This window comes from Spodoptera frugiperda, chromosome 8 (assembly GCF_023101765.2).
Source record: "Spodoptera frugiperda isolate SF20-4 chromosome 8, AGI-APGP_CSIRO_Sfru_2.0, whole genome shotgun sequence".
Lineage (NCBI taxonomy): Eukaryota > Metazoa > Arthropoda > Insecta > Lepidoptera > Noctuidae > Spodoptera > Spodoptera frugiperda.
The window spans coordinates 11,629,176-11,773,354 of NC_064219.1; the positions used below are offsets into that span (position 1 = coordinate 11,629,176).

The 144,179-nt window shown below is 43.9% G+C and overlaps 4 protein-coding genes across 10 annotated transcripts; 2 read left to right on the top strand and 2 right to left on the bottom strand.

Annotated features, from left to right (window-relative positions):
• Positions 1 to 845: 845 nt before the first annotated feature.
• LOC118275791 (paired box protein Pax-1) lies at positions 846 to 27,896 on the bottom strand. Its single transcript, XM_035593864.2, has 5 exons — positions 27,720 to 27,896; positions 5,772 to 5,928; positions 4,155 to 4,287; positions 2,763 to 3,008; positions 846 to 2,460 (listed from the first exon to the last, which is right to left on the bottom strand). The coding sequence occupies exons 1-5, from the start codon at positions 27,799 to 27,801 to the stop codon at positions 2,368 to 2,370; spliced, it is 711 nt and encodes a 236-aa protein (XP_035449757.1). The 5' UTR covers positions 27,802 to 27,896; the 3' UTR covers positions 846 to 2,367.
• Positions 27,897 to 43,566: 15,670 nt separating this feature from the next.
• LOC118275846 (pinin) lies at positions 43,567 to 46,387 on the top strand. Of its 2 annotated transcripts, XM_035593945.2 has the most exons (7): positions 43,567 to 43,786; positions 43,863 to 44,000; positions 44,410 to 44,632; positions 44,754 to 45,048; positions 45,202 to 45,225; positions 45,601 to 45,870; positions 45,992 to 46,387. In XM_035593945.2, the coding sequence occupies exons 1-7, from the start codon at positions 43,659 to 43,661 to the stop codon at positions 46,147 to 46,149; spliced, it is 1,236 nt and encodes a 411-aa protein (XP_035449838.2). In that variant the 5' UTR covers positions 43,567 to 43,658; the 3' UTR covers positions 46,150 to 46,387. The 2 variants fall into 2 exon arrangements, with proteins under 2 accessions (XP_035449838.2, XP_035449839.2); XM_035593946.2 differs by lacking the exon at positions 45,202 to 45,225 and having other exon boundaries at positions 43,569 to 43,786.
• Positions 46,388 to 46,983: 596 nt separating this feature from the next.
• Positions 46,984 to 50,160, bottom strand: LOC118275847 (ADP-ribosylation factor-like protein 2). Of its 2 annotated transcripts, none has more exons than XM_035593947.2 (5): positions 50,012 to 50,160; positions 48,501 to 48,658; positions 48,259 to 48,414; positions 47,873 to 48,071; positions 46,984 to 47,497 (listed from the first exon to the last, which is right to left on the bottom strand). In XM_035593947.2, the coding sequence occupies exons 2-5, from the start codon at positions 48,563 to 48,565 to the stop codon at positions 47,363 to 47,365; spliced, it is 555 nt and encodes a 184-aa protein (XP_035449840.1). In that variant the 5' UTR covers positions 48,566 to 48,658; positions 50,012 to 50,160; the 3' UTR covers positions 46,984 to 47,362. The 2 variants fall into 2 exon arrangements, with proteins under 2 accessions (XP_035449840.1, XP_050551472.1); XM_050695515.1 differs by lacking the exon at positions 50,012 to 50,160 and adding an exon at positions 49,449 to 49,466.
• LOC118275845 (protein kinase C) lies at positions 48,891 to 63,960 on the top strand. Of its 5 annotated transcripts, none has more exons than XM_035593943.2 (17): positions 48,891 to 49,322; positions 49,496 to 49,628; positions 49,977 to 50,091; positions 51,335 to 51,395; positions 52,897 to 53,086; positions 53,174 to 53,205; positions 53,279 to 53,349; positions 53,450 to 53,600; positions 53,902 to 54,038; positions 55,342 to 55,429; positions 56,188 to 56,268; positions 57,268 to 57,768; positions 57,879 to 57,931; positions 58,058 to 58,244; positions 58,347 to 58,486; positions 58,599 to 58,697; positions 58,793 to 63,960. In XM_035593943.2, the coding sequence occupies exons 1-17, from the start codon at positions 49,226 to 49,228 to the stop codon at positions 58,868 to 58,870; spliced, it is 2,214 nt and encodes a 737-aa protein (XP_035449836.1). In that variant the 5' UTR covers positions 48,891 to 49,225; the 3' UTR covers positions 58,871 to 63,960. The 5 variants fall into 5 exon arrangements, with proteins under 5 accessions (XP_035449836.1, XP_035449834.1, XP_035449835.1 ...); XM_035593941.2 differs by having other exon boundaries at positions 48,893 to 49,322; positions 53,279 to 53,355; XM_035593942.2 differs by having other exon boundaries at positions 48,893 to 49,322; positions 53,279 to 53,355; positions 58,602 to 58,697.
• Positions 63,961 to 144,179: the final 80,219 nt, after the last annotated feature.

Sequence of the window (144,179 nt, forward strand, 5' to 3'; positions counted from 1 at the left end):
CCCTGCGAGCCTGCGCTTGCGCAGTCCTCGAGCGGCGTCAAATGTCATTTTAACAGCGAGCTCGGCCGCCGGTCGCCATATTTTTTGCCGGCGCGCATTTTCGAGCGCGATCATAAAATTTTGTTATTAATACAGTAAAATTTTCGGATTAGGTAGTATTAAATTCGAAACAAAGCAGGGATTTAATTGGTAATTCGTGTCCAGTGGTCGCGATACGAATATTTGTACGCGACCAATATCCGTTCGTTTATTGTTTTCGGTTGTAAAGTCGATTCGGGACGCGAGCGTGTGCGGCGCGGAGCCGGCCGCTGCGGGCGCGCCATTCAATTAGCCACTGAATTTTTAATGAAATATCACGTTGTACAGCGTAATTAAATCAGAGTGCGCTACTGAAAATAGAGGATTTATTTGTGGAGCCATTGTGAGGCGGCCGGTGTCGAGCGCGGCCTAATCAATGGACTTTTATTACGAGCCGCGCACCAATTCTGATACAATTTCTTTTTGGTTGTTTGTATATTACGTTTGGAGTTGATATTGATTTCGTATCCTACTACCGTACGCCTCCTGTCACCACTGCCGCACACCTTACAACATCTAGTTTGTACAGACTTTACAAATACCGGCTAATGTTTAGCAGACACCTACTGTTGTAGGTCTGATAAAATATAATTAGATTTTCTCGTTTTCTCATAGATCTATCTTTCTATTGACAATTACAGTTACCAAAAGTAATTCAGACATAAATTATATAATTAATTTGTAATGAATTGAGATTTATTTACATTCACATTTAGAAAAGATTATTTGAGAAGTTTCCGTATAATATAATATTAGACATATGATTCCCAGTTAGTGTATCACAATTTTAATTCAGTTTCATTTATATTATAACATCCATTTACTTATCACATACATTGAGACACGGCAGTTAGAGAATAGAGACAGAAAGAAATCATAAATTGAACAAAACATACTATCAACATATAACCTTTATTATCTGTGCGATAGATACCATTTCTGTTCAACAAATAGTTTTATGAATAAAATTAAATATTAGAAGTAATATTAATAGTTTGTTTAAGGTAAGTACACGTGTGGTGTTCGAACTAAATATTTACATGATTGCACCCATACATAAATAGCTGAGGACATCCGCATCGCTCTGTTTATTAAAACCATAACTTACACATAAGTATCTACAAGTTACGAGACGATTCATATCACAAAGTATTTCGTATAATTTAACATCATCATCATATAAGCCACAAGACGTCTACTGTTAAACATAGGCCTTCCCCAATGACTTCTAGATAGGCCGGTTGGACGCGACCTGCATCCAGCGGCTTCCTGCGACCTTAATTAGTAACATCATCGTGTCCAGAAAATATTAGTAAATTAGCTATTTAAGTAGAGATTAATAATATCCCATTTATATACTTTCTATCGTTTCATGTTCAAGCTACTGAACCAGTAGACTGTACAATCTTTTATTCCGACGGACAGTTACCGTCGGCGCGCAGCTCTTCGCATAAATGTAGCCACAAAGCTAACAAGAATACAATTTTAACAAAACACAATTTGAATTATCAACAAAATATGTAATTGATAACAAATTATGCAACTCAATGACGAACATTATCTCTGCGTCAGCATTGTTGACAATTCCATTATAATTTTCCTTTTACCAAATCTATGATATGAATCGCCTTGTAAACATATATTGAATAGAATCTATGTATCTTACACGTGATAACGTATCGTATATACAATAATAATAAGGTAATACTTTTTATCAACAAATGTTTATCACTACAAGATCAGTTTGTCACTTCTATATCACGCTGCACTCTGAACCAGGCCCTGGCGACAACTATATGGTCGGAGACACTAACTACCAGTCTCAATAACTTAACATATAAAATTAATCTTAATTTCATTTGCAATAGGCGACATTTCCGCTAGGTTATTGAGACTGCGCGTAGTAGTGTCACACAGACCTTTATTTTACATCATCACATTAAAAACTCCCATTTACATTGCTTTATATTTCGAGTAATATTGCGAAATGCGAACTTATACAATTTTGTATTCCTAATATATCTTCTTTGTACCATTACTTTACAAATCTATGACCCTTTGAACATGCTGCGCACATCGTACAGCGATACAAAGTATATCTTACTCTACTAATCTCAGTCGTGACGCACGTACCCTGCAATAGTGTCACATATCACTCCGTCACTAAATAGTACCACGATCACTAATAGTATCACTTCACTTCACTGGGTGATCACTGGCCACTGGTGGCGATCTAGTAATCACCGGCTATGTTAATCACCGGTCGTGATTGGTGGCGAGGCGCGCGTGTCAGAGGGCATGCGCATGCGCATGGTGGGGTGGGGGCGGCTGCTGATGGGGGTGAGGCAGCGCGTGGGGGTTGCCTGCTGTGTGCTGACGACCCTGGGGACAAAGCAGGGTAATTTAATTAAAATTGCAATTTTTAGCCTACACTTATTGAAAATCCGATTGACAACACAAGGACCCTGGACTCCTGGAGTGTAACGAAAGGGTTTTACTAACAAAAAAGCCAACTTTGCACAGATTTAAAGGAGCGTCACCGGCTTATGGAACAGTCACATCAGTGATGTACCTAATTAAGTGGCAGCGTTATCTATCAGCGTAACTTTATTTAAATAATTATTTTGATCGGTAATCGTATGTAATAGTTGAGGTCAAGATAAGATGTTAGAGAAGCAGCGGACCTGTAGGTAGACGTAGTAGTCGTAGGGCTGGTGCAGCGGCCAGCAGCGCTGCGGCGGCACGGGGTAGAGCGGCGGCACGGGGTACAGCGCGCCGCCGCCCAGCTTGTTGCGCAGGATGCGGCTGATGCTGGACACGGACGGCACGTTGTACTTGTCGCACACGCCGTCCGCCAGCAGCCGGTCCCGGATCTCCCACGCGAAGATGCCAGGGTCCTTCGCCTTCAGTTGCTTTATGTATGATACCACCTGCCGAAGGAAATGTTATGATAATCTATTTGGGTAAAAAAGTGAAAAATTTTATACTTCCTTATATCTTGTATGGTTGAGGCGTATCTTTCTTTCGTTTCTGTTATACTTTTTAGATTCCTATAGATTTTTATTTTTGCAACTGCTTAGAGCTTTTGCCGTTAGTAACATGCCGCTCGTGTGTAAGAGCTGTTATTTGGTACGAGTGAAGTTTCTGCATTAAATTAACCATAAATGGATTAGGTAAACCATTTTAACCATTAGTCTACACTCTACATACATAGAAAGAAAAGTCATTTATTTAGCACCTAAAAATTTCAAGAGAAGCAACACTCTTTTAAATTGAAATGATCTTTGATTTTGAGCAAGAACACTCCTTTCATTCGACTTACCTTAGGTGTAGTGACCCTAGGTTTAGAGCCGCCGATGGCCCCAGGCAAGATGGAGCCGGTCTCGTGGTAGCGCGCCAGGATCTTGGAGACGCAGCCGTGGGACATACCCGGTGTGCCCTGCGTGGGCTGAGCACCGCCAAGTCCTCAGGGATGTGGTCGGCGACGGCGACCTCTCGCGCCCGGCACTGGTTCAGGCCATGGTGCGGAGCGAGAGGGACTGGGATGCCGTCTCCTCCTTCTGCGAAGCAGTCATGCTAGACTAATTAGGAGGCGGGGCGCGTGAGAGAACAAACCTCCTCACGCCCCAGCCGTCGCGAGATACAGATTACGTCGGGGTACTAATCGCGAGACGATCAAGGCCACCGTAAGTGCGGGCCTGCGGATTAGAGTTGGGTAGCTCACCGTTGGAACAGAACCAGACCCGTGAGTACGGCGCGTCGCGTTGCGCGCGCCTCAAAGAGCCATCAGACCACCACAATGGGGCCCAGCAGGGCAATGATGCCTGACCCGGAGCTGCGGACTACCTAGCGGGTTTACCGGGGCTCCTTGAAAAGCAGGAGAAGGAACGGGGTGGTTTTTAGTCAGTAAGAGTTTGCCACTCCCTCTCGCCTCAGCCAAGGCCAAAAAGTCATTGGATGATTCCCCCTTAAAAAAAAAAAAAAAAAAGCACCTAAATATTACAAGAGAAACAACACTCCTTAAAATTGAAGATGATCTTTGTATTTAGCAAGAACACTCCTTTCATTCGACTCACCTTAGGTGTGGTGACCCTGGGCTTCGACCCGCCGATGGCTCCGGGCAGGATGGAGCCGGTCTCGTGGTAGCGCGCCAGGATCTTGGAGACGCAGCCGTGCGACACTCGCAGCTGCCGGCTGATGTCGCATGGCCTGGACAAAACCGTTCATAGTTAGAGACGAATTAAAGTACCTCTACTTATTTCTAATACAGATTACAACTAATAACTTCAAGTTATTGTGATCTATAATAGGTTGTATCATCTGTTGATTTCAGTCCTTAATTTCAGGCTGCAACAATTGCTGCCGTGCAATACATGCCTATATGGGTGCTCCTTTCATAATGGGAGAATGACAGATTAATAGAAGTAGAACGTAGCACAACACTTATTGGATTTTATTTGAAAGTAATGTAAAATCCTTGGCTAACACAATCACATTGTACTAGAACAGGGGTCGCCAACTTAATGTACTCGCGAGACTGGTTTTTTTCTAAAAGTTCCTCGCGATCGGTCTTTTATACAAAATATTTATTTGTACACATTCTTTAGTACCAAAAATTTTGAAAATTTTTCTTAATAGATTCTGGTACGCGATCGATCTAAAATGCCCTCGGGATCGACCGGTCGATCGCGATCGACCTGTTGGCCACCCCTGTACTAGAAGGTACGAACGTAATATATGTATATAGGTAGTATAAATAGCTAGTTACTGCTATTTATAAGTGTATTAAACGTTTGCAAGTTATCTAACTCCCAGATTATCGGCGGAGGTTAGAGAAACATTGTATTAGTTTATGGTATGGAACTATTGATAACAAGTAATAGTCCGCTGATAGTGGTCACTAGTAGCGCGTTGTGTAACACCTACTTAGTATATGTACATAGATACGTAGGTAATCGTAGGGTAGGTAGTAGATAGAATAAAGATATTCTTAAACTATTTGTGATCTCATCAGCATCAATTTGATGGGTTAGGTTAGTTAAAATACTTTCTATGTAAGCTCGATTTGGTTGTTAGTGCGTCTGATAAGCCTGAGGTAATTATATTTCGTTCTATGTCATAGTATAGTGTCAGTAATGGATGTTTCAAATTGGATATTCAGTATACATTTATCTCACAATGTGTTTGTGTAGTTTCTACCTCTCTTCAAGGTATAAACGGCGCCGCGGCGTGATATAAGTATGTGAACAGCTGTTTCTATGATAAATAGATTATCCGATATTAAAATAAGTAAAAGATAAAACTTTGTAACAAGCGATTGATAAAAAGTTAATGTAGTTAGTTGTAGATAACAATAGCTGATTAGTTAGTGTATAGTTATCTTAACAAACGATTTTTGTCATTGCCGTGCCTCTCGCCATTCATAAACTTTACTAAACAAAATCGATTATTCTTATAATACAATAGTTACGGCGAATAATGTAATAGTATGGAACAGCCATGCACCGGCACGAATGGAACGCATCACAGAAAACCCGCGTGGAACAACGCTTGCGTTATTTTCAACGAGTTAGTGAGGTCACGAGGTTAACGGAAGCCCAATTCTCCCCTCCCCAATCTCTCCAACCCTCAAATCCCTAACCCCCAAAAGAGAGTCAAAGTCAAACTCAGTCAAAGACTCCTCAGTTCCTCACCTGATCCCAAGCTGTGCCAGCTCGACTATCCTCAGCCGCACCGCGTTGGGCAGCGGTCTGCCGTTGACGAAGACCCCGCCGAGCTGGTTCACCTCTCCGTACTGCTGCGTGCCGCTGCCCGCCACGCCCGGGTTGCCCATACCCGCCGCACTCGGGTCTGGTGGGGAGAGCAGTTTATGTTAGAAATTGTTGGTATATATGAGATTTAACAAATTGAACTTTGTAAAATGATAGAAGTTTAATAAAAGGAAGAGAAAAAGAGGTTTTGAATGAATACAGGACATAATAAAACTTGTACTATTTAATCGTAGGTATAAACTTCTTACTAAGTGCAAAACTTAAGAAAAGTTTTTTGCAACAAAAAAAGAAGTAGAAAGAGAAAAATTTAAACTTTTAACTATAATATACGTAACAATGGAGAATCCTAATTACTTGTGTAACACAAGCTCTAGGCTGAGCCGCATAACCCTCCGGCCGCCGTCTAGCTGTTCGTAATTAAGTCAAAGCTATCGGGTCCACTGTTACCCGACACCAACTTTGATGTCGCCACCGCCGACACTCGTCGTTTTGTGCCGACACTCGACACCTGCGCAGGCGCATAATGTCGTAAAACTGTAGCTTGTTATATTTTGAGCCGGTTCGATATTATAGCGAGTCGCTAATTTGTGAGCGCTTACAATAATAATAGACCAAATATTGAGAAACTAAGACGCAATTATATTTTTCTACGTTTTAATACATTTTAAATGAACTCGTGAGACATGTTCAAAATAACCAACAACATGCTGTTACTAATAGAAGATACAAATGTATCGCATTACACTTAAACATATTAAAACTATTTAAATCTGGACAGTTATGCGCCCGCGCATCTCCTGTTGCATCCGTCCAATAAACGTCACGGCACGTCAGTGTGACGGCTGTCAGTGCGAGAGACACGAGCCGTCATACCGCGGCGACACTGACACACCGCGACACTGACAACAAATAACTGTAACCCTACACCGCTCGGGATAGTTCTCACTCTGTTTCCACGATCGTTTGGAACCATTTATCATGGCAGCGGCGGTGAGAGGGTTATAAGTACCGGAGTGGCGATCTCTGTGATATCGGTGATTTATGGCGGCGACGTGGAGGAATGGTAACTAATTGCAGCTTGTTTGTTATTGGCTCTACCTGCGACCATTAATTACAAGTTTTTAATTATGTTAGTATGTTGTCTGTCCGCGCGGTCCAATTTATTAATTCATTTGTAAAAATGGTTTCATTCTGTCCAAGGTACGAACGATGTTTGGACGCTCATGGCGGATTAAGTTTGTTTTTGTCTTCTTGTGTCTCATTCGTAGTGTTTTACAAATTAATTAATATCTTGTACATCTAATGCCCTCATGACCTAAGTTTAGTCTTATATGTGAACACCGGCGATCCATCTATTAACGGAGTGTATTTTCTCGAGTGTATCTGAAATATTTCGAATAAAATCCGCGCAAGCAATTTAGCTGTTCAGCAATTTGAAGAAAACGACCAATACATGTTCGTTGACGTCCAAATACACCAAAAAATGACCACGAAACGGTCGCATTATTCACTAACCCCGCTCCGGTGACAAAGTACAGGCGAACAAATAAACCGCGCTCACTCCTCGCTCGTCGGGGTACAAATTAGCGGAGTAGTGAACAAAATGCTTGACTAATGCGCTCCGCTCGTTGTCTTGTTGCGCCACTCGCAGCCACCGCTGACAAAGTACCGTGTCACTAGTTTATTTATACGACTGTACTTATTATAGAGGCGGCGCAATTACAATTATGTGACAGGAGTAAGCTCGTGCTTAAGGTTTTACGAAACTAATAAAAAATGGGAAGATGTCTATAATTTAATTAATTTTACATTACGCTGCGGTGTGAGGAGGTTACCTTTTAAACAATTAAATTAAAATGAATGTCTTTTAAAGCAGAATTCAGTGTTTAAACTATCTTATCTACCCCTAACCTAAGACAATTGTTTTGATTTGTGCTTGCTATGAATTCATCAATGTCTCAATAATTTTATTGTAACTTTCGTGAGACATACTAAATTAATTATTATGTTGTCGGCATCACGTAATGTTATTGACGAGGAACGACTAGTTTCAAGCCATGCTTGAGGCTCATATTCATGAGCAGCATTCTGCGACACACGACGCGGCGATTGTATTAAGTGTTAAGTGTCTCAATACATAATATTAAGATTAATCTATTTATCTATCTCTGGATCACTGCTGCAGACATAGTGCTGCTTCTTGTTGCTGCTATTTGAGGGCAGTGAACTTCAGATGTTCATTTGTTTATCACCCGCGACACTATAGACGCAATGTATTTGGCAACGTCAGCAACTTGTGATTTATTAATTACACAGAGTACTGTACTACTAACGCTTTATGCAACATATGCATATAACATATAATTATATATAGTGGTGCCTACTATGTATGAACATTTCAAGGTAAGGTGAGTGTGGGTAGTTGTTGTTTATTATTTTTAGAGAACTATTTTGATCATAAGATGTTTAAAGATGCAATATTTTTATGACATTCTTGTGCGCACGCGCAGTATCATAAAGATGACATTTTACTGAACTTCACATGCTTGAAATGACATACATTTTATTTATTGTATAAAATATCACAAATCATAGTATTTGCCATATTACTGCTGCGTAATATGACAGTTCAGACAGAATATGACAGTTAAGATTATAATATTAGGATTTATATCCTGTTCTTACTTAGATATTAATACCTGTTGTGTGTACTAATTTTAGTATGAGTGTATGACGTTTGTAGGTTCCACAGTTATTAAGTTATCATCGTAATTGTATTTTGAAAACGCATCACAAATGGTAAATCAAAGGGATAATAGTGATATTAAGTAATATGATGATTGATGAACAATAAATGAAACAGTAGTCAAAAGTCAAAGGTGACACTTATGACAGCGAGTGTCGAGTGTCGGCGCGGGTCCCGGCACTAGAGCCGGGCTCCGTGACGCGGGCACATGGGCACATGTTACAGTGTGGCCAATGGCGGCGGCACATCAAAGCGGGGGCGGGGCCGGTTCCGCCTCGACACATGCACCGCACTTGTCATTGTTACAAACTTGCCCAGCGTTGCCGCGACACGACGCCAACCGCGGCAATGACACCGAGGCAACAAACTGACGGACAATTCAATTAGACGTTTCAAAAGTGCCTAATTTAGAATTAATTGAAATAAATGCTTTGACTTTGACTTTAAAACTGATTGCTAGTGCTCTTCACATTAGTGAAACTTTCAGACTTCAGGTCTTGTGTGTAAAATCATATTACATAAAATATCTATTGAATAGTAAACATAGAAAAGGCAAGTCCACATTACCTAAGAATTTGTTTGTAGTATAGATTTTTAAATATAGAAAGTACGTAAGTGAGATTTTCTGGCTAATCACAACAGATGACAAGATGAGCGCTAGATGTTTAGCGCGACATGCTGCGTCACTTGTCTCTCGGCAGTCGACGCACAGGGCGGCGCACACGCATCGTCACATGTTGCGGACACTTGTCACCTTGTCACACAATGGACAGCGATTATGATCTATTGTTCCACTTTCTGAACTAATTTATGAGGCGGCTGCTCTTTGACATCTTACACAATGTATACTGTAGCGTATTGAGCAGCTTTGAGCTAAATATCAGCCACACAATAGGCATCTATTAATATACATATAGTATAGTATCTATAGTATTTCTAGAAAATTGTTATGAATAAAATTTCCAAAATCCCATTAATAAAATTACTAATCCAATAGTATTCTACGATTATCCTCATCCAGTTTAGCATGAAACACGAGTGCCTGTCCCGGCGGGCTGCGCAGGCGCAGGCAGAGCACGTGTGTGCAGTTTTTGTCCGTTCCGCGAACGTCCGTCACAGTCGAGCGCTGACGCCACATCAAAGGGTACCACAATGTCAGATACTCCGCACAATCGACACTTTTTGTGCGGAACCTCTTTTTGTAATATATTTTAAGAACTTTGACGGACTATGGGAAAATGGTGGCCGCTTTGATGTTTACTGCATCAAGTGCACCAAGCACAGTGACTTTGATTTATTGCCACGGGTTTGTTTTTGGCTACTGATTTTGGTATAAGCAGATGTAATTAGCTCAGCAGTAACTAAATTCATTGGAAAGTAAAAAATGATAAATTCAATTCAATTAAACAGGTCGTCGGTCGCATTCCCAAAAATCTGAAACTTGTAATAAATGCCTAGTTTACAGATACTCAAGTTTCCAGAAAACAATGTTTTAAGCCCAAACTTGCGTGTCATCGTATTATCTGGTGAAACGTAACAATAGCAGATAAGTGCGTGTGTCGAATGTGGGAACATGCGCGTCAACTAACCGTGCGCGTTACTCTATTGTAAGTAGCGCGCATATTGTAGCACTCTCGGTAACTCGGCGGAAAATCGGGAGATATTTATGATGATGGGGAGAAACGGACCATCGATACACTTGAATTTTAAATAGTAATCAGAAAGAACAAGAAATGCCTCGCTTTGTTAGTCCCGACCTTGGAGTCCGATTGTCCACCAAATGTCATAATTTCTTTAACATTTGATTGCCCTGGTTGTTATAATGTGGAAGCAAATATAGGTACAGTTTGCAATTCACTAGTTGCCCGAGCAACTAATCAATATAAACCGTACAATGGCAGCTCGGAAAATAATTAAAAAAATTACAATTTTCTCGTACCGATGCGATAGCTCAAACATCAATAAAATACAAGTCTACAAATATCAAATCGAACAGTTTCTTTGAAACATTACTAATTGGTTGTAAAGCGAGAAAACAATATACGATCGGCAACGAGCGAGAAAGAGATAAAATATCACAAGGCGGGAAACATCTTTCTTTCGGCGGGTAATTTACGACGCGCCTTTGACGCGGCCTCGCTGACAGTTACTAGTGTACGGACGGGTATAAAGCATTCATTAATCCGAGCGAAACTACGCCACTTTAATATCGCTCGAAATACATCGCTCTCTCCGTTTGAAATGTCGAAGTATACACAACAACAAAGGCAGCAATGGTTCGTTAAAATTGCGATGGGGACGTTTTGCCCTTTGTGTGGATGTGGGATATAAAAATACATGTCGTTCCGTGTTCTCTTCAGTACGGCGATTAATTAATAGCCGCTCCTTTGACGCTGAAGCCGCTGAAAGTTTTTTATGATACTGTTTTGGGTAAGCTTTGATATTAAGAAGAAATATTTGTGTAATATTACATGTAAATGTGTTTGATGGTGTGAGAATTTAAGAAACTATTCCAATTTGTCAACTGGTGGGAATGATGGGTTACTGGGGCATGGCGGCGGCCGGATACTTGTATAGTCGGAGATACTCTTTGTATTTGGAAGAAGTAACATCTCTACGGGCAGATGTTTGTTGTGTCACAGCTCATACATACACTATGTACTGGTCAGTGTGTAACTAGAGTAGGTACATAACCGAGTTCAAAGCGTAAGACAATCAGTTACTGCATCAGTTCACGGCACGCTGCGCTCAGTTAGGCGGCACTCTTTAACGACGGAATAACTACAGTTATTAGCAAGTTCTACGAAGTCGTAGCAATGTCGTAGCTCGGTGCTACGAAAAAAAGAAACATTTTGTAGTTCTGAGACTCGGCAGATGAAACTATGCTACGGTTGTTACTGTATCTAGGAAATAGAAGTAGAACTAAATACTTAATGATTGGTTTTGATGATTACCGACAATCGTTTAATTATGTTTGTGTTTTGGAACTTCGTAGCGACATGACTACGGCGTAGTCTGCCTTTAAAAACAAGTTGTATTATTTGATGCATGGAGTTGCAGCGAAGGTGCTTTAGCTGTTTATTTATTAAATATGGAGCGTTATTAAGCTGCAGTGTAGTAGGACTGTGGTCTATAGCTGGTGAGTACCGCAGGCGGGCATTAATTTACAATTTAAATAAAATCCCGCAGCGGCCGGTATCGTCGTCCTTGTTAACGTTATCGATCACTGCGCTGGATGGAACGCGCCTGTTTACGAACACTTTTACGACGCCAGCGCGGCCAATCAGCGGACTGCGTTCGCTGCGCACGCGCATACTAATCAACTTTCTATTACAGATGTACTGTATCGGCGCGCATATCGCGTATTTCGCGTAATTACATACGCGTTTGATTTACGCGGTGCGATAAACTGCACCCGGCACCGTGTTCTCTGTGCGCTGCTGCACTACATTGTAATTACTGAGATTTAGTTCATTCGTTTAGTCACACTCAAAATTTTACACTCATCATTTATCTTCATAATCAATTAATTTTACAATAGTGGCCATGCAGTGAAAGATTTTAAAAATATTTTCAATGTAACACCTTCCATTGTAACAAACAGTAACATTTTGATGAGAAACAGTAAGTGATATCGAACACAGGTTTTGAACGGGTTCTTTCCTTTTAAATTCTGATTTAATCAAACAACAGATCGATGTTCAAATGTTAATAAACTTTTGACATTGGAAGACTACACGTTGCTAAACTGTTTGGCGTGGACAAACAACCAAATGTTGCGCCAGCCTGGCCGGACCTGCGCGCGAGGCGGGGACCAATGAGAGCGCGCCGCGCGCCTCGCCCGCCCAGGGGTACTCAGCCTGCGGTGCGGTTTAATTTATTATTGCTTGTTTTGATATTCATAGCATGTAATACTGTGTTTGATTAGTACATATTTGCTTGACACGCTTTATAGCAATCCTTGACATAGTTTGTGTGTCCCTATATTACTCTGTCAATCGAATAAATATGTATTTTTTGCCTAGTGAACTTCGTATATTTAAATATTTCATGCGTGATATAAATGACTTTAGAAATTATTTGCTACAAAACGCTTAGCTTTTGTAGTCTGATGCAAAATCGACATTCAAAAGATTGATGGCACCCAGCCTACCTAGGCCAGCGCAATATCTCTTAGGTAACCGTAAAACATTCTGTCGTTACACTTGGCACTCTGACACGTGTCTCTCACAGTTCGCGGGCCGCCATGACAGGTGCTATCAGCAGTCGGTAAAATGGCGCGTGTCATTACTGCTGTCATTACTGCTGTCATTACCAACACGTGGTCGAGGCGCGAGTATCGGCCAATGTATTAACACAACTAGTACACTACCAGTATTGCTAAATACTGTACAACTAATAATCGTTCTACCTGAAGTAGAGCACGAGTCTTATTTCATACAACATGTATGTTATAATCTTGCACATAATTAATGTATTGATGTTCTGGAATACAGAGATTATTCATTGAATTATTATTTATATATACGAATAAAATAATTGAGCAAGATTGTTAAGCACAAACGTTGCATCAGAATTTGAAGTGAACGAGGCTTGCGCTTGTGCACCGGGTCGGACGGTCACTCGGGAGCCGATGAGCCAATCAAAACAAAGGCGGATATATTTATCTATCATGTTTTCCGTAATAGAACTTTCATCCGTGTCGCAGCCGTGTTTAGGGTCCTCGAGCGACCACACACGGCGACAGGCCGCCGACAAACGAGCCCGCTAAGCAAACACCGGCTACTGCCGGCCGCGGCTCACGTACCTCCCGTTTGAAGAGGCCTTAGCTGTCGAGAGGACAGCCCAGTTAATGGCAGTAGCCTTTGAGTAGTGTTTGTACTGCTCGGACATTTTGTTTTGACTTAGAGGTGAGCTCTGCGACCGCAGCGAACGGTACTCTGTGGCAGCGGACCGGGGCCCGGGGGCTGCCCGTGCAACTTACATGTATTTAATCAGATACCGATTTAATAAATTATACGTGTTGTGATTTCGTACGAGGAGGTTTTAGGTAATTACGTGTTGAATATGACGTAGCCAAATAAAATATCGGTATGAAACAACTTGAAGTGTCACCAACATCCAGCAAATAAGATTCAATGTGATGCTTTCGAGCAACAAAAAACTACGCGTGCTCTCAGGAACTCGGGCTAATACTAACATTGTAATTGAGAAGTAAATCACGTTCAGGAGATATTTAACGATTAATTACCATATTAATGATGGCAAACATTGCGTACAAACTAGAGGCAGTGTGTATAGGTCGAGCTCCATTAAAATGTGGTATTTGAGGAGTCTAAATATAGTCGGGCATGTCGGTAGAAACATCGTTGACATTCCGGAGGCTGGCATTGGCAGCCCATCATCTGCCCCTTATTAACCCCTATAAACAGTGTCACCGTGTCACGTATTCTGCCATAACTCACCACGACTAATTATTGCCGGCGCACGCGCCGCAGCACCGCCACATTAGGAGCTGCGCATGCGCCGCTCGCCCACACTATTAGTTATCCTGTGGCGGGAGGTGATTTTCATTTGCTGGGCGTTATTTTTGGATATCCGCGCGAGCCAGCTGGACCTCATGTTGGGTGGCAGTTGTCGCAGTAACAATTAATAAGGGAATTCCGAGGTTGCCATAAATATTTGTACAAGGGTAAGTCTTGCGTAGAAGGGTGGAATTAGCAAAACATAGCTTTAATATACAAACGTGACTATGACAAAATTTGTAATGTAAATAATTTCGGTGTGGTCACCGGGAGGAGCTCAAAGCCTTTCTCACATTAACTTTTCCGACTTAATGATAACACTGTTTCGCGTGAGAAAATACAATCAATTGGTCTTTTAAAATCTGAACTCCTTAATAGTGTGTAGTGATACTCAAATCCTGCTGCTGTCAGATTGTATTCTGAGAGTGTGTGTCGAGTTATAGTTAGTAGAACCTTCAGTGTCGTACTACTGTTCAGTCATTGCTCTCAACCCGTATCACTACCAAATATCGGATCGAGAACTTTATTTCAGAGCGCCTTCTCTCCAATAACCTTAATTTGTTCAATCGAACATTACAAATTCATCGCCAAACATTTATTCTGAACCGAACACGTCACCAGAGATCCCGTTGCGCCGGCGCATCTGTCAAGACAGTAGCCGAGGACCGGCGGGGTGGCGGGGCGGGGGGAGGGAGGGGGTACTGTTTGCCGCCATTACGCTGTTGACACGAGGCGGGCCGGCTAATGCGTGCGCAAACAATGACTGTCACTCGGCCGGACAAGCCAGCCTGGCGAAACGGATAAACTGGAATAATTAGCTGGTTAGAATAACATCGACGCCCGTAGAAAGTCCGTGCGCTGGTGGAGGGCTCAGCTGGTATATCAGAATGCGTTGTTGTAGGTAGCCGCGCTTTGTGTTTCTTAACTTTATTGTGAGGTCTCAACGGGGACTTATAAGCTGATGATTATTGTTTTATAGGTAGGGAAGTCCTTCAGACAGACAATACAGCCTGAACTTTCAATTTCTGCTAGTTCCTTCTTACACTGCGTTTGTGATAAACCTTACGAGCAGCTCATCTCTGATGTGATCCAACTGCCACGTCTTGGATAAAGTAAATATGACCAGGGAAGTTGACGATCATGATCAAACACAACACAACACACATACAGGTACCGGCAGAACTGTACGATACACAACTGTACCGGATCTGGTCAAATCAAATAGTGATGTGATCACGATTTCGGTAGCTGGGTGCGCCGGCGCATTACCTAAAGATCTTCCGTCGGCCTACCGTCGATGCTGTTTGCTAATTAATTAAAACTGTGAGAACCAAGAATATAAACAAAAGAATATTTCGCATAGGTACATTGTTAATTAGAATGCGTAATTAATCGAAGTAAACGGTAGGTTATGTCTTTAGAAATTAAATACATATCGACTATTCAATTACTTTTTTGAATCTTCTAATTATTTACTACCTATGTAATTGTACAGATCGGTCATTACAAGTCTAGAACTGTGTACATATAGTTGTATAGCTACAGATGTCTACTATATAGTCACCATCTCATGAGTCCGTGCCCTCCAACCAACCATTAGTTTGCTAAGTACAGAGTCTCCCAACAATATTTTTGGCAATACTTACATCAGTTATGTAGACAAATATTGATATTATTGAACACAAACATCGCTACAAATGTCTCTACAAACTGTATAAGCCCCCGAAGTAACCGAATACGATCAGCAAATGTACAAATCGGGCGACAGTACTTATCCCTTTATTACCTAGACAAACATCTAAAAATATAATCCTTGTGTGTAATGTGATAGAGTCCAGTTTACATTGGCAGGGGAACAGGAGCGAATCAGAGTGGACAAACAATGGTAATTGACAGGAAATTGTAACATTAGTCAGTGTTTGGGCGACGGCTTACACTCCTGGTTAGTGTCGAGTTACAGGTCCCTGCAGCCTGGAGCTGGCTCCTGGATTACATGCTACATTATGTATTCAGTACATGTTAATAATATCTTAGGTTAAAGTGATGAAATGACTCGCTCACAAAGTCCACAAAATTATGAAAGGTCATTTTACAAGGATATATTTTTGTGTTTATTGCCTTAATTTTATTTTCACTGTTTTCTTCTATTTCGCTGTTGCTTTGTTCTTGTATTTACTCTTTTAAGTTTATTATTTTGTATTATATTAGTATTTTTGTATTTGAGTGCGTGTCTTTTAACGATTAAAAATGCTTTTTCTTTCTTTCTTCGTTCTTAACAAATTGATTAAAAAATCATGTTTCTGTTTCTTTCTTAACCAATCACATCACAGAAGGATAGTTAGCCACCACTGACTGTGCGACAGACGTCGTAGTATCCTAAGCTAAGTCATTGTCCACGGGAACAACGTGATTGTCTCCAACCTCAGAGCCGATGTCCCCAATCCCACGCGATCTTGTGATCCGGTAGCGTTGTTTGAGGTGCGCCCGCGCAGCCGCCGTCGCGTCGTACAAACAGGCCGCGATGGCTCCGTGGATAAATACACATTGTTTGTGCTGCCAGGGAAATAGTCGGCCATATTAAATTGTATTATTGTACTTCAACTACAAATATTTACACGAATACTGGAACCGAGACATTTTGATTACAATAAATATACGTGTTTCTGATGCATGACTTCGGTTGTTTCGCGCGACGGCTATTTGTGAACCTACCTTACTTATATACCTTTGGTTTGCTTTCCTTTAGTTGTACGAAATTGAGTCAATACGTAGTTTTGGCAGTGTAACCACATTGTAACGAGTACCTGTGCAGACCACATACTTTGCCTAAAGCTTGTATCATGTGCCTACACTTTCAGTCGAGACGACAACAGGAAAACGGTGTTTTATAAACTTTTGGCCTACAAGAGTATCCGGTGCCGCGGTATAATAATATCTTCAGACGTACTAGCAATATATATAGGTATATATATACTACACGCGGTGGGACCTTTACATTTATTTATTGACAGCATTACGTTGTTCCACCAAATATCTCGCAATTTGCGTGACGAGCCGAGTAATGTAATTTATTGTCACATCTACTGACGGATGTCGAACATTCATAGAATACACAAACAAACAAATAAACCTACATACTATTTTTATATGTATATGAAAATGTTAAACAGTGCTATTTTAAAGATAAATGAGAATGTATTCGTAATAGTTTGTTCCATTCACACGATTATGTAAGTGGCCGTAACATTATATTTTATTCGGTTGATTTATTTTGCATACAAATATTTAACATTTATTTTACCGTAACGAAGCTAAACGAGGAGTAAACTACACTTTCTTCCAATTCTAGTATTCTACTAACCGACCTTAATTTGTTGTAGCTATGTTTTGTAATTCCGATTATACATAGTAGGTATATGTATCCATAAAGTAACATGACATTATCAAGAACATCACAATTTTGACTCGGTCGTGTATGTTTACATGGCGTCAACGAACAACGCTATCTAAGCCTTTGCAGCAATAATGTTAAAAAGGATAATAAAAGTGGTCCCTAATTGGGTATTTTCTAACGTATAACAGTTTACTCTGTGAAAAGTAACGTAAATAATGTGTAGTGTATGTGCGTGGCTCGTGCTTAACGCGCGGCGGATAACCCCGCGATAACCGGCGATTATCGACGACCCCTCCGATACCGGCGCCCGCGCCGCCGCCGATGTCGATACCTTTCTGTTTCACATCACTAACGCACTTACCAATAGGGTTGCCTAGTGTACGATAGGGCTGTTCTCACGCAGAAAAAATACTTGTCTTTATGTATTCAAGTTGTAAGCTGTTAATTTATTATTTAATGTAGATTGTGTCGTCGCAAAAATATCTCATAAATATTGTCAGTTTTCTACTAAGATTTTAGTTATCACCATACTGCGTTCACATTATTAAATTAGGTATAATAATTATATTTTCCTGTATTATTTTTAGAAGTTTACCAAAATAATTATCGACGCTCAAGCGAGCGAATCGGGAATCACTTTACATAATCCTTTTCTGTACATACATCTTTATAAAGACAGATATTTTAAAATGTCTGCGTACATTCAGGGCGTGGCCAGAATCACACATTGCCATACGTTATCATAACTTCACGTTTACTGAACTACGCATCAAAAATGGTACACATAAACAGATTTTAGTGAAGTATAACAGTTATACAATAACTTTAGTGACGCGCGACGGTGCCGTTTTATCGCAGTTATCGATAACCCTTGACGCCCTCTGACATATCGATAAACCGCGCGCGTTTAGTGCGGCGCTGCGTCTGCGCCGCCGTTATGCCAATTTTAAATAAACCAGGTAATTAACTAGTATTTTTTCAATCGAGATAACATTGTTGTTTATTGATTACGTGTAACTTTTTTGGCTACAATTTGTTGTTTGACATTTTTATGGGCGTAACAAATACATGTTGTATGCATTCTGAATTAATAATTGAGTGTAAAAAGCAACTCATTACACCAGCATTAAAAAACCATAATTGAAAATGTTGATCAAAAGGTAAAAGTAATCTTGAACCTTCATTATAAACGCACTTGTTTAGTATAAAAATATACAATGTAGTTTAAATTATCATAATAGGTACGCAACAGAAAGTTTTAAAAATAATACTACATAGACAGACACAAACAATAATTCGATATTATTTAAGATATATATAAAGACATCAGAATACCTAGTACTAGTAGGTAGGTAGCACAAAAGCTACAGTTATTATGTCGTAGTAAGCTTATCGCGAGCTGGATACAACTAAGTACTTACACTTATCACAATGAATGCTATCACCGCGGCTCAACATTGGAGAGTTTGGTAGCACTGTTATTCTTACACTACCTCGGATTAATTTAACTGAAGAAAGTGTCATGATGTTGAATGGAGACATGAATGTGGTTTAAAAGTCCTAAATGTAATGCGAATTACATACAATGTAACTTGAGGAAAGAGAACAGGTGACAGCGTACTGGTGGACTATGGTCGTTCTCTTCATAAGAGGCGTATAAGAGAGTTTAGCATAATATCGACGCTGGAAAGGCAAAATGTATTAACCGCCATTATGTGAATTGTTCAGTAGAGCGATTTGAAGTTTCAAATTTTGCAAAAAAAATCATAACTAATTAATTACTGGAGCTTTTTCATTGAAACTCAAAATAATTATTACGAATAACGTTTACTATGAAATGTAATAATAGAAAATAATGTAAGTGTCTTCGTGTCCAAGATTTTGGAGTTAATACAATGCAGGCCATAATCTTGGTTAGGTAAAATTCACTTAAGTCAGTTGACCGTACTCACCGTGTCCAGGTAAAACATGTTTTAACGAACAAAAAGCTGCATAAATGAGCTAGATAAAATGTGTTATATTCTGTACAGCATACTAACACGTCTAAGTAAAATGTTTTATCAGGCCCGGTCAAGTCAGACCATGAAAACTAAAATGTCTTATCTTGCATTAAGCTAAAGTTTTCGCTGGGCTTTAAGTATTATCTCACAATATTAATGAATAATGGAAGTTACGGGTAAAACTAAATAACGCAAAAAAATTTTTTAAAAGGACTTTTCATCGCAAAATGAAGAAAAAATATAAACCACTTACTTCTGAGATCAATCAGTCTTAAAAAAACCGGCCAAGTGGGAGTCAGACTCGCCCATGAGGGGTTCCGTAGCAGCAAGTAGATGGCATAATATAAAAGTTATAAAATAACTTCGTTATACATAGTGTTTGTATGAACGACAAAGTTATATTTGCGTTTTTTGAAAATGCACTTTTTTATTACGTTTGATGGGTCGACGTTTAGCCGCTATCTTGCCTGGTGGTAAGTGATGACGCGGCCTACGATGGAGCACTTCTGCCCATAACCAACCTATTCACTCGGGCCTTGAAAACACCCAGGTTATACCCATCAGGAAACACAGACTCCGGCAAAGAATCCCACTCTCTAACAGTTCGCACATGAAAGCTTGGAGTGAAGCGCTTCGTGCGAGTGGGTGGGATATCTACCATGAAACGGTGACGCCTCGCCGATTGTCTTGTGATTCGATAATGGAAAGGACTCGGGGAATCAAGTTGTGCAATTCCCCCACACACTCTCCGAAATGTATCTGGTAAAAAACGGAAAGGCTTGCAACCTTGCGCCTGTGTTCTTTTTTTACATTTAATGGGTCGACGTTTGACCACTATCTCACCTGATGGTAAGTGATGATGCGGCCTACGGTGGAGCACGTCTGCCCATAAGCAACCTATTCACTCGGGCCTTGAAGACACCTAGGTTATACCCATCAGGAAACACAGACTCCGGCAAGGAGTTCCACTCCCTAGCAGTTCGCACAAGGAAGCTTGAAGCGAAGCGCTTCGTGCGAGTGGGTGGGATATCAACCATGAAGCGGTGACGCCTCGCCGATTGTCTTGTGGTTCGATGATGAAAAGGACTAGGGGGAATCAAGTTGTGCAATTCCCCCGCACACTCTCCGAAATGTATCCGGTAAAGTTCAAGGCTTTGAAGCCAGGCCTCTACAAGCGCATCATCATTGATGAGCTTCTTGGCACGCTTTTCGATGTTTTCTAGCGCTTTGATCTGGCATTTAGCCGAGCCGTCCCAAAGGTGAGAACAGTAATCCATACATGACCGAACCTGCGCTTGGTACAGGCTCAGCAGTTGTTTCGGTGTGAAGTACCGTCTCACCCACCAGAGGATACCCAACTTTCTACCAGCCAGATGCGCCTTCGACTCTATATAAGAGCCGAAGTTTAGTGTAAGCGATAAAGTTACGCCCAGAAGCTCAAGATGATCCGATCCGCACGCACGGGTCTGGTTCTGGTCGGGCGGCGAGCTACCCTTGCTCGCCGTCCGCAGACCCGCACTTACGGTGGCCGGAGATCGTCCCGCGATCCCCGACGCCCGGAGTGTCTTACGCGACGGCTGGGACGTGAGGAGGTTTGTTCTCTCACGCGCCCCGCCTTCTCCGTAGCTAGCATGACTGCTTCGCAAAAGGTGGAGACGGCATCCCAGTCTTCCTCGCTCCGCACCATGGCCTGAACCAGTGACGGGCGCGAGAGGTCACCGTCGCCGACCACATCCCTGAGGACTTGGCGGTGCTCAGCCCATACAGGACACACCGCCACCGTTCACGGACGAGTTCTATTTGTATTATTTCTGAAAAAGTAATAATGATGTCTCGTTCAAACCAATTTTCTTTGAAAGTTTCAAATGAAATTTACAACATATATATTTTTTTTTTAGTTTTGTCCCTCCCATATTTTAAATGTTAGAGAGGGGGCACTCATTTTTCTACTTAGGAAACGTCTATCTTTCAAACAAATGATTTTAACGAAACATGGTTTTAGGAACCTTAATGTCTTTTTTAAAGTATTATCGATAGACACCCATCACGAATAGGTTAAAACTTTTTGAATCAGTTCCATGTATGGGGTGCCCCTTAAAATTTATTAATTGTTATTCGAAATCCAAATAGCGGTTACCAGAATACATCAACCTACAAAGTTTCAACTATGTAGGCCCAACAGTTTTGCCATTTTGGTACGGAACATGGAAAGGCATAGGTACTTTTAAGTATACCTAGTAGAGATCAGATATCACAAGTTAATAGGTACACTTGTACTTAGACTTATACTAATCAAATACAAAATGAAAAACAATCAGACTTTGGAAACATATTCAAGACATAGATAACATGAAACTTCATCAACATCTTTTGTATCAGTATTAATCTTATAAGTGTAAAATATAATCTCACTTAATCTTATATTAAAATAATGACTGTCTCCTTGGCCGAGTGGTTGCAAGTGCGATTACTGGGCAAGGGCAATACCCGGGTTGGGCGAATTATGGCTGGGCTTTTTTCGGTTTTTCGTAAATTTCTCAGTAATAGCACGGAATCTACAAATGTGTCCGATGTATGGCAATAGGCTCACCTATTACATGGGACTTACAACATAAATTGTGAAAAGTGGGTGTACATTATACAGTGGCGTTACGTGGCATAATGTGCACCGCTGCCTATCCCTTCGGAGATAAAGAGCGTGACGATATAATAATAAAAAATAATCACATCACATTTTGGAAAATTAAAAATCTTCTTCTATATCAACATCTTCTATATCAGTATCTGGTAAATTCTTTTTGGCATTACACGTTTGCAAACTAAAGGCGGGTCCAGACATGTATCATTTGCCCGATCCGATCACCGTATCTGATCACCGTATCCGTATCTGCGTTTGTATCAAGCCCCGTATCAAGTTTTGGACGCCTCCGATTTGCTCCGTATCCGTATCTTCACAATAGTCATGATCGCGTATCAAATTGCTTAGTTCAGTTTCTGCTCTCGATCAAACATGTCGTCGCAGTTGGTTGAAGTGTACGAGAATTTAGCAATTTCATGTGCCTGTTATTGTCATTCACAATATTCTAACTTCAAAACCAAAACAGAGACGATGGTGGCAAACGGAATTATTTAGAAACAGATACAGACTTGGAGGAAGAGCTTTGATGAGAGACCTAAGATTTCAACACATAAGTGACGCGTCCAGACTGACCCACGTCCGTATCTGTATCACCTTTGATGATCGGACAAAAACCGACATGACATGGGACGGGCCGTATCATAACAGCGTATCGAGATCGCGTATCATGATACGCGTATCATTCCCCGTCCACATATGCGATCATGATACGCGTCGACGATACGGATACGGTGATCGGATCGGGCAAATGATACATGTCTGGACCCGCCTTAAGGTACTCCTCATATTTACGAACAGTGTATTGCGACAGCGAGCGTGAACTCCCTCGTCGACAGCGCATGGGTGACTGAAGCGCCCGCGCAACGCTCTCGGCCCTGATTAACAGCCGCGGTCTCGGTGAATTACAGTCTTGAACTACCGTCTAACCACCATAGTTTGGTATTTATCAATCTTTTTTGGGAGGGTTAACTCACAAATGCAATTAATTTTACATTAGGTAAATCAATTTAAGTGCTACAAACACATTAGAATAGCTTCAGGTAAAATTGTATTATCAACCATTTTAGTAATAAAATGTTTTGGATAAAATTGTTTTAACGTCCAAATAATTGTAACATGCAGAAAAGTAAAATGTTTTAAATGCAAAAAACATATATTTTATTTACAAGTAAATTGACTTATGTTTAGATTTTATAATAATTGCCAATCTGTAAAATGTTTTATTGCGTTACTTTTTAGAAAAATGGAAAGGTAAAGAGATTTAAAACCAATCTAGTTGTAAACTTAAGCAGGTATAAATGACTTATCAATAGTTTGTTACTATCATGTACGCTTTATGAGCCAAAGTAAAAAAATGAATACTAAAACAAAAAAATATACGAAAAAGTCTAAAATCACCGGTGTATTAACCGCCATCAAAGTGCTCAAATTAAGGCGAGACATAGACCATTCGAAAGAGAAAAATCAGGCGATTCCAACGGTATATATAACTCATTTTCGACCAAAGTGGCGCTTAATACATTTTGCCTTTCCAGCGTCGATATATACGCTCAGTTAATGGGTTGGAAATTAAGACCGAGAAGGATCCTTACAAAAACTATTAGGATCTAAGGGTAGGTTTGGGGCCCAACATAATTATGTTGAATGTAGCTGTAAGGTTTCTGCTCACGGCCTGGAAGCAGAAGCGACTGTCATATTCGTCCATGTTATATTCGAGAAATACTGCATAACGGATCTCCGAAGCTCCGATTTACTGATTACCGTGTTTCTAACTCCGTGCAGTTAATATGAGTGATTTTAATGAAAAACAGATTAACCAAAACTGAGAATGCGTATAAAATACGCAATAACCGTTCACCTACAGTCAGTGCGTCAAACATTATCATCAGACTGAGACACTAACATCCCTTAATTAAATAAATTGACATCACAAGCAAATGATCGAACAGACAAGAGTCCAACATCTAACGCCTGCTGTCCTGTCTCTAATGACGCGCGAATTAATCAATTTCTCTCGAAGCTGCTGATAACGTGATAACAGACAACTCGCTAATTAATGTAAAGTAGAAATGAACGTCAATGGACAATGTGTGAGCGGTGCACGTTACGTAATGACGCAAGTTCGACAATGGCTTTGCGTCATCTCCTCATCTTATGCTTTGAACTCAGTGATCTGGCAAACTCTCCGGTAGTTTTGGAATAGTTCGAGTGATGATCGTGTTTGATACAAATTATAGGTATATCATCATGATATGTAATCATTAATTGGTTGTTTATCATTATCGATTACATCTGATGTCAGCGAGATGTTGATATATTCTGTGATAAGGTGTCTGATCATATTAATGTACTAAATGGAGCATGGCGAACGTTTGCTGGGTGTTTTAAAATAAGAAAGGGCCTTTCTCACTCTCTCTCTCGTCTCTTAAATTTGAAGAATCTCCAAAATTTTTGCTTTTTACCAACCTGTAAGTGACACCTAATTGACTGACAAGGAAATTGTTAGTTTAGCTGCTCCCTCACGCTAAGTACTTCATCGTTGAGAGACCGGTTAGCGATGGTTAATGAAAATTGTTAAAATTACTAACCGACGAGAATTACATAAAGTGATTTTGCCAAAAGCCCCATTACCAATACTCTCCCACGATGAGAGAATAAAATTAATTTGCGTACATGCAATGATACCATTCATGTTTTACGGTGAGATGTTGACCCTTTATCGAGTGCGGCCTGAGTTATCGATAGTTTGCGTCACATCACTATCTGCGCGGCGCTAATTAATTGTGCAAGCTATTGGTAAACATGTGTTGTTCTTTATCTCCACAACAAACATAGGCTTCGCTTGACTCAGCTTGGGTATCAGCTGTTGCTACTTACTACGTCATCAGCTCATCCCGTCGTCTGCCAGCTCTAGTTTGATAACTAACACAATGAAGGCTATAGAGCACTCAGGGCCTATGATGGTTTTTGAACCTGGTTGTAATATTCTTTAACGTGAACATACATCTTAACCAGACTTCCTAAGCTTTTGAAGCCAGTTGTCAGTGTAAGTTCAACTAAATCTCGATAACAATATTTTTTTACAAAATACATGTTTGTTTCGATTTTAGTAGGAAAATACTCAATTCTAGTGAGGTTCGGTGTGCCCTATACATGAACTGTACCTTTCTCCTAATAAGTCATATTTTTCAGTCCGATCGATCTGATATTTGATACATACTCTTAATCTTAATGACCATACAATATAAGCCTATTAAAAAATATATGCTTAACATAAAAAAATACTTCTATGTATCACTTATTTATATGACCCTGAAAACGTCACGAAAGTACAAAAAAGACCCGAATTGTTTTCAGCAGTGGGCTCGTTCGAGGCGATACTGGATCGAACCGGTTCAATAGGTCGTCTTATCTCGCACACAGTTCCAAACGGCGACCTCACGAACATAAAACTATTTTAACAACAAATTCGTAACAAACTGCTGATGACTAAAATTAGATTACATTCTGGTAAGTGGCAGTAGCTATAATGTGGTGATAGCTTTCTTTAAAGTGATTATTTTTACCATAATCATGCTGTTGAGGATATAAGAGAAAAGGTTTTACGCGTAACTTTTTTCCAGAAGTACCTACTTTTCATTTTGAGTTTTAGTTTCTGTTTTTGCTATAATAAAGCCTGAAATGATTGCTAAGTATTTAATATTAAAGTTTGAGTTTATTGGACAAAATTCTATAGTTGAAACAACTTCTTTGATTCAATGATTTCAACTATTTTTTTGACGGGGAAAATCGTCCAGTAACTTCTCCCGTCTTGGGCAAGGCGAGAGGGGAACGTTAGATGACTGACTGACTAAAACCACCCCGTTTCTATTCCCTTCTTTCAAACCAGAGCCCCGGTAACCCGCTAGGCAGTACACAGCAACCTAAAGTACGGCAAGTAATGCCAATCAATCAAATCAAATCAATGCGGCAGGTAATGCCGTATTGACCCATTGAGACATACCTGCCTGCCACTAGTTACATTTTAGATTAAAACCCTTTTGGCTTAACTTTATTATTAGAAACTAAAAGAAAACATAAGACACAGTGTTAATGTTATTTTTTATCGAGATAGTTCACTACGAGGCTTCGAGTCATTGATACCTACACAAAACGAATCTAATCTTTAATTTCCATATTATCATATCGTAATCATTGCATCATTGTCAATGTTGTTTCTGATGTTATTATTTTCATTCTCTCCGGAAATTGGTAATATCAGAAAAAAAAAACAAACTGGCCAACTGAATTTCTCTCAAAACATTCTGTATTTTACAATGTCTCAAAAACATGAAAAAATGTAATTCTACAAGATTGTAACAACAAATAAAACCAAACGTTAAAATTTTATGACACCGAATTTTCCTTTTTAAAATTTTCTTTCACTGGTTATTCTTTACGAGTATGTACCATGTATTAGCAAGTACATGCCTTTACTAATAAAACAGGTAACATAGCAGAGCTGATGTTGACAAATATTGTTTCTAATTTAATTACTTGTTCGGTCTCTGTTTACTGCGCCCGCGCCGGTAGAACACACGCCGCCATCTTAGTAACATGTCGAGCAAATGGCATCCAGCGGTAACACCGTGTTTTACTTTCATTAATACAAATTGTACACGGGCACGGCTTGTACGCCGCATGTACCCGCATTTGTCACATTATTGCCGATGCCCAGGTAATAAATGGTTCTATTGAAAGTATCATTCTTAGTTTGTTCTCTAAGATGCTGTGTTTTCTTTATTTATTAAGGTTCTATTTCTGTTCAATAAATCAGGTGTTTTTTGTTTGAGTTGGTCGATACTGAAAGTTATTCAGATTTAAAAAATTACCTCTTTCAGAAGGTGTACAGATCTAACTGTAGTAGGTCCTCCTAGCAAATTATTTTAGAAAAACTGTGTTTTGTTTTGATTTTATTAGTATTTTTTCTTCATTTGTTTTACCAATTTACACTATGACATTGCAATACTAGTAAGGATTTCAGTACGTTATGGGTAAAAAATTCTCTAACATTGTAATGATTTAATACCTACGCCTATTTTAAAAATGGGCATTAATTTTCATACTGCTTTTTTGAGATAATTATTTGCTACGGGTGAATAATAAAAAAAATGTAAGTACCTACTGCAGCTATGTGTAACTCTTAAGGAATTTCAGGATGTTAACTAATGGAAGTTTTATTGTTGATATAAATTGTGCTGAAGAACTGAAACTGTACCTTGGAGTTGATTAAACTTGGTAGTCGATGGATTACTGTGTAAAATGTTCAGGCTTTCACAGCAATCGTGTTTTAATTTTCCAGAAATATTTTATTTTTAATTGTTTAATGCAAATTCACAGTTTTTCTCATGAGTAAATAATTACATACGTGAAAAAAAATATGAGGAACTATTTAAGTACTGCTTTCAGATTTTTGTTTAACTATAGTTTAAAGGTACCATGTACCTACATTATACATGTATAATTTTTCAGCGGTGTTAATTAAGAAACAATAAATAATGGCTGTAGTATGAGGTGCGCAGACTCACCGGTATCCATCGCGTAGCCCGCGGCGGCGGCTGCGGCGTGCAGCGCCCCGTACTCCTTGCCGTCCATGCCGCCCAGCATCATGTCAGTTGGCACTTCACTTCACATGGACACCGCGGCACTCACGTTCGTCGCGCGACGCTTCGCCGCCACATGTGCGCGCGCGCCGCCGACACACTGCCAGCGACCACCCGCCCCGCCCCCCGCTGCCATTGGCCCGCGCCGGCCAATCGCCGCGCTTCATTTCGAACGCTTTCCTTTTTCCATGTCGCGTTCTATTTGAAGCGTGTTGATGCATCATTAATTTTGCCAGATAAAATTAAACCATACCTCATTTGAATAAGGTTGAGTTCAGATTATGATGTGAAGGAGAAATATGTCTGTTTTCCCGTTCGGTCGGATGCGCTCGGGCAGCGAGCGAGACGAGAGCCGAGGAAAATGCGTGCCGCTCGAGTAGGCAGGGTGCGCCCGCGCTGGTGGGAGCGACGCGCCGCGCTATGTATGCGGCTGGGATTCGACACACCTCTATGTACTATGTACGCTCTTTGTAATTGATATTTTTTATGTTCGTTAATTCGTGTTGCTAACTAATGTACTGTGACTGAGAATGATGCGAGCCACTGATACGGCGACATTCTCGACACAACGGTTAGGTTCAGCGAGCTACTCGTGTTCATGTTTTAATTACGTTCAACTTGCTCGTTATGAAACATGTTCACAATTAATCAATTGAACTCGCAGTGTACCGAGCTATCGGCCGGCGCGGGCGCACTCTCATCTGATAAGAACATAATTAATTGTTGGCTATATGTTGCTGAAAATTCAAATGCTAAGCGCACCAGTAAACGTTTCATGTACCAGATGATTTAATGTTGGCACGTTCATTAATTTACGCGAACATACGAGATAGCTGCGCTTGCGCAGTATCTACTTACGTACTAAAATTTATAGAAACTCCAACCATTCTTAACCTGAAATACACTAACACCCTTACCTGCGTGATACACACGCATGTTGCATTAAGTTGTTCATATATTGCTGTTATGTGACATACAACGACTCCCACCACCAACATATATTGTACCATCCCTGTTCTCTACCCACAGCCATTAACAAACAAACCGAGACATTATTTTAGAAGGACGCCGCTCAAAAGCCAATTAAATCTGAAAAATTCTTGAAATAATTGTAAAACTCGAGCTGTGCGCGGCTCGGGAACATATGTCAGAGATGAGATCCATCAGCTCCGTGTCGTGATGATGTCCACAAAAAGCGAGCGACGCCGCGCGCCGCCGCCGGGCGTGTTCTGTTAATTACCCCAAATATGTCGCTTATTTGTGTAAAAACTGTGCTTGGGCTTTGAGTCGCCGCCCGAGTGCGCGGGCGCAGCGGATGGGAGCAAATTGGCGGTAGCAAATGATGCGGTGCGCACAAACGTGCCGACTGCCGACGGGCACAACTATTGGCTTTGTCCTGGTTCATGCCGCGCTGTGAGGGAGGCAGGAGCAAGGCGGCTGCAGGCAGCGATGGCAATTGTATAATTAAAAAGTAGAAAATAAATTCAAATTACTAGTTTTGAAAATCCTCCATGCCAACTTTTATCCATGACAGGGCTGTCATAACCCGTTCAATCTCTTTTTCTCTTCACCTTTTAAAATTACTTTTATCTTTTTATGTAATAAGCTGGTTTAAACAAGCTGTCGTATCACGTGATAGTTAGCAATCGCCGCCGCTCATCGACACTTGAAACACCAGAGGTGTTACAAGTGCGTTATCTGCCTAGGCTGCATAACGAAACACAGCGGAAGCGTTATTTCACATCGGTTTTCTGTGAGGCCGTGGTATCACTCCGGTCAAGCCGGCCCATTCGTGCCGAAGCATGGCACAGTTTCTTAAATTAATATGAAATAATTAGTATCTTTCACTATTATTCTAGAGTTTAGTACCTAAGTAACAAATACTCCCACTTTGGTACCTTCATCTATCGTGTGTTTGTACCCACTTAGGTACAGTCACACATACCCACTCAGTAACCGATACAATTACCGCCGTACAAGACTCTGTGCCGATTCGCTTCACTTCACAATAACGTACTAATGACCGCACATTACTATGTTCTAGTAAATTGAGAATATGTCCTATGTACGCCAAGTACATAGTGTTAAACTGTGAACATTGAGTGCTAAGTAGGGGAATACATAACGACTTGGTTCGAACTGGCTCGGAGTTCACACCTTTAGTCGAAAACAAATGTAACTCAATAAGAAAAGAAAGAACTCCCATTTTAAAAGGGTTTGCAACGCATCTCTAAATCTTCTAGTACTCCGTAGTCTGCGGGCGTTTTTCATCGCTTAACCATCAGGCAATCCGATTGCACTTTTGCATCTTATGCTATAAAAATATATTGTGTAATTCAACTGAATAGGATTCAGAAACCAAACATGTCAGTTGGAGTTGTACTCGCCGGCGGCAGCTGACACAAGTACCATATTTTTAGAAATTTTATTGTATCACATTAAGAAGGTACGCAAACATGTAAGAATCACTTAAAAATATATCATTTAAGTACCTACACTATTAGATTTATATACTTTGTGTTAACTATTCTTTCTAAATTATATTACGGCAAATAATAAGAGACCCAGTATGGTTTGAAACTAGTAGAACTTTTCTCAAATAGTTTACCAGAGTTACATAACCCGTATTTTTAATTAATTTGGTATATATTATTACATAAAAATTTCATTAATTATAAACTTAAAATTAAGAGCACTTCCTTATGTTAAATAACTTGAAGATAAGTAATTGGTTTATGAACGGCCCGAGGTATGTGACTCGGGTGTGAGAGAGTTAGTTAACGCGAGTGATTTTCTCAACTTTCCTATTCTTTAGAAAGCAGTTCGTTTGAACACGCTGCGAGTTAGGGACCCATTGTATACGTTACGTAATGTGTGTGCACTGGTGAACCTTATACCTCGAGCCATAGGCCTGTCGCCTGACCGCACCCATTTTTACAGGGTGGACGGAAAGTGTAGCAGGCACCGTGATCATTGTGATATTGAATTATTCTATATGCAATATAGCAATTATTGCTGTTATATTATTATGTATGAACATGGGAAGATTTTCTAGGAATGCATAATATATTATTTAGTATGTGTATTATGGGTATAAGTAACATATAGAGTTATCATTCCAGTGTTTGTCCACTGCGTCAGATATTTTTAATTTTTTTTTCATTGAATGTTGTCGAGAAGGTGATCGAGTCAGAGTTTCTCAAAATATAATATGAATAAAAATATAGTAGGAATAAAATATCAATAACAAGCTCGTTTGTATGAAATTATATCGTAGAATATTACAAGAGTGTCGGTGGGTGCGGCCGCGCACGTTATAACCTTAATAAATAACGTATAAGGCGCATTGTTCGCGCGCAGCCGGCGTGGTTAATACTCGATTGTGTCAGCCCCCGCTCCCGGCCGCGGGTTATAATCCCCCAGCATTGTTCAGCTTTTATCTTTTCTATAGCTCATATTTATAGCTGTCGTTAAAGCTGCATTTTTCACGAAAATTAAATGTTTAGTTCAGATTAGCAAAGGTGGTGCGGAACGTAACAGATTCCGATATCGGCCCGTGAAGATATCGCGCTCGCCTTCAAATTAATGTCCGCTGTTTATGTCGAAATATAAAACACGCGCACTCTGATAGCTTTACGCTTTTTATGTTTCCATAGTTTATAGTTTAACACCGGACTAGATCTGCATGCGGCGTTACTCGCATTATTTATTACCTCTGTGGAGAGATTGTAACTTTCAGGTTCAATATTTTTATGTGCCTGTCTGCACTCTCAGCACTTTGCTACATACTACCATCTAATGAGGTTGATGTAGGCAACACTAGGTCCCATTCCTTTGTTAAATCATGGCCGATTAAGCGATGCAGTTTATATAGTTTAATACAGTTGTTGACATGAAGATTTAGGTAGATACAAACATATTGACGTAGTAACATAGCACTGTTCCATCTTTACGTAGACGTCAAGAGACATTAAATTCTGAGGAAGAATGTCTTCATCACCTTTTGACAAAATCAGATATACATAGTAAGAGCAGTTTCAGGTTACCTACTTATACCTATGGAAGATATACATAGGTAATATTCGGTACATTATCAAAATCAACACGTAACATGTACATGTTGTACTTAACTAAGTTCTTAGTGCATCCAATCATCCAAGAAGCGCTACCATTATTAAATTTCTTAGACTTTATTATAACTTTCCATATTCTAATAAGTAGTTTTAATAATATTCACGGCAGAATATTGCAAATCGGTAGAAGTTACGAGAACAATCGTGTATTATATAAGTTTACTGAAGTACATATAGGTACTCCGTGATTGGCAAGAGATCCATTCCCCAGCGAACAGACCATGACGCGGCCATACCGTGGCTTCCAACGGTGGAGGAAGCCGAGGGCATCGGCATGTGCCTATCAATATTAAATCAATTTGTATCGCGATGTTTTATTTACTTTTATGATCTTCTAGACACATGTATTTGCTTGTCATGGTAATCTGCCAGTGAAATAATCCTATTCTCGTAATAACAGCCTCTGGTCTGGTGCACATTGCATGATTAGTGCGGCGCGGGCGCGGGGGCCGGGTCACTGCGCGCGCGGATTGCTGCAGCCACTGCCTGCACCTACGGAACAATGCTGCTGTTCAGCTGCTCACCCAGTGGCCTTCTAGAGTCCTAGCTTAGCAGCTGCTCAAAAGATCACAAGCTCTTGTAGAAAATAAGTACCTAGTAGGTTTAGCTTTACAGTTACATATGCTCTCATTTTGTTAGGAACTCGGGGTCATTTTTCCAAGCTTCAGGATAATTTTTGCAAGTTTAGATGTCATCTCAATCTTAAGTATGTATCTGGTACATATGACTGCATTGTAGAAGTTTCCAGTCAACAATCTAGTTGCTAAATCCGTTAAGTGGATCCTCACTCAGTAACCCCACCTCAGCATTAACGAGGTGGGGTAAAGTAGTGTGTACTGTGTAGTGGATGTAGTGGATGTAGTGATGTACTGGATGTTGTGTAGTGCTGGGCACAATGACAGCTCTGTGACAACATCCGGCTACCTGGTAGGTATAAATAGCATGTCAAACAGACATGGCGGCGCGTGCGCACGATTGTTTTAATCAGCGTGGTCGCGCGCCGCCGACCGCGACCACTGCCCGCTATTCATAGAACACCTGGCTTTTATGTGGACTCTGCTTACACCACAGCAGGAACGGCAGAAGTGTTGCTTTGGGACAGAAATTCAGCTGCTTAGATATCTTGCATAAATATTATAATATCCGGATCCAGACACTTTTTCCATTAACTCCCGGATGGAACGGGTCACCTGATCCTGGTAAGTAATCAGCAACGGCCATGGACACCCACACCCAACACCACATAAGATCCAAATGCATTGCCCGATATTTTAGGGATCTTTTAGGGAACCCCCTATTTGCTAATTTGGAGATGTGGGATTAATTCGTCTTCAATGCCGAAGTCCATTCTAGAATCTTGCATCAGTTCCTTAGTAGATAGGATCCAACCCGCTTAGTAGCACTTAATACCTTCCCAGTTTGCGGAGTTGAGTGGAACCTCTGTGGGTGACTCCTCCGTGGTGTGTGCACGGAGTGACAGCCTGTCTGTTGTGTTAGGACGTGATTGTTGTGGATACTACGTACCTAATTTGAGAAGGATATATACGTGGGTAGGTACTTTATGTGTGTGTGTGTGTCGTTTGGGGCATAGAGAAAGACATCTCATGTGTTGTTGTGAATTTTAGAATATTTTTATTTTGAAACTTATTTCGAAAGTAGGTATAAGGGGGATGCACTTATTTTTATTAGGATTTTTGTAGCATCCATGTGATTAAAGACATGTATTTTGACATGTCCGAAATAATTAGTGATCTACATTTTTAATTTATAATTTTTCAGCAGTAGTTATAAAGAATTTCGTGACTTGGAGCCCAAAATACATAATACTGATTCAGCTACATGAGTATACGTGGTCCCCCACGTAGCTCTGCATCACCTACTATTTAGTTTGAGGACCACTACACGCCCCATACTAAACTCATGACATTATTACAGTGAGCATGCGCTTGCGCACTTGCGCAGTATCTCGCGCACTATTAATATGCGCGGGCGCTTCCCGTGCGCCTCAGATCTCAGCGGCGGGCGTTACGCTCCACCGCTGACGGTAATCGGGCCGCCTACCTTACCCCTTACGGAGATTACTTCACGATAACCTGAACTTTATTACAAGTACATAGAGTTCATTTTCATTTGAATACACACGAAATGATGTTGATGAGTGTAAACATGTTGTACTTTGAATTTAATCTCAGCGGTTTTAAGGTTGATTTTTGTGTGATCAGGTTTGAAGGGCGTAAAGCAACGGAAGCAGTGCCGATGGTATCTGTGCCTTTAATTAGATATTTAATTAAACCAACAGTTGCCTAAAGCAATAATTAGATCATCAATTTGTGTGCAGCGAGCGTCTGTCTTTGTTCGTGTGTAAATGGTCGCGCTACGCGACAGCTAATGGAAAGCAATTCATTAAACGCGGGGAACGATTCTTTCTAATGTCCCTCAACTGTTTATTGTCGTTATATTGTGCAGGACTAATGACTTCCTACATCATCTAGTAGCATTAATCATAATATGTATTTACCTAAATAGTTCTAGTATTATTCGCACTTACATACTCTGTTTATGATAAGTAGGTAAAAGTATTGTAGATTGGTCTTGTTTTTTAAATGATGCCAAAGGCAAAGCTCCCCGGTACACAACCATATTTCAACAGTGTAACGTTTACAATTATCATAATTAGGTATAATCATCAAAAAATGCATTGTACATCATTGGAAAGAAAACCTTTTTCGTTAAAATACAAAGTTCCTTAAGTTACTTCTCGTCATTACAATTGGATAATGTATCTCCGTGTTACAGCGGGATGTCAAAGTGTAATGCGGAGGACGGAGGGCTGTCACGTCACTCCTGAGTCCTCCCTACACAACATAATACACACAAACACATGAGGCGCGCTGTCACAACTGTGGGTAGATGTCGCGGCTGCGCGGCGGTGTCCGTGTCAAAGGCGCCGCCCTTCCCACTGTCACGCGAGATACAGGGCAGGAGTTCGTCACAGGGCTACCAGTAAAGGGAAAACTAGGATAAGCTTGAATTGCCAAATAATTCCATATAATACATAATATTCTACTTGAGTACTAGGACTATAATACAATCTTCCACATTTGTCGTAGCAGATAAAAGAACTTCAGATGTAGTTACCGATGATATTTTTATGAAAACTACGTGTTATCAGGGCCTATATTTAGACACGGTGACCAAATCGTCTCATAAATAAAATTATTAGTTTTTAAACTGACATGGTCACTAACACTAACATTACCGAGCAGACCGATTTGTCTGCTCATAAACATCCACCCGCATATACTCCAGTTTATAAATGATCATGGCGCTTGCAACAGTGCCGAAATATCGGAAACTCATAGACATGAATAAACATGGTAAATATCCCGTCTTAAGTTGTAATGTTAATACAATTATTGTAAAACACTTCGACAGTTTGTAATACCTATTACGAAATTAAATAACAACGTACTTATAGAGCCTGTAAATAAGAACGCGCGTTAAGCCTGTAAACCCAAGTACCGTGCAGCGACAGCCCTGTAAGTGGTGCCCTGTATCTGATGTCACAGTCGTCATGTGAAGTTCATTAGCTGAGTGACGGCGACTGTACACAGCCACACTGAACGTATTCAGTTACAGACTGAAAAAATGTTCACTTCTTGAGCACTGTTTCCGATTTTCATAAATACAACAACGTTACAGCTTAATTAGAATGGAATTAGGAAAAGCAATATAAACGATAAATGCAATAAGTACGTATATAATCTAGGAACAGAAAACATGTGATACAATTACAAATTACAAGAAAATCCGTAGCGCTACATACGTTGTACTAGTTTATCTTTATATATATAATTCTTCTGTACGTGTGTATGTCACTGAACTCCTCTTAAACGACTAGACGGATTTTGATGAAACTTTTTGTGTGTGTTCAAGAGGATCTGAGAATGGTTTAGATTCACAATTTTGTCCGCTGGACAATGATTTTTTGATTATTTTTTAATTTATCAGTAGTTGTTGATTTTGGAATGTTTTACATTGAATCCGACAGACGGCGCTACCATCGCAGTGTCAAATATGAATGACGTTAGATATTGTCATAACATTTGAATAACAATTTTCATCAAAAAGGTCCAGAATGTTTTAGCTTATTAAAAAAAGTTTAAAATTTTCAAATTAAAGACGTGTAGACAGGACAACGTCTGTCGGGTCCGCTAGTTTATTTATAAATCTTTCTCTAAACATACCACAATAGTTATAGCAGTTGTAAAAGGAGGGCAAATTAAATAAACTCTAGCTACATGTAAGTATAAAAAAAATAAATGTTGCTTGGTACAGGGTGACAGGCAGCCTCTGCGCCGGCGCACTCCACTGCGAGCCGTCGCCCTCCACTACAGACCACCACACTCCACCGCTCCCATGCGCGTGCGCTGCCTTAGCGTCTAATTCGCTAATTTACTAACAAGCTAATTTACTCACTTGTATTTTTTTTTATTTTGCTACATGTTCTTCTAGGATGTACGTTTTTTTAATGAATCTTTGAATTTGTGAGTTCAATTTTCGTCATATTTATTCATGGAAATTTCATTTTTAACTCAAAATCTTTAGATTTTGCCAAAAAAGTTAAACATCCTGTAAAACTATTTATTAGCTGCAATTTATTGTTCGAGACAACTATCATCGTAGTGTAATAACAGTTCACAGAATGATCGCGTTCCTACATTCTGGAAGCTTCAGCCACACTGACACGAACAACCTTCCTGTGAATTCAGTACTTCGTATATACCATTACCGAGTAATTGTTAATTAACGTAAAATGTATTGTCAAATAAACACAGCTCCGTCATGTTTGTTTCGCTATTGTTATTACTATTTGTTACGTAAAATTAGAATTAAGTCCAATTTGAATGGTTTAAATGATTTTTGCCTTTGTGTGATATAACGATTTTCCTTTGTTTCTAGTATGAGTATTGTAACCTCACGTCTCCGGCAGCGCCTTCATCGTATACAGCAACAACGTCAAACAGTAACAGTTTCACGCAGCTTGTAGCTTGCTTCCTCTAGTTACCATGAGTATACCAGCACCACTGTAACATAGTGTACATGTGTACTAGTGTACGCCTGTGTACGCTTGTGTACGCCGGGTGACACGGTGTGCGCTCCACTGCGCCCTGTTTGGTGGTTGATTTTAGTGTCGCCGCGGGCCGCGTCGCTGCCTGGCAGATTTACGACGCGTCACTTCAAACGCATCAACAGACCGATATAGGAACTATATTGCAGCGAATAGCTGTTTACCACTTTAATTATACATATCTTATTAAAAATAAATTAAAAATGCAATAAAACCACATTACATTATTGTGTAAAAAAGTATTCAATTTTCAATCTAAACTTATAAAAAACTATGAACTACCTATTAAAGCTATCATAATTATACTCAAAGTAAAAAGATCAAGTAATTTATCAATACTAAACATAAAATAATCACATCATGAGTAAAATATAAATAAAGCTACAAACACACTAGATCTAGCGGGTTGCAGCCGCGTGGAACCGCGCCCGCTCAACCGTTTCTTCTAAGAACGACAGTCCTTTCAAGTCGCGTGATCGCGCGGCGTACACGGAACCGCCGCAGACGTTGACGTGCGCCCAGCTGATTTATTAACACGCTGAGCTCTTGCCAAAATGTAATTGGGTACGGGACGTTTATTCCTGTTTTCCAGATAAGTGAAGTTTATTACGTGAACAGAGAAAGAGACGTAAACTACGGAAACTTAACAACTCTAGCTTCGATAGAAATCTGTGGCTTTATACATATAATTATGTAACTGTAGTATTTTAAAACTCTTTGTTATAAAAACAAACAAACCTTTATAATTAGTACAATGTTAAGAAAATCAGACCTTTTAGTAGCAATTGCTATCAGTTCCAAATGATGATGTGATCAATGTTAGAGATTCATTCACAGAAAGCAGGAGCTATAGGCAATTTAACCGTCATTCACCAACAATTTTTCACCGCTAACTACGAGCTGCTAGCCACTTGAATAAAAATTAATGTTGCAATCATAAATTAGATGCACGGCCAACTATGATGGCCACAATGAGCCACCACGTCCAATTAGCTCGCTAAGTGCGTGCAGCGCGCGGCCGCGGCCACAGTCGCGCGGCCCGCCACGACTCGCTGCGATTGGCTGCGAACCATTTGCGTGTGCGCAGTTACACCTTGTTACCGCCACATGTAGCGTACCTGGTCGCCGGATGGCTCATTGCGATCCAAAGTTATTGCGAGATGTACGTGGTTGTCACACCGAGTCACACGCGAGCAGTGAGCAGTGAGCGGCGCCTTTGTAGCTGCTGGAGTATCGCTGGTTGGAGAGTCACTCGTGAGGACTGGTGCAGACCTGGATTACTGCACTCCATGTAGTCTTTTACATTGTTACTTAGCAGAGTTATAATGGTTTTGACCTTTTTTCATAAAATATGGATAAGTAAAGACATAAGAATAAATCTGTGAGCACATGTGTATCTGACCAACTGGTCATTTCTTTAGAGTACATCATTTCAGCAACTGTGAAAACAATGGGAGCGTGAAGCGAAATTAATCAAAAAATGCTCGAGAGAATTCTCCGAGAAATAAACACAATTAGTCATTGCATTACGGAGGTATTTATAACTATTTAATTTCTGTTTTACACTCGAAAGATTTATTTAATTCGTTCCGGTAGACTTAAATTAAAAATACGTTCCGTTCCGCGGCACGCCTCACTTGCCGCACTAAAACATTTTAGTTCTGCGCCCGTTCTTGGCGCATTTTTTCATTTTCAGCGTCGCCGTGTCGCGATGTCGCCCTAAACATATTAACAGACAAACCGTGACAGACAGACGGAGCTATTCGTAATGTGCGTCGCAATTAATCAGCATAAGCGTTTTATTAGCTGGGCATGGTGCGCGTGCGCATGCTCTGTTCCGCCAAATACGTCGTGCCGACTGACAGCCGAGTGCCGGCGGACAACAAGATGGCGAACCTCTTTTTGCAAGAACCGTTGTAATGGCGACTGCGTCTGCGCAGCGCTTTGATCGCGAGCCGCGCCTGATTCATTTCGAGACCTGTCCTATCTTGTTGCTAATTATTTGGGCAAACAGCTGTAGCTGCTTTATTACAAGCTGTAGTAGTGCTTAGACAACTTCTTACTTCAGCTAGACACGGCGCTATATCTCGTCAGTATCTTTTATACACAGCCAATTCTAATTATCATTTTTCGGATCCTTGCACAGCATTTCTTCTTTGAGTAATAAAGGGAAATGAATCTCGACTGCTAAAATCAAAAATCTTCATTCCTTAAACCAAAATCAAACTCTCACAATGACGTCACAATTATTTCAATCATTAGAGTGGCATAAAATACAAGAACCGGAAGTTTCAGCGTCTCCTTTGTTTTGATCTACAAATAGCCGGCGCGGGTACACCACTACACACCACTACAGCACTGGGAACATGGTCACCATCAATTACGGGAGCCAAGCGTGGCCGCCGCAGACACAAAAATGTGTGATCGTACACAAACAACTAAAACACACTGTACATGCGCGTACGCAAGTGCAATCACAACTAATTTAATAATATTTAAATATAATTAATAAATTTGTACTGAAACACAATTACTATCATTACATTATAATTGAAAAGTAATACATGACACTGTAAAGGCATAAATTAAATTAAATTCACTGGTGCGTGAAGTGCTACGCACGTAGCCAATTGCTACGAGCGTCGTAGCGCGTAGTAGGTCCTCTACGCGTAGCTAACGCGTAGCAATACGCAAGACTCGTAAAAGGTCGTTCTTCTAGAGTAAGGTCTGGTGGCTATGGGGTCTCAAGGAAGCATTGAAAGTTTTAACTGAATTATTTAATTATTAACTTATATGACATACTTATTGCATTTCAGAACCCAACCTATACACCATTTCCATATGTTCAAAGATGATCGTTTAATTTTCTTGTAATCATGTCAATCAATGTGATTTTTTTCACCATCTGCGATGGTAGGAAGATTGCGCATTGTGCATAGTGAAATGTAACTTTATTAAAAACTTTTACGTAATTGTTTACTGTTAAAACTTGACAATTTCTAGAAAATTGTAGTTTCACGAGAAATTAAACGATAATGTAGTTCGAATGTGATCAAAGCGAGCAGAATAAATATTTAATTTAAATCAACGTGGAGCAGACGTGGGATGCGCGCGAGTGTCCCGTGTAAGTGCGGCGACCATTTTTCATATCACGCGTGAACGCTCGGCCGAACGCGACGGATTTAGAGACGAAACCACTCCGAGCTGCGCCTGCGCCGCAGGGCTGTCACGTCTACCCGTGCTTATTTTACGGCGCCATACTCATAGGGAAAAATAAATATGACATGTTTACTTAATGAAACTAAACTTGTTTACGATGTTCATTATTTAAATACACATGCCACGTCTCTGTACCCGCCTGCAATGGCTGCAATCAATTTAAATATAATATCAGTTGTGTAACAAAGTAAATCATTACGCGCGCACCGAGAGATGTTTCCGTACATTTTCAATCACATTAGTGTAATAGCTCATTGTGATGTGGCATCGACTCCATTACTTTATTTACGTATATTATCGCCATCGTTTGCGGGAGCCCATTAACGATAAATAACTTGGAAAATGTTGAATATAACGAGCAGGTACAGTGCAACACGGTATTTCATCAATTATGTTATTAATTAGTTTGTCGAAAGTGTCATCCCTGTATGGACATTTCAGCTAATTGCTTTTTTCATAATAGTTAGTGCGCCGGCGCAGGGAAGGATGCACGCGCCACGGAGCGTGATGTACTCGCGATCTGTGAGGAAAGCAGAGGATCCGAGTGAGGGGAGAGGTGATAGCAACTGTTATAGCTGAGTGGTCTCAGCGCTGATTGATTTGTTGGTCGGTTCCCTCACACTACACACAACATCGGCTGTAGTGCCGCCCACACGACGAAGAACACACAAGAACAAGAACAGTCGATTGTCGATCACTACCGATTGCAATATGACGACGTGTGCAAAACGGTTAGTCACCTGAATAAATGCTTTCATTAAGTACTGCATGGGCAATTAGGAAATTATTGTGTCTGCTGCAAATGCTTCATTATCTACATATGTGTTGATAACACAGCATTAAGTAATGTTGTGAAATAATGCTGCAATCAAATGTTGCCATTTTAGATACATTTCACGTAGGTACTGTCACGACTGGGGTTCATCGACAATTTTTGACCGAGTCGATATGACTTGCATAGAGAAGAACAAAGCTACTGGTCTGGGTTTCAAGTGTATGCACCCACGACAAATGCTAGTGTGGCGCAAAGTATTTTTCTTTTTATTTTATTTCTTGTTTTTCTGTCTATTCTTCGGAATAAGTGTAAGTAAGTATCTAGTTACTGTAACAATAATGTACCTACAAGACGAGATAATTTGAATAAAAATTATGATTCATCTGTAGGTTTAACGTTCCTATACTTATGCAGACGTTACTAAAGTCATTGTATATAAATATCTCAGTAGGTACTAATCTGTTATTTATTGCACACGATACACGCTACATATCTGTGTGTAAGCTAAATACATATCAAGTAGATAGGTAATTAGGCATAGAATATTGCCTTAATAATGTATCTAACTATTAGGTATTTTTTACTCACTTCATTACTCAGTAGGTATTTCTGAATGATGTGCCTAATGGACGTTTTCGCGAATCACTGCTAAAAGTTAAGCTGATTCCTTTCTTACACTGTTAGCTACATCAGTACATGTGACTTGTATGTTGGTGAAACCAGAGTATCGTTACGTCACCTGTCTTAGCTTACGGGTTCCTTAAAATGTTGGGGAGGTTGATGAAAGATGTCTCACTATTCTTAAATAACGTTGTTTCAGGGTATTTCCACTTTTTTCTTCCTGTTTGTTCACCACAACTTGACTTACCTACAATGACTGATGTTCGCCATCTTGGTTTGTAAGATCAACTACGTTGGTTAACTAGTGTTTATAGGTAGGTATAGTCTTTTGCGACATAATGATATTGGGTGATAACATACAATGGGTACTCTCATATATGGTTGAACGTACCCATAATTATTGTAAGTACCTGTATTATATGAAATAACTGTCTATAAATGTATCATCCGTAATTAAATTTTCATTAAGATGCCAGGCAATGAAGCGATACTGCGTAGGCCCTGGGAGTCGGACAGGGTTCGCGAGCGCGCATGAAATTAAATTCCTGCTAGCGACACCTGCCGCACAAGAAACTACCTATGTACTTAATACATCACATCATTCAAGGGATGCTAAAATTTGCACCAACAATATTTGTCTTTACGTGATGTGGGGTTGTTTAACTTTCGCCAATATCTATCTAAATAATAGAAGGTAATAATAAGTAAGGTAACTGAAATACTTAGTTACTAACAGTACCCACCTTTGAAGCTTCGTGGTATTTTCTTTTTTACTAGAACATAGTGAATTTTTTTTTTTTGAGGGTGGAAAATCATCTTATGACTTCTCCCGCCTTGGGCGAGGCGAGAGGGAGTGTCAGACTCTTACTGACTAAAAACCACCCAGTTCCTTTTCCTGCTTTTCGAGCCGGAGCCCAGGTAAACCCGCTAGGTAGTCCGCAGCTCCGGAGAACATAGTGACTAGAGTCGCGAAAGCCACCAAGACCATAACCTGGGTATCTTCAAGGCAAGAGTTGCTTATGGGCAGACGTGCTCCGTCGTAGGCCGCATCGTCCCTTACCACCTGGCGAGATAATGGCCAAACTGCCTTTAGTTCTTTTTTTTTTCTTATCTGTCCACTGTTTCTTATTCTACTATAATTCTACCTGTGGAAACTTGTAATTGGCCTTCTTTCAATATTTCTCAACTATCTGCATCCTAGCTGTAAGATTTTCGAAGAAAATAAAATAAATGTCGACTAATCACAAATCTACATACCTACATATATAAAAAATAGTTAGGCACTACATAAGTACATCTGTGGTAAACTTTTGAAAGCATAAAGCTTTACAGTGTGAGTTTTCATAAAATGCACACATACTTAAGTGTCATCTTTTCCATTTAAAATAGTTTTATCCCTAATTTTAATGTTTGCTATATTAAATAAAATAAGAGATTTCCGATTACATTAGGATTAGATTAACATAAAATTGAGAGAGGTAACATTTGTAAAAAAGATCTAGATTAATTTTTATAAGTTTCAGATTTTTTTCAAATTTAACACTAATCAAGAAATTCCCCATGTTGTCAAACGTACACGGTTTTTAGATTACTCGCTCCGTAATCAGTATAACATAAATTTTATTAATGCACAGTATGAACTCTGAATATGACTTGTAGCGACATCTATTGTCGAGTAGCTAAATTGCAAATTAATACCAGCCTCATCATTATAAATTCTAAATCTTTCATTTAATTTTAAATGATGAGTTTTTCACTGTAAAAATTTATAAAATAATAAATAATACTCTTTTAATGAATCAACAATATTAAAATTGTTATTGAATTATCTCTTATTGATTTTTATTCCTGGCAATGAATTCAAGATTAAGACAAGTGAAACGAAACAAAACGTAATCATTCTAGTATCTGTGGCTTATAGCAAGCGACAAATTAAAAATCTAGTGATAAATAATTATTGTGTTTTTTCATTATTTTTAATTAATATGGGGACAGAAGTAGCTGTATCATTTAGTACTTTACGTGCTCAACTAGAAAATGAAAAGAGTAGCTTGTTTAAAATAGATGAAAATATTAAAAAAATAGTGCAAACTACCGTAAGATTCAATGATAGGTTAGTAATCACCTTGAATGTAATTTTAATAGATTTATGTTTATGTTAGTATCTAATGTATAGCACAATTTTATAGATTTAACTCTGCTGGAGACTATACTAGAGGAAACAATCGCACAGGAGGAAGAAATGCTTTTCAAGACGGTGGAAGTAATTCAAAAAACGATGAACAATATAACAAGCGTAAACATGAGACCAAAACAGTGTTTAGCAGGTTTGTGTGTAATGTTTTATGGCTAACTTGCTTGCAGGCAGCTGCAGTCAGTGCGTACGTGCATATTCAGTTACGTAATGTTACAAGTGGTGTATTAATCGCATTGTAAAATCGCGTCATCGTAATTATTTGTTTACAAACTACACTTAGTCAATCATTAAAAAATACCACAATACAATATAAAATACCACATGAACCTATAGCATAGTAGTATGTATTGTATTTGGAGCCTTCTCTAATGAATAATATCAAGTAGTCATTTGCTGATATTAATGTTCTTTTCCACATTGCAGTTGTTAGTTGTCCTAATAAGATTACAGTTTGAAAAATTAATAAAAATAGCGCTAGACTATTAAGTTACAAATTAGCATTTACTGCTTGTTTATAATATGTTATTTAATCTTTCCAGGTTATCAGCACGGGTCCATGATAGCGATGGTGAGGATGAAGGGCCAGGCAATAAGAAGGCTCGAGTACCTTCAGCAGTGTGCCGAGAGCTGCCCACTAGAGCTGATGTACTGCGGGCCCAGGGTGATGATGAGCAGGCGAGGACTCGCAACAGACGCATATTTGGCTCACTCCTGGGAACACTACAGAAATTCAAGCAGGAAGAAATAGTGCTGCAGACTAAGGTGAGGGACTTCATTATAAAAAGTCATCATATCATAAAATACCCAATCTGCCTTGTTCAATAGTCATTACAACTTCTATTTCCTTTATTTATTTATTATTATACATTTTATTCATTCATAGGAAGAAAAAAAAGCGCAAGTGGAACGTAAAATAGAAGAACAAGCCCGTCTAGAGAAGGAAAGGGAACAGAAGGAAAGGAAGACATTATTTGCTGAGCGGGAACACAAGAAGGCCACTATCAAAGCTTTAGAAGCAAAAATGGCGCGAGTCCAGGAGTTTGAGAAGTGGGAGACTTCACAGAAAAGTTTAGCCAACTTCATACTGACCAAGACCAAACCACATGTTTATTGGCTGCCCAAGAAAATGACAGAAAAAGCCACCGAGAAACTGGAATCCAGTAGGAAGTATCATGAAAGTGAGTTATTTTGTTTGTTATATATTTACATAATAATATGAAATTAAGGTGGCACTGTTCACAAGTAAGGAGTATAAATGATTATTTTATTTCGGCACTTCATTGCTGTTTGTTTGAAACATTAACAAACTCATATTTGTTTACAATTTACAGCTAAATATGGTCCAATATATCGCAGTGAGTAACTAAAAAAGAAGTCATTTAATTATATTCATAGTTTCTTTCAGCACCTATGAAAGAGGTAGTACTTTGATATTGAGATACAATTAATTTCATTTTTTGGTTTCATATTAAATCAAGCCTTGAAATACCCAGCAACACACAATAACATTGTATTACAGCTGGCATTACCATCCGCCTGTTTCTTAATTATCTCAGGAATGTGACGTGAACTGTAGTTCTTCTATGTTTTAAAACTTCTGTATGTTAAATTCGTCACCCATTGCAAATAGCTCATGAATCAATGTTTTGTTGTGACAGAATGATTGTATTTGCTTTGTAAGAACTTACGTCAAGTTATTGTAATTTTAACATAATCTTACCTGTTTCCAGAATGCATGGTGAAGAAACGTCAAGAGCTACAAGAAGAACTTCAACGAATAGAGCACCGCTGTCTCCGAGCTCGAGGACCTGGCACCAAGGAGAATGACCCTGACCATCACGAAGGAGACGAGCAGAAAGACGTAGATATGGTAAATAAGGATGAGAAGAAGAAACGAGATAAATTTGCAGCAGATGCTGACGAGAAAGAAGACAGTGATGGAGATGACAGACATGAAGAGGACTCAAAGGTGGAACAGCCAGAGGCTCAGGAACCCATGGGTAAATATAATATTTTTAAACAGCAAAAATTTCAACACTTGGAAAATATTTTTTAACTAAGTAACAATGACACATTTGTGAAAACATAATTTTTGATTGTCATTAATGATTGTTGTTACAGAAATAGAAAATGTAAAAGAAGAAACAACTAAAGCAGACACTTCAATAGAGCAGAACACAAGTATGGAAGCAGAGCCAGCCAACGAAGCCAGCCAAATATCTCTGGAGACCACACTCAATGACACGCAAGCCTCAGTTGACACCGAGAACCATTCGTAACTGGGCTGGTCACCCGATAACTCTGCACCAAATTATATTACGGTGTCACCAAGTTTGAGAACAGTTCTGCTTACCCTGTATTGCTGTGTGATGTATCTTAAGTGTGGGTGTGAAGAATATTTTAGTAACATTATTGAAATTGATAAAATACAGACAGCAGGTTCTGTTTCCCTTACATTAATGTAGGAATAAATTCCCTGACAAATTGGTACAACTTTATTAAAATATCATTCTGTGACTTGTTATTTGTTGTATGTAATAGCCCGGTAAATTGTTTGGTACAACTGTTCTTCCAATATTCATGAATGTTAATTACTAAAGTGTCTGTCAGAATGTGTGGTTTTAAAATTATGCTAATTTATTATGAATTTTTGTCACAAATCAAATAGACCACACTGATATTTGGGTAATGAAATTAAGAGACACATATAATATATAACTATAACACCAAAGCCAGACTAGACAGTTAATGTACCCGTCCGTGTATATGTACTGCAATGTAACTTGTTCTATAGCTTCATATGAGTACCACTGTATAAATATATCAAGTCAACATTACGTCCTGGGCGAGTTGCATAAGTTGGCGATACCCTGAAAATGTCAAATGTCATCTCATATTTACTGCTACTGCCTGAAGAAATTGTCAATGTTTTGACATCACAGTGTGACCTAGGACATTGTCTATTATAGTGTACCTATAGAGATGCAAATATTTTACAGTTCCAACAGTAAAGACTAGACATTGGATTACATGTGCTATCATTTATCGCAAACCTATATAATCCAATGTCTAGTGCTGACTATAGTACCTATTAGCATGAAATAAAACAAAGGTTTTGTTAAAAAAGTTAATTATTACATTATATAAACTTAATAATTTACAAAAACATCACAGTTTTATTTGCATTACACGAGGAAGCATGTGCTATTATTTGGAATGAGAAACTTAGCAAGCATTATTATAAATATAGAGATTAAAAAAAGATACTAAAGAATCAGTCAAAGAATTGAATTAACATAATTCTAAGAAACTATTGTGTCATTAGTTTCATAGGACTGTAGGTACCACCCAATTTTATAGCAAGTGTTCCACATCCAACTTTATATAGTATCTTTAGTAGATAGACAATATTACATGATGTAAAGGTAAAAAACTAAAGCAACCTCATTTCATTCCTAGCTCCCTATACATACACAACTATATTAGGACATGCTAATCAAGTGTGAAGATCCTCGAAGCGATGTCGTCCAGCATCCAGTCCATACCTTCCAGCAGGTTCTCTCCTGTCACGGCAGAACAGCGCACAATGCGCCAGTGGTGGGTTTTAATGCTGTCTAGATCCAAAGCCTGAAATCACAATTTAAATTTCATTACAGACTACACTAAAGTCAATTTTGACATTCTAAAACCTCATTAATTTCTCATCCTTTTTTTTTTTGAAAATCATCCTATGATTATATAAAAACCAACCCGTTCCTTCTCCTGCTTTTCGAGCCAGAGCCCCTAAACCCGCTAGGTAGTCCGCAGCTCCGGAATTTCTCATCCTGGCATATTATATCATTGCTCTTTGCATAGCACTCTCGTAAAACCTTACAAGTTTGTTCATGGTATCCATTTAACAAATCTTTTAGTCTAGATACACAAGTGGGTATGTTCATCACATGGTAAACATCCATCAAAATTTTATGCAAACAGTAAGTAATGAACTAATTTGGCCGTTACCTCTCTTATTTCTTGTAATGTGAGTGCCCCAGGCAGGTCAGACTTGTTAGCCAGCACTAGCAGTGTGGCTCCAGCCAGCCTCTCCTCACGGAGCAGTGAGTGGAGCTCACGAGCACAGTCCCAGAGCCGTCGTGCATCTGCACTGTCCACCACCCAGGCAACACCATCTGTGCTTTCAAAGTAGTTCTTCCAATATGACCTGAAATAATATTAACGAAAGCTATAAGGAAACTTGAGGAAAACGTCAAGTGGGTCATTAGTTTACAATAAAAACACAAAAAGATAGTTTGGTCAACTGTCAACCTGAAGAAAGGAAAGATAGCATGTGTGGCTGTTAATGACTGTCGATCTGCAGGAGACTTACATTTACTAGTTGACTAGCTTACCTCAATGATTTTTGACCTCCGACATCCCAAATGTTGAGCTTGTATCCACGGTGTTCAAGTGTCTTTATGTTGAAGCCCAGCGTTGGCGATATAGTGTCGATGGGCTCACCATTGAACCGCTTCAATATTGTAGTCTTGCCGGCATTGTCTAAACCTCTGAGTAGTAAATGTTAAGGAAATAAAGTTATTTGAAAGTGGAATAAAGAGGTTATTAACAGTTCAATTTAGTTTGAAAAGGATACAACATGAGGATTCTCATTTCTTTCTCTTTTTGTCGTAATTTCTTCAATATCGTGAGGAAACCCATTGTCTTTGTTTACTATTTTCACGAAATTATTAACTAATTTCACTTTAAAATGACTTCTGTCTGTTTATTTTGTGTCTTGGCGTCATGCGTCATCTGGTGGAAATTGATTGATGACATTAGATTTGTCAATATTTTTATAGGGCGTAGGGCCAATGCTAAAGTCGCAATGCTCTAATTATGATTTATATAAATGTACATTCCACTTATTTACTTCTATTCTGCTGCAAATTAAGCTGTAAAATGTGTTAAAGTACTTTAAAATAATAACAATAATGCTTTTTACCAAAATTAAATTACACAGAAATCCATTATTTTCATTATCATTTAGATTAAATTGTTACTGTAATATTTTGTGTTATTAAAAATATTTAAAAAATCTTATAGTATTCTTTCAAATCAGAATCTCATTAGAAATTCTTTGTTTTGTCTGTAGAGACCATAGTGAAATCCCATAACATTCTTCAGGAAATCGAAATTGGAATCCATTAGTAACCATAGAGTAAAATATCCATCCATGGCCGATTTCGTCGCTGTCAAGTCTTTTATTTAATTTCTGTTTCTATTATGAAGCACCTTCAATGATTTTAAGTGGGTTTATAGTGTGGAAGTGATCGTGAGGCGGCGCGGTCTCGGTGATACTGCTCGTTGGCCGGCAGCACCATGTTCAGTGGCACGGTGCGAGTAAAGGTTTGCGAGGCGACGGGTCTCAGGCCGACCGACTTTCAGAAACGGCATAACATGACCTTCGGAAAGCCAGGTGAGCCTCATCTAACGGCTCGGGTGTCTCCCCAATATGTCATTGCGTATGAATGTGTAAAGATTTCCGATACAGGAGCATGATTTATTTGTAATTTTATATTTAAAGTAGGTGTAGCGTGTTTACCGAGATGGGTGTTGGTGTTAATATGTAAATACGGGGTATGGTTGCAGACGACCAGCCGATAGATCCGTACGTGTCGATAGATGCCGACGAGCACCATCTAGACCGTTCCAGCACCAAGCCCAAGACATTCGATCCTGTGTGGAATGAGACCTTTATGCACGAAGTCCATAATGTTGGCAGGTGTGTTATCACTCCATTGATTATTTGTTTGACATGTTATTCTTACTTCATTGTGGACTATTTAACTGTGTCTAGTGCTCTGTATCTCAATGTGATACACATTAATAGTGTGTGTGCTACTCATATATATATAAATATGGTACAATAACAGCTAACACTAAATTAAAAAACTCACTTTGGAGCACTAGGTCTTGCCATCATTACCAAAATAATACCAATTGGAATGTGAAACTTCTGACAGTGACATCATGTTTATGACTCACATGGGAATCAAACCCAATATATCATGTATGAAGTGTGTACTTTATGATATTATGGATTGTATGAAACAATTGTGTAATGCTGTAGTTTGGGGATAACGGTGTTCCACGATGCTGCCATACCTCCGGATGACTTTGTGGCCAATTGCACAATCCCTTTTGAAGACCTTATGCACAGAGACAAGGATGCCACAGACTTTTGGGTGAGTTATACTGCTGGGAATGTGATGCTTCAGTCATTGGTTTTGTTTGTTCAGTTATTGAATCACTGCATTTAATGACAATATGTATTGATTACTAAGATACTTTGAGAATTAGTTTGAATTTGATTCATACTCTCCAACACTTTAATTTATAATTTTCACAAATATCACAATTGAACAACCACTTTGATAAAAATTGGGCACAAGACTGATTAGCAAGATCCTTAGATCAGTGCGTGTTTATCTAGCGTAATCCACAGATAAGATATAAGACACTGTGTTTACTTTCAGAGTGTTATCAACAATTGACATAATATTTGTTTTGTTTGATAAACTCAGTTTGGTGCTTGGGACTTGAGACCAGACACTACATATTATGTGACTGGTTTCAAATTACTTGTGTGTCATAATGAATAACTTCAGGAGAAGGTTTTCATGTCCTGATCCCAAATATGTTCAGTTAAAGGAAGAGGTGTATACTTGTGATCATTAGTGCTGTCTGTGTGTGTGTGAATCATATTGTTCATTCAGTTTTCCTGGTTTGTGCTGGTCGCTGTGTATTTATGTAATTGTGTGGGTACATTTAATTATTGGTATGGCTATTTTGAGTTATGATATCATTCACCACAATGTTATGGTAATATTTTTATATAATTATCTTTGATTCCTGATGTTAAAATAAGAAGTGGGTTTTACACAATGTTTGTTTTTTTAACATATTTATTTAATATCATAGATTTAACAGTTGCCACAACAAACCAAGTTATTGGATTTAAAAATAAAAAGATATTGATACTGTTGTGTTAGCTACTGCCAGCTGCTTCACCCACATTTCTTGGATTAAAAGTATTATTTGTGTTATTCCAAACTACAATCAATGATCTCTGTGCTAAATTTTATTCCGGTCTGTTCAGTCATTTTGTGTTAAGAGTTAGCAGTCCCTCTTTAACCTTCAACTTTGTCATTTATAAATAACTACTAGGACCAGGAAGATATTACAAATGCACAATTATCAGCCTTAACATCATTTATAACTAAGTAGAAATACTAGAAACATAATAACCAGTACCAGGTATTGTCCTTAACTGATAATCACTGTATGCTAACACAAAATATTGCTTTGGTAGTCTGCTTTGATCATTTTCCTGTTGACACACGAACACAAGTGTACATGTGTGTGTAGTCCTACTGTTGAGTGTAGGTGTGTAGTAACCAGTTATAGTGTGTGGTATGTTGTTTCCAGGTGGACCTAGAACCTCAGGGGAAGCTGCATCTGAAGATAGATCTGAAATGGAATTCTCAAGGTGAGCTACATACACAATACATAATGTGCAATATTAATCAGTAGTTACCTCTAGTGTGATTCAAGGTGGATATGTGCAATATATTGTTATGATATACATGTACATGATTGTTATTTACTAATTGTATGTTAATTTAATTATATGAGTTTTTCTTTAGTTTTCCTTTTCTCTCAACACAGTCCTGTGTACTATGTATCATCTGTACTTGTATAAATTAATGCAGTCTGATCTAAAACTTTAGTTATGAAGTGTCTGAAGTGAAATGCTTGTACTTTACTATAGAATCTGAAGAAACTGATTGGAATTAAAATCTAACATGTTAAAGCTGCACTGGCTAAGAAAATGAAACCTCTGACTGGCTACAGAAAGAGATTCTCTCTGATCTAGTAGGTAATCCTGCGCCTGAATAATCTCGCGCCCTAGTATACTGACATACAAGAATATAAAATCATCAAACATTTTGATAACATTTAGTTTTTTAATAAGAGTAATTAAGTTATCGAATGGAGCTACGACGAATTCCAATATGCGACACCTCTCGTTACCACCAATCGTTATATGAATAGTTAGACGTTTTGTCTTCTGCCTCCTTCTCAAATAGTCTGCATTCGGCACCAAGTCTTTACCGAGGTTGTGAAATATTAGTATTGTAGTTATGTAGCGGTTCTGTCTCGTCAAAATATAAAGTGATGAAATGTAACCTAATTTTTTGATACAAAATAGTGAGTTCTTTTATTTACCAAGCGTGCGATGCTAGCACAGTGATAAGTATGTGCGACTGTTTATTGTGGTAGGATTATACAGTCACACATTAATGGCGCGTTACTTATTTTTAAAACGTTGCTACAACTGAAACATGGTGTGTTTTCAGTACTCACTCAAATTAGTTCAGGGCTAAAATCATGCAAGTATTATATTATCTATCTATAAAATAGACGAACAATCACCAGATCTGGACGCACCTTAATCTCAAAATAGGTCCTGGTATTATCACATGTATTTCTGGGTTTTTGAGAGTAGTTTCAGTCAAGTTGAGGGTCATCGTAGCGATAAAACAAAAAAAATGTCATGTAAGAAGCTCCATGTGAAACATTGAATCACATCTGTTGCACAACTGCACATGTAGTTTCGTTGTTACTATGTGCTGTATGTAGGTATATTTATACTGGTTTACAAGGTAGATACACACCATTAAACTCATTAACCAAGTACAACAAAGAATGTTTTATGAAATTCCCAAATTGCAAAAGAAAAATCGGTGTATGTTATATTCGGTTTGCGATGCGCTATGTATTTTGTCATGGATGATTTAGTTAGAAACACTGAAGGATTTATTGAGCAGAATAGCAGTCAGGGACTTACACTCATATTTAATGTAGAAGTTAAATGAAAGTGATTTTCTTGCTACTACCATTGAGGTACTCCAGGCTACAAATCTCCATTGAACTAGTTAGCAGTTGCTTTGGTTCCCGTTGCTGCACGTTGGTTGTCCGTGTTGCAGCGGGCGTGGAGGCGCCGCGCGGCGCGGTGGCGGGCGGCGGCGCGGCGGGCCGCGAGTTCAAGGAGGGGGCCGGCTTCGCGCGCCGCCGGGGGGCCATGCGCCGCCGCGTGCACCAGGTCAACGGACACAAGTTCATGGCCACCTTCCTGCGCCAGCCCACCTTCTGCAGCCACTGCAGGGAGTTCATCTGGTGAGCCAACCAACACGTGCCGTTACAACTTTATGGCAAAACACACAACTCGGTGACGGATAATGATTGTATTATTTCTTTCCTCAGGGGTTTAGGGAAGCAAGGCTATCAATGTCAAGGTAAGCGCCGCGACCCCAGCACGCCACAGACTGCCTCCAGTCGAGCCGCGACTAACCGAGACTTGTATTACAGTGTGCACGTGCGTGGTCCACAAGCGCTGCCACTCGTCCGTCGTGACCAAGTGCCCGGGTATGAAGGAAGAGGTAAGAGTAAGTAAACCAATCACAGTATTTGTACATACACTGCAGTTGCTTGTACCATTGCGTGTGAGTGCAGTACTGACGTGTATATATGTACGTACAGCAACAGAGCGCGGTGGGGGTGTCGGGCGGGCAGCGCTTCAACGTGAACGTGCCGCACCGGTTCGTGGTGCACTCCTACAAGCGGTTCACGTTCTGCGACCACTGCGGGTCGCTGCTCTACGGACTCATCAAGCAGGGCCTGCAGTGTGAAGGTAACATTATAATAGATCTAATCATACCTTATATTTAATGTCATTCGAAAAGATTTCTGTGGACTTTGTTTACTCACGCACCCCCAGGAAGATGTTAAGATAGCAAATGACTTAGAGACAATATTGGTGTGACCATTCTAAATTACTATTGTATCTTTGACATGATAGCTACGTCTGTCGTATTAACTACTAGATATTCTATTTCTCTCATAACTTCTTTACATTTACATTTTGACAATAATCTTACGATGTTTCAGTTACATTAAATAGTAATTGTTATTTGTTGTGGTGTATATTGCAGTTTGCTCCATGAACGTGCACAAGCGATGTCACAAGAACGTGGCGAACAACTGCGGCATCAACACCAAGATGATGGCGGAGATACTCAACGAGATGGGCATCTCCCCGGACAAGAACCCACGACCCCGCCCTTCCAAGGTAACGTACAACACTACTATTTGTTTCAAGCTGACTGGACGTCGCTCGACACTAACTTTGGTGGCTAAAACTTTTCCCTGGGAAGACTTTGAACTGGGAGGGAATTTGATAAATACCCATTTCACCAACCTCTCTTAAATTTTAAAGCATTTCTATGCTAAGATACACTTAATGACATTTTGTTTTATGTTCAACCTATATGTGTAAAGTTAAGGGGTCAGTTAGCCGCTTCCTCACGCTAAGTAACCATTAATTAAGAGATGGTTTAGGAGTGGTTGGTGATAGAAAACCTCTAATTCTTCTATGACATGAATGGGTTTTACTAGTGGGAGGAAGCTAGTTGCCTTGCTTACGGATGATATTTTGGTTGCTTCCGGGTTTCCAAGTCGAGGGCTGATGAAGAAAGATAGATCTGCCAAAGAATTTGTCAAAAGGAAAGTAAGAAATACATTAATTCCATAGACAAATTGAGAAACAAAAATACATAGTACCTATACAATTGATTTACAACACCCAAGATGCACATACTCGAAACTGTCCCCAAAAAGTCACACATACACATAGCATATTGCAAATTCAACCTCACGTGAATCATGTAAAGTTGTTATTAGAATGAATTATACGAAAACATTAAATTGTATGATTGACATTGGCTAGTTGGATAAGGCATTGAATGGAGACGAATACCTACTTTTTCTAGGACATTTAAGGTAAGCGTCCACAGGCCCGCATCGTACGAATAGAAAGAAGCAATAAAAAGCATTTATTTTACCGTATGTATATCAAATACTTTTAAAATCTTTACTTAATTTTTTTTTATAAATGAACAATTAGCACAAATTACATGTGCATGAAATTATATTCTGTTGTCCATTGACTAATCTTCGTCCAAAAGTGCTCCGAACAAACGATGCGTACCTACGCTTCAATTATTCGGTTAAATTATGTTAATTTTCTTATATCGATAAAGCCGCTTTAAATTTTTTGTCCGTATTATAAAATACTTCAGAGAACATTTGACATATTGTTCGATGCGGGACTGTTTCGGATGTTGCACTCAGTTTATGTGGACGGTTTTGAGACGTTGAATGTGAATCTTGGGTTTTTATAAATCAATGTTGTTTTTATAAAATTATGATGTGTGCGTGTATGTCACGAGTTTGTACTGAAATACACGGAGACAGTCTTTCACTGGTATTGTACCGAGCTACGTAATTCGCGGATGGCAGATCTATCTTTGTGGGAGTGTGTAGAGTGAGCGTGTGTCCGGAGTAGTGGAGTGTGACGTGTGTGTCACTTGTAGTACCTCAACGCGGCGCTGCTGGACGGCGCGCCCGACCTCGCCGCCGCCGGGGACGCCGACGCCAAGGACGACAAACACGACGACAAAGGTAACTACTCCATGCCTTACATTGACGACGACTAGCACACCTACACTGTAGGGTGTAGGGCCATCGTTCACCTTATACCGATCTAATTCATACGAATACTTCTAGTGTGTAGTATTTTAGATTAGGCATAATGTAATGAACCCTAGCGTCTACTGTGTCGTGCCATCGCAATACAACATCCACGATAGCCATATGTTATATAAAGTCAGAGTTATTTAATTTAAGCTCTACACAGACCTGTACAAACTACACTAGCGACACACAAGTTTGTAATCATTCGAAGCACTATAAGAATCTGGCCAGTACACATGTGTTGCTTGAGTGTATAGTGTAGTGTGTATTGTCGCATAGCGCTGCACAATACTTTAGTTCCCAGTACAATGTGTTTGTAGTAGTAAGTTACATCTGTGTGACCCCGTAGTTGTGAGCGTTACTTGTATGCACTGGGCTCGCTACTTACTCTGCTTTGGAGTGTCCATGGTATTGTGAAAATAATAAAGTCACTCGTGCTTTCTTTACTCTAAATGACAGAGTAGTGTAGTAGTGAGCGCGCTGCATACTGTACTCGAGTACTGCATACTGTAGTCCCGTGTCACGGCACCGCTTTGTGTGTTTGTTACGTTTATTTTATACTCTTTATGTTATACACATGTATTTTTTACCTTTTGTTCTAATAAAGCTTTGGTTCTTTTTTTGTTGTTTCAATTGTATGATTGAACAGCAGATTGGCCCGTGTAGTAACGTTCCGTGTGACGTAGGTGTAGTGTCTGCGTGGGGCGCGCACTGGGCCGAGCTGCACGACGTATTCTCCTCGCTGGCATACTGCGCCGACTCCACAGGTGCACACACGGGACGCATGCGCGCTTTGTGTTGCTTTACATGTACTGCCGGGGTAAATGGTGCCAGGGGGATCCACTTAAACTTATATCACATACTGATGCCGTCGATTTATCTTAAGGTTTAACTTGGGAGAAATAATTAGACTAAAGGAGTGCCAGAAGTTGTCTGGTACATAAGCTTGGTATTGTAATTGTTTCACTTGGTCCGGTGACATAGTAAGTACAAGTATAGCGCCGTGGCGGGCGGTAGTGAGCCACGGCCGCGCGAGGCTCTAACGCTGTGCTGGTGTAGTTGCGGACTAACTCGGATCGTACTGTACAATAATATAAGTATTTATTTGTTTTAATATCTATGTAGCTGAACTCATCTTCTGCTGCTCTCTGTGCACAAACTAAAATACATTTTGCCACGACTATAGTTAGGTCATTACAAACGTGCGAACTGTCATAAGTAATTTCTATCAGATCTCTCGCTCACACTTATGCGACTTGTGCGCCATTGTCACATTCCTTTGACGAGACAGTTCGCACGTTAGTAGTGCGCCACGTATATACGGTTTCATGGTACCGTATATAGTTGGCCGCATATATTGACACGCTGTGTCAATAGTACGATCGACGCAGAGGAGAGGTAACGAGACACTCGTATAGTCGTTGCCTCATGTACAAGCGCATGATTGGGCCTTATAATAATGACAATGGTAACTTTTGGCGATAACACAATAATTAGTACATGATTGGGAATATTTGTGCGGGACTCTTGTTAATCTTGGCATTTCTTACTCAGTAATGGTTGTGGATGTTTGACAATATTGTTCACTCGTGGTCTGCTTACTGAATTGTTCTACAAGGCTTGCACAACTGTCCTTCAAGTTTCTGGCTGTTTCGAGGGTGGTGTGCACTTTATGGTGATGTATACTTGTACCGGCCGCTACTGACGCTGCACTACGTCAGTGGCGGCCCGGTGCAGGCGCGGGGACTGACCGGTCTGTTGTACAGGGGAGGAGTGCGCGGGGGGACAGGACAAGGTGTCGCTGGACGACTTCCACTTCATCAAGGTGCTGGGCAAGGGCTCCTTCGGGAAGGTGATGCTGGCGGAGAAGAAGGGCACGGACGAGGTGTACGCCGTGAAGGTGCTGAAGAAGGACGCCATCATCCAGGACGACGACGTGGAGTGCACGCTCACGGAGCGGCGCGTGCTGGCGCTGGCGGCGCGCCACCCCTTCCTCACGGCGCTGCACTGCGCCTTCCAGACCCGCGAGCGACTGTTCTTCGTCATGGAGTACGTGGACGGCGGGGACCTCATGTTCCAGATCCAGCGCGCGCGCAAGTTCGACGAGCCGCGCGCGCGCTTCTACGCCGCCGAGGTCACGCTGGCACTCACCTTCCTGCACCAGCACGGCGTCATCTACCGGGACCTCAAGCTCGACAACATCCTGCTGGACAGCGACGGACACTGCAAGCTCGCCGACTTCGGCATGTGCAAGGAGGGCATACTCGGTCAGTACCGCTACACTCTGTTACACATACACTACTGCCCGGTGACTTCCTCTTTCAGACAGTCACTCAAGTACCGCACATATATTGACCACTTGGTGTTTAATCCACAGATGGCGCCACCACAACTACGTTCTGTGGAACACCCGACTACATCGCACCAGAGGTCAGTACCCGTATAAATATCTAGTTTCTTGTATGTACCTCATGAAGCCCAATCCAATGTGTATTTGCCCAATTATTGGGCGATAATATACAGAACAAAGTGTTGAGTAATGGTGTATGGTTCCAGATCCTGCAAGAGCTGGAGTACGGTCCGTCCGTGGACTGGTGGGCGCTGGGCGTGCTCCTGTACGAGATGCTGGCGGGGCAGCCCCCCTTCGAGGCCGACAACGAGGACGACCTGTTCGAGTCCATCCTGCACGACGACGTGCTCTACCCCGTCTGGCTCTCCAAGGAGGCCGTCTCTATACTCAAAGGTGACGTATCACGGCAACGTGCCACTCAGCGGACGTGTCAAACAAAACATTTATGTTTCGTGGAATTTGTGAGATTAATGGTGGATCTGTGTTGTGTGGCAGGGTTCATGACAAAGAACCCAGTCCGCCGCCTGGGAGTATGCGGCGGCGCGGCCGGCATCCGCGCGCACGTGTTCTTCAAGGACATGGACTGGGACGCGCTCGCGCAGCGCAGGCTGCGGCCGCCCTTCCGACCCAAGCTCGTGAGTATTGCACTCCTACACCCCCTCTCCTAGCTGCCCTCCTGCCTCCTTTTCAACCTAAGCTTGTGTCCCCCCTATGGCACCCCACTCATGAGTCGTCGTTTTGTTAAAGAAGAGCAAGCGCGAGGCGGCCAACTTCGACGCCGAGTTCACGAAGGAGGAGCCCGTCCTCACCCCCGTGCCGCACGACGTCGTCAGAGCCATCAACCAGGTACGTGTCGTCCGCACTGTACCCTCTGTACTATACAGTTACTAGTGTAGTATACAGCACAGGTCGCTGACGGAGCCTTATGTCGTGTGTCGCAGGAGGAGTTCCGCGGCTTCTCGTTCGTGAACAAGGACTTCAACCCGGCGCCGGCCGCCGACAAACCGGCGCAGGCCTGAGTGGGGGCGCGGGGGGCGGAGGCCGAGCTGTCTCTAGTCACGCGGGGGGCGCAGGCCGAGCTGTCTGTAGTGACGCGGGGGGCGAAGGCCGAGCTGTCTCTAGTCACGCGGCGCCGGGGCGCACGCGCACCTTTATGTTACCGTAGTAGTAGCGCGCCACTCGCTGTAACGGCGTCGGACGAAGTATTATTTTTGTTACGTTTTATTATTTACTTTGTACGTATTTTGAATGTACGTTGTCTGTCTTTAGTGTATGTTAGTTTAGGTGCGCTCGAGTCTCTCACTGCGATATTTTTATATCACGAGGACGCAATTTCACTTAAATGACTCGACAGGATCTTTCGTCATACTAGATAAAGTTAACGCTAAGCAATCGATCGATACAAGCCGAGTGAGTATAATTGCGTCTGATATATTTGTGCAATCACAATAGTAAGCAGGCAGGGTGCCCCGGGCACGCTGCCGCCTGATGTAATTCTAAAGACGAATACCTCAAGTAATAAGTACGCTTACGTGTGTCGAGCTCGAACTGTCTCGTACCGCGCCGGGGCCCGTACTCGTGGCGCCGGAACCAGCAGCTTTAAATATCTCGTAGCATTGTACAGACGTTGCCAACCTCGACTTGCCCACGGATATCTTATGATGTTTCTGTCCAGTAGCTCCGGCGCGGGTCGCTCGCTCCGCGCCGCGACTGCAATACAAGAAATATACAAAGTGTTGGTTCGGTGACTGTAATGTTTTCCACGGAGTCCTATATTGATGATATAGAGCAATTATGAATTGTTGTAAATATTGAACAATACATACTACGCGGTGCCCGCGGCGCCGCCCGCGGGTGGAAGCTGTAAACCCCATAAGCATTAGTAGAGAGTTATTGTTGCGAGTACTTCGTGTCTGTGTGTACGTGTCTGTGTGTGTGTCCGTGTGTGTGTGCGCTGGAGACGGATGTAGAGTGTCGCTGTAGTGGACGTTCTTTCAGTAAAGTTACGACGTACCTATTTATCGGTGCTTTGGATTTAAACTCGATGTTTTTGTATTGATTGGGTGTTGTGTTCGTACAGTTACCCCTCTAGGCACTGGCGCTAACAAGTCACAGTCGAACGTTCGGTTGGATCCCTCGCGCGACCAGTCCGCGGTATTCTGGCGCGTCTACGCCGTACAGGTGGAAGTAAATAATGTTTAACTTGCAGAGTTATATTTATTGTTACAAAGAATATTTACATTGATATAGATTATACGTTATACCGTGGAGTTTAAGTGTCGTTATCTGACTTGTCAGAGTTCAGGTGTACTCGCGTGGAGACGCGTCCAGGGAGGGGGGAGGGGGGGCGACATTACGGCGGTGATGGCGCAGTAGTCGAGTGGATCTGTGTTGCTTCTAGTCCCGCGTCTCGCGACGTTCCTCCAATACTCAGCAACGTGTGTTAGCACTACCTGCACGGCTCGTGCGGCGGGTGTGGCGGGTACACTGTACACTGTGTACTATACACTGTACATTGTACACTGTACACGTGGCCGTGGCACGAGCGGGTGTCGGCTAGTTGAGATTCTCTTTACATAATATTTTGTTACATTTTTTTACGAAATATTTTAATTATATTTTGATCGTACTTTAAGTACATATTATACGTTATTTTTATATTATTGTCTGTGTGTTATAGTCAACGTTTTGTTTACTTTGTTAATCAGGTAGATCATTATTTATTAATCAGTATACAGTAAGGTTAGTTGGCGAGTATGTATATGTGTGAGGCGCTGTATTTGAGTTAAGTATTATTTGATTAGTGTAGTTACGATGTAATACCAAAGGTTAAGTTGTACACCGTGCGTGTACTGTAACACTCACGCGCCCGAGCGACAGCACAACGTATTGCTTTATGTAGTCGTTAGTGTATAATATTGTATTGACTAATCTAATAACTATATTATAATATAAATCTCTGTACGTGTTCCCGTTATTATTGCTATTTATTAACTCTTGTGTTTATATGTTTATCTTTGGGTGCGTGTAGTGGTTGCATCTTATTATATACGCACTAAGGCTTAGTTTACTTTGTTAAGATGTCTTCATTTCGTGGCCATTTTGTTGTAGTGCGGCACAAGGCATGCCCTGGCTGCTGCCTGCAATACTACAATAGTACAATGTTACAATAGTACAATATACAAGGCGCGGTACTGCCGCCACGGTCGAGTACATTGCCGCGGCAGGCAGGGCACGGCCGCACCACGAGGACGGCGAGAGTTCATTTTGATGTGGATCGTCATACTAATATAAAGTAATGTAACTAGGCATAGAGTATGATAGTACGTCCCGTGCGCCGGCAGACGGCGGCGCGCGGCGAGTTATTAATTTATTCGTAAATATTTCATAGTTGTGTGTTGTTCACATTGTGGTTTTTTATTCGTACGCTGTGTGAGTGGGCGCGGCCGCGGCGCTGCACTAGTATACAGACTATGTATACGGCGCCGCGCCCGCCGGGACTAGTACTTACAGCCCGCCGCAGCCGGGTATCGTCGGTACTAGTGCTAGTGCCGGTACCAGTGCTACTTGCTAGTGCCGGTACTAGCGAGTGCTAGTGCCGGGCCCGGCTGCGTGGTTCGAGTGTATGAGTGTAGCTGTGATTACGTTGCTGTTCTATATACTTACTACTCTAACTCCGGACGCACATGTGTTCTCATTTCCGACCTTATTGCAACAAAACTTAGGCGAAAGGTTTTTGAAAATTATTTTTATTTTTTTGAAATTTTACACAATCACATTATTTAATCGTGAAGTTCAAATGTATTATTATTGTTTGAAGATGTTATAACTTTATTGATTATTACGTAATAGCTGATAATTAAACGTAGTACAAGTTAAAGTGTAGTCGGAGCGTACTGCAGTCGCTGAGTGTAATGTACAAACAAGGAGACAGAGCACAAAGTAAAGCTATTTATATAGAGAGAGCACGCGCCACATAGTTGTATTATATTGTGTTGTAGACGAGCGTCGACGGCTCATCTCACGAGTGTACTTCCCTAGGAAATGTTAAATATTTACCGAAACCATTACCTCCTTAACTAAGTTAAATGAAAGTAAACGCTTTATGTCTGTCTGTCACCGACTGTGCCAAAGTATCCCATCGTGTAAGCAGGTGACCATGTCTCCCGCGCAGACTGCGGGAGTACTGCATAGTACACCCCGCATGTACCGCATGTACCGCCTCTACCGGCTCCAATATAAATAGCTTCCTGCAGCTTGTGCCGCGCTGTCCACTGTCTGCTACCGCGCGGGCCCGGCCCGGCCGGACCACTGGCTCTACCACACTGTCCATTAATCACGTCGTACAGTCATCTACTTAATGGCAAATGTTCGCAATTGGAACATTTTGTTTGGCCTAACGAGTATTTTCTAAAAGAATAATGAATAGCACAAGCCCAGTGAGGCCAGCGACATACGAACGAGTGGTCCCGCCCGAGCCAGTCCCACGCGTGCACAAGTCGCTCGTTTGTCCAGTAACAGAAACGAAGGTAATAGAGTTACACTGTTTAATGCCATTTTGTAACGTAAGCCATATTTACGCTAGCTGTAACTTGACATATCACGCTGTATTATTTTGTCTATGTATTTTATATTTTATCGTCGTCGGCTTCTGACTGCGTCCGAGCAATGCATTGTAGTTACCAGAGTGCACGCGGGTGCACTCAGTCCGTTATCTATTTACTGTCGATGTGTACTGTGTCAAACATAGAGCATTATTCCCTCGCCGCCGGTGTCTGCAGTCTGCACTACACCCGTACTGTACCGAGGGACATACAGCGGGCCACGTGTGGCGGCGTCACTTAGTAAAGCAATAATATAAACATTTGTAATTGTTGTGTAGCCGCTAGTTATGTTATGTTTAAGGAGACCTACTTCCATGTCCCGAGCACAATATGTATGTATGGCAGTTATTGTTGTGTTGTATAGCTGGCCGCGACATGGGGCGCGCTGTCTAGTTGTAAGTCTGCCAACACCGGGCGCGAGTACCATCTAGTTATTTTTTACTAATTTTGAATGCTTATAAATAAAATAAATATATTTTACGCTTCCCAGAGGTGTTATATAGCCAAAGAGTGGATTAATATTTGTACAAATCGGCTGAAAGCCCTTATTTTGTTGTGTATTAGTTGGAATACATATTTATTGTCTTGCCATCGTATACAGAGTGTAGGTACTGTTTGGTGGGAGTCTATTGTTTGTGTTGTAATGTCGTCTACTCTCGGCTCCTGAATCTCTGCTAGGTACTTGTTAAACGCTATTATGTTTGAATTGTATTATTATGTTTATTGTTTACATATATGTATAACTTGTTGTAATGAATTCCACATGGGCATCAATGTTTTGTTGCGTAATGTATGTTTTCTTAGTTACACTTGAAGGCGGGACACCGCGGCCGCGTGTGGAGCTCGACTCAACATTAGATATTGTTGTATGTGTTAAAGTTTGCCAGTGGCGGTGTCGCCCGCGAGGGACTACCCTCGGCTGCCCAGTGGTCGGATATGTTGTCTTTGAAACCTGATGAAGTAAACGCTTGAATCGAATATTGAAACGTCCTGACGGGTGCTTTCACCCTTAATTATAAGAACGTGATGTTTATGACTTCTAAATTGTGATCTGATTGTTTGGAACGTACTGACGTACTGTTTACTGAGCTGTAGACGACATTACGACGGTATCTATAGTTTGTGTTAATTATTTGTAGCTAACACGAGGATTACGGAGTCTGTTGGAGTGTCGCGGCTGAGGCACGGCCGGCCGCTGGGGACCGCCCTATATGTAACTGTTATTTATATACAAAGTTGATAATAAATGAATTTGTATTATACGACATAAATATTTTGTAAAGTAATATGAATGTTTCCATAGCTATTTAACTATTGACCGACTCGGTCCCCAGCGCGGCGGGCGACGTGCGCAGCCTCGTATACCTATATTTGTTGTCTGTTCACCGATCACTATTAGAACACATTAGCTGAGTAAATTAATACATATAATATAGTTTTATGATGAAATAAAATATGTATATGTAATCCTACATGTCTATTAAATCAATGAAAATAGATTATAATGTGACGTTTCATTTTAACTAACAACTTGGTACGTTGCCTGCTTACTTTGATCTTAGTCTCGGTACATACAACACAGAAACATACAGTACAAGAGGCACTAGGCACACATCCGACACAACTAAGGAGCCGGATCAAGTTGTTTTACCCGAAAGTAAAGAAATACCATAATGATTAGACCAAACGTAAATAAAGGGTTTAATTGAAATTGAATTGAAAAAATATTTACGTTACATCTGGTGACACAATATAATAAACAATGATCAAAATGTGTTAAAAAAACGTCTAAATATTTCACCCATATGTGTAGTGGTTACCCTACAATGTTGCTAATCACGCGGGCAGGGCTGTTGCATTGTTGTGATACGAGGAGACATGTCGCGCCTCCCTGGTGCACTCGCCGCGCGCCGTCTGCTCGATCTGCAATACAAAACATGTGATATAACCATTTGCCGCCTATCACAGCCATATGTCGCGGTTTAGCTACTCATAATAATATTTCTATTATATTGCTTATCATAATAAAGCTATTGTAAGCAGTTGCTACAAAAGAAGACTAGAGCTCTTTGTGACAAATGTGCGAATTTTTATAATTTAACCTTTTGAACGCCAATGGCATGAATAGATGTCATGCGCAAGCGTGCCCTGTGCGCCACCGACATCTATAGATGCCAAGAAACAGATCACAGAGAAAAACAAAATAAACACATTAAATCATTACTTTCACGTGTTTTATTGATGTATCTTAAGAACTGAATACCCAGTTATTACATAATTGTACACAGTGAACAAAATTGCAATATAGTTATTCTAATATTTGATTGATAAAAACAACTTAAATATCGGCTAAAAAAGCACGTTCTCTCGCGCCAATGGCATGTATACATGCCTACTAGTGATGTAGTGTAATTCAAGTAATATTAAAACTTCAGCTAAATGACTCGCTTATTTTTTGTAATAACTATTAAAAAGTATATATATAACCTTAGTCTCTGAGAAAAAAGGTAAATATACTATACAGAAGAATCCGTTTATTATGACTCCGCCTATATTGACCAACCGGTTATTATAACGTAATTGCATGACGAAGTTTGGTTTTCATATAAAATTCTTTATAAAAAAGTCGGATATAATGACTTCCCTTACAGTGACATGCCGCTTTATATGACCCATTTTTAATAAATTATGTCCGGTTATAATGACCGGCACGATTCTTTACCTTCAATGATGTTCGTTAATTCCAGACGACGTTCGGCACGTGCCTAGTTTTTGTTTTGAATCTCAGTGAGTAATTGCAGAATTATTATCACGATTTGTCCACAGCAATATTGAAAATGATAATTTGACCATAGCTATGTCTTCTATACACAATAGTGTGAGAGTCTGTTTTTACAATAAAATGAAGAAACAAAAGCAGACAAAAATTACAGATTACTTACAATAAAAAATACACTTGTATGTGTTATTATAATAATCTGCTGATTACGTGCAATTTTGATTTTGATTTAATATGGTCTTACACATATGCAAATATACTATGTTTCTGTATTAAAATACTTAATACATACATATTTACATAAAAAAGATTTTCAGTTATACATAACGCTTTGTATGACGTCCGCTTATTATGACGTGTTTGTCAATTCCTTTCGATGTCATTATAAACGGATTCTACTGTATTTTAAACTGAAAAATTCTTGGGTATAATAGCATATTTACTATATTTTCAATATTATCGACATTCCCTTTTCGCCAATCATGCGCATCCCTAGCATACTACCGATATGCAATCCCTTCTGCGCCATTGACATGTATAGATGTCGGACTCGTGACGTCATAAGCGCGTGCCGTGTTTTTAAATGCGGGGAAGTGGAAAAAAAATTTTTATCGAGTACCTACATTATAATTGCAAATTGTTGATTTTTTATATATTTTTAAGTTTCACGTGACGGTTTCAATTACAAGGCTGTTAATGAGCATAATAAATAAATACGATTGTTGATTTTTTATATTTTTAAGTTTCATGTGACATTTTACAAATACAACGCAACTATTTTAAGAATATGAAAGTGTATAAATAATATCACTAAAATCTGTACCTATTTAGCAGTTTTCAAATTTGATTACCTAATACATAAATGAACTCGATAAGTTACATTATTCAGCTACATCCCTAATCATAAACGAGAGATTAAAAAAAATGGATAGTAACTGATAGATAATAGTGCTGTAACTTGCTGCAATTTTATATGTATTTTTGTGTCTCAAAAGGTTGATATTTTATTGATAGTTGCTATTAATGTGGTCTTAAGTTTATTACAGTGGGAGATTAGGTTAAATAAATATTCTTTTTATGTTATAAGCAGTTTATTCAAAAAAACTACAAAAAAACAAATTCAGTCGAAAATTATTACTCACTTTGGTTTATCGATAACATTTTGGAATCCCTAATATTTTCAAGGTTATTTCGTTGAATTTGTGGCTTGGCGTGGAGGGCACAGCGAAGCGTTTATGCTCTGGCGGTCAAAAGGTTAATTTCATTTCATTTCTAATTTTTATATAACAACAAAGTATTTACTAGGTACAAAATAAATTAGTACCTATGCTATGTATAGCTACCTACTTCAGTAGGAACAAATGGTCATACCTTACAATATAGTCCAGTCATTTGGTAGTTTTACCTGGAAAGTTTTCCGGGAGTTTTGAAAATTGGTGAATTTATAGATTTGGGTATGCTCTTTTCGAATTTCAACTTTGCCACCTCGTACAACCGCCGCTCGCGCCGCCATATTGAAAAAATGGCGGCTAAAAATGGTTTTTTATTAATATCTCCGTTCCGACGCATTTTACGAAAAAATATTTATCTACAAAATTAAACTAGAAAAAATTTCCTACAATTTATGTATTGATAACTTTTTCATAAAATCAATAGTTTTTGGCGTACGAGCGCCGCAAAGTATTATTCATCTGCAACACCACGCGTACAAACAATGTGTGTTGTGCAGCAACGACTGTCGCAACCGAGGGCTGGGCTCGCTGTCATTGCAGAGGTAAGTCCCCTGTTTGAGGAGTGGCTAGAGAGGCGCCATGGCGTCCTCACCTACCGCCTGACGAAGGTGCTTACCGGACACAGGAGTTTCGGTAGGATCCTGTTTTTGATTGGGCGGGAGGAAACGCCCGGGTGTCATCACTGCGAAGACCGCCCGGAGGACACAGTGGAACATATAACATAACACATATAACATCAGAAGCAGGAACCTACCGAAACTCCCGTGTTTGTACAACACACATTGTTTGTACACGGTTTTTTATTAATATCTCCGTTCCGACGCATTTTACGAAAAAATATTTATTTACAAAATTAAACTAGAAAAAATTTCCTACAATTTATGTATTGGTAACTTTTTCATAAAATCAATAGTTTTTGGCGTACGAGCGCCGCAAAGTATTATTCATCTGTACCACCACGTGTACAAACAATGTGTTTTTTTTAAATGTATCAATTCTTAAAAACTAATGATGATATCTCGTTCAAACCAATTTTCTTTGAAAGTTTCCATTAAAATCTGCAGCATATATTTTTTTTAGTTTCCTTACTCACTTATTTTAAAAGTTAGAGGGCAGGACACATTCGATAGACCTCATTTTTCCACTTTGGAAGTGTCTATCTTTCAAACAATTGATTTTGACGAAAAATGGTTTTAGGAACCATGACGTATTTTTAATGGCCTATCCATAGACAACCATCACGGATAGGTTAGACAAAAAAAAATTTTTGAAGAGGTGCAGTGACCGCGCGCTCTCCGCCCTCTATCTCGGAAACGGTGCACCGTATAAAAAAAAAGTTTAGACAAAAGTTGTAGAGAATTTTGTATTCTACAATATTGGTATTAAATGCAAATACCAAAAACCCATAGGAAATGAGATATTTCCAAAAAAGCGCAAAAAAACGTTTTTTGGGACCTTTGGACCTTAAAATTTAATAGTTGCTTACACCCTACCATATGTAGGTTTTGAGACAAGTTTCAGGCAGTCAATATACAAGTATATACAAAATTACAGCTGGGTATCTCAAATTCCGAGGTGAAATCCTAATTTGACTGGACTAATAATACTTTGCGGCGCTCGTACGCCAAAAACTATTGATTTTATGAAAAAGTTATCAATACATAAATTGTAGGAAATTTTTTCTAGTTTAATTTTGTAGATAAATATTTTTTCGTAAAATGCGTCGGAACGGAGATATTAATAAAAAACCGTTTTTAGGCGCCATTTTTTCAATATGTGTACGAGGTGGCAAAGTTGAAGTTCGAAAAGAGCATACCCAAATCTATAAATTCACCAATTTTCAAAACTCCCGGAAAACATTCCAGGTAACCCCTTTTTATCTACCAAATGACTGGACTAATAGCTTGAAATGGAAAAAATATCATTTTCATATAAATATTTAAAATATGCGAATGTAGTCGCAAGTATCGCTAAGAAAGAATGATTGGGCATCATAATCAGTTGGAGAGCTTATAAGACATTGTAGCATTGTTTGTGTGACCTGTGACCTGTATGTGTGTCTTCTTGTAGAAGTATTCACGAGTTACGACATAGGAGATAGTCTAAATAAGTTTAGCTGAGTGACTGGATTTACGCGAACTGCACTAAACATTTTTTGCTTTCACGTTCTCCTTAGCAATACCAATCTGTGTATCTAGTGGGCTGGCAGGTACTTGCAGCTGGGGGCCATTAAGTAAGCGATCCTAATGAAGCGGTGGCGAGGTGTGCGACACGGCCCGGGTCGCGCTATCCGCCATCGCACCGCGCCACACCGCGCGACCTCCGCCCCGCGCCGCCCGCCGCCTTCTACGGACACAAACTACTTATGCTAAGTCTCCACATTTGGAAAGTAATTCGTTCTAAGATTACTCTCTGAACGTTTTGTTATTTCAATCTGCTATTCTCGGTACGTTTTATTGTTTCAATAAAACCTTACTATAACTGCTGTTCAGATTGATTCGCGGCGTTTTGACGTTTATAGCGCTCACATACATAATGTTTTATTGTGCTTAGCTTCCCATTTTCTGCGATGGGAATTTGAACAAATACCTAAGTTGGTTTTAACCTATCTTAGCTATAATAGGTACCTACTTAATCTACTTACCTATCTCAGCTATAACCAAGTGAACGCCACAATTAGTGTGCATCAGAGAGAAAATATCTACTCATTAGTTATTCTAGAGCCGTCCAGGTCACAGCGAGCTGACACCGCGCGGTACCGACATGCGACATCATCAGTGCCATCAGGGATAAGCTCTGCTAAGCCTGTGACAAACATTTGTGCAAACGTGCACAGACTCTTGATTGCCCACTTGTTGTAACATCATTATTTTAACCACAAAAAATGTCGGCCATTGTGCGACCCTCCGCAAGGGTCAAACAATAGCACATCAAGCGAGAGCACAGGTTTTTATGATGTCAGCTGCGCAAGTGGGGCTCGGACCTATTGTAATCGCAAAATGGGATTAAACTATCCCATTCAACTATTCATTACAATATTTCAAAACTATTAAACCAACAGCTTTAAATAAAACGAACCCTGTGCACTGAGCCACAGAGGCCATTTTTTGTTGCAAGCTACTTAATTTGCATTGAATGTTTTTCCCCTGCAGCGATCGAGATCCCCTCGCGAAATGGATCTTTTTATCTATTACAACGATTATAGTATTTAACCGTGCGTCGAGGCGTGAAATCGGATTGATTAGCGATACGTATGTATGAAGTGAATAGTTTATCGATTATCAATTATTGTAATCGATTACAGCTACCGTTAGAATATTTTATGAACAATCATATCGAATCGGTTCGTTCGGGAGGCGGCTACCGTTTTGGTAATTGGATTTTGAAGATTTATGTGTGATGGAAATAGTAGTGAGCATTTTTTGTCATATTTTAATGAGTTGTAGGCAATGTGTGTCTGTTAGGTCCGGCCGTTGCCCTGTGTCAGGGCAGGTCGGCTCGCGTGTGACATGCGACGCGGCACAATGTGTCGATGTGGTGATGCTATCTGTCCCAATCGTCACGCTCTCATTATTTTGCACTACGGAGCCTGTGACGGGATAAAGAATCGAACCTTCGAGCATTGGTCCATAACCAAGTGGCCAGTAGGTACCTGCAGCTGTCACGTCACGAACTTTCACGAATTTCTAGTTAGGTTCTGAAAGTCCTGTTTATGTTTATCTACATGGGTAGATATCATAGGATAGTAGATGATATTAAATAACGTAGCGACCTTAGCCATTATTATTTACCTACCTATATGTTACGGTAAAAGACCGTGCATTTATGTTCAAATTACCTAATTCGGTCCTTTCTTTTGGTGAGTCGGAATTAGAGAGCCAGTCGTCAGGAACTCTAAATCTGAAATGATTCGTAAGACTGCTTTTGTTTTTTAATACGAGCATAAGAGCATTAGTACCTAAGTCTTCAGATATGAGTTAACTACTTACCTAAGTATAGGTTGGTATTATAGGCAGGGCTATTTGGAAACCTAGGAAATAGACAACGTGTGTAGTAGACTAGACGATATGTGAAACATAACGGTGTTCGTGAGCGGCGCGCGGCGCGGCGCAGGCGCAGCACGCATCGAACACTCACCGCTCATTAGCCCGCGCCGTTAGCTCTCGTTAGCCAACTTTATGATGTCCTGAATAAATAATGTATCAACTATTAGCTGCATAATGTCGGCTGCGTCGTGCCGCCGTCCCTGCAGCTTACGTGCTCGACTACGATCCCATCTTTAACTTACGACCTGCTCCTATATTCACTTAGTCGGTGTGCTTGTTTATCTATGTGCCTGGAAAGTAATCATAGTTTTACTGTTTTAACCTTAGCGTATCTACAAAGTGAATTTGACGCTTCTCTATAGACTTTTCATACAAGATTCTACGTACTTTTAGTTCTAGAAGTTTTATTTTTATCACTATAACCGGTTGCCAGAAGTTCATAATTCGAACTGCATCGGTAGGACCTATTCTAAATAAAACATTCACTACCAGATACATAGACTTCGGAGGAAGTCAGTCGCATCGCACGCCATCTGTAAGTGGAATACTGGACAATTATCTGGAAGCTGCAGTTGTCTCGTGGAGTCCTGCGCCGTGTAATGGTCCATCGGTCGCTGGCGTCGGCGCGTCGTGCGTCCGCGTCGTGTCGCGCGCTCGCCATACATCAGCCACTTCCGCGACGCGACGCTGCACTACACGCCGCGCTAATTAGACTGCGCGAGCGCAGGTTAAGTGGCGTCTTGTACGGAACCTGCATGTCCCACCACTAATGGGTTTTATTGGTTATTAGTTGGTCTGTTGTCTATGTGTGCCGTGTGTGGACGACTGGACGCGCTCCACGACCAGGAACTTCCTGAAATACTTCTTATGTCTGAGAAATGTTCAAATCTTAAAGTTTAATATGAACCTTGGAAGCAGGTTTTAATTGAAACCTATTCGACGCTATGAAATGGATGGGAAAGTTATATTCAGATTGGTCACTTGCGTCCAGAAACTGATTAGAAGTAATGTTGATATATTACGTAAATGTAAAAACTGAGCTTGCACAATAATCGATGTTTTCAACATCACAATTTGAATTCTAAATCATGGAAGTCTATCAAAAACATCGAGAATCATATCAAGCAAGAATATTATCATTTAAATCTGACGCCGACATCAACGGGAGATACTTACTCAGTCAATTGGAGATAAATTTAAGTTATTTTATATTATCTAATCTAATTTTATACTTTATCGAGGAGTTTAGAGCCCGCGGATCGAATTGAAGACATTTTAATTGTGGTTGATAAGTAATAAATAAGTATGGGCCGATGATGTGGCGACTGACGACACGACGCCCGACGCAGCCGACACAGGCGGACATTCGTAGCTCATTTACATTTTAATTAGAAGGGAATCGATGTTTGATGTAATGACGAGCTGACGCGGGAGGTCTGCCCTCTGCAGCGAGTGCTGTCTGCCGGCCACTGTGTGGGAGCCATACAACAGAGCTGATAACGCACAGTTATCCATGTCTCAAAAATTATAATTAGCACCATTGCTTAATAAAGATACATACAATAAACCTATCCCATCAAAAAGTACCTACCTAAATCAAATTTTACCAGGAAAAGATCAATATGAGGCTGATCCTCTAGTTCTATGACAACTATTGCCCGTTTTCACCAACAAATTAACGATAAAAATGAAAACTTGATTCCTTAATACAGGCAGACAACCAGCAACCTAAACTGTGAAGTTGTACGAGAAAGCTATTTTTCTTTTCTTTTTTTAAGGGGGAAAATCATCCAATTACTTCTTCGGCCTTGGGTGTGGCGAAAAGGAGTGTCAGACTCTTACTGACTAAAAACCACCTTGTTCCTACTTCTACCCATTGAGTCGGAGCCCCGGTAAACCCGTCTGCAGCTCTGGATCAGGCATCAGCGGGCCCCATCAGATATGAGACCATCTGAGCCTGGAGAACAGTTAGGTATCTGAAACATCATGCAGTTGTTTAGTAAAGGTAACGGTAATGGTTCACAACCTGTGTTGCAACATTTACAATTGTAAAGTCATGTCACACTGTGGCTGCACTGTAAGTATACTTTCAGTACTGAGCGAATGCGTCTATCTGTGGCGTCAGGTTGCGCGGGCGCAGGCTAATTAGCGAAGTGTGGCGTGTCGTGCTCTCGCTCCGTATTTACATAGAAACGGTTCGACTCGGACGAAACAAAACTGCCTCGTACACCGTGCGCGCCGCGTACTACCACCGGGATACACACTAGTACCTACATATACAATTATTTCTAATACTTGCATTACTTAAATACAGAGGATTACAAACGTAAGTACTTGGTCTTTGTATAATGCGGTATGTTTATATCTATATATTACCTATTATATCTATATATTACCTATTTTGATTTCGGTGAATGATCTTTAAAAGTTGACATCATGTCATTACAGTCGCGTTCATTATTATATGCAGCTATGTATAACTATGTATGTATGTAACATATTATATACAAGTACAGCGCCTAACTTTCACGAGGCTGCCTGAGTATCCGAATAACACATCAGTATGGTTATTATCGACGTTATGGCCGCGTCGATATCCTACTTAGATTGCCGCTCGTTATTACTCCGTATCGACAAGTTATTACAGTTTGGGACGCAGCCCCCGCCTGCGCCCGCGCCGATCACATTATTATTATTGCTCCGAGATCATTCGATATCTGTTTAAGGATTAACAATGATTTGTTGTTGTGAACGATTTCTTCGAAGCTAAGTGGAAGTTAAATTAAGTAACTGCCTGCGTGTTATCTGCTAGAAAGTTAACGACAAAGTAATGCTGAACATGAAGGTGTGCTCCGTTCAGAAGTACAACTTGTATTACTTTAGTACAATTAATTTATGACTCGATAAGTTCCGAGAAAATAGGATTTTATAGGCTTAGAACTCGGTTGATTTAGCAATGTACATTACGCTTGTTAATACTTTAATACTTCATTGGTCCATGAAATAGGCGACAAACAATGTCGTAGAGTATTAAAAACTGTTCGTATTTTATAAGTATGTACAGAATAGAGAAAAGCTTTCGATTGTGAACAAACAACTCGCGTACATGTCGTGTTCACATTTACGTTCGAGGATTGTTATACAAATAAGTTGTACAGTATCGACATGTGTCCACTGCCCCCATACGTTAGTGTAACAGACATCGTTTACAGAATGGGCCCCGTAACGACCGCGGTGTGAGGACGCTGCGCCCACGCATCGCTCGCATCGATCCGTTGACATCAAGGCTCCTCGTGAGTAAGCAGAGTGAGGTGTGGGACGCTATGTGATGGCTGCGTCATTTGATCATTCACCATCAATTCATATTGAACATGTGTAGTGGACGCCGGCGTTGATATGTTGTGTCGTTATTATGGTAATGCACTCTTTAATACTTCTTCCACAGTATCATTATAAAAACCATGAGAAAGGAAGCAACGTCTGATTTATTACTTCTGTTGTCAGTCATTCTGAAATGTAATCAAAGAAAGCAAATACCTGCAGCAGCTGCATTTCCAAGAATATAACATGTTGTTCAGAGCAGTGTAAACAAAAAATATAAATAATAATCGCGAACATGAAGCGAGTGAGCGATACTCCGCGGCCGCAGTGCCTTGCCCTGTTGCGTGCGTGGAGCGCGGAGGCTGGAACAATAAAACAAAAGATAACAACAAATTATCGAACACAGCGCATTTTAAATAGCTGCCGTATGAAGCAGTGTTTGAGAGTTTACCTGGTACACTGGCACCGGCGAGCTATTTAGGGAGCGAGCAGCTACATGCTACATCACATACCTACGCCATGGACCTGGCAGTGGGAGTGGCGCGCCGCGGTATTGTTGTGCCTCTACTTATTATAGACTCCGTAATTACTGATTTACTGCTGCTTTTTGCGAGCGGAATTTTAAACGGAAAGAAATAATCGTACACTGCCCAGTAATTGCAGGACAACATTGTGGGTGTAATAATTATCAGGGAAACTGTTTACGTCAAGCAAGTTCAGCATGGAGGTGTAATCACCATAATCAAACAACTGACCGAACATTGTAGTCAATACAACCGCGACATTCATTATCCCGAACATCCGACATGCTTTTGCTGGTCTCTTGTGGGCGTGCCCTGTACGTAAGTTTAGATGAAACGTACCCGGGATTGCTGCTACGTCGGTACACCGTGTTGTCGTTTAACAAAAGTTTGTCTTTGGTCAAAATTAAATACATTACATTGGCTCTGATGCAAGCGAGGCGACCTGCCTTGCACCCGATATTGTTGCTTCCAGTGCAGCTCAGTTCCACCAGCTCGGAGTAAGGACCTGTAAGTAGTTGTCGAGCTACTCGTCAGAGCGCCGAGCTGTGGGAGCGGTGGGAGCATGTCCGTGCGCGAGCGCAGCGTGACAGATAGATTGCAGCCGAGCGACCTCTGCCGGCGCGCGCGCACGCCGCCCGAGCGCAGCCTGTAGGGTAACCTACCCGCCTAGCCTAGATCGTGCCATGGGATAGTCTCTCTGTACTAGACTGCATTTTCTAATACCTTGTTAATGAGATGAATAAAAACCTTTAAAATGTTTGGATTTTGGATAGAACTTTCTAGTTGTACGAAATACAGATTTTGTTTACTGCTCTACTCAACAGCTTTCCTTGTCAGTTCATAGTCTAAGTTGGAAAATGAGAACTTTATAAAATGCCGCTATGAATCGGATTAAGTGGATACTTTACTTATCTTGTATAAGTATTCGATAAGATACCTCATAGATCTGAAAATTTCAGGGCATTGTGTCCTTGTATGTGCTGAAAATCGGAACCCTCTACAGACAACTCACGGCCGCGCTAGCAACTGGCAGCGCGCACAATGAAAAAGTGGCGTCGTTCATAAATTATCGGCGCAATGGCGGCGCGTGACGTGGCCTGCGCGCGCGCACCGCGGCCGGTGCACGACCCACCACACCGTGCAGCATACTTTCAGAGGTACCACTACAAGTAACACTAGCCAACACTCACCATGTATATTCTGTTCACTATTATAATTCATAGTACTACCGTAACTACCTATACACATGCTACAATCAATTCTTAGCTTAAGTTCCATGACTTGTCTGCATGATGGTCTTTTTCACCAACTAAAAACTACAGTTCGGTTCAATAAAGGCGTGTAAATAGTGTCAAGTTCAGCTAACGGAGATGTAGTAACGTTGCAAGTTGTCCTCCGCCTGCGCAGCATCACATCGTGTGCACACTGGTACTTCTGTGCGTGTGTGCGTGCGGTGGCCGCGGCTCTATGTTTATGCTGATTAATAGGGATAAATCGATGGACAGCGCCATGATACCTGGATAAATTACTTTTATATCTGAGAACTATATTTTTAATCCTTTTACCTACGAATGTTGCACGAGATTATAAAATACTTTTTATTTGAACTTTTTTCCTTTCAAAGTTTTTAGATTGCTTTTTCTATAATGTTTCTAGGTGTGGAGGCAGGCTTGTGATGTTTCACGGTTTAAAATGTATTGTTAGTGCATAGTGCTAAACATTGAAGATAGTATCTGTTTAGTTGTATATAATCAACGGATTGACTGATGGCATCGGTCAGACTCAGTCAGAGCCACTCAGTCACCGTGTAATGTATTTGGCACGGCTGACAGACCGACACGTCACGGATCACTACTGTCACTACGCTGATCATTGCGATGCTTTTTCCTGTTGCTGAACAACAGCCACCAGACATGCTACTTAGGATTCTGTAGATATTTGTTACAATTAAGAACGGTTTTTCGTTTATTTTTGTTAATCATAATCTTCGGTTCTGGGTTTGACACTGAGTATTCAATATGTATTATTCCTGTGCAGATCTGTACAATAATGCCTACCGAACAAATATCTAAGTTGACTGTATTAATTATATCTACGGATATTACCAAAACAGCACAGATTTCATCAAAAGACTACTTATTAAGATTTAAAGCCGACTTTACATGTAGATAGTGTAGCGGGCCACATTATGGCGGAGGTGCTACAATACGTGGAAATCTCAATCTTTTCATTTCGAAGCAGCTTTAAAACTGAAGTAAATTCTTTTCGACAAAGTAAAGAGTGTGCTATCAGTGGCCATCGCGCCGGGTGCCGGGCACCAGGCACCGGGCAGGAACCAGGCAGGCAGCAGGGAGGGTCGGTAGCGTGCCAGCGCGTCGTTTGTCGGCCGCGATTTACGGCGCGATCCGCGATACTCGGCCGCTCTGATTGGTACACGCGGCCAGATGCGCGATAAATCGCAGCTCACACGTCCGCGCCACGCCAGCCTCCGCCGCACTAAGGGACGCTGCAGACTGCACACCAAGCACACCAACACTCCTCGTACTCCCGGATCGCGTTCCCGAGGTATATGTTCCTGACACGTCCCAGGAGGGGAAATTGTTTGCACTACACACGTGTACACTGTCAATTTGTACAGTGGACAACAAACTTGAGATTGTCCTGATAGAACGCAGATCATACACACTTAAACCGGACAGGTCTTAGACAAATCAGTGTTGGAAGAATGACCAAGCCATTCTCTAGCTGCTGTTGTACATCGTGTGTGTTTGTATATTTTGGCCCGATGTGCAGGGCTCTTTAGCTGCTCCTCAGCTATTGGTGGTCCGCTAGATGGCGCGATAGCCTGCAACACGGAGGCTGTATCGTAACATGTTCGCGAACACAATGATGCAATTTATTAGTTCAACAGCTCATAAATATTAGTACTGCTGTAACTGTATTTGTTCGTAACGTCCCCGCCCTCACCCCGCGTCCCGCCCGCCGCGCCGTGTCGATACTATCACTCGTATTTATTGGGGTGCAGTCATAGATTAATGATTTTTCTATTGTTTCTTCCGTCAAGTATTTCTGACCACACGGCGATAGTTACGTATCTGCTGATAGACTGGCTCACTCACTCACTCAGTCGCGTAAACTGCCAGCAGTCAGCAGCATATCATTTACGTGAGTAATGTCGGACGTATCCGGGAGTAATCGCGGCGCGGATGATAACGAGATCACGCCTCATTAATTCGGTTTATCTTAGTGTATGGGCTAGATAAGGGGCTGCAGATACCTGCCCGTATGTTGCGCAGTATCAGTACCTCGCGGAGATCCAGTGAGATGCGATTGCGAAACTCTTGCGTCACTTGTGGCTGTGATGGATCTACCGCCAGATCTTTCTGTAATCAGTGTAAGCTAGGTTGTGCTCGATACGTGTCACATACTGACAATACTAAACACAACTCTAACGGTGTATAGTACACCAGGTCTTGCCAAAAATGTATTTGTATGTTGAATTGCACGATAATTCCTTCAGCAGTTTTTGCGTGAAATACAAATAAACATTCATACATACTCAGTTTTTGTACTTATATTAAGTACTTACTTAGGTAGTGTTACTTCAGGGGAAATACACAAGTTGTGGTGTAAGTTCATTGAACATGGTAAGTGGCCCACTACTGGCCATTACCGGCCACTACTGGCCACCGACGGTACACATTTGATCAGTGGTCACGATGATGTAATAACTAGGTACATTTTCCTTGTTTTTGCGCGGTGTATGCGCAGGCGCAGGCGGGGGCGGAGTGGTCGGTAAGTGGTGCTCGTAGCTCGTAATAACACGCGAGATCACTCATTACGATAACACAAAAACGAATCAATCACCACCACCACCAGTCAGTCAGTCAGCTACACTCCGAGCTACACTCGTCACGGTTCTACCGCAGTACGAGTGTGTTTGTAGATGTTTGTGTGGAACACGATGGATGGATGTAGAGAGCTTTCAAACATAAGTGCTGACGAAGCAAGTACTCTAGATTTGCCGCTGAGTTTGGAAAGAGGCGATGTGTGGGCAGACTAGTAACAGTTCGGTGTCAATTGCTTGTTTGTTGGTACGCCGTAGATGTAAGATCATGCGATGAGTCAGAGCGTGAGTACCGTTACAGTCCACTGCGAGGAGAGGTGTGACTCGGTGCGCCTGCGCAACGACTAGATACAGCCAGAGATCGATCGTGTGACCCCGGACAGTTCCGCTAGTGAAGCAGCCAGCTAGCTGCGGCGCAACGAATGTGCCTGCGCAGGCGCAGGGTCATGGGGAGGTCTAGCCTAGCAGCGGGGCGGGGCGCGCGGGGGCGTGGCCATCCTGCAATCCCATTGGCTGGCGCAGTTAGAAAGGCGCACGCGCATTCACTGCGCTTTATTAGCGATTTGATGGTCAACTCCTTAAACAATGCTTGTGAACGTAAACAATGGACTGAAACGTGACCGCGGGGTCGCGGGTTCTGTTCCCGTTTCAATTGCACGACGTGGCGCAACCAGAGTGGCTCATTGTACGCTGTTTGTTTTTTGTTGTAAGATGAGAGGATGTTGCGGCGCGCGCAGCTTTTTGTTTGGACCGATTAAAATTGCTGAGCGGAGGACGAGTGGCGGCGGAGCGGTGCGGAGCGGAGCGAAGCTGTGCTGCTCGCGTTTTTATTGTTGTGTAAGCATTGAATTGCAGGCAGTGCGCGAGTCGTGTTATTATTTCTAGAGGAAATGGCTGAGGCTGCGCTGATTAATTCAACTGAACAAGTTATTAAGTTACGACATAATGCCGGGCTCGGGCTTTACGAGCGCATTCGTACCAAGTTATGCGAGATTGATCACAATGGAATAAATAGCTTCGTATTACATAACATATCAGACTTACCAAGACATGCTTAGCAACAGATCCCTAGCTTACTGCAGAAGGCCAAAACTAGGCTCATCTTAAGTTTATTAATGTCAAAACAAGTTAACACCTTTTTACGTATTTATGAAATTATACATTTCGTAGCAGACGTAGAGCCGCGTAGCTCACGTAGCCTACTACGTGACGAGAATGTCGTTGATGTCTTTTGATCGTGGCTACGCGTGCTACGAAATTATACAATATGATTCAATGTTTTCATTTCTTTGTAAACTAGGGAACTCTATTGAAATTCATTTGCTTATAGCACATAGCAAGAAAAATCTTGCTACGTAATTCATTTCCCTAGAAACATTGCTTGATTTTACTCGTTTTTTACTAAGCACTCTGTAATTTCATGGAGCCCATAAGCCAAGATGACGTGGGAAGAACGATCCATATAGAGGTCTCTGCCCTACCTTTTTTTTACATTTAATGGGTCGACGTTTGGCCGCTATCTCACCTGATGGTAAGTGATGATGCGGCCTACGGTGGAGCACGTCTGCCCATAAGCAACCTATTCACACCCAGGTTATACCCATCAGGAAACACAGACTCCGGCAAGGAGTTCCACTCCCTAGCAGTTCGCACAAGGAAGCTTGAAGCGAAGCGCTTCGTGCGTGTGGGTGGGATATCTACCATGAAGCGGTGACGCCTCGCCGATTGTCTTGTGGTTCGTTGATGAAAAGGACTAGGGGGAATCAAGTTGTCTCGGAGACATAGAACATTTTGAACCATTTTCACCAACTACACTAAAACATCTCTTAACTAACAGTTACTAAGTGTCCGTCAGGTGTCACTTATAGGTTACAGAACACCTAATTTGTAGCACACATGCCATTAACTGATGTATATAACGTTAGCATTCAAGAATAAAACCCACTACCTGAAACCTATATGTATGTACATACAATGTATGTATGTATGTATGTGTCGTTTGTAACTCGGAGGATCCATCAATCTCGGCCGTCCATAGCGCGCGCAGACATCTCATTGCAACCGGAAGTCATCAATGTCCACTACAATAAGCATTGAAGGAACATTACTCATGAGTCGGGAGTCCGCCTGAACAGCAGCAGCAGCAGTGTGTGAGTGTAGTTTGATTGTGTGGTCAATAGTAATAAGTGGAATAACAATAATTGCCTACATGCTCATTTTGATATGTGTGTGTGTCTGTGTGTGTGACCTACGATTAAAACCATCCATCCTCCCGGAGTGAGACGAGTAATGGCCTCTTATTAGATAATTACAGGGTCGCCGTCGCTCGGCTAGTTTATTTCTCTCACCTCCGAATCAAAACCGGATCAAACTATCATTACAATGGGTTTGCATCAATCAATCCGCGTCACTTGTCGGAGATAAATCTCGCTACTAAATATTTATGTATAATTTCACTGGACGCTTCCATCCGGCGGCATCACGCGGGATACAGTTACAGAACAATTAAGTACGTGAGTGCAATGCGCGCGCGCACTATCTGTGGCGAGATGCGCTCGCGCCGCGCCCGCATACTAACTGCCGGTAATGTTGGGCTGGCCGGTGTCCACACCACGGTGTCCACGGTCCACACAGAGGCCATGCTGTCCAGCCCTGGCAGCACTCTGTCGAGGCTCGTGAAGAGAAACTGGCGCGGGACGTGGCGATATTTTATTCTTGGTCAAGCGATTAGATTTGACGAGTGACTCGAGATTGATTGGTTGCTTGCTACTACTGTCTGTAATAAACTAGTACATCAATAAATGATTATAGTTTCTTTAAATGCAGTTTGTACCAGCACAATCCATCAGAACCACTGCAGCACTACGTTTCGTCACTACACGCGATCATCTCCTGCCAGCAGTCAGCTTCCCACACAGTGTGGCCGCGCCCTCACACCGCTCGGGAAATGGGAACGAGCCAAAAGTTGAGGAGGTCCGACGGAGTGATCGCCCGGAGATAGCAGTAATAACTATAATATTATGTACGATAACTACAATAACCGTCACTTGGCATGCGCGCGCGCACGTCTGCGCGTGAGTCGTGCGCGTGACGGGGGCGGGGCCACAGGACGCTGTTTGGTAGGCAGCTTAATTTGATTAGGTTTCTGATTACGATTATGTTCCTGTGCTTAGTTACTTTATTATGTGACTACAGTGACTGATGTGGACACACAGATAGTGTTTGTTGCTTTATTAGAACATGACGTTACGTCATCATTATCTAGCTATATAGGTACATATAATTGTAAGTTACCTGAACTCTAGAACTCAGTACTGAAATACACAATTATTGATCTACAAAATGATTCATCAATATTTAGAGGTCGTCGTTTGTTTGTAGTGTTACAGCTGAGTGAAAATGTCAACGAATACGGTACAAGGTGAGACAATCGCGGACCCCGGACCCTGACAGGAAGCAACCGGGATAACGCTAACATGATGATGATGAGAAGGTGAGACGAACGCGGCAATTAGAAGGGGAATTGGAGCAGTATTATGAAAGAAACATTTCATATTGTGATACCGACTGATAACAGAGTCGAAGTAAAAGATGTGATCAACCGAATAGAAATATAATGGAGGACAGAGGACGAGTTTAATTTCAGTAAAGAGACCAAGCTGACCTGCCTCCCTGCGTGAGCACTCTCATGGACAAACCATGCAACAGACAATATACCTGAAGCAGGTTACTTGTTTGTGACTCCTGTACATTTACATTACAATTTACAAAGCAACTAATTCCATGGCTGCTGTAATGGTACACGACGTGGTATTTATGGAGGCAGTACTGCCACTGCCGCCAGCTACGGTGGAACTTTTATTGTGATGGGCATTAAAGTGTTCCTCCGTAGAGTACGTAACATTGAATCACAATTACATTAAAAGGTCCCGGCTCAATCAGAGCGCCAATAAATAGTGGCCCCAGCCCGAACCACTTACTGACCATATCTTAATATAAAAAGAACATCTCCAGTTTAAATTGAGATGCTGTATTCATTAAGATGCGTCCGAGTGTGGCCCATAAAGTTGCCCATTAGTGGCCGGTGGGCTATCTTAATGAGCGCGTCACGGCGATGCGATTGGCGCGGAGATACTGCGCCGGCGCACGCTGGAACACTATTGATTACGTACTCGGTTTGCGGGCACTTATCGGACCGCGCATATTTATGCTCCGTCACACTTTTATGTAGATTGATGTTCTCTTCGGCAATTTGCGTTGTGCAATGCGACCAACTGCGGGGCGCGTGGCGCAGCTTCACATACCGAGCAGTATTTCGCTGACCTCTGATCTTTTTGTAATCTCTGGGTGCACATTACCAATCGATGAAAATTATCGGCCGATGCACCTGACACCCGACACACACAGCCTGTACCTTGTCACCACGTCACCCGACACTGACGACGTACTAAGCCTCCCGCTGTTTGGTCACATCGCGTTAATTGCGCCCGCGCAGCCTCCGCACTATCTCAATGTTTATTATTATTTCGCCACTTAGCTCCCTCCTCATTTGAATACTGGCGGCATCACGTTACACTTGCTCCGTCAACTAACAAGATACCAGTAATGCATATTGCTACACGTCATAATTTAGATAAATAAATAATTAACGCTTACAACACACGAATTAAAAGTATTCAACAGGTTTATACTGTAAACGAGCGTCGTTATGGTTCCAATAATTACAAATAACACTCAAACCGTGTGTAAGTAACAATCTCCTCGGATCTCGCCGGTGTCGGCATTCAATGTAAATGTTCTCAGTTCATATTATTGCCGATAAAAGTAAATGGCGCTGCTCTCACGCGACGGCTCAAGGAAAATCATTACAATATTTGAAATGAAGTCAGATTTTATTTTGACGAGGATTGAATGAGGATAAAGATGTACGGAGGGACAGTGTGTCTATGGTTAAGAAAAGAAATACTTCCTGTATAATAGGTACTGGTATATTTATACAACGGATTATAAAAATATATGAGAAAAATATGAGGAAAAGAAAACAAAAGTATAATACTTTATGCGCGCGACGCGCGCATGTGATGCTTGTACAGCTGCTCGGGCGAAAGTGGCGAGTCGCGATCTTCCCTTTGATGCCGTCACTTTTTCCGTCGCCAGCCAGCAAACAAAAAGTATTTATACGTAAGGTTTTATGTTCGTTCAGACGTTTCCGAACATCTATGGTGTCTGTAGTGGGAGTCTTCCTTCCTCAGCTGGCTACATGTGACACATTGTATAAAGGCGGGTACTAGCCATGTAACGTGTATCCGGATAGTTCAATCCAATAGTACATGTACATCTATCGCATCTTCATTTACATTCATGACATTCGTCAATCTGGAATCGTCCGTTGTGGACAATTGTATAATGTATGGTGAGTCTCAATAATTGTAAATGTACTGTATCACTCGGTTGGAAATATTGCAGTATTGTATCTGTGTGCATTATTCAGCAGTGCAGCGTCGTGCCGGCGCTCTCCAGGCAGCGGGCGGCTGCAGGCTGCCACAAACACTAACTACCCACAAAAACGATACTCCGCTGATAATAATGATGTAAATACGTTCCAATAAGGTAAACAACGCCTTAATAGTTCAATACATGAACGAATAAACGCCGCCGCGGCCTTTTCCAGAAAGAAATATGGCGGCCAGTCGGCACATGCGCGTTGCAGAGGGCGGACGTGCGCGCGCGCAAATTATTGCAGCTATTAGTAACGTGCACTGGCTGGCCCTAATTGGATGGCTGCAGTCACGAAAACTTCAGAGATGAGAATATGCTGTCCTGTACAGTTTTATTTATTATTTATGCACTCCGCTCATTAACCCGGGTCGCGGCAGGCCACGCGAGCCGAGCGCGATATTCATTAAATATTTCGGATTAGTCTCGGCGTCGCGGCTTAGGCTTGGTAACCTGGTAGAGACCGTGAAGAGGATGCCCCAGCAGTATGCAAACTACATCACTATCTGAACAGAGACCCCGCTCCACGCGGACCTCTCACATATCAGCTAGTTCCCTGCAGCATTACTCAGCGACTGCTGCGCCTGGCTGCTGAGTTTATGATCCAATAAGTGCGGGGCTGGCTGCCACCGTGTCAGCTAATGCTCTCCTTAATTGAGAATAAATTTGCGTAAGAATCGAAGCAGCGTGCGAGCCGCGACGTCGCGAGTTATGGACGATAGTGTAACTGTAATTGCGTGCATTGTGACAATGTGCGGCGGGCGGCAGGCAGCGCCGCGCCGCGTCAACTCTCACACGGTGCACGTGTCGCCTTGTTAACACTCGCATGGACGCGACTGTCTCACCACGCGAGGTGTCACGTACTTTACACACATTAAAATATCTTCCAATGGATTAGCCAGACTAATTAAATTAGATACAATTAAATGGCTGAACCTCCGCGACTTGTAATGTCGGTCGTGACTTCCTTCTTTACTACAAGTACGTCCTCATTGACAAATGAGTTCCGTCATTGGCTGGAGCAGTGGGGGGCCCGCGGTGCCCCGGCGCGCCCCGTGTACCGGGCCGCCGGCCGGGCCCCTGACTGGGCCCCGCACTCCGGGCGAACCCGCGATTTATAACAATCTTTATTGATCGCACCATCTAATTGAGTGCAACTGTCTCAGGGTTGACAACGTCGAAATTATCTTAGAATAAAATACCATCTATAATTTTATAGATTTTGGCACATGTAAAAGCATGACACCCAGTTTATATAGTAATGTTATAATTTCAATTGTGTAATTATGTCCTTCTTGCTATTTCCCATACACCGGACAAAATTGTATTCCATCCGAGCTATTGGGCCAAGGAAACTACTTGTTTACAATAAGAAGTTCTTATGAAGGTACCTAGATATTTACTTAAAGGCTTTTATTAGATAAGTACAAAATTAAATATAAGACAATAACAATGAGAACGAGACAACCCTGTCCGAGCTGCGTCTGCGCAAGTAAATCGTAAGAAGATCAATCGTTTGGCGGCGGCTGATGGTTTTACAAGGTTTGACATGTTAAATGATGCCGAGAATTAGACCATCCTGCAGTTTGTACACACAATTATATACACTCGTCCCGCCGTCGCAGGCTGAACGCTATCAATTAACTATCGATAGCAATTTGTATTGGCTAATAACTGATTGCTTCAACTTTTTATTGGAGCATTCAAATATAATTTGTTCTGAATGTGCTACTTGCGCCCTCTACCGCTGTTACAGGTCAATGTGTATCGTCTGCGAGTGCGAGTACATGCGGCCGGGGGTCTCACGCCATGTTCTCATTTTTAATGAATTTACTTTCGTTAACATTCATAACTTATTTTGTACATTGTAGTTACATAGATAAATGATTTGCAAAATGATTCAGTTTCTTCAACTTCAGTGAACTAATTATTTATGTATCTCCACAACAACGCGACGCTAAACTATCCCGGAGCTACAAGCTTTCGAAACTCGTTCCCGAGTCATTGAAAGTGGAACATTCCCATCCACTCGTGCGCAGGCCGGCACTGAGCACTCGAGCCCCGGCCCTGCCTGCCTACAAACGACCTGTAATCGAATATTAATTATTGACACTCCCTCTTCCCGTGAAGCCCGCCATTGTCCCGCTTATGGCGTTTACACGCTGTTTTTGTGGCCTACACAAATATTGACACAGACGGACAAACAGACAACGATGCCTCACATGAATATTTGGGTCGTGAGCGACACACTTGCACACGTCGTGGGTTTGATTCTGGCTTCAGATAAAAAATCTCCGCGGTTTGTGGGATTTTTATTTCTATTTGTATTCGTTCCTGATATGTTTGGTTAAAGTAATTGGGTGGGTGACGTCGGCGGGCGCCGCGTCCCAGGTGTCGAGCGTGTGAGCGTGTGGTACCTGTTCGGATGGTGCGACTGCTGATGTGATCACGATACCGCGCCGTCATTTGTTAATGACATGTGAACATTTCACTCGTATGAGAAGTTTCGCCAAAAATTATCCGCAGGCACACAACACACGCAGTGCTTACATAATGTAAAAGTTCCACACACACACATGCGTGGCCCGTGTAGGTCGGAGATGATATTTGGCGATGGTATCACTAGAATGTTACGGTGTGTGCTTAGTGCGGCGGTTTCCATATATTTTCCGCACATCAACAACTTCAATAAGTTATTACGATTTTATTAGAAATATACATTATCTACCTACTAGTTGAAATTATGCGTCTTCAGTTTGCGCGCCGACGTGTGTCGCCGGGGCGAAACTCCATTGCCGCGCCAGATAAGTGCGTGGCGGGACGAGCTCCGGCGCGATCTCATGGCGGAATGGCAGCAACGACTGTCGCAACCGAGGGCTGGGCTCGCTGTCATCGCAGCGGTAAGTCCCCTCTTTGAGGAGTGGCTAGAGAGGCGCCACGGCGTCCTCACCTACCGCCTAACGCAGGTGCTTACCGGACATGGGAGTTTCGGTAGGTTCCTGTTCCTTATTGGGCGGGAGGAAACGCCCAGGTGTCATCACTGTGAGGACCGCCCGGAGGACACGGTAGAACATACGGTGGCGGTGTGCCCTGCGTGGGCTGAGCACCGCCAAGTCCTCAGGGATGTGGTCGGCGACGGCGACCTCTCGCGCCCGGCACTGGTTCAGGCCATGGTGCGGAGCGAGAGGGACTGGGATGCCGTCTCCTCCTTCTGCGAAGCAGTCATGCTAGCTAAGGAGGAGGCGGGGCGCGTGAGAGAACAAACCTCCTCACGCCCCAGCCGTCGCGAAAGACACTCCGGGCGTAGGGGATCCCGAGACGATCTCCGGCCACCGTAAGTGCGGGCCTGCGGACGGCGAGCAAGGGTAGCTCACCGCCCGAACAGAACCAGACCCGTGCGTGCGGCGCGTCGCGTTCCGCGCGCGCCTCAAAGAGCCATCAGACCACCACAGATGGGGCCCAATAGGGCTGATGCCTGATCCGGAGCTGCGGACTACCTAGCGGGTTTACCGGGGCTCCGGCTCGAAAAGCAGGAGAAGGAACGGGGTGGTTTTTAGTCAGTAAGAGTGTGACACTCCCTCTCGCCTCGCCCAAGGCCAGAAAAGTCATTGGATGATTTTCCCCCTCAAAAAAAAAAAAAAAAAAAAAAAAGAGTTGAAATTATTACATTTTCACAATGGTTTTACTTATATAAGGCTCGCTAATGCCTCCCAGACGCGCAGTACGCGCAGTATGCCCGCCGCCCGCTCCGCTCGTCACGGTGCTCGCGGCCGGAGTTCGCAGGTCGCGCAGTGATTGACCATTGTTGTCAGTGGCCGCGTGTCACTGATCAGCCGGAGACGGCGCACCAACAGAACTCTTGCCGAGCACAGATGAACTAGCAAATGGAGTAATAGCTCCGCCACACCTGGAAACTTGCGTATTGGATCTACAAATAAAAAGTTTAGAGGTTATTTAGTGATTAAACCAGTAAAACTTGATGGAACTGATTACATTAGCGTGCCTTATTTTAAAATCGGTTGCTGCACAATAAGCACTCAATGGAGAAATATTTGTAGACCGGATGAAGTCCGCGGGCACTCCATTAGCTATCTCCTCCGCGTCGGCTGTCAGTTTCCGATAAGCATCACCAGTTTAAGTTTAGGTAATGTTTCTTTGTTACCATTGTCCGTTGTTTGGTAACCGCCTCATTAACTGGACCCTTATCTGTGAAGTATCTACGTTATTTCTTTTGAAGCAATACTCAATACATTTTGAAAATAATGTTCAATATAATGCTTGCAATAGAGATGTGTATCTCCAACGACAACAACTCGCTCGTGTCTGCGCCTGCGCCGCGTCGCCGTGTGCCGGACGATGATGCTGTGGATTACTCACCGAGGGTGCTGGCCGGACATATTCCAGACATTAATCATACTACAGCAGGTTTACAGAGTTTAATTAAAGAAAACGATTCGATGACAGGCATTTTAATTAATTCTTTTATGAATAGTGATTACCTTTTGACATTTACAATTGATCAATCTATATCTATCTATACATATAATAAAATCGTAGAAAAGTGCTGTCTGTACATTGAAAATAAAAATAAAAAAAATAGCAGGGGTTATTGTTATGTCGATGTCGAACCCAAAAATGTAATTAACTTTTTTTTTGTCTGTTTGTCTGTTTGTCTGTTTGTCTGTTTGTCTGTTTGTCTGTTTGTCTGTTTGTCTGTTCGTCTGTGCGCGCTAATCTCAGAAACGGCTGATCCGAGTTGGATGCGGTTTTCACGAATATATTGTGGGATGCTTAAATTTACATTTAGTGTTTGTTTCATGTCAATCGGTTCATAAATAAAAAAGTTATGTCAAATTAAAGAATCACGTCGAACATTCTATGCTTATACCATTAATCTCCGCAACTATTTGACGGATTTGGTTGAAATTTGGTACAGATATAGTTTAGAACCTTAGAAAGGACATAGATATATTTTTATTTCAAAAATCAAAAAATAAAAATAAGAAATAAATTATTTATAAATAATTCTATGTCGATCGTTACACGACTTCGGTTCATGTTATTGTTTTAATTCATCGAAAAAAAGTAAATAAATAGTAAAAAGGTATGAAAAAAATAATATCAATATAATAAAACATTTAGTACAAAGAAAATGCTCTAACGGAGTATAGATAATTCTATGTCGATCGTTACACGACTTCGGTTCATGTTATTGTTTTAATTCATCGAAAAAAAGTAAATAAATAGTAAAAAGGTATGAAAAAAATAATATCAATATAATTAAACTTTTAGTACAAAGAAAATGCCCGAACGGAGTATAAATAAATAATCCAAGTTGTCTTTATCCTCGATAGATGGCGTTGGGATCGAAATAGATCGCGCTATGGTTTCGTTACATTCATTTGGTTGGGTATCGGCCGAGCGCTTCGGTACTATCGTAGAAAAAGTGTATTATCAGTCGTATGATTATTTGTCTGTAGTGGTCCTGCTGTTTCGTATATTCTAAATTGGTTTCGTTGTATTTGTCAATTAATAAGTTTATTTGTTGGGTTTTCCTGGTTTTTTGGTTAAACTATTTAACGTAGGTTTAGTTTGATATCGATTATTAGTAGTTACTGTAGTTAGTTTTTTTAATAAAATTGTAAGTCTAATTTATAAATTAATTGGATTAGATTTAAGTCGTTTCTTTTAAATTATTTAGTTTAAGCTTGGTTATTATAGCATAGAGGATAGGTTGTAATATAGTTTCTTTTTTAATTGTTATAAATTCGTAATTCGTAGCTTTCTTTAGTTTTAAGTTAGTTTAAGTCCGTTTATAAACTATTTTTTCAATGCCCTAAGTGAGTATACATCTATTAAATTCAAACGCAGAGCTCATTATGTTGATTTTTGAAGAGTTCCCTGGAATATCTTCCACATCTCATTTTTGAAGAGATCCCGCGAGATCGGGAACTATGTGGTTAAAACCAAAAATTTGCCGGAAGTCACTATTCCACGCGAACGAAGTCGCGGGCAAAAGCTAGTACTTCATATGTTCCTAAAATTGTTGGTTCAAAATGTCCACAAACACAAAGTCCTGCGTCCAAATAAACCAGCAATACTTGGACATAAAACCTATCTAGAGTCACACGACAGGGAAGCTCATGTCAAGCAATGTAGTTGGAGAATGTCTCTTGATTCAGAGCACCCAGCAGTACAGTTACACCAGCATGGTGCATGGGCCGCCCGGTCCACCGCGCCCCGCCCCTGATTGCCCAACCATTAGCTAAACGACCATAAACCACGTCTTAATTCTAAGTTAATCGGATCCCCCGCATCGATACCATTCGATACTGTCCGATACTATAATCGATACTTCCGAGATCCGATCCGATAGTTCTCGTATAAACATACATAAGTTAGCACCATGAGCTTAGACGTTACGGCTAGCAGGGGTAACACGAGAGCTTCGCGGTGGGTCCCGGGTTCGATTTATGCGTTATGATGTAACAATGGTGCGGTTTGGGCAGAGAATCATTTCCTAAATGCGTTGTAATGTGATAACGTGTTAGTGAAGTATCGAACATTGGCAACTTGTAATGTAACGTGTGTCCACAGTCACAAGATACAAGACGACTGCCTAAATTATAAGTAAAGATTTCAAATGTTGTGTGAGTTTATGCCCTCGGCTGCGCGTGAAAATACTGCTCTGGTCAGATTTTCTTCAACATGCAGAAAGAAATCGGTTATCAATTATACTTATACACAGACAAGTAGAGGTAAACATGATGGTGGGACTCAGTGATCTTATTCGAATTATTGGATGACGCTGTGGATGTGGAGCCGGTGATTGAACCGATGTTTGCGATCGCGGCCGACCTGTCAGGCGCTATATTTTTATAGGAGCGAGAGTATGTTTGTGTCGTACGTTTCCGTGCGCTGAGCAAACACGCGCCGTGCGCTGTGTGCGCTGTGCGCGGCCACTCAGGCGGCGGTTGTTATGACAACGCTACGAACACGATTCTCCAATCAGCGGCAGGTCGCTGAGATGCGCGTGCGCACTATATCTTGTAGACGGAAGTTTATCCAATAACCGAGCAGTTTTATTAAGTTTTATAGATCATCGTATTTAATGTACGCGACTTTCACATGAGATTAGCATTCACCATCTACTCGCGGCGCTGGATGACTTCATTGTCAACTTAACTACGTACTTACCTAGTTATACCGTATACAAGAACATCAAAGTACTAATCATACAATGTATTGAATGTATTTGACCACAATGTATTTGATTTGTGGTCGATCTAGAGCCGCGTGCGCAGCTCGTGGTCAGACCAATCAATCGATTGACTGGGATTCAATCTTGCGGTTACTGCCACCGACAAATCAAATATTTTGTGAAACTAGTTATTAGGTACGTTATCTCAGGCATGACAACGTAGTCTGTGTATTAGAAAAATTAAAAATAATCGAGCTTACATAAATAACATGTGCGGAGCGCGGGTCGACAGAAGAATATAAAGTCGATGTAATTATAAAGTTGTACCAGATTGCTAAATATGTAGCAACTGTAGTTGTTGCAATACCAGCCATAACTATTTTAACATTTTATTAAATGTTTAACATTAACTCTGTGATACATTGCTTTTGTAATGACCTTAATGAATAGACATTATACAGTAGTGTGGGCCGGACTATCGATTGAAGTATAATCTAAATGTGACAAGATGGCAGAGCGGACACAGCCGGCAGGACGGCGGCTCCCATACACTGCAGCCACTGTGTGGAGCGGAACAGAAGGTGCACTCGACACAGATACAATGACAGTGACGGTACTATCTTATGAACAATCGTCACTGCTGGTGACTGTTTGTCTTCCCAAACTAGTCTTCGTTCTTGGTCAAGCGGGAAAGTTGCAACCCATCGCGCTCCATTTCTAGGTTTTATCAAAACATTCTGTGACTTAACTCATCCACAAATAAAACTTCAATGTATGTAAGTCTCACACATGGTACTTCTGAAACTATGTTTAAATAGAGAACGGACGCAGACGCAGGCCACCCCGCAAGATGCGCGCGCGCAATCTTAATTGATCCACCGGCGGTACTCGAGCATAATGAGCGTGTATGGGACAGTATCAGTGCAGTGACTGCGCTGATACAGTATCAGTATACCCAGTGAACGGAGTATTAAGTTAACTATTATTCTGTTTCGGAGTAACTTGTGTCGAAGCTACACAGTCTCTACACGGCTTCACATCAAGCTGCACTGATTACACGCTCATGAATTAACTTAATTTTCATTTGTCAGTATCCTATTAGTTGTGTAGTAGATGTATACATTATTTATAAGTGGATGACAAAGTGAGAACCGACATAATATAATTTCCTGATTAAAGAAATAAGAGTGCAGCTCATGCGCCCGCGCAGCTATACTGAGTAATAGCTCCAATTATACTGTTTCAGAACATTACGGAACGAATGACATCGGCGATAAATTGTGTACATTAAACAGCTCACAGCTTGTTAACGTGATATTAATGCGCGGTTCCAGCGTCCGCAACCCGCGGGTTAATCTCCGCAGATAAATGGTGTTTAGAACAAAAAATGCAGACAATTAAGGCCCATATATTACGCAGGTAATCTCCTCATAATGAAAACAAATATTTAACTTATGCTAATCCTATGAATATCATCCATATCTTAATTCTCGATAATATAATCGAAGTATAATTAATCGATAAGCAGTAGGAACGTCAGCGTCGCAGCGTCTGCCGCGAGTGTGCGTGACTGTACACTGTACTGTACGCGAGTGTACGCGAGTGTGGCTCGCTGCAGTCGCGGGGAATGAACTAATTATACAAACAGCTTTGTACTAAATTATCTGTGGTGAGTGACCATTACACGTAATCACATAACCTCACGAATGTTTCAACTTTAACATGAACCTGTTACAAGAAAGTTGAACCTTGAGAGCTGTCCGTCTTCATTGCAACTGATGCCGGCCACATATTGATATCACAAAGGCGAGCAATGTGATAAGTATAGAGGAACAAATGGCATTGAAACTATAGCGCTGTCGCTATGTCGCTGCCCAGTCAAAGCGTATTTTTATCATTAACAAAAATATATCGTATCTTCTTATTAAATGTTTACTGCTCTAGACGAGAGTTCTCGGAATCTTATGTCGCTCTCTCTTTTTATTCAAAATGTAAGCTCGGCCCTCTTACTTGTAATGGTTGCCAATGTCGGCATGCAGCCATGCAGAAGAGACAAAGGTTGCTCGCGAGCGGTATTTACAATGTTTTACTTTCCAATCCCATTATGTGGTATTGTAGTTGTGCATTGCCCCACCGTGATGGAGTGCCCCCCGTCACTGCCGGCGGGAGCCTCGGCCCAGTGTTGTGCTGCAAATTGTTGACATTCTTCCATCACATGAACAACACACGTGTGTCGATGGTCTGTCACACAAGAAGCTCACACCGCGGTACTGTGGCTACCTGTCACCTCGTTACCATCAATGGCCACTTGTATAGCTACACAAACACCGCGCTGTGTCCGCCTGCGTTGGTTGAGTCAACAGTTCGAATAAAGTTTTCATCAAAAATGTTGTTTGTATAATTGTATCGCCACCGACTGGTCGGACGGGCTGTAGATGGCGACACTATCTACGCGTCACGCGACCCGCCGTAAGTTATGCGTTATTTTATATTTATTAAATAAAAAGCACATTTATCTCCGGCGCGTTCATTATGTAAATATGTCGAGAGTTTATTGCGAGAATATATATAGCCGTGTAATTAATTGCAAATAATCATATAATTGGATTGGGACACCACTCCTACACACACACATGAAATATAATGTTATTTGTTATTTTTTAATATAATCTATTTCGATTGGTGTCGGAATAATTTCTAATGCCGGATTTATTATAATTTATAAACCACCGGTGACACACTCACAATAATACCTCGAGTAGGTGATCCGACACAGTTGTTGTAAGTAAATACTTACAAAGAGGTATATAGTGTTGGTCACAGTCTAGTCTAGTTGCTAGTGAGGAACTAGTGTCTGTGATAGGAAGAGAATGCCTTCAATCTCCATGACTCCACGGCAACGATTTTGAGAACCAAACAAATATCGTCGCAATAGCCAAAGTATGGCTTTGTTTATTGTAATGCTTGAATTATATAAATATTTGTGTTACAAGCCTATAATATAAATGGCAACATTAAACGTAGGATTTATTAAAAACGCTCGGTAAGCTGCTGAGAGGTAAGGTAGGGGTCACAAGCCACTGGAGTGATCTGCATAATTGGAATATTTGAACCGCTGCGACTCAGGCCCTCTGAATATATAATTGGCTTAATAAATATGTCCGGGATAAGAAATAATGTGGCCTCGAATAAATAAGAGGATAACGCAGTCGTACAGCCTCCGACAGCAGCCGACAGATGTAACGGGGAACGATTAGGACCTGTTTGTACGGACACTCGCGCACACAGCGTGTACGCGCCTTATATTTGCGGGCGTGTCGCGAGTGGTGCAGCCTTTGTCAGTCAGAATACTTCATCTAATTAATGCCAAATGCCCACTTTAAATGTAATCCAAACTAAATTCGAAGCATAAACCAATTAGAAAATTTTGTTTGTAAACGTAGGATTTTGAAGACGTTATCATCAGTGAGACGAAATAAAATGAAACATATTTATGCTGGTACCTAAATTATTACATCTTACTTTTTATCCAACTATAGTCGAGCAAAAAGTAAGGTTAGGTATAACTTCATAACACGCCGAGATCTAAAACGAAACCAAATAAAAGTAATTTACACAATATTATTATTGTTATTCAATAAAGTCTACAAACAACTGCAGTAAACATCCATTCCGAAAAGTGTGAGAAATGAATCACAATATTTGAACACAGCGCTGTACGCGACGGTACCTGCCCATTTTTTGCCATTTAGTATAAATCATTCGTCGTATCTTTTTTAGAAAAAACATTCCATTAAGAGTTTTAAATTAAAATATTTAATATCCGTTTCAATTAAACTTATATTTGAGAAAACAGCTTTTGTTCAAATGTCTTACCTTATGTATGTCTTATATACTACTGGGAGAAGAACATTTACTTGCTGTGGATAAGTACATGGATCTATTTCTAGGTTTTTTTTGAAGAGGGGCAAGTGATCTAATAATGAGAGGGAGTGTCAGACTCTTACTGACTAAAACCAACTCCTACTCCTGCTTTTCGAGCTGGAGTCCCAGTGAACCGCTAGACAGTCCGCAGCTCCGGTCCTACTAGTAGGCCTAAATTATTGTCTACGTATGAGTGTATGTGTTTGGTGGATCAATATTTTGGTGACAAAAACCGGGGTTGGTGGTGTCTAGGGTCGGTTGTCGCAGAGGCAGGCAGACAATACATGTGATCAAAGCGACAACATTAGGCTTAAGAGAGATACCTTCGCGGTGCTTAGTCACCGATCGATGAACTGATAGTTACTAGTACCAGGGAACAGAGTGTGGTCCAACCGACTCGTGAGATTACTATAAATAGATTTAAAGCATTATTTAAGGTGACGCATTTACCGTCTTATTGTCTACCGTTGCTTATTGTTGACAAATTATCTTAAGGTCAATCTTCCATCTACCTTATTTTAATTACGCCTCTAGTGGTGCGGGTGACTATGGGTGACACCGATTGCTTACCATCAGGTGATGTAGAGGTGGAAGTATGTTCTCCAGACCCACTATGGTGGTTGCAGTGCCGATGCGCAGGCGGCGGTGCGGGAGAGGGGTTCCGCCCACAACCTCTACATGATATTGAACCTTCAACTAATTTCGTTATGATTAACGAGCCGAGCAGTGACCGCCGCGGCCTCCGTGTCAACTGCTTCCAATAAATTCCGCCATCGATGCCCCCTGCGCGTGCGCACCGGCGCGACCAGCCTTTATGTGTTTTATTTAAATTAGATGATAGCACATACATATAAACACACACATACTAGTGGCGATCACCCGTGTCTGCCTGCTCCACTCATTCATTTCGATACATCGGCAACACGTCGGGCTCGATAAATACGCCGAGTTATGCCAATGGCCAGTCGAAGCGGAATTTATTTAATTTGTTTTACATCGGTTACTATCTGCCTTTATTACAGTAAATTAAATAAATAGCGACATGTTTACGAGTTGATGAACTTTGTCTTACTAACTGGTCAGGTGTGTGTGTGCGTGTGTGTGTGTGTGTGTGTGTGTGTCGGCACGCAACCTATTTATATTGGAGCAGTTTTACGATAGAATAGTGAACAGTTTCTCATTATTCTCTTTACTTTACATGGCAATGACTGGCAAACTTGGCCGCCAGAGATCGACGTCCGAGCAAACTGATCTACATAATATGTGTGATGAACTCTTCTATAGACGTTTTATTGACTTACTGACAATACTTAGTCAGTAGATATTAAGTAATATTGTCTGGTTCAGTGTTTCGACACGAGTGTGACGAAGAAGATGCCGCCGCTACATTCCTCGAGTAACGTTGTGGCACTTCCCCTGAACTATCCATTAAATATTAAATATGACAACGCAAGGTCACAGTTCGCGCTCGGCTCGTACACTCCGACACACGACACACGACACTCGACACACGACATACGACACTCTGGCCGAAACAAGTGGAATCACTTTATATCTCCATTTTATCGTGACGAGCGCTGTATGAGTCGGCGCAGGCGCAGTATATCAGCTGACCTCCACCTCTGCCGGTGTCGCCAGCAGTGAGGCGTGATACGCGAGCCAATTAATAGCTGCACCACTACTTCACACCGAATGTTAGTGTAGTGACGCCCACAGCTGCGCCGGCGCATATTTAGAGCTGCGGGTCACAGGTTACAGATTTTGTGAGCGAGTAAATATGTAAAGTTAATGTCGGCGACATTCCGCGGCCGTGTCGCATGCTAACTGGTGAATAAATGAGACGATAACTCCAGCCGCCAGGTGGCGCGCGGGTCAAGTGTGGACTGACCCATGTGACCAGGTTCTTCACACTCTGCCTGGACTAGAACATTCTGGTAATACATTATTAAGAGTATTCAATCACGTGGACTTGGTAACCAGTGCAAGCAATGCAAGCAAATTCGAACATTGCTGTAATTCAGGAAAACAAAAGTGTTGTATAAATAGAAATATTGTCGGACACTGCTAGTGCGGTGCCAGAGCTACTCGTAGTACAAGTATTGGTTGGTAGTACACTGTCCGACTCCAGCCAAGCTTAAAATAGCAAGTAACTTTCACACGATTTGTACTGGTTAGTAAACAATTACCGCGAGGAGAGGAGTGCCGGAGTGCCGTGCAGTCCTCCCAGCGTATAACTCACAAATATGATACTTAGTAATTAAAGCCGTAACTGTATCCTTCGGCGGAGGGCATTTCATTAACCCCGGCGTCCCCGGCCGATGGTATCGGGTAATTGGCGGCGCAGTGCGGCGCGCACCGCGCAGCACTTCCTAGTGCGCGGCCGTAAACTAGCGCGCGCACCGCGCATGCGCCGCCCTCGCATTCAATTCATTAAGATTGCGATCATATTGCAGGGTGCCTACCACCACAACTACACCATGCTTGGCAGTACATGTCGGCTGTGAGTGATGCGTGCTCCAGCATCCCTCCACCGCGGGACCGTGGAGGTACCGAGGAAGAACTTCCATGCGGTCGCAGGTTGCAACTGACGAAGTAACATGTTGTGGTACAATTACTGCAAGTGTACAGTATGTGACAGTACGTGTTCCATTGCGGCAACCGATGGCATTATACCACAGTTAGTTACCTACGCAGCGCCTGCGCGTTGTATGATGGCCGGCATCAGCACGATGTGCAGCACACGTTGCCCCGGCTGGTAGTATCATAGACATTATTTGTGTCGCAACACGTTTTGTATTCGTCCATTTATCTCCGCACGCCGTAGGAAGTCGTCCGGGAGAGGTCGATAAGAGGGTCCCAATTATCTCGGCCGCGATGTGTAACAATACACACGCGACACGGACTCCGCGGCTGGACGCAATAAATCGTCGCCCGTGTGTCGCGACAATTAGTTATCTGCGGCAGTCGCGAGTGTGCGCCGTGTCGGACACTGCACGCACTCGCTTATCAGACATTGCGTTGCTGCTATTGAAAAACTTCTCGTTCCTTGCAGTACCTTCGGTGTACTGCATAAACATACAAACCCAAATAATGACTGAATTACGAACACCTAATTTTATTAAAAAGAAAGATGAACCCACCCGAGATAGCTAAGCAAGCTAACTACTTCACCCGACAGCGGAGTGGTACCTTGTATGTAGTCTGTCTGTATACTAGTTCTGTGATGCAGTTGTAGCTGTCGCGTGTTCGGACGAGACGAGGCCCAGCCAGTACATCACAGATGTGTATGAGTATTGCGGATATTGGGCGCAGTGTGGTGTGTCCAGTGTTTAGTCAACAACTGTTGGTGCCGCCGTGACGCGTGTAATTAATAGCTGTGAGATGGCAGCGGAGAGAGTCCTCGCCCGGGCCAGGGCGGGGCGCGGGCGCGGGGCGGGGGCGGGGCGCGGGGGTGACACAAGTAAAATGTTGTGTTAATGCGGCGCGACGCCGGCACTATAGCAATATATTATATTCTCGTATTGAGATCCCATCGCGGAGATAGCGCGCGTCTCAATTTGTCGCGTGTGTCGAAACATTACTTATGCCTGTAGTTAGTAATTTATGCCCAACGGTGGGCATAACTGTGGTATGTCCAGCTAATTGATGGCGGTATGTGTGTACACGCGATACCTGTGTCCACGCCAGCGGACATCGGTAGTCATCGAGTAGTTCCTCCATTATTGTGATGCATGGCTCCGCGAGCCGCCGACTCGTTGTTTTTAATTGATTTAAAGCTGAAGTCCATTCAGCGCCGGCTCCCACTCCACTGGTCCGCCACTCGACACTGCCGGGACACGTGTACTCGTGTACCATTCACTGGCTGCTGTCGAGAAACATCTTTCGTAAACGTTTGGAAATTGATTGCCACGCAACGGCGGCCATTCCCATAAACATTATTTTATTGGACGATTTGTTTACTAGAGATAATATTTTGATAAATTTTCTATCCACTCCAATACACTTCTTTGTCAATAACCTGTAATTAATTAACAGAGAGACGTGTTGTTGTGAAATATCGGACTAAAGTAGGAATATAATTACGTATTAAAATTTACCGCAACATCCCACCCATCTAATAAGACATTAAAATAATACAATTTTCTAAAGTTGTACAGAACCAGAGCAACTGGTCCTCGCAGTAAAACTATTTCGATCGATAAATCAAAGGCACGCAGCCGTTTTATAGACGAAATTAAACGCACGATTTCTCTTTATTCATACAGAGATAATGTGAAAACAATTTGAGCTCCAGTTTGGATCACCGCCACGCGGCAGGCGATTACAATTACTGACACAGAAGGTCCATTCTGTACAAATACGTCAAGCACATGTCGTGTTAGCCGGAATAATGAGAAAACTCAGCTGTGTAATATATTTGTGTTACTGCCTATACCTACAAGCCCCACTTGTCTCTCTCTTAGACCACAAACAGTCAGTTTTTTAAAATCTATGCAAATCTATAACAGCGGGCAACGAGGCGAGAGCAAACATTGCACCGGTGCGCGGTGTGCTGTAAACTCCAGATGTGAAAACACTTTTGAGATAAATCTCGAACGCCAAGTGAAGTGGTTCTTCTGTGCTGTGGGTACCGAGTGAAGTGTGTCACAGTGCGGCGCGGGCGGCGGCGGCGGGGCGCGCGGGACGGGGGGGGGATGTGTTCAAACAAGTGCCCAATAAAGTGCACAGTTAATGGTTGTCGGACGTGTTTAGACGAGTATTAGGAGCAAACACCGCTGCGCACGCCCACGCCCCGGCTGCGCACACGCAGCCCCCAGGGCTCGCACCTACTAGTTAAACTCTGACAGAAGTTATTTCTTTCTGTTAGTTTAATTAAGAAAGCATGATGGGCGGTTAGACGTGGTCTTTAACTTGCGGTTATATTTATTTTGATTGTATTCGTAGAATTTTGGTACCGATGTGATGATCAGGTTTTTAGTCGTCAACTTTTAAGCTTCGACTTAGATAAAACACAATGATAGTAATTTATAGCAAAACATACAAATATACTTTAATCTAATTTAGCTAATGAGTAATGTCAGAGTGGCAACCCTGAGCGTTAGTCTATAGTTTGTGCAGTGTTCTGTGGAAAACGTCTCGAGCGTGTTTGTCGACCGGAGCGCGGCTGTCCGGCTGCGGTCCGGCCGCGGCCCGTGTGAGCCGGCAACAACAACAACTGCAGCGCGCTTGTTATTACAACTGAGTGCAAGCAGCCCTCGAGTGCCTGCGTCTGTTTGTAATGGACTTTTAATGTCGACTACATCCTCCTTGTTGATCCTGGACCTCTGGGGCATTTGCCTATCGGAGGTTTGGAGAAAGAATAACATCCACAGTCCACACACGACCTGAACAAGAGCATCTCCAGTTTGTACACATTCATTATTTAGTAATTTCCATACATGTTGTAGTTTCCAGCGTTCGATTACAGTGCAGACACTATGGGGTCCCGCTGACAAACCTCGCGACATTACCTAAATCTTCGAATTGTAGCGTTAGGGGTCACCTGGCGATGGTTATCGGTAACTTTATCAGTAGTAAATAAGGCGGCCACCTCTGGCCCGCCGGCATAACTTGATACACGGCGGTCGTGTGTCGGCTGCCCTCCGGCCCGCGCTGTGAGCAGGATCCTGCAGCTGTGCATTACTAATTGCATACAATTGTAATTAATACACAGGCGCTTGCGTTGTCCGCAGCGGCGCAGGCGCACGCCGACCATACGGAATAGTAGTTCAAATTCAATTACACAGTTTCACAATGCTTGACCAAGTGGCTGTTAGCTTAGTTTTGTCACATTTCGTATGGAGAATGTGTCAAATGATCTGTTATTGAAACTTCACCTGACGTCGTGAAACAGCTACCCTCGTGTCATGACTTACTGTCGCACTCAGAGACATTGGATGATTACTCCAACTATCCCTTAGGAACGATTTTGTTCCGAAAACAATTACTAAGAACTGAGTTAAGTAACCATTAAACTACTGTGAATACGGCGTTAATTCACAGTGGCAATAACTAGATGAGGCCGCCTAATGGAAAGTAACATAGTGTCGAAACATATTATAATTATTTAGAGTTTAGGGAACAGAGAGTAAAGTTCCCTAAGAATAGAAGGATCCTCCGCCCAGGCGAGATGTTCGTGCCTGCTATTCGTTGGGATTGTCTATACATATTATGACGTCTTCTGTAATTTTATTCGTCGTTCAACGGTACGACTTCTGTCGTATTATCTGTCACTTGTCATGTGATGTGTCACCACAAGAGTTGCGGACTGCACGGTTGGCGCGGTGGCTGGGCAACTGGCTGCGGTGCAACGTGGCGCGGGTTCGATTCCCACACGGAACAACTCTTTGTGTGATCCACAGATTGTTGTTCCGGGTCTGGGCGTGATGTGTATGTGAACTTGTATGTTTGTAAACGCACCCACGACACAGGAGAAAATCCTAGTGTGGGGCAACGTTTTTTTTTTTAAAAAACAGTAACTTATACACTTGGGTTTGAGTTTCAGGCCAACTTGTGGACATTTTGTATGAAATAAACATTTACAGTAATCAAGACGCTGCAGACTGAAATATATCTGATACAGTTTGAATAAGTAAATATCATAGATATTTAAAAATTCTTCCATGTATTATAAGTTAAGAAACAAACCAACATTCCAATGTTTACTAACACAAACACACCGGCGGCACTACTGCACAGGTATGTGGTGGTTGTACGTTGCGCATGCGCATGTTCTCACGCGACGCTGCGCCTGTGCACCGGGAACATGGACCTCAGTGGAACTGACCAGCACCGAAAACGTACAGACAAACAATATATTTACTGTTCTTACATAATTATTTTAATTTACAGCTTACCAGTAGAAACACATTGTAATGGGGCTCTTGAACATTAATATCTGATACTTGGAGATCTCTTAATAATACCACAATGGAGTATCTTATAGATGGCTGTGTGTTGCGGTCACCGGTGTTGTCCTGTGCGCAGGCGCAGCATCAAAGACAAAGCGTGTTATTTAAATTATGGTATTACAGAATACTGCAAGGTAAACATTTAAGGTTTATATTTTTCTACAAACCAATCCATTTTGGTGAAATGGTCATTCCGACTTGTGTGTGAGAATCACGCCTTCATAGTGGTGGACCTGGCCATAGAACACATCTGGCGTCTGTAGCTGTAGGCTGTATTGGCTACCGTCGATAACTCGGCAGAGTTCAACAATAATGAGTGGCAAGCTGCTGGGACAGAACAAGAGCAACATTTATTTCAGGTGCAGTCGGCTACAACTCGTATAGTGTCCCCCACAGGTGAGGGAGGGCCTGCAGGCCTGCAGTACAATACAGCAACATGTATGATTGTAAGCCTGTACACTGTCACGTTGTTTGCGACGAACTGCAGCATGCTGTATAGTGCGCAGGCGCGGCGGTGAGGGTCGGAGTGTTCAGCCATTAATGTAAATCGCTCAGTTCCTTCATTGACCGCAAGCAGTAGGTAAGTTCCCTGTAATACTTCTGTATGTGTTTGTGTGTGTGTGTGTGTGTGTGTATATGTGCTTTGATTTGCCGTGGCGAGCAGCAGAGTGGTTGGCTCTGACCGCACGCTTGCGGTCGCCACAGTAAATGATGGACATGCGCATGCGCAGGTAAATGAACAGCTCAGCCGTTTTGTTTTATTTCACATTCTGTTGCAATTTACTCAGTCTGGCTCGTTGGTACACGTCTAGTGACCGCATCAATCTATATACATAATCAAACTGAATCGCTAAACGTGTTGCTAAGCGCAGCGCGGGCAGACTGATACTTTTTGTACTTCGTGTGAATGTATACAGCGTGTAACAAAATACCCATATACATCAAGAAGCCCTGATGAATACAGGTTGAATAGAATCTCTATACGAAGTTTCCAAATTTGGTACCAAATACTTGGTGTCGCATGGTTCTTGATTTTAAATCATAGAAACGTATCACAACACTACAGGGGTCACTCGCTAATATTACGATACATTTCTTCTGTAAATCTGATCGCTTAGTACCAGTATCTACCTAATTTTGATGTTCGGTTTCTGGAAGTTTATGAATTGGAAAAATTCTTAACTTAAAAAACCCTTCCCGTATCGTTTGTTATATTATATAGAAACCGTCCTTTTTGTTACAACGTGTATATGCAACGGGAGAAATAGAGAATAGAATCAAAATCATACAAAAAATGATCGATGTCACATCGTGTTAATACATTGTTGCACTCGTAAGTTGCAATGTGTGCAAGTTGTCCAGTTCATGTCAAGAGCGAGGCTCTGGTACCCTGCTCAGCTGTAGGTGTGGGTATTGTAACACACGAATCGATTCCAGCTCTCTGAAACACAACTTGTGTTACTTACACAAACATCACGGATCCATCAACAGTAACGTTACGAGACGGCACACGACTGCTGGAGTTATTAGCGGGAGTGCAGTGTGTTGCCATAGAACGGCATTTATCCTCGTATACATAGCACGGTGCGCCTGCGCACTCGACACCTCATAAATACGTGTCCCGGTGCATGCGATCCGACACGAGTTCGCACGAACTGCCCTGAAGTTGTCCGAGTAGAAGCACAGTACAGTACAGGTGGAGCCGACACCCGCGCCACCAGCCCCGCCACCAGGCGGCTGTAAGGCAGCATTTATTGAACGTAATGTTATAGCAGTTCGTCATAGAGTCACGTGCCAGTGGTCGGTGGTAGAGGACAGTTCAGGAATATTGTCAGTTAGTATGTACTCGCTTTGATGGAGTTCATTATACACTCGCCCATTGAGGAAGTATAGTGGACAGCCATTAATTACACTGGACCAGTAATCAGCACAACATATTACACGCTCAGTAATGGATGCCGCGATCGAATTACACGCGTCACACCGAGTCAACTACTATATATGTCGAGTAGTTGGTAGTACGCAGTGTGTAGATAGCCTAACGCCGTCCGTGCTACAGGAATCGTGATGTGGCTGAATGATAGGGTTGCGGGTTCGATGCCTGATCGGCGCCCGACCAACAACTTGTGATAACTGCGCAACGCTTCGTTCGCGAGAAACGGTGATAAATACTGATTTACACGATTTAAATAGTGATAGAAAGATTTAATGTAGAGAATGTTAAGATATTGCGCTGAGATGCGCTAGCGCACAGTATGTGTGTGTGTGTGATTGCACGCGAGTGGTGTTCAAGTTAGATAGATACATAATATAGTACGTATGTGTTGGTATTGCTGGAATATGCGTCCTGTGATATAATTATATTTACAGATTAATATGTTTTAATGAACAATGTACGACTCGGACGTTGCTGGGCGCGGCAGGCTGTGCAGCGGTGCCATAACATGTCTGGTTTAAGAGCGACGAGCGACGAGCGGCGAGCGGCGTGTTTTTACTTAACGAAGCTCCAGCGGCCGATGGGAAGCAGACCAAGCGGACACTCGACTCGAATATTAATTAGCGCCGCAGCCTCCCGGCTGACAGCAGGTGTCACACTCACCCGCCGTATACAATCCGAGATGTGATTTTTAACAAGATTTTATCAATATCTACTTCCAAATGATTATTATTACGACCGAGCGATAAACTGCTCCGCAGGGCGCTTTTATTTTAATTTTGCACATTTGTATAATATTTTAACGAGGAGTCCTGCTGTCCGGCTCAATCAAGAATGGGAATTGGATGATTTACATAGTGATCAGCGAGCGTGTGACGTGTCGCTCCCGGCGTGCTGCGGCCTGGTCGGCGCGGGTCGTACTCTGTGTGCTGTACACTGCAGTGTGGTGTCGCCTCACTTCCGCGACACAGACGCATGTCGCGCAGTTGTCCTGGCAACATGTCCCAGTCGCTCGCGTAGTGCTGCGCGCTGTATCTTTGCTTCGATATCAAGACATTACCATGCGGCCAGTGATGTGATCACTATCGATGTTATCGCCCATCGTAAAACATGCTGTAAACTGCGCCGGCGCAGCCGTACTATATCCTCCGAGTGACAGCCGCGCGCATCTTGCCGTCAAACAGGGATGTTTCTGCGCGCGATAGTGCAACGCATGCAGCTACACGATGCAAACATTATACTGTGTGTTGTGTTCGACTAGATACATCATTGGGAAACACAGCCGACTCACGTCGAGAGAAGCTCTACTAGTTTCCGGCCACACCGGGACACATATCACGAGTAGCTAGCGAGCACGCACTGTCTGTACTGTACCAAGCTCTCATAAATAAGTGAACGCTTGTTGTGCGGTAATCACGAGTAAGTGAATACTTAGATCAAGTTATCAGCAGGTCTGCGAGGCTGGCTCCCTGCGCATGCGCTGTGTTTAGGCCCCGTTACGTTAATGCTGTAATACTCGGCCCCGTCTACCTGTGTAATGAACTGGGTACTGCCCAGTACCTGGCTGCGTGGCTGCCCGCACTCACACCGCGATGACGTAGGCGCCGGAGTTACACATGTTTACTGTAACATACGCCATTGTACGTTCTGTGGAAACATTTTCAGTGTCCCCCATGCCACCGCCACCCCCGCCATGTGTCCACTGCCTGTGTTACTGTGTGCCTACCACAGCTAGTCATGTTTATATCGGGTCCACGTGACAATAGAAAATGGTTATTTATAGAATATGTGCGCATAACGCAATGCGCAGGCGCACACGAAACTATCCGAGGCAGCGAGGAGTGACTTGTTTATATGTGTTGTTTGATTACAGGAATGTCAGAGAGCCGATTTATTAACGAAGCTGCTGGAGTGTGCGCATGCGCGGCACTGGCGGATGCTGCCAACAATAAATGTAAATATTGACTAGTTAATTACAATCGATACTAATCTCTGATTTACAGCGAGCGAGCGCTGCGCGAGCGCTGCTTCCCCAACCAAACAAAAGAGGGCGTCATTAATTTTTGTGACAAGTATTCAAATCATGCGCCTGCGCAGTGCACAGATTTATCTCAGGAGATTACCGCTTTCACAAGTGTCGTGAGCAAGACTGTTTTTGATCTCATTCACTTTATGTGGGCACGCTATGCGCATGCGTCACCGCACAGACACACGAGCAGAAGACACGTCGTCGTATACAGCTCGTTACACTACTGCAAGCAGGTTCGATATATTAGTTCAATACTGCAGCAGTGCAAGCATTCTCGCATGACGACCACTGTCCACCACTGGACAATGGTCGGATTCAAGCGAGCAGGTCACAGTACGAGACACTGCACTGTGTCTGTCTGTCAGTGGCTGGTCAGACGTCACGCATCCAAGCGGCAGCAAGCAGCGCGGACATTCCAGCTGTAGTTACAGTGGACAATAGTTCGAAGTGCACCTTCTGTAATATATCTTGTTGGTGGTGCGTCAATTTCGGTTGAGATGTACGTGGGAGTGACAGGGGTGCGGTGCGGCGGAGGGCGGGAGGGATTTGTCGAGGGTTGTCGAGACGCAGATAAGCAGAAAGCGGGCTGCGCGCGCGCCGAATACTGATCAGCGAGCGACTGACTGAGTGGCAGGCAGATACTAGCAACGGTACCTCAGTTACCTCGCCGGTAATTGGAGGACTGGGAGGTACAGACTCACTGCTACACCAGTACACCCTACTTGGAGGATACTAATTAGAATACAACCTCCATGGACCCATCAAACAGCACGCGTTATACGTATTACAATATACGTAGTATACATTATGTACCAGACTATACAATATACATTCAGAATGTTGTTGTGTACCTACTTCGTGCTTAATTTTACCGTTACTGGATAATAAAATCGAGTTCATTAAACAAACCCGCTATAAATCTTATTTGTGTTAATTGCAATACACAGATATATCATATTGGCAATGTCTGGTTAATTGCGCGCAGTTATCTACATCCGCGCATCTACCGTGCGCGCCGGCAGCGTGTGGCAGTGTGTGGCAGTGCGCGCTCTCACTGCCTCACTGTATCCGGGCCGCTACTGATACTGCTAATGATGCCACATTTCACGTGTGATCAACTTTACCTGGGCCGTTCCTGTACGTTTACACTCGCTTTTGATGTTTAAACTCGCCCAAACTACAAGGTTTTAATAGCTGAGGGATTAGTACGAGTTTGTTTCGACGCTCTGATCGGTTGGTTCATTTGTGCCGGCCAATCACAGCTTCAAACGCGTTCTCGTTTCGTTGTCGTTCAACGTAATGCAAACTATGGTTACTGTTATAATATCTGGAAGGTGCCATAATTGGTTCTGTTGGGGAGGGTGTTCTGCAGCAGTCAGGATATTTGAGGTTCCCGCCGTGATTTGTTGATGATGATACATTTCATTAACTTTTGTTCACGTCGGTCAGTGATTACAAAGCCAAGCAATAACACGCATGAATGATGTCCTCATGCAGCGTCGTGTGGTGCGCATGCGTAGCTCGCTTTAACATTAAATTGTCATCATTAACTTGTAAGTGGGTAAACGTCGCTGTGTTCGAGGAAATGTCGGACATTTGTAGCGTCAGCGCTTTTTGAACGTCTGACATTTGGAGACCCTTCGCAAGCTACTGCAACTTGTTATTAAGTGCAATTTACTCGAGTTCGTGTTCATAGAAGTGGAGGCGGCGGCGGCGGGGCTGGGCAATTACACGCTGACAATAACATCCTCGATACAAACTGCACGTGTGATGCACCGACCACTACAGTGCAGGCTGTCGCCGCGTCTGCTGTACGGACGGAAGTACCGACCCACTGCCCACTGCCCACCGGTCACCGTCACCGGCCACCGGCCGGCCCGCGCTGTCCACACATCATTATTCTATTTACTTATCTGCTTTATTGGCGTTTCACTTTCAACCGCGCGTCTGTTAGCGAGTTACCAAACTTGCGCCGAATGTAGTTCAATCACCGGCCGGGCAGGTTCCATGGGAAGCGGGTGACCTCCCACGTCCATCACGCCGCCGCTAATTACTCCAGCCGCGGCCCTGACTTTTAGACCAGCACGAGAGCTCGGTGCCTAGACCGCGGGAACAATGCGCCTGCGCAGTGTGCTGGCTGACCTCTAGTGTTGTGTGCCCGCTCTGCATAATAACTGCGGACACACTTTTAAAGTTTTTGTGAACTTCACAGCACGGGGCGAGTGAACCAGTCCCATGTACCTGCACGGTACTGTACTCGCGTGTGTCTGGTCGCGGGCTGCGCGTGCTGACACAACCACTCGTGTGCAGCTGACGGGAGCTGTTCTATTTTCTGCAAAGTACAGAGCCTGGCTCTGGTGTGGTGCTGCCGACGGTGACGCTGGGACTCAATTACTATTTCATTTAAGAAATTAAATACACCTATATGTACCTAGAAAATAAAGTATAGCCAAATTAATGGAAGCAGTTTCATTTAGTCTAGAAATAACAATAATGGTGCTGCACGGGATATCTCATAACAAGTAGGTACTTAGTGGAGCTTTGTCCGGCAGTCGTCGGCCCGTGGTTCCCACACAGCGCGCTAATGGCCGGCCGCTCTAAACGAGACTAATTCGCGGCCACTCGTTACCATTTTATTATGTTTTTAATTCAGCACACAGCCGACAGCCGACACAGGCACGCACCAGTATGTCCACTCCCCGCCACCATCAAATATCACGCGAGGCACTACATGAAGGAGATTGTTATCCGAATACTGTAGCAACATGTTCAAATAGTCCCAATGTGGAGTATCTTAAACCATGCTTGTATGAAATACTCTAATTTCATTAGAGAATAGTAGCACCCAAAGTTTGCAAGGATCGTAGTAATATCACTTGTGTAATTTTCTCTCCACCATGCAAGAACAACGTGAGCTTATGTTAACTCCTGCTGGAAATGAACCTTCTGCGTGCGCGTGCGATGCTCGCGATCAACATGTTCGCTGACACATACTATTCAATTTGACACATTGAGTGTCGCGGGACGAGTGACCCGAATTACTTGCCGCGACTATTCACTGCTCGTTCCCATACATCCAGTGACACCGCGGGTCCACTGCCCGCTAATGTGATGGATTCTCGGCCATGCAAAAATATTCTTATTTATACTTGTTCAAGTTTTTGGAAATTGTCGGTAGGACATTGTGAGCCGTGTGTGGCAACAGAACATTACACTGACTGACTCGTGTAGTGTTGTGCGTGACACAGACTGACAATGTAACGCTGACGGACAATATTCATCATTGTTATAGTTACACTATAATTGAGTTAGAAAGTAGGCAGTGCGCAGGCAGCAGTGAGATACGATGCCCGATCTAGTTATTAACCGGATTGCGGGGCACGAGATGTACACGCGGCGCGACCGGGCCGGGCCGGCGCTGGGTTCCGCTAGTTTAAATATGCGTATTTCATTTATCTTGACTTTGCTAAATAAGTTAATTAAAAGTTGTTCTCTGTTGAAGTCGTTTGTTATTTATTATTTTGTCTGTCCACATTACATGTTTGTCACGCCCAGAGGGTAGATGCCGACGTTGCTTGTGGCTGTCTGTGAGATTGGGGAGCACCCTCAGACCAGACTCAGCACAGCAGGCAGTACTCCACCTGTCCGGAGGATCTCTAACAAAGTGGCGCAGCGTGCATGGAGCCCGATTAAACACAACTATAGTGGTTTCGTGACCGCCGCCCCCCTCCCCCCTCCTCGGCAGTAACTTGCAGATTATTGTTGAATTCGGCCGTCCCGGGGTCTGACGCAACGGTCAGCAATCATACGTCGTGTACGTCTGTGCTGTAGTCGCCTGTGTCGTGTCTCACTACAACAGGGCGAGTACCGCCGCCGTCGGCCGCGGGGTGCGTTTGTTGGCATTAGACTAACGATGCTCTACCGAAACGGTAACTTACATTAGCGGCTAAATGAATGCATTAGAGTAACGTCCCCTGTTGGAGCGTCACCCGAGCGACAGCGGCCGCCATTAAAAATAGTGCGGTGGCGGCTTCCCACACAAATCGCGCGCGACGTATCTCGCCGCTAACATTTCACGAGTGTCGCGGCTAAGGCGCGCATTAAGCGCGGCCGCGCGGCCATCTGTCTCGCGCGGCTAGCGGTCGCGTCGCGCCGCGTCCCCTACTTGGCGCAGTTAGTTACTGCCGCCTATCGATCGCAGTAAATCCTGCTAACGGTCGCCTACGCAATCACTTGTCGTAGCGTGAATTGTCTGCTTTATTGTAACTGCAGTTCACATATTTGCGGTCGATTGCGATTTTATATCGTGCGAGATACGCAGTGATGTGCCTCCGGGCCCGGCCCTACACATACCACATCAACCGATGACTGACTGACGCACACAAGTGCCATGGCTCCCTCAGATCGCTTGTACTTCTATAACGGGTGCTACATATCTCGGAGTGAGGTTGTTACATTTTGCAGTTTTCACGTCAGATCTTATTTTATTTCTCTGCGGGTCAGGTAGCGGCATTTAGCGACCACAAAATTATGAGGTACATACGTGTCACAACACCGGTGTTAATGTAGATCAAGCTAAAATAAAACATAAATGAGTGGTTTCCACGTCACTTCAGAAGCACTAGTTTAGAAGCAATCGGTATGTTTTGGTTCATAAGTTACAGCGCGCAGTCGTGTCGCTCCCGGCGGCAGCCGTGGCGCAATGTTACAGTAACAAGCAACGTTACACTTCCCCAGTTATGGTTAACAAACAAGGGTACCAGCAGACTTGTCGCCAATAAATCTAAGTAAGCGGTTCACGCAGTTTAGGCAATGTAATGAGACGTCGGCGCCGCGCGAACAAGCGGCCGCCTGTCCCCGCCCGTGATGTATGGCCGCGCGCAGCTACCGCAGTGTCTGGCTCACCGCGCGTACGTCACGGGCCTGGACCGGCCAGACACCGCGGACATCATTCAGCAGTGCGCTACAAACGCGGCCGCAATGGGCTCAGCATTGCTGTCAGTTAGCTGTAGGTCCAGGCCGGTTGGTATTCCACACAGGGCGCATTACACTTGCTAACACCGCAGTGGGACACTCGCCTAGATCTGCACGATATCAGTGTCGCGAGTGTGTAGCGTCCGACGCGCGATACCATCGCCGCAAGCAGCACATTTGGAAGTGAAAACAGTGAGCCATTACTTGTAATGTTATTTACTAAGATCTGATTGGGCGAGCCGTAACGTTGTATCGTGCAGCATGCGTTAGATGCTCCGATAGGTCGCCGCCGTGTCGTGTAATGGTGCGGCGACTGCGACATGCTCCGCCATTTGTTACGAGCTGTGAGTGATCTGGACCGCAGCCCGGCAGTGCCAGGTTTATGTGCTGCGAGAGCCACACGTCCACGTACCTGCGTAACAAACTGTGTGACAGGGTGATGAAGGGACCTGGAGAGTGTTAGTTACTTGCAGTCGCCACGTATAGTGTCCCGCAGTTGTCGTGCAAATGGCCGGGCGCGGGTGTTATTGTTTAACTCTACTATACAGCTGCTAGATTCAGAGTTTGCTGGAACTCAGCGCGCCGCCATTGTGCCTGTATTGTTCTCAGGCAACACTCGACTGACATTTGCATCAGGTTTACGAGTTGCGGACGTGGCGTCACTACAATGTCGGGGCTGCGCATGCGCAATAACTATTCATAATTATACAAATACGAACCAGAAACGTCCGCGGTGCTAACTCACCACACTCGAGCTGTAGTTCCGCGACTGTAGTAGTCTAACTGTACACAATTGTAACGCACGAGCTTTTCTTCATTTACACTTTTCTAGATATCTACAGAGTAAAACTTCCTTTTTCCTTTATTATGCTAAGCGTGGGTCCACTAGCAGTCTGGCAGTTTATGCTAATCCGTCCCACAACAGAGAGGCTCCGAGCGCTAGCACTGAGCGGGCTGCTGGCATTGGCTGCTTATAATCCTGATTCATGTCGTGGAAACATGTCTTTATCATAGAGATCAACACATTAGATAAGTGCGCGTTACACTCGCATAAATTAACAATAAATTGTAATTAGTCGTCGCCTCCTGGGCCGCGGCCACTGTGAGCGGCTCAGCCGGCGGCCGCCAGGCGGCGCTGTTGTGATGCTAATGTCAAGTAATGTGCAACCACTCCGCGTGCAGCTCGGCGGTGCTGGCGCTGTGGGATGTGCCTCACGGAGTATACCGTGTTGTGTGTGCTGCGTACTGCGAATATACAATGTGTCATCTCTTCTAAGTAACCAGTGATGCACGCTGCTCATCTACAAGCGCATAATAAGGTGTGATACAGCGCGCGGCGGCGGGCGGCGGTAATGTCGAGCGCGGGCTATCACTGTCGCGGCACATTAGTCGGGAGATTTACGTAAACGATGTAACTTAATGTAACTGTAAACGATGTGATTATGACGCGCCCGGCGCATGCGCAGCGCGGCCGCCATCACCACTCGGATTCAATTAAGTAGTCGCAGTACTCGGGGCCGGTGGGGGCCAGCCGGGGCAGCCACTACTTGTAAAATGTTTACATGATGGCTGTCGAGTGTCACATTGCACAACTGCCGGCGATGTTCATTAACTACGCCTCGTTGGAAGTCAAAACTCCATGTAATGAGTGGCTCTATGAATATTGGTGTGTCATTGGAACCAACATTGGAACCAATATGGCCACTCGGTTCACACGCTGTGTTATACAACATGACATTGTATGCACTCACAGTGCAGATTGCTGACCATATTATATTGTTGATATAAACGATGGTCCAGGAGCTACGCCTACCGACGTAGGGTCGGCAGCGTATCGAGGATCAATTAAATGATGCTGCCCAACTTCATTGTGTGTGTAGGGCACACTGGCGTGGTTAGCTATACTTCAGCCTGACATGTTGCGCCTGCGCTGCTTACTGTGCACTTACACTGCGATGCGTGTGCGTGGCGCTGTCCGAGTCCCGCTGCGCATGCGTCGCACTCGAGATTTACGTGCTAAGTGCACACGCAAGTACTCCGCGGGTGTCGCCGGGAGGCGCGCGCTACCCTCGATGTAAGCGGCGAGTATATTTACAACCATGTACTCAGTAGATGACTTCACCAGTCACACAAACGTGGCGTATCTACTGTACCTGCCGCTGGCTGGACAGAACATTACACCATTACATAGTATCGGCAACGTGCTTCAGTAATAAACTCAAGCTCAAACTCAAAATATTTATTTGCATGTTAAGGTAGGTATTACAGGTCTTACCGACACAATTTTAATATTTTGAACAGCTTAACGGCCTTTTTCAGGCGTTGCAAATTACATCATATTATTATCATTCCTTCACTGGTACCTATTTATACACCCGCACCTAATGTTATAATGTATCACTACCTACTTGTACAGGTTTGTCTGTCCCCTACAAGTTGGTGATACGTCCCCGATAGATGGCGTTACGGTCGCGATAATACCGACACAATATCTTGTCCAGTTGTATAAAAAGTAACGGCTAATGGAATACAACCGCAGACCAATCTGTCACTGTTGGTTAGTGTTATTGATTCAGTCCTTATAAGTACGTCTTAGACAGAATTGAGACTAAAAGAACCGATTCCAATAATTAAACAGACATTTAATTTTTGCTAATCTTTTAATCTGTCTGAGCTCTGAGCTGCAGCTGTGTACTGTGCACTGTGCAGTGTGCAGTGTGCACTGAGTGTAAGTATATTGAATGCGGTGCTAATTACTGCAGCGGTTGGAGCGGCCAGCATGCTGCGCGGGCGCAGTGTGTCGCGCAGTGATTGATGCACGGGTGCGCGCGCGCATGTCGCTGTCAATTACCTGCGCGCGCATCCATCACCGCGCGCGACCACCCTCCTCGACAACTGTTGCCAGCACTGCCGTGTGTGTCTCCAGTGCGCCGGCGCCGTAATTATATCTACCTATTGAATTATTGTTCAGCATTTATAACAATGTAACATTACAGTTTTCGTGGAAAGACAGCAGTGCGCATGCCCATACTCGACTCGGGCTGTTGGAGGCGGCCCGTAGCATACGAGTTACAGCTCGTACCTTCATTATAGAATTGATATCGTTACAGACATAACGTTTGTCGTGGAATGTGATGTCATGACATATTCATTAAGTTGCTCCGCGGATCCAGCCCATCAATCCGGTGAAATCCGGCCGGATTGAAAATGATACCGGATTGCAATCCCTAGTGCGCACCGTGTGACACAGATTGCAGATTCAAATATATTCAGGTAACGGAATGTGTCTCGTCACTAGTCGGGCGGACGAATGTTTTCCCTATTTCACAACATCAACTGCTTGTCATGCACTTCAGAGCAGCGTTAGTGAGGCGGGCTGCGCAGGCGCACGTTCACGTTCATTTGTGAAAAGCAAAAACGTGTCACGCGGCTCAGAAAGTTGCAAGTGTCGGAACATAAGATATTCCACGCTGTGTGCGCGTAACGAGCTGCCAATGAGCATAGCTTGCAGCGCCGCCCCGCACCGCCCCGCACCGCTCCGTGTCGCGCCGCGCCGCGCCGCCATTCATTACCGCAGACATGTGTCCTGCGGGAGGAGGTTGTCCACGCACAGATATATACTACTGCAATTATCTTACAAACTTTGGATCGAAGGAAGTAGACACAGTGACTAACTTGTATTCTTTCTGCGTTAATTATTGTAGCAAATTAAAGCACACTGTTATCTCTGGCTACCCACAGCTGCACATCGCTCTCCAGCCAGTAGTGCACGTCCACCTCCAGCCACTCGAGTCACTCACACCAGGCACTGTGGAGTGGCATCAGCAGCACTGTCGTGTCACGCGGAGCTTTCTCCCAACATACGAGGATCCGCCCACGCCACGATAGATAATACCAAGTAACTGTAGATAGGACCCATTAAACTAAAAAAAACTAAATTTATTAATTCGTGTATGTTTGTAACTCCACCGCCGAGCAACATTCAAATAACAGGCAACTAATTGCAATCTAGATGTTCAGTTAATAATATTATGACTTACGATGTCATAAACCGTCCACGTATTTAATAGGATTGTGCGCACACGTAACGACAAGTGTCGCGTGCATGTGTGTGTGTCGGGCCGGCCCGTGGTGTGTGTGTGTGTAGCAGTAACTAGTTCATTTGTCCAAACGTTGTGTTCACAACTCTATCAGATGCTGTCATTACTAGTATTGTATTAGCGAGCGCTGTCGAGTGGCCGGTGAGGGGCCGCAGTGACATGCAAACATTGCCAAACATTACAAGTGGCTGGCGGTCGATGGGCCAATTACTCCGCCGCCCGAGTGGTGTGGTGTGACTGTGTGACTGTGTGACACACGCTCGATGGTCCGTGTGACAAGCTGTGTGGATGCCGGCGCGATGAGGTCACGGCTCGCGTCTCGTCACAATTAACCAATTAACATCAATTAAACATGCGTCCATCGCCCCGCGGCTGCCGAGCCAACCGCCGCGCACTCACCGCGCAGGCGCGCACTAATCCACCGCGCACTAACCTCTATGCTACATCATATAAAGCTGCTTCTAATCGGAATAATACCGTTTGCGGTTCACATGTGCCGTATGTCAATGAGCGAGAGTTCAATATCGCTTAGCAAGTCCCATAACTGATATTGTTCTGTGAAGCACGTAATGGAGGAATTAAATCGGAATAGAAGCGTTAAATGAGATGAGTTTGGGAGGCGGCGCAGGCGCAGCTTTTTGTCCCCCGAGGCAGCGCAGCGCTAGTGACGAGCTGCGACTACACTAATAAGTAACTCGTTGTCAATAGATGTAATGTGACGATAATATGTTCTCGCCGACAGAATTAATTACAATTGTATAATGTTTGCGTGACGCGCGGCGACATAACTCGCCGGAGAAATCAATTATCAAACTAAGGGTTTACCTGCTTTTGTACTTTTGTAAAATTTTATTTGAACTCCATATATTACTTCAATAACTTGTTATGTTATCAACACATAGCACGTAGTTTAAATTAAGACAACACATTGTTGAAGTATGTAGTAGTTAGTGTCTGTCTGCTGGCAGTGTACAGAACTTGGTCGCGGTCGCGGCACATCCCTAGCCCGGTAGCGGCAAGTCATGCGCGGTAATGGCGGTCCCAAATTAATCGCTGGCAACCTGCGCGCGCGCACACCTCTCCTATCCAGACAACACCAAGCATGCATACGCAGAAGGTTCACATCTCACCTCAACTTCCCCACTGCTCACCACCACACACACAAATATATGTATATCCATACAATTAGTTACATACACATAAAACTATACTGACCTGTGAGTGACACTACGGTTAGTGCTGCGCTACAATTATTTTTTATTTATGTAATAAATTATTGACGACGTGTGGAGTGCGCCTTCTGCAGCGTGTCTGTGCGCGGGAGCGGCCGGTACCTGCGGCTACCGTGATTACGGAGATTACGGGCAATTATAGCAAACTGCTGCGCTGTGAAGTTTTTTATCAAACATTGTTGAATAAATTAATTTTAAGCATTCATTGATTATATTATTATGAGAGTCACGGTTCTCATGTGCCTGTCCGACGGAATAAAGGATTGCAGTAATTCAATTACGGACGATATCTGAAGCTAATTTCGGGGCTCCGCGGTCCGCGCTACCTCATCAATGTGGCATCGAGAGTATCGTGACGTGGGACCTGGCGCTACTCCAGTGTCGCTTCGATTCTGTTCAACATTGCGACAAGGGTCATTTGTTTGGAGCTGCGCCTGCGACCGACTGACAAGGTATTATTTGCAGACATCCATCGCGGCGTGGGACAAGTGCCGGGTGATGCTGGCACCTCGCTCCACTCAAAGAGAATGTCTCCGACACTGCAGTCCGTCTCACATACAACACGGGAGGGTTGCGCAAGCGCATGTGGGCCGCGACCGGACAATGATTTGTGCAAATTACATGCTGGCAACACTGGCCGGGGTTGCCTTGTTTATGCTGTGTAGTAGAGTGTGTACAGCATGGGCTGCGCCGGCGCATTCTTGACAAATTGCTCGCGAGATCTATTTGTGGCCACGTGGAACTAATACACAGATCTCGGAATCTTATGATTACCAGAGTCCGAGTTTTGGGAAACCGACGTCCATACTTGTTCGCTATAAATCAGTGACGGTTTCAGTTTGCCGTCTATTTAACATGGTTGTATCCCTCACTATTGTTCTCACACCGCGACAATGCAAACTGTCAATGGATTCGTAAATTACGTACATTGTCGCGAGCGACGCACTATTGTACACACACTGCTCCGCTTGTATGCGTACGGAGGTAATCTTTTGAAATATTTCGGATTAGTCCAGAGAGTAGAGATTAGTTAGCAGCGAATAGTTCAAAGCCCCCCCTAATGGAGACAACACCGGCGTGTGTCGCGTCACGCGAGCGATAATCCCGTCACACGTCACGCGTCGCGCGGCGCAATCGTCTTATTAATTCTTTGACAAATAGACGCGTCACGCGTCACAACTGACGGCACTACACACACTACCCACACTACCCACACTACCCACACTACCCACAGTACTCGCAGGAAGAAAGGAGTGCTAGTGTTCTACGGGGAAATATAGTGGAGGTCGCCAATACGAATGGTAACTGCTGGGGAATTGTGAGGACAATGTGAGTAAAGTAGTATACAATGTTGATACGGTCGCTACAACTTCAAACTGAGTCATTTCAATGACACAACTGCGTGAAGTAACTCATTGCTTGGAGTAATGGCACTCTAATTCATTGTCTCCTTATGTCGCAGTACAGGATTATCCTACTCGATCGTCCGGCCGTGGACACCCTGTGTGCGTGGGCGCAGCGTTGTGAACAACTTAGCGAGTGTCGCTGTATTTTACGGGCGATTATGATCACGTCGACTAATTCGAGCGCGGCCCGGGCACCGACACCGCACTCCTTGCACACTGCACACTCGTGTGGCACTGTGAGGGAACACAACGAGAGAGCTCTCTACCGGGCACCTCCAGGGTAGCGTACAGGCACCGTGCGCGTCTCTATGATATGTGTGCATACATGTCATGCTGCAGTAACGTGACGCGACGTGCGCTCCGCACCGGAATGTTAATATTTCGTTTTACGACCACAACTACACATGATTCGTTTCTAATTCGAAATGGCTCCCGACTCATTAACTCAAGTGTAACGTCCACATAAAACGTAGCTGCGTGTAGTCCGGGCGCCGCGCGGGCGGTCGCGGCCGGAGGCTCTGCTCGTTTTTTCTGAACATTGTAATATGAAAAAGGAACAAAGTACAGTGCGAACACTCGCTACAGTTTTATTATCTCATTAGCGAGCAGAATGTCTTCATAAAGTGTCGCCGGCCGCGGGACATCATTCATTACGCGCGCTGATGGCTTTAATACACTCCTACACTCGCCCCACACCGCCTGCACACCTGCATCCCGCGAGTAGCCCCCGATACATTGACGCGCACGAGTGCCTCACTACAGCGGTGTCCCCCGCACGGCGCGCAATGCACGTCGCGCGCCGCGTGCGCGGTGTGTCGCGCGCGTGCAGTGGTGCGCGCCGTGACGGGGTGCCTGCAGGCGTCACGCGCGCGGCCGGCCCATCCCCGGGGTGTGCCGCCGCGCATGCGCACACCCCGCCGGATAACATCTACCACCAGCTCCCCGCGGCACTACTCACTGACCGCAGGTATTACACGCCCACCGTACGAGCCGCGACAACTGTTTGTTTACCTCCCACTGATCATTACCATCGATTTGAATTAATGGCAGATTAAGCTCAAATCGATTATCGATAAGAAATTATCGACATACGCGTCGTTTTTATCCAGCCATAAAATAGGAATTTAAAGTATAAGCGCTGGGAATTGATTAATTCTAAAAACCCGCCATTTGCTTCATTAATCGGAGCTGTAAATGTATCGCATTGTGATGTTGATTGCATTCCGCGGCAGACACTGCACGGCGCTCGGTCGCGGCGGAATAATAAAAGTTGTGTGCTGCGCATGCGCGGCCGGGATCCAACCACTCCATGTGAGATGTAATCTAATCAAATATTTGCGCGTTGCATAACTGCGCCTGCGCACACCGCTCGGCGGACGAGATCATGATTCAAATAAATTGCTGAACCAAAAACAGTATAATTTGAGTGTTCCAAATAGCAGCGTGGCGAGGTTCACACGCTAGTGCTGCGCCCCGGGCGGCGGCGAGACATCGATCATATCGACACGCCTCGCCAATCGCTCCGCCGCACTATTGTGCAAGTGTCGCCGCTAATGTACTTATATACTTATATCGTACAAACGCCGCGCAGTCACTGCAAGCAGTTCCATGACCAGCTCGCGTCCACACTGGATGGTGGCAGCACTCGTTATATTACATTATGTATCTGTGTGTGTGTGTACACCGGCGCGGGCGCAGCGCACGGCAGCGGGTTTGATTACTGTACCGGTTTGTCAATTTGGTGGAATACTCGTACTGACTCGTGTATTCACAAACATTGTGTGCGGACATATGTAGTACTCACCCGGGAATGGAACCTCCCACACTACGTTCTCCGCTCGCTACGCATAGGCCGCAGTAGCCGGTGACATGTTTATCGCGACTCTACTGTCATTGTGCTCTACCTCGCCGCAATACATATTTCACACTTAGTTCCCGCGCGTTGAGTAAAAATGTCTCTCTCTGGTTATTTATAGAGCTGCTAGAGACGGTAGAGTCGACATCTATGCTTTTCATAGAATTTAAATAGTTTTATCACCAAATATTTATTAGTAGCGACTCTACTGTAGAGCTGCTACTTCTCGATGTCATCACATTCATAATATCACGATTTTTACTTTAAATGCGAGTAGGAGACATTTCGTTGTATACATAATGTACATTACCACTCCGGGGAATGAAGGCGTGACATTATGTTTATATCATACAACTGTAGAGTCTCTGTCGCTACTCCTGTAACCTAACTTGCTACGAATCCCCTCACTAAGGCCACAGATTACAAAACAACGTCCACGCGTGCACGTCCACGGCTCTACCTACAAGCCTCCCAACACGATTCTCAATTTGTTCCCATTTCACCATAAAATCGTATAACCTACCGTCTCTACATGCAGGACTCTACAAATGACTCCATTTCCACGGTGTTCGGTGTCGGCTTCGAGGAAGGCTTCTGTTCCTCGCTACAGTCTCTACATAATGTCATATACACTGCGTAGAGCCGAGGTGTCGGCGTGTAATCACCGCCGGCTCGGCTCCGGCACGCTCTACGTAGAGTCGCCGGTTCATTAAACGCCGCGTTAAGGACCACCGGCTGTCGACACGAAGCGATTCGCTTTTTATAACCATTTCCACTTTAAATCGAATTACTAGAGTTCGGGAAAGAAATAGAGCACAATGGAGCTGTTAAATTAAATCAAATTTAATTTGATACGATTCCATTGTACGGCGGAGAGCACTTCGAGCTACTTTACAACCGGAAATATTTCAACCGCCACCATCTTTCAACGCAGTAATGTATCCTGTAGAGTCGTAGTGTAGACTCTACCTCACGACAAGGAACATTGTCTCTGTACGACATTTTACAAATCATCGCTTTACGTACGACTTGCGAACAAATGTTGCAGAGTGCAAACAAAGAGCGCGTTGATGTCTTTTGTAGGGAAATCATTACAGTGATCTACATTTGTTAACATCCTGCCGAGGCCTCCAAACAGAGACGGCCTGGGTTCGAGGCTGTGCGAGGCAGCGCGGGGAGGTCACGGGCCGCTCGGTGGGGTGCTGCGGAACCTTCTCTCCGGACCGAGGTACTGGCGGACACACAAGTGTCTGTAGCCGCGAACAGCTACACTGTATTCCGGGCAATATATATTATTATTGAATACTAGCAAACCTGGCGAACTCCGTTTCGCCACCATGTTTTTTTCCTAAATTTTTTTTTGCTATAAACCTCACGGAGCCCGAGACCTTTCCAACGAATGCAAAACCATGGAAATCGGTTCGTGCGTTCTGGAGTTATAGCGTCAGGAAGGAAAACCCGACTTATTTTTATATAATAGATTATAGTACTTATATGTATACATATGTTTAGTGTATATTATAGTTTGCGAGTATATTTTACGAGTGGAACGATTTTATGGGTGTTAATAAGGTACAACATACGTCTCTTGTTTTGTTTAGTGACGCGGGCGGAGTCAGGCGGCGCGGCGTGTTGACATGTGTTCGGGTTTAGTGTCGCGTGTCCGACTACTAAATGTTAGGGTGTCGACTCTCGATTGTAAGTGATCGGGTTTTATAGTCTCTACATTTTTTGTTCGGCGCCTGGTCCACGAGTGTGTGCGGCAGTACCGGCCGCGCGGTGTATGTAACTACCGCTATCTATAATTGAGATCAGCGCATGCGCACCGAGCTCTGCGGCTGCGTCTACCACCACACAACACAACACAGAAGCATCATCCGCTCAGGTCTCGGATGTGCTGCCTGCGTATATGGGTACACTGGTTACATTCTGTGTGGGTACATTGACTCGGCTCGCTCGCCAACTGCCCCGGCGTACAATGTCGCGCAGCTCTACAAACAGACCACAGTTCAACAATTTGTCAGTGAGACTTCTGCTTCGTCTACGTGGTGGCGCTAGAGAGCTCTTTGTCCGAGGCTCTGTAAATAAATAGCGTTTAATGTGGTTCAGAGCTCCGCGCCGCGACCCACTGCCAGGGAGGCAGTGGTCGGCGAGACTCTCCAGCCGCGCCTGCAGCCGGCGGCGAGTTGTGCCGGCACACGGAGGTAGTCGCCAGTGGGTACATCGCTGCAACCACAACCACGTCCCCGCAGCTTGCCAAAAACGCGCCAAAACCAAAACCAGCAGACACGAGACAAGTGGTACCGAGCAGTTACTCTACAATCTGTACAGTGCACCACACTGCACCACACAGACACACTGCACCACAATGCACCAGCCGCAGACTTGTCGAGCCAAACTATTCCAACAAAAACTTAATCCTAACTTAAGCTCTCACTTATACTTTGACAAATATAATTAAAGTTTCCTGGTATTCAGGCTAATCGGACGCTAATGGCTAAATTGTCGGCCAACTACGTATTAGAGTAGTCTGTCTGTCTGTCTGTCTGTCTGTCACGGTCTGTGTGTCTGTCTGTGGATAACTGACAGCCTAGTTGGGAGTAGTACGGCAGAAGTTGAAATGGCCGGTGGGACTGCAGGCGACTGTGTACTGCAGTCTCCCGCGCAGTGATCCTGCAGCAGTAAGTGATCTCTGTACCAGTGTAACAGTGTACCAGTGTAGCAGTGTACCAGTCTACCAGTGTACCAGTATGCTGTGTGCTGTGTGCTGGTACACTGTACCGGAACATTGTATTTCTAGTGAGTCAATCAAACTCGCGGTACAACTACCAGCAGTTGATATTGGTATGCGCGGGCGCAGGTTGCGATCGCTTTGTGGTGCCGCCACATTAATCCGATTACCGTGAACCCACACAGATGTAAACACAAGTAATTGCTCGATATACCATCACTAATTGCAGCAAAACACACACACACACACACACACACTGCCTCCACGCCGAATTAACAATTAGAGCGCAGTTGAAAGAGTGCCGCGGTTTGATAACTCTTCATAGAGTTACGGTGCCGTGTCACAGCCGCGACGGTGTTGGCGCTGACATAGTCACGCGTGCTGTTATTGCAGCCAAATATAATAGATACATAATATAAAGGATGGATAACTCGGCGACGGACCGGGCCGGGGCTCGCGGCAAGTTTTGGTTTGGTCTGGCTTTGTTTGTAAAAGGTCATCAATTCACTGATCTAGACACACACACAGACACACACCGGCCATCAGTAGAGGGGGGGGGCAGTGTGTTGTGTGCTGGAGTGATCTCGTGCAGATAGCTGCATTTAATTACAACAGCAGAGAGCGGCTGTCACGTCGCCGTCAGCTTACCGCGGCTGTAGCACAGATTAAATTAGCCGGACATTATTACACGCGATGCTATCTGCTGGCTCGCCATTGGCTGAACGGAACTGGAGGTATTAGCTGTGATACCATCAGCAACATGTGTGTGTGCGTCACGCTTGTTCTCAGAAACTATTAATTGCCAGTCGCGGGGCACCGGAAATACAAACTACATGAGTCGCGGCGTGAAGCTGAGGAACTGTACCCGCTGTACCCGCTGTACCCGCTGTACCCGCTGTACCCGCTGTACCCGCGGGCACCGCGCGCCCTCTGCCACACCGAGCTGGAGCATGTAGCGATCTCTGAGGCCGATGGGGCGACAATTTGCCATCATTGTATTGGTGGATCTGCGAGTCACTCGGTGTGTCGGCAGTCTGCAGTCGGCAGTCGGCAGTCGGCAGTCGGCTCGCATTACTTTTTATATTGCTGCGGTTTATTAGTGCTACAAGAGGTTTTTGCTCGCTTCGCTTCGCTCCGCGGCCGCTGGCTCTGTCATAAAACTGATTGTAATTTCACGCGACTACGAAGAAAAGAAATAAACTTGAAGATTTTATGATTGTCTTTAAAATACAGGTTATTGATTCAATTTAAATGATTTCGGTCTAGTTCTAGAGCGTTTTATTTTATAGCCTATTAATGCCGCGCGCCGCTCTGTTGGGAAATAAATCGTCCGTCGTGTATTTTGTGGGCGCAACATTTTGCGCGGACCGTTTCTTTTCGTGATACATATTTATTTATTTGAGTTTATGGATCAATAAAGGAGCAGACAGAGCGACCTGCAGCAGCAGCTGCGCTGGTTGTACAAGTCGCAGCTCGATGCGAGTACACACCATACTATATGGTTCGAGTTGTCGCCAATGAGCAGAACATCGTAAAATATGACAGAACATGTCCTCGTCTGTCGGCCGCAGCCGGATGTCCAAGTTATGGATCCTGCAGCGATCGATCACGGAGCACGTTATAAATATATCGCGAGCGTATCTTCGGCAGCGATCGGGGGCGCTCGGCTTCGCTCGACGTGACCCTCGTCCGTCCGGCCGCGCGGAGTAATTGATTCCGACTTGTACGCTAAAACAATCGGGAGATATGTCGGAGCCTCGGAGCACGCCATCGCCATACATCATGATACCGATCTACTGCGCCCGCCGCCACCAGGTACCGGCCTGCGCCTGCGCCAGCTACTGATCGATATAGCTTTATCTGCGTCGTTATGACGACTTTTGTCATTCTCATTTAATTGAACAATAAGACATGATTGAATATTAGCTTTATCGCGCCATCTAATGGTTACAAAACTGTTGGCCGGCGCGCTGTCACCGCCGTGTCGGCCGTACTGCGGCCGCGCCATTTATGTACCTCACTTACTGTAGCGGTGACACTTAATAGCGCCCGTTTAGATCCACTAAAGATTACGAGTATAAGGCTTCCGAACTGTTTGTGAAGGTAGCAGCTTTGATGCCCGGTTGATGCCCTTTGCGGTCTCATTACAAACTAATGTATTCCGTAAGTACCTCCTCAGATGATGTCTGTACTCCGCTCGTGGTAATGTGTGGCAGGAACATGGAGTCACTCACAGCTACCTCCGAGAGGACATCGACAGCATCGATGTATCTCGTTGGAGAACATGAAGGTAGCTGTACCACGGTATATCGGACAAACTGAAGGTTGGCGAGCAGCGCCACGCAGCGCCACGCAGCGCCGGCACACCGACTGTACGAGCTGGTGGTGATAATGTGCCGAAGTACACACGAGTACATGGAGGCGAGGTTCCTACGTTAGTGAGTGACTCCTGCTACTCTTCATGAATGAAGTACTGAGTTACGTTGTGTCTTCTGAAATGTAATTGTCTCTCATCTTGTTCTGCTTTGTGTTTGTATCGTAAAGTTCGTACAATCCGACACGCGTTACTTATTGAAAGTCACTATGTAACCGATAGTTATATTACTGGTATTGTTTTTAATTTAGGGAACTAGTGTCGGCAACGTGTAGTCGCGGGCAGCGCCTGCTGGTGAAAGTGCTGGGAGGACACTCCTAGTGGTACCCGCGAGGTGTTCCCTTATCGCGGGACACTCAGCCCGGTTGGAGAGGGCCGCGCCCTCCCAGTGACCTCTCGATAGCTCGCCTCGTAAAGCTCTCAAATAATACGACCACATTCCGGTGACAGCGGGTAACGTATGGGCGTGCGACCCGCGGGTCACGCGCACTACATCCAGCCGCCGCGCGCAATAATTGGGCAACACGCCGCGCGACACCGCCGTCGCTGGCAGCTTCCACGCGCTGCAGCTGCGGCAGCCACAGGACTGGCGGGTGTTGCAGCTTCAAGCACTAGCGTCACATTGTCAGCTCGCACGGCGCACGCGCACACTGCGCAACGTTGTCGCTAGTGCCAATATGTGTGTATAGTACTTGTCCACCTCCGTAGTATGTAGTACTCGCCGACTGTCCCAGGTCGTTCAATCAAATTGTTTAATATTTAATTAATCCATTAACATTAGATTGGTCTTGAAACAGAAAGCTTCATGTAAGCTCTGCCCCACGTAGAGGCCACAGCGCGGCGGCGACAGAATGGTGACAAGTTTCGACTAAGTGTTTATGGTAATACGAGATATGCGCCTGCGCATATGTTCCCAGCTAAACGCGGATCTGTGACCGTATTGTGTTATTCCCATATTATGAGTGCGTATACGCAGCTGTAGTGGCTGGAGTTTGTACTTTACATACACTTTACAACATGTAGTGTAGAGTCACCTATGGTGGCATTTATTTCGATAGTCTGCCGCCAAGGGATTCAACAGTTTTGACAAACAAACGATCGTACAACGTGTTGCATAGCTATACACAGCATAAAGTAAGGGACGTGTGCTGTGGTAGCAGTAGATGTCGCGAGATGTGAGCGCTGTGCCGGTACATACAGACAGACAGACTGACAGACTGACTGACAGTGCAGCGAGTACAGCTCTATACATCAGCAGCGCGTGAGGCAGCCCCCATCCATCACACAGTCACACCACAGCCGCGCATGCGCACCCAGCCGCATTACCCTTCATTACTATTGCCTGTGATATATTTCGCCAAGCAACCGTCTTCCAATAACTTGCACTCTATGGCCCATAGCTTAAAGTTCACTTTCCTGTACATTACGTTGCGGCATAAGTTATGGTGTTGCATGGTGTTCACGCGTCTCTGATTTACGTGTGCCGAGTCCGCGCGAGAAATGGCGCACTCTCAGCCGCGACTGTTCAGATGTCGGCCGGATGGATTTACACCGCGGGGCAGCGGATACTGTTTCGGATGTGTAACAGATGGCCGCGGATAATGTTATGGTGCGCGTGCTGTTCGGTTCCATTTATTTATACGGCTGAGGTTCGCTCCGGGAGTGTGCACCGACAGAGTTATATAATCACAGTGAGTGCTCCAGACAGTAGATACATGCTCGGTTCTTTGATTATTCAAACAAGTGAGGCCGGTTGGTGGCAGCTACCACCCCCGGAGCTATCCCGCGTGTGCGTGGTGTGGGCAGTAATGGCGGAGTGTTCCAATGGCCGCGCGACATGCCGCGCCGCAGCGACCGCAGCACGGCGCGGCGCGGCATGTCCAGTCGTTACCGCGCCGTTCAGCTCCGCGCACTCACCACCACTGTAACTACTATTCAACGGAGTCGAGCCTTGCGGTTACACTCGACCGCATAATGCGTTTGCGCATGTCTGTAAAAACCCTCGCCTCAATCTTAAACTCAGTAATTCCAAAATTAAATATCTGTGAGCTACCTACTTTATTTTACACACACGATACCACTTTTTATAGTTAACGAAGATTCAGGCAGACTCGCCCAGTATCCGTGGTAGACAGAGTGATGCTGAACGCAGACGGCGCGCGGCGCTAGCGCACTGCTAGCAAATTAAACGAATTATGGTTCTGCTAAACGATTGCAGCGCCATCTGAGATTACATTCTGCACAATACGAGTACACATTCAGCCAAGTAAAGCTTTTACACAATTAGCATGGTTCGTATCGTGTCGCCAGTTAGTGGCCGCTCCATGTCGCCATGTCGTCACGTCGTCGTGTCGTCGTGTCGACGTCGCGACAATGAAACATGTCCCGGTGGCGCGGCCACTGGCTGCGCTCGCTGGCTGATGGTTGCGCCACTCACTCGTCAACGTACAGCCGTGCGAAGTATTTATACCTTCCGGGGGCGTAGCGCTGCGCAAGCGCACGGCTCTGTGCGTACACTGGCAACTGTCCCGATGTAAATGATGTGGTGGTTCGTTGAAAATAGGCTGAGCTTTGTGTCGACGGCGACGGAAGCCGGCCATACGTCTCGCGCCAGACAGGCTCCTGGGAACCGGCCGAACTGGACAACAACATGAAGTTTACAGAATTCTAATATTACTATTTAAGAAGTATCACAAACTGCAGCGCGGCGCAGTGTGCGCTGAGCATCACGCAGGCGCCACGCCGCGGGACAATAGCGCGACGGCTGAACGGGTAAAGTGCGCAGGGTGACGAGTTCTATTCCATGTCGCATGCATGTGGTATGGTGTGAACTAGCCGGAGTATATCTGTAGCAGTTAATTGCCGCACTCGTGTGGTATCGCAAATGTAAATCTCGAGTAAATATGGCCATTATAACACATTCTCGAGATCTCAGTATAGATAAATGGTGGAAGTGTCGGCGTGACGTCACCGCCCGGGAATGTGTCCCTGGAACGATCGGTAATTAAATGAAGTTGCCGCGATCTGGTCGAGACAACTGACAGTAATCACTCCAACCGGAGCGTACAGATTGTTCCTGGCGACAGCGCCACATGTCGGCCACAGTGGGACATTGTTGCATTACACAGCAACATGCGCAGTGACATCCGCGGAGACACCGTGTACAGACAATGTGCCTTGCATCGATCGATCGGCGGAGTCAGCACTACCTTATTGTAGTATTTGCACAAATATCGATAACTAACAACCGCGGCCGAGCACCGCGCGCAGTGTGCTGTACCGGTGCACGGTGCACGTGTTGCTACAATGCGGCTGATGCTGGTTAACGATGCACTGACAATTATTGCGCCGTGTGCAACTGGTCGCTGTTTTATCAGTCGTTAGTTGGTCAGGCCGCGCGCCGGTAGGCTGCGTGTACTTCTGTGGACACAAACAAGGCAAAACAAAATAATGTCCGCGGTCACGTAACATCAGCCGGGGCGTGACGTCACTCGCCCGGCCGCGGTAATTCGGACCTGTCGAATACTTATTGATACGGTAATCGGATTATTCCACGAATTACTAGCGAGTTCTCACGCGGCTGCGCGCGCGCAAGTCATGCGCGGTAATGATGCGCCGCTCGAGCTCCACTGGACAATGTGGAACATCCAATAGACAGTTCACTTCGAAGGAGCTGAGCGAGTGAGCAGTAGGAGCCGGCGCAGGCGCAGGCAGTTCACACATTATTATTATTTTAATTTATAAATAAGTATGGCTGTGTCTCGGAATTCGGCCACAAAACGAACAACACGGCTCAATCCGCGGCCGAGTCCTTTGTAATCTCTCGGCCGGATCTGGAATTTGTATTAATTAACAACTTGAAATATACAAGTATGCGCCGCGCGGGACGCACCTCGTACATCTCTCGCCGGCTGTGGGGGGAGGGGGGGGGTACACTTCCACCTGCAGCACTACACCACTACACTGCTAGTGGGTGTAATTTATCGTGGAGTAAGCAAACACGCGACGAAAATATTTGTCAATAAGTTCCCGGATCAGGCAATATCCATAATGAAGTGTCAACAGAATGTTATTCGACAATATACGAGCCGACTTAATGCACACACACACACCAACTGCTAGGGATTATCACATTGTGGCGCGGGCGCAGGTAGAGCTGCTCCACCAGCTCGCATTAACATAAATAGAGTGGTAGTTAATGTGGCGACACATGACACCTCAGGCCGGGGTGTAGTGTCATGTGTGTTGCTATATAGATGTAATGAGGCGCGGGGCGGGCACTACCGGCGGACATTCACACCCGATTTCAATAACATAACAATAATTTCGGATGATGTAAGTTTTGAACAGAAGCTTCGTCTCCATACAACTGGAATCGATCTCGATCTATAATGTGCATTGTGGTCTGTTAATTCCGAGTACTGAACAAACCAGCACATTAACTAAGTGAGCGATAAGTAGATGTGTACAGTGCCTGGTGTGACGCTCGTACACTCGTGTGACCAACTATTTCGTCGTTTGTTATTTATTGCGCTGTTTATAGTTTCACTGTGTTGTGCTTACCTAATGAGGAAACAAGGCCAGGTCCCATTTCAGAAACGGACACTAATTCTAATTACAATAATGTGGGCGCTCCCCTTATCAGATGTAGATAATCTCGATGAGATAAAAACTAAATATTAAATACTTACATCACTGCGTTGCTAAATCTGTGCGGAGTCCTTGTGAGGAAGTATCAGGTTTCTGCACATTCGCGTCGGCGCGTGAGTGTCGCGCCGTGACGTCTTCCACTGGCTCCACCGCCGCTGTGTTATTGCAGCGATACGAGGGACAATGAGGATGTCGACTGTCCTGCGCAGGCGCAGCGGTGCTTGCGTTCGATTTGATTACAGCTTGGCAGGCGGCAGGCGGCTGCACTACATATGTGAGCGCTGCTTGCGGCTGCACATGCGTCGGTGCTCGGCAATTAGGTATATTATTACGCGCATGCGCACCCCGGCACAGTAGCGTGACCACGCCATACATCGCACTGCAGACGAGCAAGAACCACCCGGAACAATACACACTCCCAGTTGGGGAGTCCTGCAGCCCCCGCCCGGGGTAGCACGTAATGTACTGTACAGGCACAGCCGACCCTGAACTAACTGCCGCCGAAACAGACGAGGTCGCGAGTTTTACGATTGTGCCAAAAAGATAGCCATCTTATCTCTCCACAGATCTATGTAGTGATGACATTATAATAATATCGACATAAACAACGCCATTTACAACTAATTATAATATTGCTCTCACGTCAGCACACGTTAGCATAATACAGATTCGGCGAGGCATCATTGTGTGACACAGTGACGATGGAGTGATCGGCTGCGCCTGCGCCGGGACACTATGGGATATAATCACTTTGTAATGTACACTAACGACTCTCTCGGTGAAGCATAAGTGACAGGACACTGGCTGTACCTTCCATCGGGACCTATCGCTAATCCTGTGTGTAGAGCGCTAGTGACGCGCCGCGCAACGCTCCAGTGATATAATTGACCACACCAAGTAGTGGTGTACCCACCGCGGGCGCGGGCCGCTCTCGTGGCTCGCGCAATTACCCACCAATTAATTGCCGCTTTCACTTTTATACCTTTATCTGTGTTATTATCTCGTCCGACGCGACTACCTCATACTCTACAAACACGCCCGCGCAGCGCTCCGTTAGGAAATTCGCTGTATTGTTCATAGCTCTGCTGCTGGGGACAGTAGTATCGCGATACAATCATATTGAACTTATAAAGTTAATCTACTATATTGGCAGACTAATGCTTTGCCCGCGGTTTCGCGTACGTCATAGTTAAAAATAAAATGATCGCACAGGATACCGTTACCTAGAAAACGTATCCCATTCTCTTGAGAGCTGTCCAACTATCTGTAGACAATAAATCACACGCCGCTACTCGTCCACCTCACACACACGCTGCGGGCACACGACGTGCTGCTCTTTTTCAATCGGTACAAAACTTCTAGTTGCTAGTCCTAGCAGTTTAGACTGTGCATTGTCAGTCAGTCAGTTTCTGTGTTATTCTATTGATATCGAAAGAAAGATCGATGTTGGCGGAGAGGTAATGTTTTTTATTTTGAGAAGGAAATGGATCCGGAACATTTAACCGGCAGTCACAAGTTATCATCATTTGCACAATAGGTACTAGTCGCCGAGCTGTGCTGATACTGTGCTGGCACTGTGCTGACACTGGCGGCCGGGTGCTGGCGGTGTACCGCGGCGCTCGATATATTAGTGTGGTGTAACAGCTCCACGACTGCGCCTATTAATGCCTCAATTAACCGACGTCGCCGGCGAGAGTTATGCGCTCTCTGTTGATTTATTATTATTTATTCGAGCCTGCGAATGTTCTGGCGCAGCTGTACGACTGCTACACCGCGCACGGCGGACATTATGCAGGCACCAGGCAGATTGTTAGTGCACAGTTAGTCGCGGACTCATTTTTGTAACATTAACGAAGTCGGGGCAGGTATGTCTGCGAATGTAAAAACCTCCGGCCGACACACATTTGAATATCCTGGTACATGGCGAGGAGATGGCGGCGGCTCGCTTCCTGGAGCAGCGACATGTGTCGTCGTGTGTCGTATGTCGTGTGCGCGGTGCAAGGTTGCGTATTAGTAGTGTAGTAATGTCGTAAGTAAGATGTTTGTAAGTGTCATATGTGGCAGCCACGACAGTTCCCAGCACACCCTGTCATGCTGACGGCAGTAGCCGACCACTGCAAGCACTCAGCCTCCCAGCCTCACAACAAGCACTGTATGTATGTATGTATGTATGTATGTATGTGTGCAGTATATTCAAAGCCACAGATTGCATTTCCTCCTGGTGATTAAACGTTCGTATAATAAATATTGCGCTGCATTAGTTGTGGTGCGCAGGCGCACGACTGCGGTACTTTATTGCTGATAGTTAATACACCGCTTCAATTAATACGTCTGCCGATCGCTTCCTGTTGCTCTCCCCCCTCCCCCTATACAATGCATGATGTGAACATTTATTGTATGAAACATGCTGAAAGTGAATGTTACCTACATGTGGACTTCTAGCAGTACCGTGAGTAATGTTACACTGTCGAGTGCTCGCTGCTGGCCGAGCGACGGCTGCGGCAGGCGTCGACAGGCGGCGACACATACATGCTCAAGTAGTGCTCGCGCTGGCACATGGCGGGGCTCCGGCACATCGTGCCTGCACACAATGCTCGGTACACAAACTGCGCCTGCGCCGTGCTCTCCATTCTCGCTGGTCAGCACAATAACAATTTGTCAGAGAGTGCGTTGTTTGGCTGGCACTCGTCCGCCGCCGTGTTTACTATAAACACGTCGCCACTCTCGCGGCACTCGGTGGAGTGCTGCCCACCGGCGCACTCTCGCGGCACTCGGCACACACTCGTACATATGTTTAGATAACATTTCGTTTGTATGAGTGCTTTATACTGCTTACTATCATGTCATTACGTTCGTTGTTGGCTCGACCGAAGCATTCGTTCCAATGCACTCGGTCTGCTGTGTGTGCATGCAGCAGGCTCGCTGCAGGTCGGTGTGGCGGCGAGTTGTCCCCCCGACCCGAGCCCGGAACACTCGGCGTACAATTCCCGCCGGCACTTGATTGAAAACTATTAAAACGTTTGATTTAGAACGTATTCGTGTTCTCGGCAAGTGCGACATAAAGGCGGACAATACGGCGCAGGCGCGCGAGCGGTCGTTACTGTCGTTAGCGTCGCATGTCATGAATAAGAACCGAATCTAAGCAGCGCCGCGAGCGTTTACGACGCACTGCTAAATAGATGCGCGGCTATTCAATTATACAGCGCCGCATCGCGCGCATACAATATTTATACCCGCGCGGCCGCGCATTGTGCACTGCCGCGACCTGCACTCCGGTACACCGTGCAGCGTTACTCGGCAATATAACCACTAGCTGCGCCTGCGCACGCATGCAGTCAGCATCCAGTGCGCGCCACTCTGTACTCGACGCATACTCCTTCCGAAGGGTACTCAGCAGTGGTTGCAGGTGGCGCCGTGGCAGGCGGTGCAACAACCTACCTGTATCTGTACCTGTATCTGTATCTGTATCTGTATCTGTACCTGTATCTGTATCTGTATCTGTATCTGTATCTATATCTGTATCTGTATCTGTATCTGTATCTATATCTGTATCTGTATCTGTATCTGTATCTGTATCTGTATCTGTATCTGTATCTGTATCTGTATCTGTATCTGTATCTGTACCTGTATCTGTATCTGTATCTGTATCTGTATCTGTATCTGTATCTGTATCTATATCTGTATCTGTATCTGTATCTGTATCTGTATCTGTATCTGTATCTGTACCTGTATCTGTATCTGTACCTGTATCTGTATCTGTATCTGTATCTGTATCTATATCTGTATCTATATCTGTATCTGTATCTGTATCTGTATCTGTATCTGTATCTGTATCTGTACCTGTATCTGTACCTGTATCTGTATCTGGTGTAATAACTAAACATGCCGCGTTCATTCCCCGGAGAGTTAGGCAGACGTGGTAATTGTCAAAAACTGAAAACTACATTATTGCATCCCCGTCGGTACGATCCCGAGCCCTGTCTGCGGCTGCTTGTACTTTGTGATTCAGTGGTTTTTGCTCAATATTGTACATCGCTTTACTTCGAGTGCTTAATGTGTATCAGTGTCGATCTGTGATCGGCGCAGCGATGGTGCGCGGGCGCAGGTTATGTATAATGTATTGCCTGGACGTGTCCATAGGTTACACACACCGCCCGGTGCTGCCTGCGTTCTCTGCGTAGATATCGCGCGGTGTGTGCAAATACTGCAGTACATAAATATAAACCAGTCCGTGCTAATTGGCCACTGGACAGCAATGCACGGACGTACGCTGGTACAACGTACAGCAGCAGGGAGGGACGCCGGCTGCCGCCGAAGGTAGCAGGACGCACTCCGCTCCGTGTCGCAGTACCCGGGCACGCGGAGCACGTCACCTCACTGGCGCTGCGATGTAACGGCGCCGGCGCACGGGACGTCCGCGCGGGTTTTTGTCTCAATATCATGGCATTTATTATGAAATGTAATGGTCGCAGTTCCGCGATACATTTTCATGTTGTTTGTGCTCCACAAGAAGTGGCGGCCGAGCGCTGTGTGCTGCGGCGTTTTTGTGCCACTCCTGCGCCGGATGATGCGAGCCATGGCGTCGGCCGCTGTGGACGAGGAATGTTTGCTTATAGTTCACCACGCTCGTGTCACCCCTACATATCTCGTGCGGTGGGTGCTCGGTGCACCCGGTACCTTGGTACACACCGAGCCCTGCATCAGCGGTGGCACAATGGCTGCTATCGCTCGCTATCGGCGGCGACGAGCGCACTGCGCATGCGCAGGTGCAAGCCGGGCCGCGCATGCATTATGGATGCACAATAATGTTGACATTGTATTCAAATTCAAGTTGTTTTATGAAAATGCTGCAAAATGCCAGATACTAACAGTTGGCTATTTGCTTTACAGCCTCGTACACATGCACCACCAGCTCGCCAGGCACAGAGCTGGGGCTCATGTCTTTGGGCTCCACACATATGCAACAGTTTGTTTTCATGACATTTTATAATTATTTACAGAATGACTCGTGTGTATGATGACGGGCCAGTTATAATGATCGCGGTGCCTACCGACATCGGCCAGTAACTACTCGCGGAGGTGCCTGATACCGGCCATTGCCATTAATATAACGAGGTCGTACAGCGCGCATTATTGAGCTCCTTTATATCGAGATAGTCTGCGGCCGGCACTCCGCGCGTATTTACATAACTGGCAGCAAGTGCAGCTTATCTCCCCGCAGCCGCGGCTGCCGCTACTTACTGCGTGTTGTAACTGCCAGCAGACTGCTCGGGCGCGGTACCAGCCTAGCGTTGGAACTGGAAACACTCGCTCCACAGCCGCGGTGCGCTGCGCCTGCTCACACGTGTATCATTCAATTACAGAAAGAATAATGTCCTTTACAATTTAGTTTCGAGATAATGTACCAGCTCACTAGGCACACATAATGTAGCTGACAAAACACTTGCAAACAAAGCTGCAGCCCGCGGAGCACAACGGACGGTCCGCGGCCTGAATGGGAGGTTTACCACAACATCACAAGAGGCAGCCATTAACTAAATGAACAGCTCGTCTTAATCCATTGCCTGAACACTGACAACGGTGCGGTGTGACGGCGTGACAGCCTGTATTGAGCATGCGCAGAGACAAATGCTCGTCACTTGTCATGCGTGTCGCCTGTCACGCCCTCGCCCGCCCTGCGCATGCGCAGCGCCACCATTCACTCCTCGCCAGCTCATTACTTAGCCAAACATTGTGTATGTGTGGGGCGTGACGTCACGATAATGGCTGATATCACGCGCTAATGAATGGACGGCCGCGTGTAACACTTCGTTTGTAACAAATCAAAGAATGCATTAAGTGGCCGCGCTCTCCCGGTAATGCAGGCGCTCGCTGTTTGATCGACACATCGATTTGAGATAACAATCGATACTGCATCAGAGGGCACCTCTTGTATCGCTGTCGACGTGTGACGGAGCTTCTTTCGACTTGCACGGCAGTGCGTGTGACCTGTTTCCGCCCGCAGATTGCGGTCGCTGCTGGCCAATCACAGACCTCATCGTCTGCTTGACGACATCTCGTACGTGGAAGGTGCACCTCACACAGCAGTAGAGTACAGCCACAGCTGCTGTACACAGTACCTGCCGGTACTAGTACCGGCCAGCGCGCACTGCGTGCCGACTAATGCACGAGGCGCTCACTGCGCCTGCGCGATGCCTATCTTAAAAGCATCACATCAGACGTGTGTGTTTTTGTTTGTTGCCGTGACGGCTCTCAGCACTCGCAGTGTTTCTATAGCGGCCGCTGCAGGGCCCCGCTACATACTGGGCCTGCAGGCCGCTGCAGTGCCCCGCTACATACTGGGCCTGCAGGCCGCCACAGGGCCCCGCTACATACTGGGCATGCAGGCCGCTGCAGGGCCCCGCTACATACTGGGCATGCAGGCCGCTGCAGGGCCCCGCTACATACTGGGCATGCAGGCCGCTGCAGGGCCCCGCTACATACTGGGCATGCAGGCCGCTGCAGGGCCCCGCTACATACTGGGCATGCAGGCCGCTGCAGGGCCCCGCTACATACTGGGCATGCAGGCCGCTGCAGGGCCCCGCTACATACTGGGCATGCAGGCCGCTGCAGGGCCCCGCTACATACTGGGCATGCAGGCCGCTGCAGGGCCCCGCTACATACTGGGCCTGCAGGCCGCTGCAGGGCCCCGCTACATACTGGGCATGCAGGCCGCTGCAGGGCCCCGCTACATACTGGGCATGCAGGCCGCTGCAGGGCCCCGCTACACACTGGGCCTGCAGGCCGCTGCAGTGCCCCGCTACATACTGGGCCTGCAGGCCGCTGCAGGGCCCCGCTACATACTGGGCCTGCAGGCCGCTCCAATAATCATAACTAATACTCAATACATCAGAACACCACAGATGGGGCCCAGTAGCACTCATGACGACCCCATGTCTAGCGGGTTACTGGGGCTCCGGCTCGAAAAGCAGGAGTAGGAAGGAGGTGGTTTTTTAGTCAGTAAGAGTCGGATACTCCCTCTCGCTTCGCCTAAAGCGGGAGAAGTCATTCGATAATTTTCCCGCCACACAAAAGCCTGCCCCATACACTGTGTGCAGGCGCAGGCCTGGTATCCACGGCGGTAACGCTCTACGGACGCGGTAACATTGTCAATCAAGCATTATATGCGCCCGCGCACTTATTCACCATGGGATTGTCCATTAACCTGCCGGTGATCCGTAGTAATTAAATCTTTGTTGGACAATGCGCATGCGCACGCCTGTCCGGTACTCTGGCTATTTTAATTAAACTCTATTATTGTCGAACACATCGGCGGCGACGCATGCGCACCGCACTCTCGGTAACGAGCCCCGGTCACCACACCGTGTGAAACTCGATTAGCTGCTCAAGTAAACACGCGCCGCCGGCGCTGCGTCATCAGAACCCCGGTGCGCGTGCGCATGCACTGACGTAGTTATAGAGTGACCGGCTAGTCAGAATACTGTTGCTAAGCATTGTTGCCAGGAAGCCAGCCAAGAGTCTCATGTTCAGATATTTTCCATACTGCTGGAATAATACCTTCAGTAGTTGGTCCAGCCACGCACCCCGCCCCGTATGTCTGGCCGCGGAACCATTTCGCGCTACAAATTACTTGAACCTGCTCACAGTGTATCGTAATCTAGTCTGAGACCTGTCCATTGTTCTCGAGTGAACTCAACTGCTGCAGTGCGCAGGCGCAACTCAATTAAGTAGCGACGTCGTAATTGCACAGATAGTCGCTATCGTCGATCGCGAAACAAATTGACCGCGAAATCGATTACAATCGGTTGCCGGACAATGGCGACCAATCGCGGGGCGGGAGCGGCGCGCGACCACGTTGCTCGCTCATGATTGGTGGCTGCGCGCACGCACCGCTTCACACAATGCTACTGAAATCTGAAACTTGAAAAGCTCCACCATCTTGAATGCCACATTCGTTTCACATCGCCTGTGACGTCAGTGGTCGTGCTGCCTTCCCCCCTTCCTGACTGTTCGAGCTGCAGTACCAGCGGTGCAGCGTGAGCAAGTAGCTGCAGCAGCTCACAACTACAGCCGGCGCGGTTCAGTGCTGACACGCGTTTGTTCCAAGTTGCCAGCGCCGCGGCCGCGTGTTGCTGCGCCGCCGGCGGCGACCGATGTCTCCGTCTGCGGCGAGATCTCGACAGCTTCGCTAGTTTGCACATCGCCCGCATTAGTCTAGCTTTGTTCTCGCAGCAGACATTATCACGTCGCGTCGCGTCGTCGTGTCGCACTGATGACGCCATCCATCCGCGTCGCACTCGTCTTGTTGCTCGAGCGACGTGACTTGTTACAAAGCCACGTGTCTACTTTTAATACAGATTCGTAATTTTCAATCAATTTGTTCGATACTTTCATCTTTCAAATTGAATAATAATAATAACTGTCAAATAAGGTACCTAATTCTTTAGAAACAAATAATATTTAAAGTAATAATTCATCATTCGACAACATTTACACCCAATACCACATTTCCGGACCCAGCGGGCCACGTAATGTTAGTGCTAACTTATACTTTACGTAACTAGTATACTGTACAGTAACATGTGTGATGTTCTGACATTGTGACTCCTTAACTTTTGGTCTGCTATTGCAACCTTCATGATGTTTGTGCAGAACTGGACGGCGACCGGGCGGAGCCGGGGGCTTTACTTAGTATGTGCTCATTTGTACGAGAGATGATGGCACTCCATCACGCGCTCGCCTCAGCCGACAATTTGTCGACAACGGCTCGATATTTTCTATTTAATTATTATCGACGCGATCAAATCGATCGGCCATCGGTCTCTCGGTAATTGGTGCAATCATTTATTTCGTGTAACATATTACGTCCATTAAATGACACGCTAGTCGCGCGCACTCGACTGAGATAACTCCCCCCCCCCTCCTCCCCGTCCCACCTCAGTGATCAGATCACTGCTACAACTTCAAAAGCTACCCTGAAGTCGTACAGCTGTGTGAGCGCCGGCGCGTGAATACACACAAACAATGGACAACTTAATGAGGGCCGACCACTAATCCTCCCTGATCTGCAACACTCACACACACACACACACACACTCACACACCGGCTAATTAGTGCAATACTCCCCCTGCACAGCTGCGCGCGCCTACATGTTCGTCAGGGCGGGGGCACATCACTTGATTACATCAAGTTCATTCATTCGTACTAGTGGTCGCCTAGTGGCCGAAATTCGACCATATACGATTTAATTTACAATACCACTTAACATACGTTCAAGGATAATTTTTATTTAACTCAAACTCAAACAAACTCTTTTATAAAACTCTCACGGCCGACGTGAGAATATCATCGCAATGTCTGTCAGTTTTGACGTTTTGTCAAATACAATCAGATAGGTACTATGCATGGTAGTGTGTGTAATGTTTTATTTATTGATTTTATGTACTTTATAAGCATTATTTTTGAAAAATATTGGCGTTCTGCACTTCTTCTACACATAAACTATAAGTGTACCAAATTTTATGCTCCTTCGTTCGCGCAATTTTCGTAAAAATGGATACAAAGTTTTTGCATCACGTAGGTGTATATTTAATATATAGATGTATATTCATTATATGTTTAAGTAATAGCTTATGGCAACAAAAGTACTAGTCCAAGACGACGTTGTAGATTATTAAATGTACTTACTATTAAAAAGTGTAGGAACGAAACGGACGTGAAGGAACGGGGTGGTTTTTAGTCAGTAAGACCCTCTCGCCTCGCCCAAGGCGGGAGAAGTCATTGGATGACTTTCCCCCTCAAAAAAAAAAATTACACTATATATACTGTATACAATGTGATAGGGGTGGGACTACTAACCCGTTAAGGCTGAGTACTACATCTAATTTTATCGACAAAAAAAAATATGGGGGGTTGAACCCCTAATTGAAAATATTGAAAAATAGTGATTTTTTCGGTAAAAATAATTCACAAAAGATTTTTTTTCTCACCAAAACATTATCAAACATGAAAAAAGTAATGAATTAGTTAGCCAAGGTTATTAGCTACCGTTTTTTTTTGTTTCTACGACGCATACAACCTTTGATATCAAAAAAAGTAAAAACAATATTAAAATAGCCATAACTTTTAGGGGGAGGGGATTCGATCACTTCGACCCCCGACTTTTGTCGATAAAATTAGGTGTAGAACTCAGCCTTAACGGGTTAGAAGTCTCGCCCCTATCACATTGTATACATTTATTATGCATTAGATCATGTGTGACTTCAGTATGCATGAATTGTTGCTGGTGCAATCTTACCACTCAATGTTGATGCATAAAATATTCTTCCACCATTCGACCAAGCATGGCCGCTCGTCCTCGCAATACATATTGTGAGTGTATACGTGTAGGCTATGTGTAAATACAGGCTGTACTCCTGCGCGCCGCGCCGACCCGCGCCGGCCCTGGCTGCGATGTTAATTAGAGATAGATGCGCCCGCGCCCGATCATAATTTAGAGATTATCTTAGTGTGAGCTCGAACAGGTCTTTCAAATTTGTTGGCTGACAATTTGAGATATTTATACGGAGATAAGGCGCGCTGCCACTCCAGCGACATTGGAGGACCACTGACGGACATTTACAGACGTCGCACACTGCAGCCGAGCGCCGCGCGGGGAGCGTTACACCGCGCGTTACACATTTGATTTGTGTGTAATTACATCTCTGTCATTATAAATTATTGCTCGCAAAAAGGATGAGCCGGAGAATGTGTGTGCTCCGGCCCGGTCCGGTCCGGTCCGGTCGGCGGGCGGCGCGCGGTTGCCGACCGCGGCCGCGGCGCAATCATGTAATTATATCATTCCACTCCGGAGAAATCAAGCGCAATTCGCAATAAGATTTATTACGGTTTTTTTCCTAGATCGGTACGATTTATCTTAGTGAGCGGACGGAGCGTCGTGCGGCGTCGTGCGGCGGCGGCGGCGTGCGGCCGGCATTAACTTAATTAACTAATGAATTAGACGCGCCACTAATGCGCACTCCATCTGTAACGCGGCGCGCGGCGCTCTCGTACTATCTCTTCCACTGCTTTATTTAAATATATGACCAGCAGGCGGCGTGATCCTGTATATATATTATAATGTAGACAACATAAGGAAGGACAAATGTAAGCCTCGGCGCGGTGCAGTCAGTAAGCGAGTGGGTGCGAGTGGTGCGACACTCGTGCTCGCTAATTAGCAGCAACAAGTGGCGCGTCAGTGCGTGCGTGCAGTGTGACCAACTGACCCCAGTAGTGGTGGGAACACTTCCTCCTCCAGCGCGCTGCTGTCAGCTTGGCGGGGACGTATACAGTGCGCCCAACACTACGCCTAGTGCTGCCCTCACGTCGGCGTCTAATTACTCCGATTGTTAATCAAGCGTCACCATACACAAATAGGCATTTGTGTATCACACGGGTATGCGCGAGCGCAACAGGTGGTCTTCTTGTAAAAACTAATAAGCGACGCGCAGTGAGAGGACCGAGGCGCGGGGTGCGGGGTGTAGTGTGCGGGACGAGCGGGGCGGGCGAGGGGCAGGAGGACCGGCGCACTCATTAGCCGCTCCCGAAGGAATCTGTCGGAGGCATCCGCGCGCATCCTTCACAATGTTCCAGCCGCCAGCTCAGTGCTGGGTCCCACACGAGCGTGTCGCTGTGAGCCAGTGTCGCTGCATGGAGCTGGGACGCAGCTACATGCTGGACATCTCGTGTAGACATAATATAACACAACTCGTCTGCTGTGGAAGTTACTGGGAGTACTGCGGCTACTGCCCCAGTACTCCGCCCTACGTATGTAAATAAACAGTACAGGAGACAAGTACTGTATAGTTGTGTGCTCACCTCGAGCTTGCGCTGGTTCATTAAAATAAATACGTGACGCCCAAACGTGAAATACTTAAACAACGACTGAATGACCCACAAACGAGTCGCCAAGATTTACTGAGCACTAGACACGCGATGGTATCGCCGGCTGCGGCTACACTGGGACCGCGGGGAACGCTGGGAACGCCGGGACCGCGCGATATCATCTCTAGCGATCGCTTTTATTGTCATTAGCATAGTATTGTCGGGAATTTATTGAATAGTAGCCATTGTTGGTGACGTCACGTCGTGTCCACCGCCACGCCACGCGTTACGTAGCGATCCATATCAAACCATCTACCTGACATTAGTGCATAGTCCCCATGTACAGAAGGCCTGTACACTAAGCACGAGGAGATGTACCACTGCCAGACAGTAATTCACTTTATATGAAGCTGGTGCAATTATACATTTAATTATGTATCTTAAATTAGTTTTAATCGTTTTCATAATAATCCGTTATGTAGATGTAAACGCGTTGATGTCTTTTATTCTAAAATTCTTTCTTTGATTTCTTCGAGACACTGATACTGCTTGAGGTTTACAATGGCCCAGGCCAGGACGTCGTGGGACACACACATGCAAGTTTACGAGCTGCGCCTGCGCCGATCGCTCCCGGAATAAAACTGCGCTTAATGAAAATATGATACTTTCGGCGAGCGCGGCCGTGTGAACCGGCTCGCTGCCAATCATCCGGAGACTCGAACAAGTTCAACGGGATTTCTCACGCAACGTATTGCAACGTATTGCAGATGCTATGCGCATGCGCAGGACTCAGCATTCTGCGAACTTAGTGATTGTACCTTGTTTTACTAATTAAGTGTTCCAGCAGTCAAATTGCTTGCAACTAAATGAAGTTAAAACGTATTTATTTAAGGCTAATTGGAAACCCAATAATAACTTCACAGTTTAGAGACAATCTATACATTGTAAATGTATGCGCAGGTGACGTCACACCGCGCTACACAGCGACATGACGTGTCACACAGTGGGAGCCGGTTCAGTGCCGGCGACGGAACCTTTTTGCCGAATCTGCGCCGACGTTCATAAATCCTGCAGCCGTCCCTTACGCGGCGAGAGGGGGGGGGGGGAGTCGGCAACCGGCTCATTAAAATACCTAAACAAAATCGCGGGCGCAGTTTATTAAAGGACGATGTTAGCGCTCGTGAGAAACCCGTACTAATTAACTCACGGGAAAAACTCAGAGAGAGCTGCGCCCGCGCCGCCCTGCCGCCGCGCGTTGTATGTAACCGGCCGCCGGACTTAGTCAGCCGGTATGAATGAACCTTCACTCACTCACTCACTCACTCACTCACTCACTCACAATCGCAGGCTCGTCGGAGCAGGTTGCTGTGACCAGCTCGCTGCCAGGAGATGTCCTCACAGTAGCTGTAGATTTCATAATTTGATCTTTGTCAATATATTATCTGTGGCGGCTGACTGCACAGCACTATGTGTGTGAGAGAGACAGCATTAAATGTACGTTGAACGGTTTGTAAACATGATGATATATTTATTTAACTAATTAATTAAATAGAACGGTACAAACCAATTACACTACTCAATACTTTATAAAAATTAAAATAGAGAATCTAAAAAAAAATACAAAATTTTGACAATTCATATTAATATTCATTCATCCATCTCTTTCGCAAAACTTGAAACATTTCGACAAAAATAATCTTCTTCATTCGAAAACACGTCACACTCTGGCTTAGAATCCAGAAATCGGTTTAAAAGTTGTATAGCGCGCGGTAACGGAGACTTAGCTCTACTGACTGGTCTGCAAGATGGTATAGCAAACAACTGGTGCTTTCTGTTGCGACAGTAGTAAAGTTGTCAGGAGCAGAAATTCGAAAGAACTCGATATGCAGTTCAGGAGCATCAATATGAATAATCTTGTTAATTATTAAAATTTGCTCCATTTCCCGTCTAATTCTATTATGTAATCTTGTATATATGTCACGCCTTTGTACGTCCAGCGAGGCAGAATATGTGCACTTCAAATATTAGTTGTCGTAGAGGCATGGAGCCGGCTCGACCGGAATGATACCGCGACCCCACAGACAACCGGCGTGAAACAACTCCACCCCCTAACCCCGAAGGCCGACAGCGCACTTGTAACTCCACACGTGTGTTGCGGGAGTCCCCGGGCGGCGCCGATTGCTTACCGTCAGGTGAACCGCCGCACGATACCATTTATATAAATATGTGACGCTCACTTTTCCTCCAGCTATCCCATGAGTCAAATACGGAACCTTTCGTTCGGTCCATGTACCATGTTTTCAAGAATTTCTTAATATTGCCAGGCAGTAGTAGTAGCTGCGCACGAGCACTATACCTTCTGTGACTCTTTGCGCAGTGGCTGACAAGTCCGGTATCGACCCGGTTGACTGCGTTCGCGCATCGTCTCGTCCACACGTTTTTTCAGTTGTTTTTGCCGGTATTAATTACCGCGGCGCACGCGCGATTATATGCTCGATTTGCGTCGTGCGCACGCGCATGCTTACGACCGGCTCATCGCACCGCAAATAGATCTGCATTCCTGATCACACACGATGCAGGCACTAGCGCGCGCTGTGACTCTGTGACCATACAATACTTGATCCCTGCGCCGCGGCGCGCGCGCGGACTGCCGCGGGTCGGAGTAGTGCACAATGTGCCGACCGCGGCCTGCATCTGTTAATTAGTGCCGCGGTACTAGACGCCGGGCGGTACTAGACACTATCGCCCTGTATCGCCGCGCTAATAGACGCGGCATCCTGCGCGCACGCACGCGGAAGCCGCCTCTCATTTACATTTTAATACGGGGGTGGCCGCCTGATTAGATGTTATCACCACTCGTCGGCAGCGCTGTCACTGAAGTTGCGCAGTGTCACCTGTATGTACCTGTATGGGAGCGCGCTGCACTCCGGCCAGCCGGGGCTTCGTGTCATGGTGTGTGGTTCCATAGTACAAGATACAAGATACAAGGCAGCTACATCAGTTCTACGCGGACAACAACGGGGTGCTCGTGGAGTCCGGCAGACAATCCCCAAATACAGGCGCAAAGTTATAAGCAATTCAGTTTTTTACATTTCCGAGAGTGTGCGGAGAACTGCACAACTTGATTCCCCCTAGTCCTTTCCATCATCATACCACAAGAGAATCGGCGAAGTGCCACCGCTTCATGGTAGAATATCCCACCCACTCGCACGAAGCGGTTCGCTTCAAGCTTCCTTGTGCGAACTGCTAAGGAG

Bases quoted from the DNA above. Each gene is read 5' to 3' on its own strand.
- LOC118275791 (XM_035593864.2), bottom strand. From the start codon at position 27,801: ATGATGCTGGGCGGCATGGACGGCAAGGAGTACGGGGCGCTGCACGCC. The intron at 4,288-5,771 runs GTGAGGAACTGA...GGTTTTGTCCAG, and splicing joins CTGGCACAGCTTGGGATCAG to GCCATGCGACATCAGCCGGC. The intron at 2,461-2,762 runs GTCCGCTGCTTC...CTTTGTCCCCAG, and splicing joins ACTACTACGTCTACCTACAG to GGTCGTCAGCACACAGCAGG.
- LOC118275845 (XM_035593941.2), top strand. From the start codon at position 49,226: ATGTTCAGTGGCACGGTGCGAGTAAAGGTTTGCGAGGCGACGGGTCTC. The intron at 53,356-53,449 runs GTAAGTAAACCA...ATGTACGTACAG, and splicing joins GTATGAAGGAAGAGGTAAGA to CAACAGAGCGCGGTGGGGGT. The intron at 54,039-55,341 runs GTAACGTACAAC...TGTCACTTGTAG, and splicing joins CACGACCCCGCCCTTCCAAG to TACCTCAACGCGGCGCTGCT.
- LOC118275846 (XM_035593945.2), top strand. From the start codon at position 43,659: ATGGGGACAGAAGTAGCTGTATCATTTAGTACTTTACGTGCTCAACTA. The intron at 45,226-45,600 runs GTGAGTAACTAA...ACCTGTTTCCAG, and splicing joins ATATGGTCCAATATATCGCA to AATGCATGGTGAAGAAACGT. The intron at 45,871-45,991 runs GTAAATATAATA...TTGTTGTTACAG, and splicing joins AGAGGCTCAGGAACCCATGG to AAATAGAAAATGTAAAAGAA.
- LOC118275847 (XM_035593947.2), bottom strand. From the start codon at position 48,565: ATGGGTTTCCTCACGATATTGAAGAAATTACGACAAAAAGAGAAAGAA. The intron at 48,072-48,258 runs GTAAGCTAGTCA...ATATTATTTCAG, and splicing joins GGAGGTCAAAAATCATTGAG to GTCATATTGGAAGAACTACT. The intron at 47,498-47,872 runs GTAACGGCCAAA...TTGTGATTTCAG, and splicing joins CATTACAAGAAATAAGAGAG to GCTTTGGATCTAGACAGCAT.